A 144,179-nucleotide genomic window follows, 5' to 3' on the forward strand; every position below is an offset into this window, starting at 1 on the left:
TGCCCGGGTTGCCCGGCCCTTGAGCCGCCCCTGTGTTTAAACCCGTAACGGTTCGACTTTTCCGCTTAGAGGTGAGGTTCATTTTTAAGCCCTTCACAGTTCTAAGTACCACCTCAACGTTTTAATTTTGAAAACCCAGCATCTCCAGGGATTCTATTTCCACACACTATAGTTCTATTTAGCACCTTCAGAAGTACGGTTCCGCCCTTCACCACAGAGAATACTACTTCATATCCTTTTAGATTGTATTGGGTTTGCTTTAAATTATATACCTTAGCTTTGTAAGCCTAGTGTTCTTTATGAGTTCTATTCCCATTAGCAGGATAAATCATGAAAAAAGTATTCTTATAAGTCAAAATAATAGTATTTATTTTTCTTTCATATACCTAATTTGCCAACATACGTTGCAGACAGCAATTGCCATTTTTTGGAAGTACTCCAACATTTTACAAAATATTTTGGGGTAATTGTAGCTAGAAAACAAAGTACGAAGCAAACAGACAAACAATTCCTTTTTTTAAATTTGAGATATCTTCATCCGAAACAATAGCGTTGCGTGACGTGCTTCGGTTCAGCCTAAAAGAAAAAGATCAGATGTTTGGTATGATAACTAAGAGTTTTTTATCAATGATGTTGAGTCATCCATCATTGATAACAAATTCCCTCCGAAATAAAGATAGCGTCTTTTATTACACAATTATTTATGAAAATGTTAAATATGCTAATTACGTATAATCTAATACTAACACGATAAATAAGAAATTACTCAATAAAATTGATTGCGGCTATTTGTGCATAAATTACTAATAAGGACTTGGCAGCATGACGTAGGTAATACGTCACCTATGCTTTTTTCAATTGAAGAAAAAATGGATACCAGCATGGCGGACATAGCAAAAGGTGTTACGTCATGCTGCCCAATTTCCAAGTCCCTATTGAAAATTTGAAAATCGATGGTATTTTATTGCGCACGGTATTAAAATCAGTTAAAAGACCGACTGTAGTTTCTGCTTGTTTAGGCCTAGTGCCGTTGATTTAAAAAAAAAATTTATTTGTAGGAAATTGCTCGTAAATTACTTACTTCGTAGAACAAAATGCTTCTTCATCCCCTTAATTCTTTCACCAACTTTTAACGCCGCTGAGCCGATCTAAATATACACAAAAACTGCGAAACAAAAATGGTAGGCCGTAGACGGGAATTTCGACATGAGAAAAATTTACAAAAAAAGGATTTCGTTTTGAAACGAAAGGGGATAGGCGTGGGCAGATCTTCTCGTCAGGTGCGGTCAATTAAATATTTTCCGCTCCCATTTATTACCAAAATCTTTTTAAAGTTATATTGAACGTTAAAAATCGCTCCACAGTAACTGTAAACAGGAGCGGATCCAGGCCATGAAGTAAGGAGGGGCGATCATGGGCATTCAAAAGTCGTCTGCTATTTCTTCACAAATTTAGTTGGCAGGTATTAAAGTAGATGGCGCTATCGTTTCTAAGCTCGAAGCCTATATGGAGCGTGAAAATGTAACGTGGAGCTCGCATTTTCGTTTGCTTAAACAAAGTACTTTCTACAACTAGAAAGTCTAGTATACTCTAGTATCTATAAATATATTTCAATAACTTCCAAAATTGTTATGTTTTTTCAAGTATTCTAAGGGGGGGGCGATCGCCCCCATCGCCCCCCCTATGGATCCGCCCCTGACTGTAAATTTCATTGTTAAAGATCCATTAGTCAAAAGCGAAGAGCACGGTGTCTAAAGAATCGTTTTTAGAGTAGATAGGACAATTATATAGTCCACTAACCGCTATGCGATTAATATATGTGGGGATAGGGAAGGGATACCGTTGGCGGAAGTATAACAACCACCAGTTGCGTAATTGGTGGTCGTCCTCTAGCGGTCATTCTCATTATCTCCCTCCCAGACGCTTTGGATTTCGAGAGTGCACCACACTCCGACTTCACGGGATATTCGTCTCATATGGTGTGCCATTGTCGTCTGTAAGCTGAACTCACCGAATTGAACAGAGTAAATGTAACTCTCGTAGCATACGAAGATTGCCAGGCGTTTTATAGAAACTTATATATTAGATATTTTAAAGTAGTATACAGTGTATTTAATATAATCAAAAGTGACATAATTACCAAAAGTGTGTCTATCGGACCTATTTCTTAATGAAAGTTGCGAGCGAAGCACAAGTTGGGAGGGGAGAAGAGAAAGTATGCCTTTGGGAGGAATGAAGTTAAAACAAAGAATTAACGCCATGTAGTGAGGAACGGAGGAACTAAGTAGCATTGATCAAAGCTAGTGTATTTTATGATTTATCGTCGTTATGTGGAGATGCTATCGCCATCTACCTACGATATTATAAAATAGACTGAAAAAACAGCCAGAAAGAGCAACAATAAATAGTTTTTTATGTAGTCGATCTCGAGTCGAGCATTCCTTAAACCTTTAGCATATGTAACATAATTACTCATAAATATGCCACTAGCTCTATTTCTTCAATAACGGTTTATTTCGTTAATATTTCGTAATATTTGACGTCATATTTGATGTCATATTTGACGTCATCGAATCTCAAATGCCGATAATGCCATCGTATAATTAGCTCTACGTCTGATAAACCGACGGCCATTATTTTAGTAAACCAACCGGTTTGAACAACCAAGGCTTAGGAGCTACGATTAACTACAATATAGTGTCAAGTTCTGTTAATGTAATTAATTTGCAAATTAATGAAGTTCTCGGCATAGAAATCGGATAACAAACTAGAACGCTTAATCGAATGGCTGACAAGGTACCAATTAGATTCTTGGCTAAAACGACAGTAACGCCATCTTCGCTGCCTAAAGAGGCGCGCTCACGCGTAACTTGGTTAAAAGCCCCCCCCCCCATTTAAATTAATGTAAAGTTGGCGATAATTAAACGTTAATTAACCTACCAAATGATATAAGAAATATTCCACTGACAATTTTTCCCGTTTATATGAACTTAAATGTAATATAAAATCGTCTTGAAAAATCGTTTGTCGCTTTATAACATTCAAAAATAATATTTTTCCCGCACCATGTAGATAACCGAGCATCTGCTCGTCTAGGTAAAGTTTGTGTTGTCAACGCGCGTAATAGAAAGAAAAATGAGATTTTAGAAAGTAGGTTGTAATTCGGAACGATATTAATACTTTTCACGAATTTTGTCATCGGTGAATTATAAATATGACTTGAAATAAGTTTCAAGGTTTATTTAAAAGCTAGTTTCATAACTTTTCATCCATTGCTTCGTTCAGAATGTATCTTTAAAGTAGACGAAAATTTTAAGGCGCGGAATCTTGCTCAGTCTTAAGCCTCGGTTTAATCTATTGCGTATTTTGAAACGGAAAACCCGATTACTATCGTTAAATCTTGGTTAAATGATGGCGAACGCTCCTTGTAATAAGAAACAAATAACGAAATACGTTCTAAGCTTATTTAACGCCAAAAATTCCACGTATTTCGTTATTTGTTTCGTATTAAAAATATCATATTATTAAACCAAGATTTAACAATAGTAATCGGGTTTTTCCGTTTCAAAATATGCGCGTTGACAACGCAAACTTATTATATTATTAATGTTAATAATTTTAATATTATTTTTGAATGTTATAAAGCAATAAACGGTTTTTCAAGACGATTTTATATTACATTTAAGTTCATATAAACGGGAAAATTTGTATGTTGAATATTTCTTATATCATTTGGTAAGTTGATTCGCTCGCGTTCTACATGTCGAACAGTCTCATCGGTGTCGTGTTTTCTTTTCAAAGCATTGATACTGGTCTTTTGGATTTATTCCTTACTTAAATTGAAGTGACCCATTATTCCGACTTTCTCATCATTTTGTCTCACACATCCTTCACAATAGCTTCATTTTCAAGCGATTTATTGCAAAAATAACAAGAGTTAGCTGGGTGGTAAATTTTAAACGCGGTTACATGAAGAGCGGCGGATGCGTTTTAAGTCAACGAAGGCGCAAAATTGTAAGACGCGTTTCAGGTACAACGTTAAAACCGCGATTACGACACACCGATTGCTCGTATGTAAAATGTTCATAGAACATTTTTTGTAGGAAATAGCCGGACCCTAATGTTCATACTTGGGTCTATAGCCGTACATACAATACTAACGTAGATATTCGCGATAAACCATTACTGTGCACCGGTTTTCCCCATAACCATTGCTCGTAAACAACTATTTCTAACAGTAACCTGTGAAAAGGTTTGTTTTTGTTTGAGTAATTACTCCTTAAATATTTAATTACGGAATTTTGAACCATTATTCATTTTTTATTTAAAAAACTATCTTTCTATGATTGGAAAGAAACGCGTTTTCTAGTGCGTTCTTAGCGATTTGAAATTATGGTAAAAAGAAAACTATTTCTAACACTAACCTGTGAAAATATATGTTTTCTTTTGAGTATGTACTCTTACACGATTTGATTACTTTAATTAAACATAAGTTACTTTAAAGATGTAAAAAAAAAACCGCGTTAGCGTCGAGCTAAAGGCGGCCATTTAATTTTAGGCGAAATAGAGTGTTAGTTCACCAGTTTGGCACCGATGGCGTAACTTTCGTTGCCAGCCAAACGAAAAGCATGGGCCGAAGGCAGGGTTTTTTAAAAGTTCTAATCGGAACCCGCGACAAAATTTCAAAAATCGTTCTAGTTTGTTATCTGATTTCTATGGTTCTCGGAGACTCACGTTCTAAAATAAATTTGCATTGTCAAATAAAAGAAGCAGGTTTATTGAAAAAAATAATTGAAATTCAGGTGAGCTTTTCTGGCGAATCTACAAGGTTGGAGTCTGTGCCGATTCTTTTGAGCCTAGGCCTAACTCTACTAGGCTTGATATGGGTTTTAATAACGCTGGTGGATGATCCCACTTCGAAGACTTGTTCCATTTTCGGAAAGCGATCACTTATTGGTCATTTTCCCCAACTTTTTATTTTTCTAAATTACTCATTATTTAACTTCATCCGCACAAACCGAGCGAGTTTATAAATTTCAATAAAGCTACATTGGGCTGACTAAAATTCCGAAGCAAAAAAATCCTTCTCAATTTAGAGGTTTCCCATTGGCTTAAATAAAATTGTTACTAGCCAATAGTGTGACTCCCAAAATTACTAGGATGAATAAAAAGGTTAAAATCTAACGTAGTCCACCTTTTTACTGGTTCGTGGTGAAACAAACCGTTAGTGAAGAGTATAAAGATAAACCATTCGGGAAACGTAATAAACTCTATCAACCGAAAATAAAACCATTGCAATTTTCAATAAATCCATATTTTAAAGAACCTTTTGGATTTCTATTTAAAACTCTTGGCTTCAATAAAAAGCCCGGGAGTGCAAGTGGAACCCCTAGGTTCCAAGAAGAACCTATTCGTGTTCACGTCGGCACCCCAAGGTTCCGTGATAACCCTATATGTTCCAACGCGAACCCCCATAAGGTTCCTGGTTCCATAAAAAAAATTGGTTTTATAGAGAACCCTAAAGTTCCAGGAAAACCCCGATGGTTCCAAGAGTAGCCCAGAGGTTCTAAGTAGAACTATTTCTGTCCAGAAATACCCCAACGATTCTACAAAGAACCATTTATCTCAAGAAATACCGCCTAACGGTTCTACAAAGAACCCTTGGGTTTTAAAAGACACCTTTTAAGAACCCTTTTTTCTAAGAGTGTAGGTGAGTATAGCAGTTATCGCGTTTATCAGCAGGAGCACTAAACTAGTGACGAGAAATTAGAGGAAACTGAAAGTGGAACTGAGCGCGGGGAAGTCTGAGGCTTAGCTGTTCTCAATTTCTTGAGTAAGGGTTTTTAGATTTGGATTTATAAAAAGCTTGATAGAATCCAAGATATTGCAAAGAAATTAAAGAAACTATATTGGAATTTGGATCGTTACCAAAGACAAGATGGTTATCTTTTCATTTCATGGCTGTAAAAGCGGTAGACAAAAATTGGAAACCGTTGGTACAACATCTAAGGGAAATTGAAACAAACTCTAAGGATACTAAAACACAAGCTAAAGTCAAAGAGTTAATTGAAAAAATTGAAAATTCTTCTTTTATTGCTACCCTAGCGCTGATGTATGACATCTACTTTCAACTCGGACATCTTTCCCAAAAGCTCCAGAAAAGTGACTTTTTAATGTATGAAGTTAAATATGAGGTGATGAGTGCTGTAAGTGAGATAAGAAATGTCAAAGTAGATGGTGGAGTAAAAGTGAAATCCATCACCAAGGAACTTTTACAAATTCCAAGTGAATTTAGGGGTATTGTAATGCGAAATATCAAATTAATAAGAAATATACCATCCCCTTTCCCGCAAAATAATTGCTGGTTGAATATTTTGGTGATTGGGTGATTCGGTTGTTTCTGTTTTACCCCAGGTAAGGGAAGGGCCCGTCCTTTTACCGGGAGATCTTTGTTTTTGTGGGATAGCGAGGAGATCACAGCGCCCCTTTGACCCCTTATTGATATGCCGACGTGTCTAAGACCAGTTGTTTGATAGTGATTTATATTTCTTATACATTATATATTATAAATTATTTATTGTGTTAAAATATGCTTACATGTATTATACATATTTTTACGTTTATATTTATTCTCAAAATTGAAGAGTTGGAAAATAATACGCGAGATAAATAACGCGAGTTTTTAATAACGCGCGCTCGGACGCGAGCTAAAAAAAATAAATTGTAACGGTTCGGGATTTGATTTGAAAAGGACTTCATTTTTATGACCGGAGCAAAATAATATATATTTCAACTAATTTTGGACGTTAAAGTCGTGTTTTATTTTAACCTTCGAGCTGTATACGTGTTGACTTGAATCTAAGGGCAGCAACAATCTTTATTGGCAATTCGTTATGTCGAAAATATCATCGGTTCCATGAATTGAAGCCCAACCATCCAGTGGCTACTTTCATCACATTGTATGAGATACCATCGCCACCAACGTAAATTCTGTGTTCCGCGGTTCCGAAACGTCAACAACGTCGCTCAGATTCTTCCACGGCTCTAACCGGACTCTGCCACTTCGATAAAGTTTCCGCAGTTCAACTGAACATTTCGGGATGAACTTTGTTAAGTAATGGTTGCAACCTAGATTTTACATTTCGTTAATGCCGCGAGCACTGGCCAGTTGCTTAGTTTGTTAATATTTCATTTAGTTTAATTAGTGTTTAGGTAGTTTTAAGTTAGCTTAAATGTTTGGTTAGGATATTGAGTTTAAATTAAATCATTTAGTGTTTGGCAATCTAACAACTGGCTTGATACGTTTAATAACAAATTTCTCCTAGACACCAATTTCATACTGAGGACCCTCGCTAACCCCACCATATCACGTTACGCGAGTAGTCCCGGGCGTATTCAGTCATTATTATTAATTGTAGACGGGTACCTTAGGGGTTCGCTTAAGTTGATTGTCCCTAGGTTGAGATCTGATCTCCAACACCCGCGCTACAGTATCCCTATTAAAATGGATTTGCAAAATGCTAACAATTTTCTAGAAGAAAGTGCAATCTTATGTGAAAAGGTGGCATCATATTTGGAAAAACTGTGTGAAACAACAGATAAAATTCCTGGCGAGCAAATATTTGATCCCAGACTATGGCCAAGTAGAACAATTAATAAAGAGGATTTGCATAATTTCGGTAAATTTGAAATTCAAGAAGTAGGTGATTTTTTCCAAACAATTCTCAGTGAGGATGAACAAATGAGTTTTAAAACTGAAAGGTTATCATTCAAACGAATAGTATCTACCCAGTTTTCAATGAAAGTAAGAAACAGCCCAAAAGAAGTTTACTCTTTAATTCTAGACAAATATTGGAAATTATATCGCTAGTAACACCCTCTTTCAGCCAGTAGCGGCGCTAAGGGTGGGCTGAAGTGGGCTTTAGCCCCCCTGCATTTCTGAGAGGGGCCACATATTTATATTAAAAGGGCCACATATTCATAATTAAGAGGCCACATATTTTAATTTATGAATTTTTATTATCTCTAGAAATTTGTTTTATTACCAAAAAACGTTTTTCTGGAAAAAATCTTTCAAAATCAATTTGTTTACTCAAAAAGGTAGTAGACCATAAACATATAGATTCGGGAGGAAGGTAGCGGAAATTGATAGAAAGTTGAATAGAAAGGGGCTTATGGGAATTTAGGGAAATTTCCCAGGCATCAGTGGTGTAGTCGGGCCAGGGCGTCGCCCCGGTGCTTTTTTCAAAGGCAGGGCGCCGCCCCGCCTTGGTTTTTCCATTTTGCCAGGGCGCGCCCTGCCTCTTTTTTTCAACTTTCCAGGGCGCGCCTTGCTACTATTTCGTAAATCATTTTTCTCGAATAAAGGGTGTGTGAATTTATTATAAATACCATAACAATTTCAAATAGTTACCTAGGTACGGCCAGCTTCGATCACGCTAAAAATCGAAGTTGAATGTACATTTAAAGGTTTTAGGTTTTATTGTTGCCGTATAATTCAATATACCCTTTTGAAACAGGGCGGCTCCACTGGGAGCGCAGCATTAAAATTACAAAATAAAATAATATTTACAAGGTAAAATAGCTCTTTTTTTCTTTTTTTACAAACTTTGAGCTTTTAAAGTTTATGTTATTTACAATATTTACATTGGTGATTAGGAGAGCGACCGAAGATTGTTCCTTTTACATTGCCAAATTTCCAGGATTTTCTGCACCACAGCGAAATCGCACTTTGCACCCTTAAGTCCAAGAATTACACTAAGCGGGTTCCCAAAATTATCTGCCCGCCAATCCCAAATAGACTGGTCCACTTCTGTCTCAGGACCTTCCAACAGTACATGGTACAGGTCTTCGTCGACTAATCCACATAGCTTGCAAAGTGCAGTGCAAAAATTCGGACCTAACAGCTCTACCTGACGTTTGCTGGTAAGGGGAGCCCCAGTACGGGCTTGGAAGACGAGGCCACTTCCCCATGAACCATTGTAGCTGCTTTTTGACTTTATAATGGCACAAGCTTTCCTTTCCACCAACTTGTGTTTTCCAGAGTACTAGCGCCTGTTTCTTTACCTCCTTTTCCACCCATTCCTTATAGGAACTCGCCCGGTCTCTCTTTGATCCCCCACAAAATTGACGGTCAATACGTTCAATGGCACGCGTCCCGTCCGTACTCAGTCTACCTGCACGGATATACGTATACATTTTACAAGCTAAACGACTAAGGTGCATAAATTTGAGCCTTGCCAGGTACTTAATCTCGCTACGAGCTTCTCTTGTAGCCATTGTATTCCATCCCATTTCTCCGTCCACAGCAGTATTAGCTGCAAATGGGCCTGCATTCAGTGCTGTTTTGCCTACCAATCTTTGAGATCGCTCTAGTATGTTTCTAGTCTTTGCCTAGTAGCATACTACTTCATTGCCATATGTTATGGTTGGAAGCGCTACACTCTTCCAGAGTGTGCGGCCTACGGAGTATTTCTTGTAGGAATGTTCTGAGAGATTACGGACCGCCCAACGCCTCTTATTGCTTTTACTAGCCACTGTCTCCTCCATGGTTGTTAGGTAATGGTCATTGCTACTAATAGTTATCCCAAGATCACCTATGGCATACATTTTCCGTTGAGGACATAGGGCTGGGGGTCATTTTTATCCGCGTAAAGGCTCATTGTATTTGATTTCTCCATGCTGAAGACCAAATTTCTATTCCTGGCAAAATCAGAGCATACGTCAAGCAGTGGCCGTAGATCGGAGTGCTTGTTTGAGAGCAGTACAATATCATCTGCATAAAACAGGCATGACACAACCAAATCAGACCGGTGGTCCACGGACCACCGAAGCGTAGCACCGCAGCCAGCGTCCATAAGCACGTGATCCAAATCATCGAAATACACTGAACAGCGTGGCGGACAGCGGACAGCGGACACCCTTGCCGTAGGCCAACGCGGCTCTCAATTTCTTCAGTTTCCGTTCCATTTAGGTGGTAAGTATACCTGCACTCCGTGTACAGCGCCTCAATTTCCGATTTCAGTGTATCCGGAACTGCCTTGGAATTCTGACATTCCCACAATTTGTGACGGTCAACGCTGTCATAAGCTTTCCTTAGATCCAGAAATGCAATTTCCAGCCGGGTAGACATTTTTTTAGTTAGATCAATTCGCTGTGTGATGACGAATAAATGGTCTCCAATCTGTGTGTCCTGACGAAAGCCGCCCTGAGCGTCGCAGAGCACACGATTGTTCTCCAAAAAAGCAGTGAGGCGAAACTTTAACAGCATAGCATACACTTTGTAGATTACCGAGGGCACAGCAATGGGGCGATATGAGTCTAGGTTCATTGAAATTTTACCTTTACCTTTATAGATAAGCGATACCCGTGCAGTGAGCCAAGACTGGGGTATGGTTTTACCTCTCTTAATGGTATTAAAGAGGAAGCATAGTGTCGATCTTGCACCGGGTCCCAGTGCCTTTAGACACTCCGCATATACGCCATCCCTTCCCGCCACCTTCCCTGTCTTCAAAGTGAACAGAACCATATTTAATTGCTGGATGAAGAAATCATCCTCGGGGGTTGATACGTAGTTGGTGTTACTTGGGGATTCTGTAGTCAGATTACAACTCTTTAGGGCATTATCAGGCATTGGTACTGATCCTGACAGTAACTCAAAATCTAGCTCTGCAATGTACTCCATGATTCGTATAGAGATAGTTTTTTTTGTCCCACAATAGTGATCCATTCTTGGCCCTAATCCCCTTGAAAGTCTTTTCCACTGCCCGCCCATGTTTTTTCAAAGATTTCATGTATATCCAGAAGTTCCCAGAACTTTCGCCCTTTGTCTTTGGCAGCTCTCTCAATTTCATTTTCCATTTTGAAGTTGACTATTTTCATTTCCCTTGCTATCACAGCTTTTGCATTTTCCTTAGCGGCTTTATAGGATGTCCAGTGACCTAGAATAACCTCACTTCTATCCTCTTTGGCTAGGCACTGTCGATGTGAAAATATGCCTCTAGTAGTATGCTGTTATGATCACTTGTCACGCTTTTTGAGCCAGCTTCATCAATCTCTATTTTTGTAACAAAATCCTACAAGGCCTCATTATATAAAATATAAACCACTGTAGTTTGAACTCTCGAATTATGCCAAGTATATCTTTCCTTACAGGTAGGAGATAGATTACCAATTGTCAACCTAAACTCTTCAGCAAACTGCTTCAGTTGACGACCAATTAAATTCTCTGTCCCATACTCTGATATGTGACCATTGAAGTCACCCATTATGCATACATTGTGTACATTCATTACTGCTTCAACAACATCACTACTAAGGCAATCAAAAATATGCGTAATCAACGTCTTAGCTGCTACCGACTCTCCTGTAGCGCCAACTTCGATTACGTGCGAAATCGAAGTTGGCCGTACCCAGGTAGCGCCCCGGTTCTTTTTTTCTTAGGACTACACCACTGCCAGGCATGCACGTGTCCCCTCCAGGTCAGATACAAAAAAACGAACTTGCTCTTCTCGCTTCCTGGAAAATTTTGGGTTTTTTCGATTTTACCACTTTTGCGAAATATGGTCAATCCAAGGTTCCCGCTAAGGGCCACAAAATAATTAGCCCACCTGTGAAAAAACCTTAGCGCCGCTACTGCTTTCAGCTAAGGCTGAAAGGGGGTTTAGTAAATGCAATTTAATAAAAAGTAAACATCGAACTTTAATTTAGATAACTCACTACGAATTTGTTTGAATAAAATCTCTATTGACGATTTTAATCCAAATGCTGATTTATCATGTGGGCTAAGTGATAACGACAGAAGATATAATTTCCGGTGAAATGCCAAAAATTCGGATTCTCACAATTTAGAATTGAAGGAAATCAGTTCTGAATTTATTCAATCTGAATTTGGAATTTCATTATCTCAGTGATATTTTTTATAAAATAACTATTTCTAACGATTTAAATCAGTGATAATTTTTGTGATATAAAAAGTTAACTATTTTAAGGTTTTTATTTTATTGTACCTATTTTTATTAAGCTGACGAATTAAACTAGTTATAACATAAGTAACATAATAACAATAAATATGACACTTCCTATTGCTTTAATGCTAATTTTCTAACCGAACCTTTTTTCGGCACTGATACTCTCTTCAAGCTGTGACTTGGATTCGCGACTTAACGTTTTGGATGACTACTTTTTGATAAAAATGTAAGCCAAATATCGGAGAGCACGTTCTGGAGTCGCGAGGGGCTTTGGCTTTGTTTAGAAGCGCGCATGCGAATCATGCGTGATAAAAAAAACACGAGCTTGTAGCGCCGAGAAAAACTTTTTTAATTTTTTATCATTAAATTTTTATCATTTTAGCCTAATATTCCGCCTATCTATCGGAAACCAGATATTTCGGCTTAGCGGAAGTCTCGCATATTTTAGACACTAGAGGGCTCTGCGCTGAGAAAACATCTTGATTACGCAATAACTATGAAAATCAGTTTGGTTGTAAATCTCGTTAATTGTCATACTTGTTGTTATTATGTTACTTATGGTTATAATAATAAATAAATTTATAATCAGAGGGCGAATGACAGACAGCCATATTACAACAGAGGTCAAAATGCTATTGGACCAGTAGAAAAATAAATGGGGCAGGCGTCACATGGCAACGCGGGCGCATTCGGGAAAAATGTTGCTCCTCTCTTGAAAACGTTTCTTTTTCTCTTTCTCCTCCTGCGCAGTCGCGAGTGACGTCTCTGGAGTGTTTTCGGGAGATCGAAAATCATCGAATAAGAGGGGCTTATAGTTTACTTTAAATATTCCCAAACGATACGTTGAAGTAAAAGTCGCTCAATTTTAAATTAGATAAACCAGCAATTTTCCATTTCAGTTTAATTTAATTTAATTTTATATCCTTTCACTTTTCATTATTTTTGTAATCTATTATATATTACATTATATTATATTATATTATTTATTATTTATTGGAGCGTAGCTCTCTCACTAGCATTATGTATGTAACACGGTTTCTCAGAAACTACTCCACCTATTGAAATGAAACTTCACACACACAGAGATCTCAACAGCCTCTGTGTCCTAACGAAGCCCGAATTTAGAATTTATTTGATAAATTAATTATATAATTTAAAAAACATTTATTTTGAGTCATATTTTAAATTATTCCATTGAATGACAACCATTAATGCAATTTTAATTCAAAACTATCCTATTTATTGGATTATTTAAATTTAAAGTTTGGAAAAGTATCCAGTAGCGTATCTAAGGATCCGCAGGGTTGGGGGGGGGCATGGAATTTTAACTAAATAGGGGGCCCATTCGTTTTAAGTATTAATTTTTAAATAATATAAAAATAAATCTTCAATTATTGGTAAATATGTAGAAATCTGACACGTACCGCCAATATTTTCGGAGAACTTGTGATCAACCTCACTCAATATCCTACTGCGGGGAGCCCAAATTTTGCCGTTACGCCACTGAAAGTATCTTGTATTGAAATTTTGATCAGTTTCTTAAACAGTCAAACTAAAAGGTCTAAGCCTGGGACAAAAGAAAATTATACAAAAAAATCGTCTTTATTCTGTATTCATTAAAATGTTCATGAATATTTCGACGTATTAAGTGACTAGCTAAAACAGAGAAGGGGCAGAGGATATTTTCGAGGGGGCAGCTGGGGCAAATCGAAATTTCATTTAAGGGAGTAGTTTTTTTTAATAGGCATGGATCCACTAATAGAGAAAGTTATCAATATCTCAAAATTGTTATTAGGAAAATTAATACTTACAAAGACGTCGATTTTTTCTAGAACAATATATTTCGTTTGGTTTTTTATTTTTATTTCATAACGGCCACAATTTACATTTGCCGTTGTTTTTTTATCGCGACCAGTTAGAAGAAAAGCCTAAAAAGGAAAGTTTATTTTTCGTTTCTCAACTTTACTCGGTCTTCACAATAAAACACGATTTTTTCTCTAAATTGCGATACACGATTAGCGTATGCGGTAGTAAATCTTACTGTCAGGTGACTTAAACTAGAGGTATCCTAAAACCCATCACAAGAGTATCCCACCTGATACTAGATATTAAGCGCGGTGTGCCTTCATTCCTTACTGAATAAACAAGTAAAACAAAATAAAACTCCAGCGACGTCACTCGCGTTTGAACAGTGAGATAAATTTTTATACTCGATTCTCACGACAAAAGGGAGAGCGACGACTTGTTGCCTGACATCCAGTGACGTGTTTTAGGGGTGTTTGGTTTTTTTTGTATGAAAAGAGGCTGTATGCGCCAACCTATATAAGAGAGATTTTTCTAATAACCTTGCGTCACTGGTACCATGGACCACTTGAATATTTTGAGGTGTAAGGGTTCACTGGTCCCAAGGACCAGTTTAAAAAAAACCCTAATTTCCAGGCCTGGTCCCGAACGCTATCTCGCGACCGAAATCGTCAAAACGGATGTAATATTTTTTTGATGCGTCACACGTGACCTAGGTTAGAGCGTAGGAGCAGACGAATTCTGAACAACGGTTAACACGGAGATGATTCAAATTGATTATGTTTTCGAATTATACTTATGAAACATTAGGTTTGTCTTCATCAAACGATGCCAAAGAAATTTCCTATTCAGATTTATCATCGGGTAAGCCTTTCAATTACGAAATTTGCATTTAATTTAGAAATTACATTAAGCATTGGCTGAGTTGACTTGCCGGTAGTTATAAAATTAAAACCGTTATATTTCAAACAAGCTACGAGAGCACGACGTGATTGCGTATATTGAGATGAGTTATTATTATTATTATTATTAGTGCTGTCCATCTCTCGACGGGGTTTTCTCCGTTTTAGAAACACCACGGTCATGAACCGACCTTGCCTTGGGACAATCGCGGGGGTGGGGATCTTCCCGAAGGGAAGGAGGAGGACATTGTTGCTTATGAGCGGGGACCTTTACAGGACTTGCAGTGCGCTCTGGATCGGGCCCTCGAAATTAATTTGGTGGCTAGTGAAAAACAGAAGTCATATTTTGATAAGGGGAATAAGGATGGGTCTCTGGAGGTGGGGTTAATCACCGGATCTCGAGGGCTGCGGATCGGATATGTAGGAAGTTTTCTCCTCGTTGGTTGGGGCCGTTCCAGGTGGAAAAGCGGTTGACTCCACTCTCTTATATTTTGACGGACGTGCTCACATGCGAACCGGCGGGTACTTGGCATATTAATCAATTAAAATTGAATACATCGGGCTCGGACTTGAATGCGGTGGCTGATGTGGAGGAGGTGGTTGATTTGAGTGGGACATCGGTGGGTTCTGATGGTATATTATCACCAGACCGCTTGCAGGAGGAGTTGGTTTCGGAAGGGGTGGCTGCCCGGGGAGGTCCTTCGGAGGGCTCGGGTGGCGTATTGTCGGGCTGTTCTTCGGGGTTTTTAATTCCTGGGGTTGCTTCGGTTGGTTCGGTGGTGGTGACTCTGGTTCCAGGATCTTTGGCTCAGGTTGATGGGGATGAGTGTGACCGGGGTTCTGGGGATGCATTGACCTTGCCAGGTCGTTATGGGTGGTCCCGGTTGCTGGTTGGTCGGAAGGTGGGTCCTCGGCGTGATGTCTATTATATTACCCCAGGGCCGGTTCGGGAAAAGTTGCGATCGGGTCCTCAGGTTGCGGCGTATCTGCGGGATCATCCTAGCCAGGGCCAGATGTTGAGCTTGGATAACTTTACTTTTTCATCTCGTCCGCTTGGGGGTCCTCCGTTTGAAACTGTGGCTTTGTGGTTTCAGGTATGTCGAGGAGAGCGTTGAACCTTGAGATGGGGGATGACGTATTGTTGCTGAGCGATGAGGATAGGGATGGCTTGGTGGATGGAGAGGCTCCATTGTTGGCTTTGGTGCGCAATGTTCCTGGGATCCGGGGCTTGGGTGAATCTTTGTTATCTGAGGTTTCGGAGGTGGCGGCAGGTTTGGAAGAGGTGCCGGTCACCCTTGGTGGTTTGGTTGGACAGAGATCGGAGGGGGTTCTGTTGCGACCCGAAGCTTCGTTGAGGTCTGTCGACGTGGCATCGTCGGTGGCGGTATCTGTGGAAATTCGGGCTTTGGAGTCCGGGGCATCATCGGCAGGATCGGCTGGCGAGGCGTTATTGACGGCTACGACTAGTGCGGATGTTCCGGTGACTCCACGGCTTTCGGCAGTTCCGGTGCAGTTGAAGTGGGGTGCTTTTCGCCACCTGGATGGTTTTGGTTACATTACGCAGGTCTCGAAGAAATTAGCCTGGCCGGCGGACATGTCGTTTGATCGGTTGGTTGAGATGAAGCCTGGGTACTTTTGTGACGGCTATGTGGGGTGTGTCTCGAACTTGGCGCTCCCAGCTACCTTGCCGGTATCGTTGGATCGGTTGGTGGCGAACTCACGGGTTTGTGTGGTGGTCGGAGTTCTGCCACTGAATGTGTTGGATAGAGGATTGAGGGACTTTTCAATTACAATTGAGGGTATCCTGTGGCATAATCGGGTTGTGGGGATCGAGGCTTGTGGCCTGGACCGGAGTATTGGCGATAGGATTCCGTATTCGGCTCAGAAAGCGGCTTTCGTGATGCAGCTCGAGTTGGCGCGGAAGTATCAGTTTCCGGTGGTCGTGCAGTGTCCGATTGTTGCAAAATCACGTTTTGCGGGCACAACATATTCTTCTCCACAATTTTTCGGGTTCTCGGTGGGACGCAGATCAGTTTTTGGGGTTCTTTCCGAACCTTTGGTTGGGGTATTCCCCTATGGCGACATTCCCGTCATTGGGGTCTGCTAGGGAGGTTTTTCGGAGGGTGGCGGTTGATCGGATTGTTGTGGAGTCGGCTGCGCCGTTGATTGTTCCTGGGGGTCTTCCGGCAAGTTTTTTGCAGACGTTTCGTTTCCGTTGCCGGGACTTGCGGGGATTTTGGTGGGTCGGTTGGCGGCTTTACGGAATTGTGGGGTGGATCCTTTGGCGGTAGTTTTATTGGAAAATGTTCAGAAGTTATATGGAATATATTTGTCGGATTGAATTTTGTTCGGGAGGTTTTTCTTTTTCAAATAAAGGTTTTTTTGGTGATTTTCCTTGTTTTTGTGGTTTTTTCCGAGGCTTCCTTTTTTGGGGAGGGGGAATATGTAACGGGGAGCTATGTCGGGAACCCTCGGAGGGATTATTTGTTGTAGTTGAACCACATGGGGAGAGATGGCGCCACCGGTCCTGCGGCGGTTGTCTTATCTGGAGTACAAGGGTCGGCGACGGCGGGTTTTCGGAGATGATAAAAGGAACGTTCAAGGGAGGCTGGGGGTCATTCTGAATCTGGAAGCTGATCAATGATTTATTTTACTCTTGAATTCCGTGAGTTTGTTTTGTACTCTCTGTTTAAAAAGTCTTCGACAGGTGAAATTTGTGCCCTCTTTTTAATTCTGCTAGAAAACTATAAGAGATAGATCGATGAAACCAATTGCAACTATTATTTATTTTCCAATATTTTTCGTTATTTATCGGTTTCGTCGGCCAAAAATCAATAGTTTAGGTGGCTACCGTCAAAACTCATTTTTGACAACTTTTTCAATATTGGTTCTACAGCACTGACTCGCGCGTTTTTGAATTCACAATGGTTGATTCATATTTAGAAAGTGGAAAAATTATCCCTCTACAACCAACGGTTGAGAAGTTATCGCGTTTATAAACTTTCGTCGAAACTAGAAAACTCCTAAAATGCATCCAGCGATTATTAATAACGCAGCTTCGACAGCGATTCAACAACATTGAAAATACAGGGTGTTAACTAAAAAACGATACAGAGCCAATTACTCAAAATTTGTTTTAAGTAAGAATTTTAAATTTGCAGGTTACATAGAGGGTGCATGGGGACAAATGACAAGCAAATTTCAATGACCTTGAACCAGGTCTTCAAGGTCATTTAAATTTTAATACCCAAGGCACCACTCAGTTTAGAGTGTCACGACAATTTTGATACATTAGATCTGGTAGTTTTCGATTTATAAGCCCTTAAATGTCGTGTCTTTATTAGAATACCACACACGACCTTATGGTTTTTGTCTAACATTTCTCGGCTTTCCATTGGCCAAATTAGATCGGGTTAAAACTGTTTAGACTTAAAATTAAACGTAGAACACATTTCTAATTGGAACCATTCTTCTAATCGTAATGGTTCTCGAGATAAAATTTGAATGACCTTGAAGACCTGGTTCAAGGTCATTGAAATTTTAATTGTCATTTGTCCCCCTGCACCATCTATGTAACCTGCAAAATTTCAAATTCTTACATATACACATTTTGAGTAATTGGCTCTGTATCGTTTTTTAGTTAACACCCTGTATAATTATTTAAAGGCCGGTTTAAAAAATCGAAATTTCTAGGACAACTTGGAAAGTGGTTTTAAGAATATCCTTTTTTATACGCTAAAGCTTTTAAAAAGCTATATGCGTTATAAATTGTTTATAATAATTGTTAACACAATTTTAAACCCGCCTTTATTTAAAGATATGTTGTTGGATCGCTGTCGAAGTTGCGTTATTAATAATCGCTTGATGCATTTTAGGTGTTTCCTAGTTTCGACGAAAGTTTGTAAACCAGGCTCCCCGCCAGCAATAGGCACAAGTAGGCACGTGCCTACGTTGAAAAAGTGTAGGTCAACTTTGAGGGCCTTTAAATTTTTGAAACGGTGCCTATTATAACCCTCAATATTTTTAGTTACTAGTTTGTAAAATAAGATTTGATATTTCCATTTTTAACCTACTGAGAGTAATATAACAGATTGGAAACGAAGAAAATCGAAAGTTAATTTTATCGAAATGCACTATAATTAGAGTACGGTTGGCAACGCTGTCCGTGATTATAGATTTTCCCCTTGAAAAAACTTTTTCTTTTGAATTGACTGATAAGAGATGGTGACGCCGGGAGGGGGAAATACGTCATGCTAGGCCGCAAAGTGCAGACCACCAGTCTTTTTGCCTCAGTGTCAGTGAGAAGCTACAATACACACAACAAAGACATTTAGTTTCTTGGACTTTGACGACGTCAGTGAAGAGGACCGGAGGGGGGATTGCCAAAACTGGATTTCTCTCTTTCTCGTCCCAGCAGAGGTAAAGCCCAAGCCTATTGCTTTGATAGGAAGGGGTTATTCTTTCAAATATTGAGGAATTTGGGTTTCCACTTTTTCCCTCTTTTGCGAAGTCACGTGATTTCAGTGACCATCGAACGGGGTCCGTCAGTGATTTCGTTTTCGTCTCCTGAGCAAAATAGTTCTCAATTTCGAGTCTCTTTTGGTCAGAATTTAACTAGATTTAATATTTGATTTTTCAACAGCCTTTTTCAAGGCTAATAAGCTATTGTAGCTTAATTTTCCAAACAGCCTTTTTCAAGGCTAATAAGCTATTGTAGCTTAATTTTCCAAACAGCCTTTTTCAAGGCTAATAAGCTATTTGTAGCTTAATTTTCCAAACAGCCTTTTTCAAGGCTAATAAGCTATTTGTAGCTTAATTTTCCAAACAGCCTTTTTCAAGGCTAATAAGCTATTGTAGCTTAATTTTCCAAACAGCCTTTTTCAAGGCTAATAAGCTATTGTAGCTTAATTTTCCAAACAGCCTTTTTCAAGGCTAATTTGCTATTTATAGCTGATTTTCCCACTGCCTTTTTCAAGGCTAATTTGCTATATATAGCTGATTTTCCCACTGCCTTTTTGAAAAATAATTAGCTATTATATTTACATATACTATAGCTCTGCTTTATCCAAACAGTCTTTTCGAGACTACTAAGCAATTACAAGCTTCGTTTAGAATAGGTTTTAAATTAAGTTTTAAAATATGAGCACCCGAAAGTTTTTATCTGGGGCCCAAAAACGCCAGAAGCGCAAGAGAGAAGATGGTGTTGTTAGTAGTCAGAAAGGCCCAATGGAACGTTTTTGGAAATCGTCAGGCAAGAGTCATGTCAAATATTTGCTTAAATTTTGTATAAATTTGATTGTATGTTAGTTTTTAATTCTAATAAGTGTTTAAAAATTGTCGGATTTGGGTTAGGGATTTTTTTCTCATGTTTTTATTGTAAATACGACTTTTGGAATTGTTAAGGATTGGGTTTTTTTGTTCCCGTCCATCTTTTCTCTCTCTTTTGTATAGTATGTATCATGTATATTGTATCTTTTATCTTGTAGCGTCGTCATGTCGCGCGGGGCTTGGTCAGGCGGCCGAAAACTTTTCCAATGCTCTGGGGTTTATCCCTTGTCGTCACTGTCCAAGCCCAAGTTGGGAAATGTTTTGGGGTATAAAGGGGGGTGATTTTCTTTTTGAAGAGTAGTCTAAAATAGAAAGCGAGAAGAGCTCCTTCGTGCGAGAAGGACTCCCTGGCGGAGGGAGAATAAGAAATAAAGTTTTTTTGTTTAGTTAAAATTGGTCAAGTTATTTTTAGTAGTATAAGCGTGTGCGTGCGAAGAGTCTATATGTTTCAGTCCGTGTAACTCTTCGGGTTGAAAATTAAATTTTCAATCCAAGTAATTAGTTAGCTCTCCCAGAAAAAGTCAACAAGTCATAATGATAGTCCCGGGGAAAGCTTGGGAAATAAAGAGGGTTTAGAATTCGAAGGTGGTAATATTTCTGAGGTAATTCCAAACGTCAGTTCTGCTTTAGACATTGCACTAAGTAATGAAGCCGAAATTATTAGAAACCCTACTATATCTGCCGATGTGCAAGATTTAACTAATTTAACAGAAGTGCGCTTACACGAATTGGATATTAGTTTAGATAAAGATTGCCTTCCAGTTCAGCCTAAACTCAATCCTTTTCCTAAAACTTTAATGGGTGGTAAAAATCGTGGTTTCATTTCTTCTTGGTACGACAAATATCGAATGCTTGAGTATTCAGTTGCAAAAAATGCAGTTTACTGCTTTTGTTGCCGTCATTTTCTAGTCAGTAGAAATACTGGATTTGTGAACGAATTTTCGGATTGGAAAAATATGGCGGAAAAATTCGAAGAACATTTCACTTCGAATAAATCTTCCCACCAACTAGACTATAGAATGTATTTAGACTACACTGAATTAAAATCTCGTGGATCAATAGCGTGTCAGGTTAATGGCCACCATAGACTTGACGTAATTAGAAATAGAGAGGTATTATCTGCACACGTGGAAGTCATAATTTTATGTTCTCAACAAGATTTAGCACTTCAGGGGAATACATCTGCCGATAAAATTGGAAACAGTGGAAATTTTATTGAAATTTTAGAACTTTTGAAAAGAAAATGTCCTGATTTGAATACTAGAATAGAAATAGGTGTCGTAGAAAGATTTCTACGTTTCACTGATTTACATAAGTTCGATTCTGAGAATATCAGCTTGGCAATTATAAATCTTTTGACAGAGGGTGGTTTAAAACTGGAGAATTGCGTTGGACAGACATATGACGGGGCAAGTGTAATGAGCGGACACGTAAAAGGAGTGAGGGTGAAAGTAGAAGAGGCAGTAGGCGGACATTGTCCATACGTGCATTGCTACGCGCACCGCTTAAATTTAGTTTTAGTTGACTGTTGCTCCAAAATATTGGCAGTTAGGGAACTACTTGGTTTGGTTCAGGCCATATACAATTTTCAAAGCAATTCGGTTATTAGAAGCGAATATTTTGAAAACTCCCAAAAAGATCTGGGCTATGAGATACTTAAAATGCCACAAAGCTGCGACACTCGGTGGTGGAGTAAAAAAAAGGGGTTAGTTATTTTAGAAATAGACTCGATTCCGTAGTTTTAACGTTAGAGAATCTAATTGAAAACGGAAAACCAGAGGAAGCTGCTGAGTGTCGTGGGTATATATCCCAATTACATAGCTTTAACAACTTAATATTAATTGTCGCACTAGACAAAGTATTAGGCGTAACGAATTCCCTGTCGGAATACTTGCAAAGTTCGAAAGTTATTTTAACGGAAGCCGTTGCCATTTGCCAAGCTACCGTTAAGACCTTAGAAGAATGTAGGAACTTGGAACGTTTTGATTTAATTTGGGTAGAAGCTACTAAAATCGCAGAATCTGCTTTTATTGCAATATCTGATCGTAACAGCGAACCGATAGCTTTACGGAAACGTAAAATAATCCCTAACAAGAGATTAAAACATAGTGTGGTAACCATAGATATAGGAAACGTATATAAAGGTCTAGATAAAATATTTCAAAGGGAGTGAATACGGAGGTGACAGCTAGCAGAAACGCGTAATTTCTGCAGGCTATCCTTATAAGGCGCTATCTATCGGTAAGAAAGCTCGTGCTATCGTCGCGAGAGCCATTGTCTCCTGCTTAAAAATAATACTAAAGGTCACCGACAGATGGTGTCTAAAGACTACGGCCTGCGGAAAGGTCAAGCACTTAGTACTAAAATGCTAAGAAAGCTCGCGCTCTTGGTCACGTGCCTTCCTCGGTGTCTGCTAGGTGTCAATTCCGTATTTTATGTTAGGTTTAGACGCTCCGAAATTTATCTAGACCTTTATATACATTTCTTATATCTATGGTGGTAACGAGTACAACGGGTAGCAGGGAAACGGAAGCAAAAACCCTGATTGACCAGTTGAGGTCCACCTATTTCGAATTAGTTGATAAATTTATTTCAGAAATGAAAATTCGACTATTGGAAAACTCTGGCTTATTCAAAGGTATAATGGCGTCTGACCCTAACTCGGAAAACTTTCTTAACGAAAACGATATCGTAACCCATTGTAACACTTATAATCGGTTTCAATTCGACCTGAATTCGTTAAAAAGCCAAATTAAAATAGCCAGAAATTTCATTATCCCCAAGAAATTTACCAGCGTAATCGACTGCTTCCACTATTTAATTAAAATGGCAGATGGGTTCCCCGACCTAGTGAAAAACTACAAAATTGTTTCTTGCATTCCTGTGGCAAATACAATCTCAGAAAGAAGTTTCAGTTCACTCAAAAGAATTGAAACGTCTACGGACAACTGTGGGAGAATTTAGGCTTTCAAATCTGGCTACACTGTCGATAAATCGTGATTTGTCGAATTGTTTAAAAGAAAACCCAAAGTTAGTAGTCGACGAATTTGGAAAAAAAAACTAATCGAAGAGTGTCATTCCTTGATTAAAATGCCTTTAAAAAATTCAATGGGAAAATAGAAATCATGTCAAAATTTAAAACATTTAAATAAAAAAAATCCTTGAAACTCGGGAATTTTTTAAATAAACATTATAGATGGGGCCTCTAATTCAGGCTGGGCCTACGTGCATAAAATCCCTGGCGGGGCTACTGTTGTAAACGCGATAAATTCTCAACCGTTGGTTGTAGAGGGATAATTTTTCCACTTTCTAAATATGAATCAACCATTGTGAATTCAAAAACACGCGAGTCAGTGCTGTAGAACCAATATTTAAAAAGTTGTCAAAAATGAGTTTTGACGGTAGCCACCTAAACTATTGATTTTTGGCAGACGAAACCGATAAATAACGAAAGATATTGGAAAATAAATAATAGTTGCAATTGGTTTCATCGATCTATCTCTTATAGTTTTCTAGCAGAATTAAAAAGAGGGCAAAAATTTCACCTGTCGAAGACTTTTTAAACAGAGTGTACACTCGTTGACGGCTGGTTGAATAAAGAGTTTTTAAAAGACAATTATTTTGTGAACGTGGTTTTTAACTCGGTTTTGAACTGACAGAACTCAACGGTCAAACCTTGACCCCTAATTCCCCTAGAAACAAGATAGTTAAACTACATTTTGACCCCTGTTACCCTTCAGGTTTATTTTCCCCCGCATACTTACATGTTTTTTTTTTCATTTTGTGTATTATTTACTTTTGTTATTACATTTCCCCCCCCCGCAACTCTGACTACCGATTCTCAAAGCCCCCACGTCAGACCAAACTGGTCTTGAACATATTGTTTTGTATTAATTTAATCAATTTTAATGGATATTCTTGACCCCCGTAACGAAATAATTAAAATTAACTTAAACTTAAGAACTTAAATAATTTATGACTGGTACATAGGAATCCCGTATAATTTACATAGCTCATAGGATCTGGTCTAACCTACCCTTAAATATAAAAATTAAGTTAATCAATTAAACCGTTCTCTTAAAATAAATTAAAAACTAAATTCCTGCCTTCAGCAATACTAAGATTAGAGCCCTCGCATTATAGAGCTAATTGGCGTATTTCCCCTCGTCGTATTACCGTGGTGCAATACCTTCCGAGCCATCTCGAACCAGATTTTTCCCAAAAACTTTCCAAACTAGACCAATAATATCCCCTCAGCTAACAGCCTGACCCACTACCAGGTAGCGATAACCCAAGAAAAAGCGCACGTTTTACAAAGGCCAGGCCGCAGAGTCGAAACGGCGCCCGAACATTTCCGCTTGGAAACAGAAAAATCAGGAACCTCGAGACTCTCAGGCAAGAACCCCCCCCCAGCCTCGAGCGACCTTTTAGGTCAGACGAGTCCTAGGTGCACCAACGACCCAAATAAAATGGGAGGTCACCAATTACTTTTCATTTCCGAACCGCCCCACAAATCCCCAAAACAAAACCAAGAGACAGGGCCACAAGAAGGCAGAAGCATTTTGGATTCTCTCAGCAGAAGAATTTGGATTATCGACAGAAGTCGGCCATTGCCACGAGGAGAGAACGCTACCTGGACCCGAGATGAACTTCCGGAGCCCAAGTCCGGAATGACCGTCCGCTAAATCCATGCGCGGTCACGCCCGTCAGACCCCACAATACTCCAAAAGCCACCACTGATGGAACTGAGTCTCCGAACAGTCAACCAGAGCCGTTTCATGAGTCCTTTCGAACGAGTCAACTCACAGCTGACCGCCGATTCTCCGATGATCCCGAGAATAAGCATCCGACGATATGAGATCCGATCCCTCGCTAAGCCAGATGTTCTAGATCGAAACCCGAAGTACCTACGCCGCTTGTAAGAAGTTCTTCGTCGTCATCCGGCTCATTAGTTACCGTAATTCGGGCATCCGTGCCGTAAGCGAGACGAACGGACAGTTTGGAACTGTCATCGCGAAACAGTAAGTCCCCAGTCGAGCCCCTTTAAGAAAACGCGCGTGCGTGTGTCTTGCGTAATCCGGAACCCCGTAACCCAGAATCCTGTAAATCGAAGAGCAGCCACGAAGAAAATCAAGTGTTAAGTACCAAATTTCGTTTCCCCCCCTCTTGTAGAATACCCAGGGTCGAGTCTGAAATAACTGTTTAAACGTAGAGAAAATGTCAAAGAAAGGTGCAGTCCCTCGCTATTGCCCCCCCAGTTCAAGAGCTCATATCCACTTTGTATTGTTGTACTGTTCAGAATAGATTTTGTCAATCGTGTTTTTCCCCTCGCCTTAGTATATTTTTGTAAACTTTTAGTTTTTTAGAATTAGTTGTAGTCGGCCATAATTGTAGTGTTTCATTTTAATTGTAGTTATCAGAGTTTAGTGTATATTGTTTATTTTATTTCCCCCCGCTGATCGTCAGAACGAAAAGTTGAGACTGATCCTATTGAGAACCGTAAGAGAATCTTTTAATTAACCAATTAGTCAAGTGTTTTAATTTTTATATCTATTGTGCATGTTATCCCCCGCTTAAAAGTAAAAATAATAAATAGTAATAGTGATGGCCTAACTATCCTACTAATCAAAAGAACCATAATATCTGACTCCCCCCCATTTCATTACTTGTATGCAGTGTTGTTTATAAGTGTTAAATAAAGATTTTGTGACTAAATTCGAATATCCCCATTTTTTAATTTTTTTTTCTTTCCTCTGTACGTAACCCCCTCTCAGATTTAATTCACTCCACAATAAGGCCACGACTCACTTTTTATCATTATTTTTCCCCGCTTTAGTGAATTAATATCTTTGAGCAAGGGCTAGGAATATTTCCGTCCATCAATTGTATGACGATTTCCTAAAAAGGTTGCACCCCTCGCGTTTTTTGACTCGTTTGTAAATTGATCTACAACATAAATTACAGTAATTTTAAACATATTTATGTGCGATATATAATTTAGGTAAAAGTCCACTAAATAGAGTATAAGAGGTCAAAATATAATACTCTACAATAGTTTACTGTTGACGTATCATTAGGCTATTTTAAACTTTAGCTTCCTTTGCCATAAATGCTCTCCAGTACAGTAAAGTCGTTTTTTTCGAAGAATTGGATAGATTCATGGCCATTTCTAATAGCAGGGGTCTTATCATAATACAGGTGGCAATGATAGAGCAGAAAGTTTCTTTAAAGAAAAAGAAGGAAAAGCAAAGATTATCTTCTTTCAAAATTTTCAGTCAGTGTAATATTATCCACAACAAAAAAACATTGTGAAAACTGATAATAGACGCTTAAATAAAACCAAAAAATTAATAGAGAGCCAAGACATACTTGTAAAAGCATTATATTTAAAGCGCGCGCGCGCTGCTTAACATTTCAATAAAGAAGGGCACGTTCAATTTTGCACGCGCCTATTGGAAGAAAAAAATTAGGGCACGCTATTAACTTGCAAATAAAACTAAAATAAACACGACTATTTTATTCAGTGACTTGCGCATTGGCAGAAGCGAGGAAAGAAAAGAGCATTAAGTATAATTACGTAATTTCTTATTCAAACTCTAAAAAGAAAATAGTTTACACAAGTATTTACAGATAAAAGAACAAAACCCATTTAAGCATTGTATTCAACTGATCTGGATGGATCTGTTGGGAAAAACCTTTGACACTGCGTCATCAACCGTTTTAAGGCCTGAAAGTGAAGAATGATAAATTTTAAAGTCAAACCATTTAAAATTGTTAAATTTAAATAAAATTTATTACTTGTATAAATTTCCTTTGAGTTTCATCATTTAACACATCTAAAACTGAAGTTAAGGAGTGAATATACTGAAAAGGTGTTGCGTGAAATTTGGTTGCATATATATCAATACTGAGAAGAAATATATTTACATTAAAAACAGGGTGGACATCAACCAAATAATGTGTAGGAAATGGCCAAGGCTTCATAACTTACCTACTGTGCTTAAGCTAATGTAAAAAATTCTAATTTATTGCCTTGGCTCACATCCAGTAGCCTTGGTAGCAAGCCACCACAATGGGATAAAAATGGAAGATATATTATGTCAACATATAAAAATAGTTAATTTAAACATCACCAATTTGCTCACTCACTGATGCTCTTAGATAATTTAAAACTTTTCCTAGTTTCTTATTTAATAACATTTATTTTGCTAAAGAGAAAATAAACTCATAACTTTATCCAAAGCTTAGGACTAACCACAGGGACAGTTTAGGTTACACCTGTTTCTCTGACAACCATCTCTTTTGGGCATGTATAACTTCCAGGATTTAAAATGCTACATTTTACTCTCAATTGACGAAGGCAGGATGCTATGCTATTATGGCAAAGTAGCCTGGTTTTCACAGCTTATTATTTCCTGCGTAGGGCAATGATCAGATTTGAAAAGGATACGAGCTATGTTTTGTGAAAAGATTTTTTCTCTCCCTGTTCGTGCGTGAATTCCAACCATAGTTACGCCAATAGGCCAAGGTGCATTACCAATTGCCATTTCCAGATATGCATCAGAAGCCTATAAATATTAAGTATTTTATTTACTAAATATGTAATTCGAATAGGCCCATAAGGTTATTGTTTTCCTATTTTAATTTGTGTTACTCTGTGACACTACCATCGCAAGCGGATTCCTCTGTAATTGGAGGTTGATATATTGCTGTTGTTTCAATTATTTGTCCTCATAAAGATACATGTTTTTGGATTTTCTAGAAATTGGCTCTGGTTTTCTTAATAGAAAATGGGTCTCATTCTAAATAGCCAATAAGGGGTATTTGCTTCTCTTAAATTTATATTTTTTTTAATTGTTGATAATTTTACTTCAAAAGTCCATACCTTAACATAATTTTTCTCCAATAAAGCTTGAATTATCAATACCAGATGATCTAAAATGTCCACCAGACAATTGTTACTTTTGAGCTTTTTGAACAAGGGCTTTATATATGACACTGTTTGATTGTATGTAGCTGCTGCAAGTTTTCCATGCATTGACATCTTTTCTTCTTCACTACGATTATTGAGACATTGACCCCATAACTGAAGAAGGAACTGGAAATAAATACATTTTTATTAGAACTGTTCAAGTTGAAATTCAAATTCCTCAATCTGCCAATTCTTTTAAACAATAATCATACTTTTAGGAAACTCAAAATCAGCTTGCTGTTATAGTCAGAATTTCCTTTTCCAAGCCTTTTCGCTTTAATCTAAAACGTAAAAAATATTTTTCATTGATTTATTGGTTATTAACTTGAAAAAAGTAAAATATATTAATTAGATACACTTTATATTAATTTGTGAAAGGAAAATTAAATCGAATTCCATGTTAATCTTAAATAAAATGTTTTTTCTTATATTTTATGGGGTTCAGCGTTGTGGAGATCTACCAAGAACTCTTGAACCAAATAACCCTTTTTACTTATGCCTAGTTCCTGATTGTAACAGTAGAAATTGCAAATAATCAAATGTTTCATAAAGATCAATGAAAGTATTTCTAAAAATATTTCAATCCCATTTTTTTCATTTCCATACCAGGGCTGATACTGGGTTACTTTTTTAACTAAAAGTTACTTTTTTTTTAAATCGGTTACTAAAAGTTACTATTTGTCTAATTTGGTTACTAAAAGTTACTTTTTGAAATTTGTTAGGTTATCTCTACGAAAAAATATTTTACCATTTTTAATTTTAGTACTGCCCATAGAAATAAAAAATGCCGTCTTTTAACAAAAAGAAAATGGCCGACTTAATACAAAAGAATATAGATAAAAAGAAAAATAATCTAATAACAAATATTTTTAAGAAAAAATAAAAGTACAAATTTACGTAAAAGAGTAAAGTTCCTAATTAGCAAATACTTAATGTAGTGCGATTTTTTAAAGCAATAAACTGTGATTTTTACTTCAAATTCGTGTTTTTAAGTTATTTCTTAGTTACTTTCAGGTTACATTTTGGTTACTATTTTTGAAGAGGTTAGTTACTATTTCCACTAAAATTAGTTATGAATTTGAGTATCAGCCCTGCCATACAACCAGCTAAGATATAGTTTCAGGTATCTAATACATTTTTAGTTGTGCATATAAAAAAAGTGCTAAAATGCCTTTAAATCACCACGAACATTTCTATTAAACTACAGAAACTAACTTGTATTTCGTCCATCGTTGTCGGTTCTTCTTCAATTTTGACATCATGAACTGACTTTCCATCTTCAGTTTTTCCCTGGGACTTCAAAATTTCATCGAGATAGGCCTGATCCACTTTTTCCATGGCTTCTTGGAAATCATTCCTGAAGCCTCTATTGGACTCCGGTTCAAGTATTTCTAGACGCCTTAATCTTTGAAACGCTTCTAGCTCAGTTTCTCCAAATAATACAATAGGCTCTAATCTCTCTCTAAGTCTGCGAATAACCTGAAAAAAGTGATTTTACAGTACAATTTTTAAAAGTTCCGATCATTTATATTTATATATTCAGGTCATAATTTATACTGATGAATTCATTATATATCCATATTATTTATATAGTTTATATAACAATCATAAAACTTTAAAAAAAATTTGATTAATTGAGCTATTAGTTTTATAGGGATATATTACAACACTAAAGGTCATTAACCAAAGTTTTCGGAAAGCAATAAAATTTAATATACAGTAAAACAAATTCCAATGGCTTTCCAACCTCACAAGTTGAGGTTAAGAAAGAGAGGGGCCTTTTTGGTTTCCTAAAACTTGGGTGAAGTTTTTGCTTCCCCCTATCATGCTGTGGGGAAATTTTACCAATATTTAAAATAGCACCATAAAACTTACAATATTACATTCAAAATTAAACCTATTTATTTTTTTTTATTATAGAATACTAAACATACCATAATAAATGTGAAAAACAAGTATTAGATAGAGAAACTGAAAATTTTGGTTCTGGCGTAACATTATGATTAACAGGTTTCATAATGTTTCAGTGACCTTGTAAAATTTGATAATGCTCACCAACCCCCTTTGCCCATTAGCAGTGTTACGAAACTGGCAAAAAGCCCTTAATTGCATATATTTCAACAATTTATAAAATCAATGCAATTTACTTCTTTTCTGGGTAAAACTCTCTCTTCCTCAGCTTCTTTCTTCTTTAATGATGAAAATGAGCCCCCAGAGAACTAGAACAATTAAATTAATAATAAAGTTTAAAATACTTGTGGTACTTGCAATCATTTAGACTTTCTTTTTAAACTTTGTTCTAGGCGGTACTGTATATCTATTTCCTTGGTAATTTTGGAACCCGCACACTGAGACTGCTCTTATATATTTCCCTAAGTGTAGATTTGATTAACAGTTAACAAGTCTTAACAAGGTTTTAAAGGGCAACAAAAGTTACATGGAGTAAACGTACTCAAACTGCACCGTAACAATGAAACTAGAATTGAGACTTTTTGTGAAGTAGATCATGTCACATTTTCCGCCTTTTGCCAGTGTCACAATGCAGTTTGAGCAGATTCTGCCATTTAGTTTTCAATAGCACTAAATATTTAAATCTTCTGCAAAGCAAAACTAAATACCATAGGGTTAACTAATTTAAATACGTTTTAATATTTTAATAAACCATGAAGTCGTGTGTTTAAAAGGTATTTAAATTAGTTATAGTACACCATAATCACAAATTTTAAGGTAAACTAATTAAAATTAGGATATTGCTATTTTGGGTGTCAAAAAGAAAACATTATTTGGGGATATTAGGGCAATTGGCAATGTGAAATAAATATTATAGTTTTTGGAAACTACGTATAGCTGGCAATAATTATTAAATAATTGTGTGGTAGAAACATGATGGTGGCGATAGCCATGCATATATATAAATAAATTGACAAATTTCATGAAACATTTAAAAATTGGTGTAATATTCCATGTATAAAAACATGAAAACATTTATACTAACATTCAAATCATCATCATCTTTTGCTTTTTTCTTTTGTTTTTCCCAATATTCCTCATCCCATTTCTTAATGAGTTCATCACGTCTGAAAAATTTCTTGTTTGGTCCCTGTAACAAAAATTATTAAGGAAGTAGTTATTTGAGATGAATATTAATTACTAGAAATCACAAAACAACAATACGAAAATGATGTTTTCCTAAGCCTTGGTTTAATTGAATGGTTGACCCAAAATACATGCTATTGAGTACTCACCACGAGGTCTTTACTTTCTAGTTGACGTTTCTTCCTTTCAATTTCTGCTTTTAAAATATCCATTATTCCGTAAATTTGATTATATATGAATTGGAAACAGCTTAATCGATAATGATGATCAAATTCAAAAATTAAAGAATTGCTTAACCTCTTAAGACGTATTTGTAGCAGACATCCCGTCCGATTAAATTTTAATAATGCTGGACAGAAGCTAATTCATAGTGAGTCATACAAAAGTTTCAGAAAAGAGAAAAAAGTAAATTTGTAAACAACATTAAATTTAATTTTAAACGGATGAGCATAATTTCAGTTTAGTTACAGAAATATAAAATAGAAATCGTTAATATTAGACTTCTTTCATAACTAACCATTTTGGCAACCCATTTCCTGAATAACTGAAATTCCTGCCTTGAGGCAGCTTACGAATCCTTGTAAAACTTGTTAGAGTTGTCCTCAAGGCCTAGGAACGCTCACAGTTTTAAGTAATATTAGAAGTGTTTTTATTGTTAAATAAACTAATTTTTAATGCAGTTTATTAGTAGCGACTTTTTTGTTTATTTAATAATTTAATTAGATTCTGTTCTATATAAACTGATAAATATCTTCTATTTTAAAAGTCTTCTGCCAAATATTTTAGGTATTTAATAAAGCAGCCCTGTTTTAACCCTTTGCTCCATTTGAACATGTCCACCTTAATCAGGTATGTGTTGAAATTTTATTCCTAGAAAGTTTTCATTCCAGAAGCAAAGCTGATACATTAACACTAATACTTGATGAAGTGTTTCATTGAAGTTTGTAGGACACCTGCCCAAAAAATCACTTGAAAGATACCTTGACTCTGCATTGTATATATAGTTCTGACATTTTTGTTGGCATAGTAAGATGCATGAACAATCACTCTATACCTTTAGTTCTTACAGATACAAAACTCCTAATAACTATAGATAATACAGCAGTAAACATATTCTGTCTTAATTGCATATGAAAATTGATCCTGCAACAGTGGTGTAAGGAGAAATTTGTCAAGGAGGTCAGAGGATGTAAAGTTTCATAGGGGAGTGAGAAGGGTGGTGAAAATTTAATACAGTCAAAGTCCCAATGGCGTTTTGACATGCAATCCAAACCTTGTCTGTGCTATGGTCTTGAATTGTTCTTATATTACAAGTGGTATGCCAATGCAGGCTGAATCAGTATGGGAACTTCCTATTGGCAAAAGTAGCATAAGACCCAAAAGTGTGTCAGAACGGTATAGTAGCTAACGAGAGTTTGTCGCAAAGTAAAAAAGGGAAACGAAGGGGGGTCGGAAAATACGTCATCAAAATCGAGGTACTCCAGCGCCACCGAGTGAGGCGCTTTCGAACGTATTTCAACGGGCGAGTAAATCGAAGAGTGAAAATCGTGCCAGACTATAGACTAAATATAATGTTGCTAGTACTATTCCAACTAGTAGGTTATGTAGTCTATAGTGTGACTAGATCTCACTAGAAATTTTAATGCTACTTTTGCTATTGGCATATCTTATCAGTGTCGTTAAATTGATATAATGCTTTTTTGTCTAATTTTGTTATTGATATATTATTTTTATAAAATTAAAGAAGTATTGTAAACATTTGCCCCATAAATAAGCTTACATTTTATCTAGGTTATAATTTGGCCTGTCTACTGATTGGCGTAGCTTGCTCGTGGGTGTGGCCTGTTTACATTACCATGGTAACAAGCTGGATCATGTTGTGTCATGAAATAAAGTCACTAACTAGACTACGAGATGCAACCACCGAATTGGTGATTTACATGCTCTCTTCCTCATTAATAGTTAATAATACCAGCTATTACTATATTTCATAATCTATGACAGCTAGAAGTAACAAACACAGCACCCCACACAAGGAGAATGCAACCCGTCAATAGTCGTGCATTTTCTTATGTACAGTTTTCATTGGTTAGACGCTTTAGCGCCTGCTGTTGTTGGAAGGGGAAAACACTGAAATTGTCTTCCCCCTTTCCGTAAAACGTTCCGCATAAAGGCTTGTCCGGTGAAAGTTGTACAGAACACTTGTGTTGTACAGAACTCCTTGTGTGGGGTGATGTGTTTATTGCTCCTAGATGACAGATTACCATTTCCTTCATTATTCTTAAAATTATAAAATATACCCTTTTATAATTAACATTCTTATTGAAACCAAAAACTTTATAAAACTTAAAAACAATATTAAATATTTAACTTTCCAAAACCATAAATTTTGTAATGTTGGATTCTGTCATCTAACATATTCACATTCTGTTTAATGTAGCACCCAAAATGTTTCTCAGAGCCTCTTAAAACATTTTAGAAAAGGAGATAACCCTTAGGGGTGAACTTTAATTTCCCAACTATAGTGGGCAATCCTCGAGTTTTTGGGGCTGTTTTATACCCCTCTCACAAAAATTTGCCGCCTGGGCCACTTACCTATACTATTTAAGTTCTGGAGATAGAATTGGCAACAAATACATAGCCCTTGTAAAAGAGTGCCTTTCTTTCAACGCAGTGGGGGACATTGCCCACTGGCATTGTAGTTGTATTTAAGCTCTAAAATGTGTGAAGGTCTCGAATTCTAATGTTCTATATCAATGATCAATCATTACTTTGCTAATTAAGCATTAATAGTACTTTTGAAATTAATAATTTCAGATCTAACTATTACTAATTTGAGGAGTGTTTCGTCCTTATCCAGATAACAAATATTATCAGTAAAATTATTTTTGATAATAAAATATGTCATACTATCTACTATGTTACTTATGGTACTAAGTGATATAAGCTTCTACTATAGAAAATTTCATTTTGTCATGCATGCTAGTCTTTTAAAATTCTTGATGAAATTTCTAATGAAAGTAATTAGTTCAGTGAAAACTCATTCAACTAGAAATTCATGACCTGTAATTATTGTTTATATTTAACATTTTAAGCATCATTTCCGCCATTCATAGCTTGCTTGTATGGCTTATGTTCGTCCCCATGGTAAAGCGTATAGGTCGGCCATGACAATAAGACGCCCATAGCAGGCACGTGATTACTTAGCAGGATTGTGTCGCATTTGGCCTCATGAACATTTATGTCAAAATAATGTCATGGCGACTGTTACAAGGCGTGGCTTAGCTACGACGTTACGGTAAGCACCTAATTGCAGATGGGTGGGGTCCATTTTTTAAACCTGTGCCATTGTCATCCCCCACTCTTCCATTTGGTTTGTCTACGCCTGGCATTTGATACTGTTTCGCTATCATCCCATTATGTGTTCAGATGAAACATTCAAGATTTCATTAGGATAGAGTGAACACTTGAGAAATGCGGCTTGTAATATAGCAATAGTTATGTGAAAAATTCGGTTCATTAACTTATTTCACTTAATTTTATTAGAAATTGTATTTATGAGCACAATGTGCTATCTCACTTATGCAATTATTCTTTCTTTGTTATAGGTTCTGTCTAACTGATTGTTTAATATCAGTGTACTGTATTTGGAGCATAGGATACCTTTGAAACTCTTACATTAGATCTATTTTGAATCACGAAGTTCCAAGATATGCTACATTCCAAGCACTTGTAATAAAGTTTGTCAGCGTATAATGTGAAGTTATTTATACTGTCATACTCAAACATCGTGTTTTATGCAAAAGCAAAAAAGCTTTAATGACTGAATGCTCTATGCTAAATATTGCAAGAACTTAAAATTCCATTTATTAACTAACTCTTAAATATGGATGCATCTACAAGTTCAGGAAAACCAGTTTTATCTATAAACTCTAAAGTTAACAACCCTGTGGTTGGAGTACAGTCTATTGCTCCCCCAGACCCTGGTGGTGTTGGTAATTGCAACGGAGTAGGTAGCGTAGTTCTTCCAGTGGGCATGGTTGATGACAATGAAGGCTATGATGTTGAGGTTATGCAAGTTGTGGGGGAAGCTCTGAATTTAAGATTCAAGAAGAATGGAAACTCTAGCTTGAACTCCAATGAAATTAATGTAATCCAAGACCATGAAGATTTGAACAGAGAAAGGCCAATGAGTTGGGAAGGGGAATTGTCAAATGATGGTGAAGAGGACGAAATGAACCATTCAATAGATCCTCCAATGGCCATATCTGATGTGCCACCCCGTAATTCCAGTGGAAGCCCCATGTGCGTACAGCCTGAGAAGGATGAACCTCATCTTCCACCACCAAATGTAACGTTTTCATTTTTTATATTTTAATGCTATGACTTAATACCATATACATCATACCATGAATTTATTTCATGCATGAATATTCAACTCTAGTATTACCCTATGGTACCTGCTTCAAAAGTGAAAGGTAAAACCTATTTTCCACACCCTCACCAACGACCAATTAAATTACTGGTTTTCTATAGTGAACATTTTCATTGCTATAATTTTTTTAAGAGAAACTTAGTTATAAAACTTTATTATATATAACGCTTTTAAAAATATTTTATGCAGTTTCTAATTATACTCATCTTATAATTCCAATAAACCAGTATCACAAAAAATAGTATTAATAATGTTAACTGGAGTTATGAGGATTTGATGCCCACCTTCTGTGATAGGTTAGCATTTTACCATCAAGCTACACAAAAATATATGCAAGAAACTGGGACTTTTTGCGTCAGGTTTTGACTATGAAAAGTACGGCTGAAATCAATTTGAGAATGACCAAAATTTGGCAAGGTGCATTTTTCTCAGACGTTTTTATTTAAATTTAATCTAATTGATAACATGTAGGTGCAGAATTTTTTTTTAAATGCTGATTGATTCATTGTTCCTTTAAATAATTTACAAGAACCTTATTTTCCAGAAAAACAATTTTTGTCATTTTCATTTTAATTCATCACTTAATTTCATCATATGGTACTTCATGTGGTAGACCACAAGTGGTTATTGTGATGTTGATTAGCAATTTGTCAATATAATGACTAGAAAAATCTGATTTAATGTCTTTGATGCTAACCTGGTGATAATCCCTATTTTTAAAGGCCAATAATTAAAAACTGCCATAGCTCATACCGGGTGAAGTGTAGTACAGCGGCCTCATCGAATTTGATATTAATTTTTGTTGCGCCTGATAGACCTTGTCACGTAGATGTCGAGGGTATTTTTTATTTTGGCCGCAAATGAGTATTTAATTGTTTAATTTAATTTTTTTAATTTAAAGAATTTCTCATTTTCATTGAATTTTATATTAATTTTGGTTGCGCCTGATAGACATTGTCACGTAGATGTCGAGGGTAATTTTTATTTTGGCCGCAAATGATTATTTAATTGTTTAACTTAATTTTTTTAATTTTAAAAATTTCTCATTTTCATTGAATTTTATATTAATTTTGGTTGCGCCTGATAGACCTTGTCACGTAGATGCCGAGGGTAATTTTTATTTTGGACGCAAATGATTATTTAATATTTTAATGTAATTTTAAATTTATAATTTTTGGGCATTTGCACGTGTTTTGTTGTACTTATTTCCGTCGTGTGTTCGCCGGCAACACAGTTTCGGTGTCCTAATGAATTCCACGTGATATTCCCTTTTTGTATAAAATCAGTTACAGTTTTTGTTCATTTTCTCGGTGTTTTGTATTTTTGGGCCACAAAGTGATATTCCCGTACTTTATCAAATCTTTTACAGTTTTTGTTCATTTTCTCGGTGTTTTCTATTATTGGGCCACTATATACTTGATGCGTAAGGCTTGGTACTGTCCTCTAGGTCGCGTTATAGATGGCCCATCGCTTTTTTTAGTATGGGGTTGGGGAGGCGCTGCGCGCCCCCAGCGCTTGAGCGAAGCGAGTGCGCGGCGCCGTCAGGCTCCAATACGGGGAGTTTAGTAACGTCTTTTACGTGTTTTGGAAGTAATTATCTTCGTCGGGTTGTCGCCTACACCACGGCTTGTTACTGTTTGTTTAGGTTTCCACTCTACTAACTTTTTAACATTAAGTTAGTTAATTTAATTATCATTTTCGACCCAAAAACAAGTTTCGTAATCAACGCGTCAAGTGCTACACTCTCCGCCACCCAAAAATACAAAAACACGGTAATTTCCTACAATTAGTACATTTTTAACATTAAGTTAATTAATTTAATTATCATTTGCGGCCCAAAAAAATTGTTTCGTAATCTACGCGTCAAGTGCTACATTCTCCGCCACCCAAAAATACAAAACCACGGTAATTCCCTAAAATTAGTACATTTTTAACATTAAGTTAATTAATTTAATTATCATTTGCGGCCCAAAAAAAATTAGTTTCGTAATCTACGCGTCAACTGCTACATTCTCCGCCACCCAAAAATACAAAAACACGGTAATTCCCTAAAATTATTACATTTTTAACATTAAGTTAATTAATTTAATTATCATTTGCGGCCCCAAAAAAAATTAGTTTCGTAATCTACGCGTCAAGTGCTACATTCTCCACCAAAAAAAAACACGAAATTACATGAGGCCGCTGTAGTGCAATTTTGCCCTAATACCATATCAAATTTGGATCAGGGTGGGCCATGGTCCTCGCGTACTGCTATTGAACACATAAATTATTCAAGTGTTTAAGTAAAATTTGTTGTGTGAATTATGCTTCTGATGTAGGTACTGGTACCCATGTAAAGTTTCTATGAATATTTTTTTTTCCTTTCATTGAAGGATTTTATATATTTGTTGTACGTAGCTTCTTAACGTGAATTTATTAAAATATTTTTAAAAAGCAGATTATAAGTAAGGAGCACAAAAACATGTTATTGGTCGGCTGTAATAATAGTCGAAGAAGAAGCCGGGAAGCAAGTCCAACTCCAATTCATCCTATAGCTATTGATTCAGCAACAATTCAGCTTGAAGTTCTGGGAAACGTTACTCGTTTTTCGCCAAATGGATTGTCAACCTTTGGAGGGAGCAATCAGTCTAGCCCTTTTCCTAATGACAGATCTAACAGTATTGGAGTAACAACTTCACTTTCAGGTGTGTGATTAAGCACAAAAACTTGTCTAGTATAGTTTTAATTTTTTTTGCCATGGTTCACATTATCCTTAATATTAAGATTGTAGCCAGAGGGGGGTTGTGTAAGTTTTTAACCAACATGGTTATTGGCAGCCATGTTTTTTAGAAGGAAAAATGGACAGACCTCCCTAGCTCCCAAAGGCACCAGTAGTGGCGCTAGTGTGGAACTTGGGTTAAAAAGCTAGTCATCTGAGAGATAGGGCAAAGGGGTTGAGGTAGTGAGTAGTGGCAGCTTGTTAGTGATAGCATTTTCCCCTAGTGGCTTCAAGGTTGCATTCTCTTCCCGTGGTGGGAATGACTAACGTACAGTTATTATACTAGAATAGCTATACTCTATGAACTTTTAATTTTTCCTTTACTGACCTTTTTCTACTAGAACTGAACTAAAGTTGTCTAACATTTTCTGACAAAAATTTTTAAATTTACGCTTGCCATCAATTAATATAAGTTTTGATTTCAGCTGTTTTGTAGCATTAAAAATTAGAAATCTGGTTTTGGGAAATCACTCCAGTATGGGAAGCATAACTTGGGTTAATTCAATGAATTTATAAAAATGTACCATAGTTTCTGTAAAAAACAACAATAATAACTCTTTCTATAATATTGTTCAAATAAATATAAAATTATTTCGATAGTATATGCTACTTGGTATTTTATAGGTCTTTAAAGGGCAAAGACATTTGGTATGTAGCCTATAGTTTGGATTTTCATCTCCTAGGGTAAAATTAATTTTACAATTTACCCAGTGAAAAGTGGCTTTACATATTTAAACTTTCACACTTATTCAATGGTCAGCCAGTAGATAATCATTAAGTGTACTAGATATTTAAAGGTCAAATTCTTTACTTCTTTTTTAGAAAACTCATTTACCAATCACCGACAAAGCCCAGCCCAAAATAGACAGTTATCAGGGTTCAGTGGCAATGTGTCGGGCACAGGTCCCTACAGCCAAAGTCCAAGTCCAGTTTTGAACAGACCAACTAGCAGCTGCAGTAGTTCCAGGTCTTCCTACTCACCTACTCAAAGCCCCCTACTTGGTCGTCACACTATCATAAATTCTTCCTATTCCCATAATCAAAGTCCCGTATTATCCAGACACCATGTTCCTGGGAACAGCAGTGACAACTCTTCCATTTATTCCCCAACTAGCTCACCTTTACAGGTAAGATTCAATGTTTACATCAATCAATCATTTATATTCTGTTAACTTTTATAATAATGTACCAAAATTTCATAAATGTTTACAAACAGAATATTATTAGATATATCCAGCATTATTCCAATTTATATATTTCAAAAGAAAGTGGAGATGTTTGTTAAATTGAAAGCTCATTGTCATGGGCTGTGTTATTTTATTTTTCAACAGGCATGTTTTATTTATTATCATATATGCAATGTAAATGTAAAAAAGACCAACGAAATTTGTCTTTTTGTGTATTCAGCTAAAGTACCTAGAATAATCCCAAATAAAGTGTAGTTTCCCCTCCAAAGTGATTTGTATTTTTTAATTTTTTTCTGTAATTGAAAGTTTGACTAGAGACTATCCCTTACCAAAAATAAGTGGTCTAAGAACTATTTAAGTTGGTTGTAAGTTTGTATTTGAGACAAATAAAAACTAAATACCAACTAAAAACCTACTTAAAAACAACTTAACACCAACTTAAAACCAACTAAAAACTTACTTAAAATGTTACTTAATAAAGACCACTTAAAGCCAACTTAAAACTTACTTAAAATGTTACTTAATAAAGCCAACTTAAAACTTACTTAAAATGTTACTTAATAAAGACCACTTAAAACCAACTTAATATCAACTTAAATGTGAATACCAACTAAAAACCAACTTATTTTTTGGTAAGGGTAACAATGGGTCAGTGGCTCATACCTTCCTCCTTTTATTGAACCTTATTGCGACTATTTTGAAAAAGTTTTATATTAAAGGGGGACCCGTAGTCTTTGAATTTAAAGATAATATAACCTCTAGTATTTCTACCAAAATTACATTGAAATTAAATGAACGCACTTTCAAGTTTCAAATTTTTTTTGATTGTTCAAAGAAAATATATAATTAGCACCGCACATTCGCTTTGCTCTGGTGATGTTGGTGGGCTCTATAATCAGGGTAGGTGTATATACAAATCCCACCTGCTGACATTGTAACTACTGAAATCGTACCTACTGACATTGAAACCATATATTTGGTGGATACATATTTGCATTATACCCAAGGGTTCTAGTGTTGTTGGCTCTTTTCTAGGGCTTTTGCCATTTTGGACTATATTTATTTTAAAATAACATCACGTCTTTATTTCTTAAGAAAATTAGTAAATTTAGATCTAGTTGTCCATAAAGTTTTTTTTAATATGACATTTAAGTTCCACACATTTCATAACAATCAACAAGTCTTAAAAAACATATTTGTAATAATAAATTTGACTGCCAGAACCAGCTGTTCCATTATAACCATAGTTGCAGTTTTCACAAAATTAAACTTGGTTTATAATTTACTACTGGTGATTCTTTGTCTGTTAGAGTTTTGTCACCAAAAGTAGTACTGTAAGACCTTTTACTGTTGTGAAAAATGCTTTATTAAATTAATAGTTGCTATGCATCGGCTTATTATTGAAGAGTTATGTTTAACTTATATTATCTATGAGTTTTGTGCGTCGCTGGTATATTCTATCATAAAATCAAATTGTGTTCCGTTTTCTGTTAATCAACTTAGTGTTCAATTTAATTCAAATGCCATTAATTTTATGTACCATAACTTCTGTTTGTATTTGTTAAGGGTCGTCATGTTTCATTAGAAAATGGCAACTTATATTCACCGACTCAGAGTCCTAGCCAAAGCAGACACCATCTGGTGGTGGTTGCCGATAGTAGCTGTGGTAATGGAAGTGGTTGTTTCTCTGGAAAGGGTTCTGTTACTCCCATTGGCGGAAGCTACTCACCAAGCAATAGTCCGGCTCACTTTAGATCTGGATCAAGCAATTTAATTACTAAACAAGCTACTCCGTATGGACCAACTCCTTCGCCAACTTTACAGAGAAGTGCCACAGGAACACCTGACCACTCAGTCACAACAAGTGTTGGTGTAGAAGGCAACTCAATATTTTCTATGGGGAATACCACACCCTCAAATCTTCATGTTACTTATGCAAGCCCTACGAACATAGAGCCAATAGTAAATGATGGAAGAAGTCACAAGTCTGCTGTAATGCATCAGCCTACCATATTAGATTGTAGGTCGACAAGTAAGTGAATTACTAAGTAGGTTTGTGTTGAAGCTGCTCTATCTAAAGTTTGAAAAATAGTTAAATCATTAGTAATTAGTGGGGTGGGGGAGAAGTTAGCACTTTCGCCTCACAGCAAGAGAAGCCAGTTTCATTCCCTGCTTTTGGTACTGGGTAAAAACTCGGAAAAACTGTTTGTGCGATGAGTTAGCAACTTCTCTTTCCATCAGTGTCTTTCCCATTGAGTTGAGGTTAACGCTAATAGTTACTGTAGAGAGCTGGTAGATCCAATGGCCATCATCCTCCTACGCAGATAAACTTGTCTATCTGAATTACTTTCCTTAAAAGTTGCAAGCCAACTTGGCCCATGGGTAAAAGCCTTGCTGATTATTAATGAGTAAAACCAATTTGAATAATTGTTTTCAAATGTCAACATGGTACTCTAGCTCGTACATTTGGTATAGTAGAAAGTGTTATAGTGAATGTTCTTTGAAATAAATCCTGTGACAGTTTTCCTCTTTGTTCATGTACCAATTTGATTGCCATTCCCATGCAAAGTATTTCAGTTTAGGGAAAACGGTGGTAATTTATAAATAAAAAATGTAAAAAATAAGATATGCTATACATATAAAGTGTAATTCAATAGACTGTTCAAAGATCTAAATTTGTTAATGAATTTACAGCATCTAGTGCTTCTGTAGTTTCCAGCGCTTCTGATGAATCAAATGCAAGCGATTTTTCAAGTCCTTCAAGGAGATTATCTGTTGATAATGGAACATATAATGATGACTCTAAGACATCAGGTGAAATTTCATCCCAAAGCCCTCTTGGCAGTGGAAACTCAACATCTGGGATATCACGGCAGCAGCTCTTAAGTGGTCCCTGTCCAATTTGTGGTGACAGAATATCAGGCTTCCATTACGGAATATTTTCCTGCGAATCTTGCAAGGGTTTTTTTAAGAGGACTGTGCAGAATAAGAAAAACTACGTTTGTCTTAGAGGTGCTAAATGTACAATAACCATCAGTACCCGAAAGAAATGTCCTGCCTGCCGCTTTGACAAGTGCCTTAAAACAGGAATGAAACTCGAAGGTATATTTACCATTATATTCCTTGTCGCTCGTTTTTAAATTTACTTTCCTTTTCTCTTGTAGCAATTCGAGAAGATAGAACTAGAGGAGGAAGAAGCACGTACCAGTGCTCCTACACACTTGCCACTCAATCTTTAAGTGATGGCAGAGTGTCTTCTGCTTGTGACTCCCAATTGAGTAATACATCTTCTGAGAGGCTAAAAGAGAATCACTATAGCTCTCACTCAACACCATTAGATGGTTCCTCTCCTACCAGGCCACCATCATCTAGAACTGTTTCGGGTTAGTTTTATTACTTTCAAAGAACCAGTAATTATTTTAATTAAATGATTGTTAAGTTTGAGTGTTCAATTTGAGTAACAGTCAGTATAATTGTTTATTTTAAGTTAATCAAAAGTATAACTTAATAGATTCTGGAATAAATTCAGCTGAAGATGAACCATGTATTGGATACATTCCACCTCTAATGCAAGAAATTTTGGCAGTGGAACATTTATGGCACTACACTGATAAAGAAGTGAACAGGTTATCAGAACAGTACACCAGTGACCGAGGTGGTGCCATGGGTGCTGCAGCATTAGGCGCAATGGGAATGGGGCCCATGAGTGGTTCCATCGATAGTTCTGGATCAAGTGGCAATAACAATGAATTCTTGAGCAATCTTTGCAACATTGCTGATCATAGGTTGTATAAAATTGTGAAATGGTGCAAGAGTCTACCTTTGTTTAGGGAAATAGAGGTGAGTGAGATCTATAGACTACAATTTGTATAGGGACATTCTTGTATGCAACATTAGTAAAAAAAAATCAAATACCACTAATGTTCAATAAATAGTCGCAACAGCCGTTTTGAGTTAGTCAGGTGGATTCAAAATAACCAAACAAAGTAAACAGAGGGGGGATAATTAATATTTTACTAATCTAAAATTTTTATAACCATATACATTTGAACTAAAAAATGATACAGGTACAATAACTCAAAAATTTGTTATAGCTGGGAATTTTAAATTTTCAAGACACATAGAACGTGCAGGGGGCACTTGTCAATGGAAATTTCCATGACCTGTTCTCTGGTACATAATTTTCATAATGACCTTCATGTTTTTGTCTAAATTTTTTCGACTTTTTATTGGTCAAATAAATTTAGGAAGAATAAAAGTTATTTACACCTAAAACGTGAAGGGGAACACTTTTCTAATTGAAACCCACTTTTTATCTCTGGTTCTTAAATACCAAATGGAGCAATTTGCTATTTTTATACATTTTATCTTCAACATTTTTCGATAAGATCTTAATGATAAAATTTTATGAAGGGCTTGATTTAAAGTACATTTTGAAGAGTACTTTTAACTGATTAGTGTAGGCTTCGACAAAATAAAATTATAATGAAATGCATTGCACGAAGTGATGACAAAAAAAAATTGGGAGATGCTTGTATAGTCAAATATAAATAATAATTTATAAAATAACATTATATTTTTAATGTTGTCCAAAATTTAGAGATGTGTGCTTTAAAATGATACAACTTCCTGTAACACAATCCTATCAAGAACGAATTGAAGCTAATATATCAAACAAACCATCTGTGGGTCAATATATATTTACAAACAGTCCAAATAATTGTAAATTGTATTGTAAATTATTATTTTATACTTTTTAATAATAGTTTTTAATATATTTGTAATTAAAAATTATAACAGTAATATAATTCAATTGAATTATTTTAATATAAATCCATGTGCTTAACATATAATTAGCAAGAATCATTATTTAATTTAAACTTTTGCACTTTGAAATTGTTTAGTGTAAATGTATTTGTACATGTATTTCCAAATTTAAAGCACAACGCAAGTGGCCATGCAGGGGGGTAAATTATCTTATAGATAAAAATAATGACTGCGCATGCGCTATCTGCCATAGCCTTTCCCCCTGTTAATAAGCAGAACCATATTTATTTTGTAAAAATGCACCTCTCGCGGTTCTTATGCGAAAGCAAAATTCATGTATTCTTTATTCTTAAGTCTCGAAAGTGACCGAGGAAAGTGAAGTTTTCAAGGTTACCTATAAATCGGATCCTTTATTCAAATGAAACTAGGGCAATTATTCAAAAGAAATATAATAAAACCAAGATAAATACTCGGTCGAGGTTTAATGATAGGGTGATCGGTTATAGGGCCAAGTGTGTGAGATAAATACCACGTCAAAGGGCTAATGTTTCAACCTCATACTTGAAAATTTTCAGTTGGCAAATAAAACATTGTAAAATCGAAAATATCAACGTCAAACTATCTGAAACTATTCAGTTCTTTTCTCCATAATAAATAAATTAAGCTAAGCCTAAAATCCAGGGTTTGTTGGTGGTGAGCAAAGACAATCTAACAATTTGCGAATTAGAGCGAAATTGCACCATGTGGTTACACAAAGGAGAATGTTTTCACCCGTGATATAATCCTCCTTGGAAAACCCACTTACGACTTGTAGAAGAAAATATAGTTAAAAATTATGCACCCCCTACATGGCCCTTTAAATTTTTTAAAAAGACATTTGTAGTTGCATTTCAGTCAACAGGATGCGCCACAAAATTTTAAGTAGGCAGGGCTTGAAAAATTAGTAAATCACTCCACCATATCCCAATGCTACATTTGTTTGTTCCCAGTTGCTTCGACATGTTCTTGATAAACTATAAATAGCTTTTGTGGACCATATAAATGTAAAACATTTTACTTTGAAACAGATTGATGATCAGATAGCGCTTCTTATCAATTCTTGGTGTGAGCTTCTACTCCTCAGTTGTTGTTATCGTTCCATGGATAGTCCTCATGAAATTAGAGTATCACTGGGAAAATCAATGAACCTCGAGCAAGCTAAAAAACTTGGTTTGGGACCTGTTATTGAACGCATGCTCAATCTCACTGATCACATGCGCAGACTGAGACTTGATCAATATGAATATGTTTGCCTCAAAGTTATTATTTTACTTACATCAGGTGAGTATTTTTACTTTGTTAGAGTTAAGATATTTATTTAAATAGTACTTCTTTGATAAAAATAACTTTGCAGCAATATTACTTAACTCAATCAAAAAAATCAATTTACTTTATATCAATTCTATTTATTGTAGCTGAAAACTTTAGAAAAGCTCCTGCACAGTGACTTCTTTCAATGAGGAAGATTTCTACACTGACTAATCTGGAGATGGCACAACAGAACACTAGGGGGATTTCCCGCTTCTATTTCATAATGGCATATGTTATAATAAACACGTGCCATTAACCATGCACTGCATGTTGTTTTTAAATAAAACCATGAAAGCCCCTTAGTGCCCGATCTTCAGCTTAGTCGGTGTATTAATCTCACTATTTAGTAGAGATTTTAATTACTATTTGTGAATTTCAAATTGTTACTGTTACAAGCCAAATCAGAACAATATGTTGTCCTTTTAGATAGAGCTGTGTGATTATAGAGATTATAGCTGATCAAGTTGGGTTATGATAATTAAATAGTTTTTTTGTCTGGTTGTCAAGTACGATTTAAGGACAATATTCTTTAGACTCAAAAAAAGCTGAGTACTCAATATTTATCGGGTATACCCACAGCCCTAATTCCATTTTTTTTAAGAGTTTCTTTCACAACAAAAATAGTTTTTTTTTTTTATAAAGTAACGAGGCCTTCTTGTTTAAATGTGGCTCTTACTTAACCAGTCTCTTACTTTAACAAGGCTACAAGCGTGCCCCACAGTCGCGAGGAATTTACAATTTTCTAGCGTGCGTGCAAATTGCTTGTGCAAAGAATATACTATTATTATTATTATTAGTAAGAGTTGGGGTGGTTGGGTTAGACCCAACCTAGCACTTCGACCAGAGGTCCATTGTGCAGCCCCAGCCATTTAAACATGGAAAAGCCGCTTCGCCGGGATGTTGGAAAGATCACTCGTTTCCAGCCTATGCATACCAAGGTACTCAAACCTTTGAGCCGTATAAGAGTCACAGACACAAAGGACATGAGAGGAAGTTTCCTCCTCTGCAAAGCATGCCCTGCACATAGGACTCTCACTGATACCAATCAGATGCAGATGTCTATTAAGCTGGCAGTGACCTAAAAGTAGGCCCGTAACCACCCTCATACTACTCTTTCTATCCAATTTTATAAAATAAAAAGTGGTCTTGCCCAACTTGTGAAAATGTTTCTCTTACGTAACAAGACACAGCTTTATTAGTATATTCTTAAAGCTGTGTCTTGTTACATAAGAGAAACATTTTCACAAGTTGGGCAAGACCACTTTTTATTTTATAAAATTGGATAGCAATTAGATGAGTAGTGTTAAGCTAATTTCCCTTGTCTTCTCTGCCTACTAGTTTTAATGATGAAAATGCTATTATTAACAGGAAATTAACACTATCTTTTAAAATGAAGCCTAAATTTAAATTTGAAAACATTATCTGGTATGTGTACTACTAGTTATGTCATATATGATGTAGCTGTACCTTACCTAAATATGCAGAAGGTGACTAGGGGAATTAAAACTTACAAAGGCCCATTGGCCTACTATACAATATGGCAGCAATATTGCAAAACTGACATTCTGTACGACTTATACTTTTCATTTTTACTTTAGATGTTAGTGGTTTGAGAGAACCAGAGAAAGTTGGGGTATGCCAAAAGCAAGTTTTGGAAGCTATGCAAACCTACACCAGATTGCACTATCCACAACAACCAAGTAAATTTGGCGAACTTCTATTAAGAATTCCAGAGCTAGAACGAGCTTGTCAAGTAGGAAAAGAATCCCTTATAACGTCCAAGCAAAAGTCTGGAGACATGAACAGTTTCAATTTGCTTATGGAATTGCTCAGAGGGGATCATTGACTTGAATAATATTTTTTTTGTGAAAGGGAATACGGGGATAATGTGTAATTTAATCATTCAGACAAAGGATTTCTAATTCTAATAAACTAAGTTATGTTACTTTTTAATGTGCTTCGTATTTTTAGATAATGGTACCGGTAATATAGTTTCTTTGTTGCAATTGGTTTTCTCATATTCCATTACAAATTGTAAGGCCTGGTTAATCAAAATTGAAAAACGGTGTAAATGTGGTGCTCAGAAAAATGTAAATATAGTATATAAATATAACTACTCAAGTTGGACATTTTTCTCAAAATTTTATTGTAATAAATGGTAGGGTAAGATTTAATTTAAAGTTTGAGTGATGGTTTTAATTGCAAAAGGACATTTCACATTTATGGGATTTAGCTTTCGACATATTTTTTTAAAGTGAAACATGTTAAGCTTGATCTAAGGAGCAAAATTGTCCATTGCCATTTTCCCCTAGCTCCTATAGTTTGAACAGTATCAGCGGTCAAAACTTAGAATATTCTATCTGTGAAAGAAATCACGGCCCATCGGTTAACGTTCTACATTCTCACTATATAGTTTTCTTTCCAAGATTCGTGGTGTTCCCCAAAACGATTTCTGTCAATAAAGTTAAATATTGAGTTTCAACTGTTGTGTGACTGTGACTTTAGACGACTGTGTGTCTAAAATCGATAAATAAGTGTTTGATCTGTTGTGGTATGACTGTTTCTTTGCTATCAGTGAGTGTTGAATGTGGGATTTAACAAAATGGTTAATCGTTTATATTCTGATTTCCTAAGTTTTTCTTTTATGTTATGTTTTATTTTTGCTCATAAAATATTGAATAATAAATAATTCCACGTACAATGAAGTAGAGGTGTAAAAATCTTGGCAGGAAAACTATTGATAGTGAGCCCGGACTAGCGAATGTAGAACACTAACCAACGGGTCGTGACAAATAAACTATACTAACAAGTTTTGTCCACTTTTGACCGCTGATATTGGATTAACTAAAGGAGCTTGGGAAAAATGGCAATGGACTCCTTTAATCAAGCTTAACAACGTGATTCAATTTGAAAAAAATCTGTCAAGAGCCAAATCCCATAGAAGTGCGATGTCCTTTGTAATGTTGAATACCTATCATTTTACATTGACTTTTGTTTTCTATTCAACAGCTAGTTAAATTTAAATTTATTGATCGTATTGAATTTTTCAAATGCATCTTGCAAGCTGATTAATATGTTACCGGTACCGGTAATGGTAATTGAATTAAATTATTTTTCTCATGCCATAAAAGTAAGATCTGTGTGTTTTAACATTTACTTTTTAATTATTGGTACAGTGTACTTAAAGTAATTTTAAGATAGTGAATCTCCAATCTATGGTAGCACCATACTTATGAAATTAAGGTTTCACATAGCCCTTATATAAATCTTAAAAGATATGCGACACACAGCTTAATTGATTTTCAGAAAGTTTACCTATTCCCATAGATTTAATTTATTGTGACTCTGAGATATTTCACTCTGGCAATAAGACTTGAGAAACCATCTTACGTTCATGTATAATTTAGGAAATTTCAATAGGTACTGTATTTAAATTTAAGTGAAATCATAGGCATTTCATTTAAATAAGGTCAATTTTTACAGTAATTTTCATATAATTTTTCAACTTAGTCTTTGCAGATTACTTTTAACCTAAGCCATTGTTTATTTAATGTTTTTCATTGTAAATTGATTCAGTTTTTAATTACTATTGATGCGATACAGTTTATTCATAATTAATGCATTCCGTGATTGAAATCATCAAGACCAATATCTTTCGTTTTTTGGATTGTTTGTTATTTGATTGAAAATTTTCCAAGATTGCGTAGGAAAACTAAAAATTAATTTATTATTTTTTGTTAATATTATCCATTTTGTTTCCTATTTTCATTGTAATTCAATGGTCCCTTCTTGCCTATGCAAAACATATTGCACAACCAAAAATCTGCAACATAGGACTCGAGTGTAATAGTAAATTGAATGGAATCATACATTGTAAAACTCATTGGTCGCAAGTGTGCCAAGCTATGCAGGGTCTAATTGTATGCCTGGAATTGTATTTTCAATCATATTTGATTCTATTCCCTGGACATTACCTTATAAATGTGCCGTATACTATAGAGGGAATGTTACTACAAATGTGTAATAGTATTCTATTTTTAAAAAAAAGTATTTCAGTTCTCCACTCTAAGGAAATATCTTCCCATTTTAAACATATCAAAATTTTCTGCAGGTTTGACAACTTTTTTCCTGATATTGATTTTACACTAAATCTTTAGCGCAACTTTCGTAAACCGTAAACACCTATATGTGAAGAGTTCTTATGCTTTAAATTATGCCTGCAAGTTACAGCAAAGAACATACAGTTGACTAGTATTATCAATTGTCAACTTTAACTAGCAAATACTTCTGCATGGTGTAAATATTTGTATTTGAAAATTGTTATCTATTTTTTTAGTTATAAAGATGTTAAGACACCAAATATCGATTTGGTGTTATACTTATGAAATTACTAATTCTTTGGGGTTGATCTCAGTGACAAGTGTGACCCACATTTTTAGCCTGAATTAATGATGGTGTGTCATATGGCTTATAAATGCCCTAAATCTTATAAACTGTTTAATTCTCGTTATTTGACTGTCAACATTTAATTTTTTAATTAGTAATAACAGAATACATAAACGATACTTTTGAACAGTGATGCAGTAATTTTGATTTTTTAGTTTTTTGAAAAGAAAATTAATCTTTCAAACTGTATTCATTGCCATTGAAAAAGTCCTTTTTTCAGAAGTTATTAATTGAGTTCGTGTATTTAATGAAATTGCGCACAAGTTCTTAATATTATATTTTTGTTTAAAATATTATTACAGAACTAAATAGAACTCTTCAACCATTCACAAATGTAATTGAAATTTAACAATCTTCATTCCTAATAGTTTTTTAAGATCACTCTTCACCTGGCTATTAATTGCAAAGAACTAAACAGTTTATGAATAGTGCCAATTTGATGAATAAACTAAACTATATTATGCGATATAAAAGATACACCTTAAGTTAACTAAATTATATCAAAACCTGTAGAAAGTTTTGATGTTGTTACCGGTGCCAAACCATTTAAGATATAAATTCTATTTTGGAGACAATGTCAAAATGTGAAAAACAGTTTGCACATAAAAAGTGTAAATACAATGTTAAATATTTTACTACTGTCATTAGGGTAATATGGTGTTACTATGTGGTAAATATATATTTATGAAGAAGTAAAGTCTCACATCAGTCCAGTTGTTGGTGTGAGTTTGATGCTAAATTTGTAGGTGTCTCTAAAACCATAAACACATTTTCTAATGTAAAATATGTATTTTCGCACCTCATTTAAAATAATTTTCATTTCTTTGATATTAAAGATGTGAAAATTGGTCATGCACACTTTGTCAAAATTAAAATTTAATACCCTTTAAGGACTCTTGTTCCTTTGACATTTTCACAAACCAGTTACAATTAAAAGCATTTTTATGTAAGCATTATCAGTTTTTATTTGATATAACAGGGTCTATAAAAAATGAACAATGTGATAAAATTAAAAACAATCCACAGCACCTCTACTTGAAAATTTTATGTAACATAATCTATTTGTAGTATTTGTCATAGTTAAATTTAAACTCTCAAGACAATAATGAGTAAAATATGACCAAATCAATTAAACGAAGGGTCTGATTCTTGCAAATTTTGTGTAAGGGATTTTAAATCTCAAAAGTGATTTTAGAAATAAGAAGCTGATTTGGAATTTTGGAGTAGGATTGTTTTGAGATTCTAGGACTGATTTTGTAGTTTTGGGGATTTTTAAATATTTCTAAAATCTGGTTTCTGTTGAAGATTTTGTCCAACCCGTCTCAATGAAATATGGTAATGAATATTATGATGAAATCAGTTTTTTCCTATGTGTAACTTTTATTTGGGTATAAGTTATTTGGAGTAATCTCCTTTATGTGGAAGACTGATTTTATTATATAGATCATAAATTTCCCAATTATACTGTAGTAAAAAGAAATTATTTGTATGTTGGCAATTAACAAGCATTGAAAAACCAAAATTGGACCATATTCTTGCCCTTCAGTCAATTTGGCTTTGAGACATATCGAAGCTGTCTTAGAAGATTTTCCTAACAACCAACCTATTAGTTTTTGTTCACACAAGGGTATATATATACTATCAGTTCTTTCCTGCTGCTTTTGACAAACTAATTTCACTGTACATACCAAAAATGTAATCTTCAGAGCAAAACCAAAGGTTTGTTCCACCAGCTACGCAATAATATCCTCCTTTAATGGAGAATGACACTGCAGACTTATTATTCCTCATTTCACTCTGCTTTACCCCTAACATCATTGGTGGAACCCTTTTAAGTTATGCTTCAATTGTGTGAAGTACTGAATTAACTGCAATATAGTTCCATTTATTTAAAGAAAATTTCCCTCATTTTGTACTAGCAATATAAAATTGTTTAATTCCATAGGAATAAATGTTTTCTTTTGAAAGCTACAAGTTAATTCCCCATACGCTAATGTGAGCTAGCTTAAATTACACTAAACTTTCCATGAAAAAAGCACTATGCCATGTCAGCCAAAAATTTGGAGAGGTCTTAATGTAAATGCTGAATGTCAGAAATCTAAGAGAATGTTTTTAAACAGGTCCTAATAACTTAAATAAATTCCTTGGCAGTTTAATATTTTATATACATAGTTTGATAAAATATAAGACAAATTTCTGACATAAACTCTGTTTTCCACAAACAATGAAATCGTGAAATTAATTAATTTAGTTGCAAAATAATGCGTTCAATGAAATGAAGAACCTTTGGTAGCTCAATTTAATACATTCCTAAAGTGAAATGTTCTAACTCTAATTTTAACTGTTAAAAATGTTTTCTCATACTTGTATGTTTTCTAAAACTTTAAAATACCATTACGTAAAAATTAATTTTTTGAGTAGTGCAGTGTAATATGGGATATATTCTTCCTAAAATAGGTGTTATTTATCACCTGCAAACCCACCTGAGCTCTTAAACTACGCACTCATTTTACCATTTTGGTATTCTGATTTTAAATTTCTTTATTTATTGTGTTGTTTTAAATCCCCAGAAATCTGTATTAATTTACTTTTTTTATTTAATATTCTTTTTAATTTATTCTTTGTATTTGGAATTCTGTATTAAAGTTTAAAAAATGGGCCATTTAGCTATATAAAAAATATTCAAAGTTTATTTGTGAATTATGCCACCAAATATGGTGTAGTTATTGTAACCGGTGCTGTTAATTATTTTTCTTTCTTTAAAATGTATATCTAAGAGGTTGTGGAATTTCCATTTTAATTTTTTAGTTATCGCTTGTTTCTTTCTTTTGCAATATCTGAATGGCTTTTATTTAATTCAAAATGCATTTTATTCATTTTCATTATGGTTTTTATATAAATAAATATATATATGATCATCTTTTATGCAATGTTATTTTATTTCACATTGGGAGTGGAAATTCTCAGTGTGCTGATCAAAAATTTGAATTTACGAAGAAAAGTCTATCAAATGTAAATAGTTCTTGTGTGGCTTTACATTCAAAAGTTAAATCAATATTTTGGTGAAACCAAAGTAATAAAAAATGTACTTATTTTAATTGTTATTGCTGTTTTTATAGGATTTGTATACAGGATAAACATTTATTAAAAACATATGCTTCATAACAATGTCTCTTTACTTTACAAAAGGTAAGCACTTTTCATTGCCAGAATAAAAAGGGGAAAAAAAGTATGCCAACTTGGTCCTGTTCAAACAGTTTAGAAGAATGAGAGGTTCAACTTGTAAAATCATTTGCGCCATCAGCATGCCAGAGCTAAAAAATAGTTTACAAGGTTTCTGAAATTGCTTTTTTCTCCAAAGTATTTAATCTGGAAATGTGAAACTTTCAGGGTATTACATTATGCTTTATTTTATATCTGAAAAATTGTAAATGATTTTGAATTTTTTTCGTCGCCAGTAGGGGTAGGAAATGATTTTCAATGAAACATTTTAGAGTATGCTCTACAACTTAAAAGTAAGGCTAGTTTGGGTCATAAAAAAACATTTAATGTACTCGGCTGTCCCATGGCAAAACCTTTTAACCAACACGATCGTAATTTTGAGATATTTGACTTTTTCAAAACCTAAGTTATAAGATTTTAACGTAATTTTTAATGCGAAAATTATAAAATCCAAAACCATTTTTTAAGTCATAAATATTGAAATATTTATGACTTTTACCTGAAACGTTTACAGTACTTTTGTACATGCCTTAGTAATACTTATGCGTAAAAATCTAATTTTACAAAAATTTGTTGGTTATAAGGTTTCGCCATGGGGCAGCCGAACTATGTGTGTGCTTATTTTTAAACGTAACATAAGTTGTTAGTTCGAACACCAAAGGTTATTTATTTTATTCAACTAAAATGTTATTAGAGTTACATGTAAAGATCAATAATACTTACGTCTTCCTACAAGTTGGAACTAGGAGACATTAGCTTTTTATGGAGCACTGTCCATAAATGTTAGAAATGTAGTATATGTCTGTTTGCTATATAACACAATAGCCAAAATGATAGTTATTTTGGTCTTGATCAACTTGTTAAAATGGAGGAGGAAATATCAGCTACTTAATATAGGAAGGAAACAATGTAACGTTATCTCTTTAGGTATATATTTCAGTATAAAGCAAGTTATCCCTGAAAAAAATTCATGGGCACTTTCAACTTAAACAGTACAGTGAAACTAACAAACATGTGACCTGCCATATTTTATTCATGAGTTAACAATTTCACTTAAGTCACATTTTTTAATGGCCCCTTGACTTAATTATTTTACAAAATTGGCAGAATTTGGTTTAAAATTTTATACAGACACCCTTTTCTTAAATAATTCATCCAAGGTGCATAAAAGGGAACAGTCACGGACTCACTGGCTTGAGCAGAGTATTATATATCTGCAAAATAAGCTTAATGGTACATTATCTTGGTACCTTTTGGAGGAATAAACACATTATTGAAGAAGTGAAGTATTTCATGGTTACATCAATTGGATGAGTTGCAAGAATTTTCAGAATATTGCCTCCAGACGAAGCTTTTAACTACATCTATAAGCTAATAGAAACCACATTCAAAAATAAAAATCAAGATACACATAAGAAGCATTTGAGGAATAAAAGTATTAGGCTTTTCCATGTATTCTTGATAGTGGTATTCTAATAGTAGTTGTGATTAGGAAAATAGTGTTTAACAAAAGTCAACATCACAATGACCAATACTTTAATTCAGTTTAGGTATTTTGCAGATAAAAATGTTCAGATTTTATATTACATAAGGCAGTGTGCCATGTTTGTAATAAATCAAACTAAAGTTTTAACCAGATCTCTTTTTATATAATGGTTTTAGATTAACTACAATTTTAAAAAACATTTTTGTTTTTGCATTTGAAACAAAATGAGTTCTTTTAGCGAAGGGGTAGTAATAACTTTCTTTTGTCCGATAAGTCTGAGAAGGCAGCTATCCACTGTAAGCATTCTGATGTTTTGGCATAAACACCCGGATAACTTTTTGCACAAGAAACTCCAAAAGACACTGATCCAAGTAAATAGTATCTAATTGTACCTTTGTTATCTGGGTACTGGAACATCAGGGGTCCTCCAGAATCACCCTGGAAAACAAATATATCAAAAACCATTACAGACTTAGTTTCAAGTTTTGAGTAACTCGTATAATCATAAATGTATGATGTCTTTAAGTAGTCAGATGACTATGCTGCCTTTTGCCGATAGGTTTGTCTTAATAGACCTATACTCTCTCAGCATCGTGAATCTTCGTTAACGAAGCTTTCACATAAACTTGAACTGCTGAAGCCGATGTTTATCTAATCCCGCTAGCCGGAACTGTCAAAAGAGATATAAATTTCGGTATTCCCCTGGAATTTTCGTTCCACAGAGGTTAAAAAAAATTGTTTTCCCTTAAATCTTACTAGGCACCACCTACTTAAATTACCCCCTCCCGCCCAAAATTTAGTTTCATTCTCGACCTCACAACTGCACTGGGTCCAAGATTTTTTTCAAATTTTTCATTTTCCCAGGAATCGGAATCAGAAATGTAAGTTTTTAATCACATTTTCTTGACAGATTCCACCTTGAAAGGGCTTTTTTGACTACTTGGAGGCATTATTAACTTATGGTATAGTTCAAATGCCATTCAATAAATTCCTTTAAAAAATTACACTACCTTTAAAATATTAATAATCCAAAAACAATTGCTAGTTAAAAAAATTCTAGGCAGGTTAAGAAAACCTTCATATAACTTGTAATTTCCAAGGGAAACATTGCCATGGCAACTGTCTTTGATAACCAGAATGATAATTTATCTCTTGATAACCAAAACAATAATTTAGCTCGGTTATATAACAACACACTAAAAAAATAATTTCCAAAACCCAACTAAATTTGGGAATGATTTCAGTGGGGTTATAGTAACCAGGTTTACGAATCATAGGCAATATTTACCGGAAATTTCGATACTTAACTAAATTAAATATTTCATTTTTGAAATATTCTACTTGTAATTTTCCATGTTGAATTACATAAAAGTTTTTCGTTGGAAAAACATTTGTCAACAAGTCTACTTAACCCTTAGAAACACCACACGTGGGACCCTAATTGTTAATCAAATATATCTTATTAAGACCACACATCAGAAATTCATTTATAAACAATATTTTACCCATGATAGTTTTAGTAAGTCACAAAATAATGTTTATCACCCCATACTTTTTATTCAAAATTAATTTGATGGTTTGTAATGTACTGGTATAGCATGTAGCTTTGAGATACCTCCTACTTATAATGAAAGTAAATTTACAACAAAACTTCAATAATTGGCAACTAATTAACTTAAAAATAACGAGATCATTTAGTAAAAATTTTGCGTTACATGTTTTGGCGTAAAGGTGAGGACGCCAAACATGTAACACAATTTTTTTTTTAATATTTAAGTTCTCATAGTGCACAGTAAAATGTTGCTTATACTTAATTTTATTAGTACATACTGTCATTATTGAACAATTGGAATTTTCAGAACAGAAAACTGGTACCTACTTTACGCACTATATTCAGTTTGTGGACCAAATCACTGCCAGGTTCATTTAGGTCTCAAAATCAGAAGCAAAGCAGTTTTTATAATAGTACATTTTATGCACTGATCTGATAATTCATCATAACTTTGCCAAACTTAGTGAATACTTCCAAAAACGTACTAGTAACAACATGCGAAGAGTTTCCACACCTTAAAGTAAGTGGCGGCTCTAGTGTAATAATAATAATGTTTTTGTTTAAGATTTAAAAAGCTTAAGAATGGGGACTAAATAGCCGCCATATATTTGCAAGGTGTCGCTATTCAAGTCATAGTCTTAGTGTTTAGACTGAGGCTTAAGCTTCAAACTTTCATCATAAGTTGTAATAAACCACCTTTTGATTGGAAGTTTAAATAACACTTCTAATTATAAAATTCCTGCGTAATAACAAAAAATTCTCACCTTTTGATTGATCTGCAATAATAAGTTAAAATATGAAACGGTACGTACCTACATTATTTATTAACAGAGATTATAGTAGATAAAGAATTTTTTTTAAAGTATACAGAGTAATTTTCATCGCCAGTTTAACTGAGAAATCGTCAGCCACTAGTTGAGTGACATAATTAAAATATTTAGTGCTGCACCTACGGGCAACGATACCTTGTGGAGTCTTCTTACTGTAATACGAAAAAGCATCCAATTGGTTTTCGTTGTAGCTGTCACTTGTTTTTATGTTATGATTATTGTGTTCATCGGTGAAATAGACTACTACTAAAAACAGAATTGGGAGAATAGGACATGTACTACACATGGTAAATGAAAGAAAAACTATTGTTACAATAGGAAAATATATGTAACAAAAAGAAAATAAAAAGATCCAGTGAATTAGGTTCGGGCAAAATATATTACACTATTACACTCTTGGTTAATAACATAAGATGTAGTTGTAACAATCATGTAAGTAAAACTAGGACGATACGTGGGCAACAACTGCTAAATATTTTTCACAAACGAAAACTTACATTCATGTTTCCTCACTTTCTTCATTTACCTTTTTGTTCACGCATGATCTACATAAATATCAAAGTGCCACCAAGCCAATTTCTTACCCTTCTAATTTGAATAATGGTCATACTCTTACATTTAATAAAACTTGTTTAAAAAAAACTGCCAATTTCATTCTGAACCCTACCAAATGCGAACAATTGCAAATAGATGTTTCTAAGAAAATGAATAAAACCGATCTGGTTATTATTATTATTAGTGAAAGGGGTGAAGGGCTAAGGACATGCCCATTCGCGCACTTCGACCAGAGGTCCATTGTGCAACCCCGAACCTTAAGACTTAAAGAGCCCGATATCCGACACAAAACGGAGAATCCTCTTGGCCAGCATATTATAGAAATCAGAAGTTTCCAGCTGATGCATACCACGATGCTCGAATCTTTGGGCCGCATAGTAATCGCACCTACAAAGCACATGAGAGGCGGTTTCCTCCTCAGCCTGACATGCCCTACAGATTGGATCATCACAGATTCCAATCAGGTAAAGATGTCTGTTAAGGAGACAGTGACCTGTTAGTAGGCCAACGACCAACCTGATATTAGATTTTGAAAGCGAGAGCAGCTCCTTAGCTCTCTGCCTAGAGGGGCCCATGGGCCCCTCTAGGCAGAGATAAACTCTTTAGCCTGCCTTTGGCGATCCATCTCAAGCCAAAGCTTGAGTTGATGGTCAGTCATGGATTTAGAGATAAGGCCGCGTACTATGCTAGAGGGGATTGGAACGGCAGGTTCAGGACCAAAGAACCCAGCCTCTGCCCCCTTCTTGGCCAAGACAACGGCTTTCTCGTTACCGTAGTACCCCCAATGGCCAGGAACCCAATAGAGCTGAACTTTATTGTTGGTGCCTAGCTCCAAGAGGAGATTCAAACAGCTATAAACCAGTTTTGAAGAAACCTGAAACTGGTTGAGAGCCTTGAGGGCTGCTTGACTATCCGAATAAATTTGGATAACCTTGCCATGAAGCTTCTTTTTAAGACAAAAGTCAACACAGAAGCAAATAGCGGCAATTTCCGCCTGAAAAACACTAGCATAAACACCAAGACTTTCAAAGAAGCCGAGATTGCTAGTAAGACAATACATCCCCGAACCAGAGCCAGAGTGGGTCTTAGACCCATCGGTAAACCAGACGATTTCTCCTCTGGTCCCAAGGGTACTATGATTGGCCCACTCCGTACGGCTTGGAAAATAAGTATTGAAAGGCTTACTAAAATGTAACTTCGTAGCCATCATATCAGAACCCATTAGGTAGACAGGTAGCCGACTTAAAATTTCCCGGTAGATCTTGGTGTGGCTATTATCCCAAATATTCGCCTTCCACCAACCATTCTGGTTGAGCCTATAAGCTCCCATAGCAGCAGCTTCCTCTATGAAAAGATGAAGAGGAAGAATGTTCAGGAGAATTTCTAGAGAAGCACTTGAGGCTGTTCTCATAGCTCCTGAACCGATCTGGTTACATCAGATATTAGACATTTCATACATCACTGAACACTTAAGGTTGGCATATAGTATTACGATTTTGTAATATCACAAAGAAGGATGTATGTATGAAAAAGTACAACTACTTGAATAAATGAGCTGCTGTTCAAAGATCAAAGTCTTTTATAAAAAATTGTTTTATTTAAAAAAATATAAAATTTATAAACAAAACTTTAGTCTGTGATCATGCTTCTAATATCATTTTTGTTCATATTCTTGGTGTGGAAAGCAAACCACTTGACTCACTGACAATCAGTCCAACAAACGCTAGTAAAAGAGAAAAGATAAGTATTTAAACTATTTAAACTTATATGCAACAGCTGAAATACTATTAAATCGGAAATATATTTCATATTTTTCATACCTAGAATGTGTAATTTTAAATTTTTTATCAGTTTTCAAAGTATTTAATTCAAATTTAAGTTAAAAGCATAAATAAAAGATCAAACAACACAAACTCTTCAATTGAATAGAAAATGCTAATTTGGTAAAACAAACCTATTTATCCTCTTTACCTACAAAAAATCTCATGACTTCAAAATATACACGGGTGGTAGAGGTAAAAAATTAACTGTTTTTTAAAACAGTTATGGATCTTTCAGAAAATTGCAAATTACATTTCTTCAGTCATAATAACCCTAGAAACATTACCCATTTCTCAGAAGTAGGTGGATGACAGGTGTTACCTGAGTCAAGCTACACAAATATATCTACCTATATGTAATATTTTAGACAGTAGGTAGATTAACAGCACCTTATGACTAACTATATATACTTATAAATAAACAGGTAATTTGAGATTGACAGAATTATAATCTGTGACACTCACCGGTATCGGTTAAACCATATCCAAAATTTCGATAGACTTTCAAGAGTTCCATTATTAAATAAGTTCTCACTATAACAACTAAAATTCCTGAAAAAATTTTAATTAATACAATTTAAAATTTCCATTTGAAGTGGACAGGAGCCCATACTTCTAATTTGACCAAAACATTATTTTAAAAATGTGGTAACTTCACAAAATTAAACTAGGAATGTGTAATATTATAAAAGAAAAATAATAATTATAGATATCTTTTAACTATAACTATGAAAATAACTGCTTAATGGCTTATCAATAACATAGCAAAATTTTAATGAATAAAAACTTTTATACAATTACCAGTGCTAAGGATGCAGTATGAAAAAATATATTGTCCATCAGTACAGATAGTCAGTTCTTTTAAACTTAAACAAGAACTCATAGAAATCTGCCATAAATAGAAAAAATTACACAAAATTACAGATGCTTGTACAAAAATTAATAAAAAATGGATGGCCGTAATTTGATCACTTTTTATCAGAATTAGCCAGATTAATAATTGATCAAATGTGAATATTGTTGTTAGATTTAAATCACCTAAAGGTTTAGAGCTTAGGAAATATAGCACCATCTGCCTTAATATCCGTCAACTAAATATGTGTAGAAATAGCAGATGACTTTTGAATTTTTATGTTTTTCAATTGAAACTTTCAGCTATTGTGAAGAGGATTTTGAACAAGCAGACAGCTTACATATATTCAATTTAAAACTATCAGTAGGTAGCGATACTTGTGACTAAAATTTCAACTACGTACAAAGCCTATTGGTGAGTCTTAAATTTTTTTTATTGTGAAATGACAGCGCCATGTTAGGGTATAAAAGCAGGTAAATAAGCATGCTATACCTCATGATGTAAAGGTAACGTCGAACGCAAAAACGTAATTTTGAAATTGGTCAATTATAATTTAAGTATTTATGAAAATGTACAAAAATAGTTCCGAGCTAGCTAAATTACAATTACTAATCAACAACCTTAACTGCAATTTTTGTATTCAAAAGAAATGTTTCTCGCATAAATCAATGGTTCGTTGGTTCTAGATAAGAATTTCATCCTATAGTCAATGGTTCTCAACCCGTGTTCTAAAAAACAAAAAGTTTAAAAGCCCAAAAAACAGATTTCTAATCTTGTTAGTCTTTTCTAAATCATATTTCTGATGTTTTAATTAATAAATTGATAATTTTGCAACTTAAATAATAAATATTATTATTATTATTTCTTTATAATTTAAAAAAATAATAAATTTGAAATGTGGGGGTTTTTGGCTCGCCCATTGACCCCAGGATATTATTTAATTATTAACATTTTATGAGTTCCGTGTATTTTGATTCTAATAGCGAAGGGTTCCACGTAAAATAAAGGTTGAAAACCACTGCTATAGGTTTTGGGGTTTTTTGATTGATCAAATAGGAATTTGAAATAGATTTTTGAACATTCATAGTATAATATCAGTGTGCCAAAATGGTAATTAAGTGAAAGGTGTCAAATAATGTGGCTAATAGAGGTAAATACCAATAAAACCTTAATAATAATAATATACTAAATAGTGGCAAATAATTTTATTTTAAAAAACTGAAAAAATTGTCATAACCTTAACATGTAATTCTAATTGACTAAACACATACCTGAATAGGGACCCAAATTAGCAGCAAAATAGCAAGTGCCAAGAAAATAAACACAAGGAGCTTCACTTCCTTATTAACCTAAAACGAAAATTGAAAGCTTTAGCAGAATAAGGTTAACTGTGATTGTCAAAAAGGAGGTTCTATTGTGAGAATCTATAGACAAAGCAAATGGCTGGGCACACCAAGGAGCGAAAATTTTCACTGTGTGAAAATTACCAGAAGGGTTTTTTTTAAGTAAAATTACTATGTTTTGTGCGAGGGGTTCAAGATTTGCCAATTTTTTGTGTGGGATTTTGAATATCAAAGTGATTTCAGAAATCAGAAACTGATTTTCAGATTTCAGAGCACAATTTTAGTGTTGATTTCTTGTTTTAGATGTTGTAAATAATTTTCACCCAGATTTCGGGATTTTCAAGTTGATATCAAGATTTCTAAAATCCTTTTTCAATAGAGTTTATGGGATTTGTATGAATGTCGGACCAGAGGAGTAATAAATGGGGAAAGCATGTGCACCCTACCCTGTAACTGTTTTTCTCCATTGATAATTTTTCCCACCACAATGTGCCCAGTCACCTGCGTTGCCCTTTATAAATGTCACAATAAAACAATAGAAGTACTATTTTACTTAAAAATGTGTTATAATTTACAAACATTTTGAATTTGAAACTAATTTTTAAAAAGAAATTGATCGCAATAATTTTTAAAACCCCAGGCCAAACTTTTTTTTTTATTTATATAATTTACAAAATTTTTTTGCACAAATTTAGTACATATTATGGTAGATTTATAGCCATCCACATAAGTATTCTTGTGCGTGGATGGCTAGGTTATACAAATTAAACATGTGGCCTCATTTTACAAAAATATATTGATTTATAATTTCAATAAGTAATTTGGTTTAAAGTATTGACAGGAAATAATTTAAGGGCATAGTTACAAAAAAATGTATTCATATCTTGACTTAAGATCCAATTTTTTACACATTTTTTAAATACATTAAAATTAGTTATAAGTTTCATTTCATGGTTTAATTTGTTATAGATTTTAGGACCGGTATACATCGCATGTTTTTGTCCGAAACTAGTGCTTACTAAGGTAGAATAAATAATACTTACAGCTACTGTGGCCAGTACTAAACATATGACTCCGTAGAAAATGAGAGATAATGCAAAAATATAATCTCCATGAGAGCTACCAATACCAGACCTCATATTCAATAAGGCCAATAAACACTAGAAAAAGGTTAGGTAAAAATTATCAATTAGTTCAAAAATTACTCCTAGTTTCACTTTGCTCCCACCAAAATCTAGGAAAATTTGGCTGTAGTAAACATCAAGCAATTCTCAAATATACCCTTGAACAATATAATTTTTTTTTGTTTTCCCAAGCTTTAGGATTGTTTACGGACCAAATCTTGATTTCAGGATGGTTTAATGACCTTGAAGATATTTTAGGGTCTTTAATGTGAAATAGACATTGATAAGAAAAAACTTACCCTTACCAAAAAATAAGTTGGATTTCAGTTTGTATTTAGTTTGTATACACATTATTAGTTGATATTGAGTTGGTATTAAGTAGGCTCAAGTTGTCAGCATATTTCAAGTTACTATTAAAGGGGTAATAAGTTGTTATTCATTTGGTAGGAAAATACTGCTTTTGCTAAGTTTATAATTAGTTGGTTTTAAGTAGTCAGGAAATTACATAATATTTTTAAGTTGGTTTTTAGATGTTTCCCTAGTAGGATTTAAGTTGCTTTTAAGTAGTTAAGTGTAAATGTTGATTCTGGTTTAGTTGGAAATATGTTGATTAATAAAGAGGATTTAAGTTATTTTTAAGTAGCCATTTGTCCCAAATACAAACTGAAAACCAAGTTGAAAAACAAGTTAATTGTCCTAAGTGGTTTTTAGCCAACTCATTTTTTGGTAAGGGTTATTAGCGGAAAAAGTCAAACCTAAGCTAAGTACTTCGAAATAAAAAATTTACAGTTGATTTGAAGTTACTATTTAAATAACAAAAAACTTTCAATGGAATTCAACAAAAAAATTGATACATACTAAAATAAAGAAATCAAAGTGAAGCAACGCATCAAAATACTTTAATCGTCTATAGAGCTCTGCACGAGAAACAATTAAGATCATATTTATAGTAAGAAAAAGCACAAATAAGCATTTAAGCTATATATTAACAACAAACAATTTATTAAAAATAGTCATTCACAACCCCATCTTTATACTTTTTGAAACGCAGACTACCAAACATAACCATTAATTTACACTATTTAAATAACAATCATGATAATATCTCCAAAATAAAAGGAATTACCCATCATTCCATCTGATGTTCCAGGTACCCTGAATTCCATCCATGTTTTTTCGTTAACTGTTTGGATGGTGATGGGGATAGATGCTACTGTCAAAACCAAGGCAGAAAAAAGACGTACCTATAATTAAACATAATTTAGTGTTACACAGAAAATTTTACATCGAAATCATAAATTGTTTATAGGTTTACCTGAATTTGTAATATTACAAATAAATTTATTATTTCATAATTAAGATTAAAAATAATGCAATTACTTATTTGATGTTACATAAGCAAACTTACAACCGCAATTCGGGTCTCACACTGAACCTACATGTAGGGGACTATAAACCTAAAATTCTTAAATTTGTTCTATTGAAAACCTTACTATGGAATTTACAACAAATTTATAGCTACAGTGAAAACAGGGACAGTTACAAAAGATATTTCAATCTCAAATAAATTGAATATACATTTTTTGTTCTTTGAATGCTTTAAAGAAACAATAACTTTACCTTTTTGTACCAAGACATCCAATTATCATAAATGAAAACATCAGGAACCATATATATTACGGTTACGCCCATAATGAGTAAACTTGCATATACATCATATTTCTTTTCAGTAATAATACCATAAAGGAGTAAAACTGGAACAAATACTAAAAGAAAACCATATTGAATTATTTTATGACACATCATACAAATACAATACAAAAATTTGCTACATACTCTAGCATAAATACTAACGTAACTTTTCTCCAAAGTTCCCCAATTTTTAAAACAAAAATTTTTAACATGATTTCATACTAGTAGGAATTCAGGGGCAAACTGAGTATCAAAAAACGTTTTTGACAACTTATTTCAAAATAAAGCACAATACGGGCAATGCCTTAGTCCCCAAGCCAAATAGTGTTTCTAAACTTAATTGCAACCCCCTAAAGACTAATTTAGATTTAGTCAATCTCTACAAAAACATGACATACTTAAAACATACTGGCTAGTGACTTTCTTTTAAATGTTCCAAAATGATTGTCAAGAATTCGGCTGACAGTGATATTCATAGTGCTGTTCTTATTAATTATACTATTCTAACTATTACTGACAATACTTTCCCTATTAGTTTCGTACAAACTGTCTCCCGTACGTTAAACCCCTTTGATGTACCCTTCATTGCTTCAGTCCCCCAAAATTCAAATGCTTCAATTACCGATGGCCCTTTAAGGTTTAGCTCTCATGTTTGGGTTGACAAATATGGTATGAAATTTAATGCAACAAAAAGTGCCGTCCTTCATTTGGGTTGCTCCAATGGTCGTCATACATATACAATTGCGGGAGAACCCATTCCTAGTGAGCCTTTCCTACGCGATCTTGGGATTCTTTTTGATGAAAATCTAAAATTCTCCAAGCATACCCAAAGCGTCGTTAGTCGTATCAATTCTATTACTGGACTCACTTGCCGAAATTTCTTTTACCGCTCTAAGACCCTAATGCGTCTTATCTACAATGCTCTAATCCTTCCCTCTATCGACTATGGCTCTGTCATCTGGTCTCCCTCACTCGCTGGTGACTGTGTAATCCTATCGAATGCTCATAACCGGTTCACTAAGTTGACGCCAGGCCTTAAAGTTTTCCCCCACTTGACCATAACTTTTCACTTAATCTTTTTGACCCCGTTGACCGTCATAGGGTTAATGACCTTGTATATATTTTCGAAATTTTGAAAGGCAACATTTCCCTAAACTTTTACCCTGAATGATACAAGTCGTACGCATGGTCATTTTGCAAAACTTTTCTGTTAGGACATCTAGGGTGTATGAATCAGAATGCAGATACTTTAGCAGATGACAGTGGGCTATAAAGGTTATTAGGCATAGGTAGTCCCACCTGGTGGCAAATGGGAAACAGCTTACATGGAGCTTACCAGATGATTCCCTCTGTACTAAATGTAGCTAGTGGATATATAGAAATATGCTCCCCAGTGATTTGATTAACCAATTATAATAACATGTATATATTGTAAATAATAATAGCTTATTTTATTAAATTAATAAACCCTGATGATTTTGATAGCACCTTGGGCGTTTTATTGTTATGTGTTTTAACATTTTCAAACCGCGTGTGAACTCCGCCGTGAGACAACATCACGTCACATTTCGGGCTCTAAGCGACTGGAACTCACTGCCTCCAGATATCCTCAACAGTCATTCAAAGAGTTCTTTTTGTCTTAAATTAATAGATTGGGTAAATGATAATTAACTATTTCTTCATGTTTCTTGTCATATATATGTGTATGTATATATACATGTGTATGTGTGTGTATATATGTATATGTGTGTGATAGGAAGCATGAGGATTTTTTTTTTATTTCTTTTTAAATTATAATTTATTGTTGGTCAATTTTTGTTTTTGTGTTTCTTTTTTTTAGAGGGCGCCACAGAAGCTTCTATTGGCTTAGGCGTATTATTATGTACTTCTTAATGAAATAAATAAATAAATGGTTTCACATTTCAAAAATAAACTTACAAACACTTAATAGTGCCATCATGTCAAAAGTGAATGATGGTGTATAATTTTGTGTGGAAATATTTTCAACCATAGCAGCTGGAAAATCAGTCGATCCTGAATACACATAAGCAGATGACTTTTTGTCCACATTTTTATACTCCACAATCTTCATAATGTCCAGGACAGTAAAGCTCATGAACAGAGCGACATTCACAAATGAAATGATAACTAGAATCAGCTCTTTCCATCTTGGTCTTGGCATTTGTAATGACTGACAAAAAAAATAAAATGTGTAATTAAAACTCCAAATGCGTAAATGTTTTCTCATTTAGAGCACTAACGCAAATTACTAAATATTTATTCAATGCAGCCTTGTTAATGTGAACCAAGCTTTAAAGCCTATACCCATGGATGGGCATATGCAAATCCAGTCCTGAGAGGGGAATTTTTTCAGCAATTATAACACCAGCTACAGATAATCATCACAACAAGATTCAAATATTTTATTACGATTTAGTAAACATCAGTTACGAGACCAACACCTAAAGTCTTAAGTTGACTCTTTGCATAGAAGTCTAGTATACCACATTTATTTCACAAACTTAAGTTAATTTTCAACCAAAAAAGTATTTTTTTTTGAGTTTTTAAACCTTTATTATTATTATTATTTAAAGGGGTGGCAAGACCAATGTAATACTTTCCCAGAAAACGACAAATAACCTGCAACCACCAATCAGTGTATTTGACAGAAAATCCAAATAAGAATCTTGAACTGATTTTACATCAGGCTGACTCATTACTTAATAGTTGATTAATTAATTTAATCCATTTATTAATATACTTCCATAGGAATTTATTTATTTAGGGAGAATTACTATGTTGGCATGTTGCTCATAATTTCCTCATGCTCGAAGATTGGCCTCCTTTCCCCAATAAAATCAAATCAGCCTGGTATCTCAATCGTTCCCTAAAACTGATGTGATTGAAGCACACACCAGTTACATTTTCCCTGCCCCTCTCTTACTGGGGAACAACACTCTCACCAAGTATAAATTAATACATTATTGGCTTCAATGTATTACATAATATGTCCATAATTTGTATTTCCTACTATTCATACCCCTAATTGTTGTTTTGTACGCCCTCCTTTATAGGAAAATTCCTTTGAAATTAAACCCTGACTTGGTTTTTAGTGTCAGTACTGGGGCCAGAGTCGGGGACAAAAGTATAAAAGTTAGCGGTAACTGGTTTATGGGGTTGGGCTCTAGTATTCTGTATGAGCACTAGCTTCCCGGACTTTTTACTGATAACTATAGGAACTTTATGATTTTCAAATCACTCGTCGCCATAGCTCTATTAGTGGCTGCCATAGAGCACAGGCAGTTGGGTGGGGGGGGGGGGAGAGAGCAAAAATCGTCTGCTAAAAGCAAAGACTCTAGAGCTAGATGGTAATATTTAGTCTTTGGGGAAATATTTTCAAGGTTGGTTAAGTTGACCATCCTCGGCGCGATAGCAAACATGTCGAATATGAATTGTGATGTTGACCTAAATTCTAATTTTAAATCTTCTGAACATCATGATAGCTTAGAGCTAAATATCAAAATTAGTTACAGAGAATAAATATCATTAATTAATGATACTGATCCATATCTAGTCAAACCAAAAGATTGTCATTTAATTAAGCCAAATGAGATTGAAAGTTTTAGTTATTTGCCCCCAATAAACTTTGCAGACATTTATCTGTATTTAATTGAGAGAATTTCACCTTTCACAAAGAAGAAATTAAAAAACTATAAAAGTTTAAATGCGTATAACCTTTTCGTTTGTGGATTTATAAGAGACGTGATGGTGAAGAACATTGATGGTTGCCTTTATATTATGATTAAAGCCACTGAGTATCTTCACAAATATTATTTATGTGTAACGTAACATATATACTTATTCTGTTTGTATTGTTAAGGTAATGCACTCCCAAAGATTAAGGGAAACTCCCTTAAAACCATGGATAATAACGGACCAAGATGGCACAATTGAATCTCGGCATTGCACTTGCATGGCAGGGCTTGACGAGTCCTGCTCACATATTGCAGGGCTGTTATTCTACATTGATTATGTCGTTCAATTTCAAGAAAGGACAACCGTTACAGGTGTCAAGGCTTATTGGTTGGTTCCTATAACCAAAGAAGCAAGCTATGCCCCAATAAGTGAAATGGACGTTTCTTCAATAAAATCCAGAAGAAACGAATTGGATTCAGTATTAGAAGTAGAAGATAACAATAAAACTACATGCAAAAACAGTGTATTGGTTCAGAAATTTACTCCAAGAATCACGACTGAAGAATACTACGACCTTGCTGATAAAATTTTTAGTCTCGGCTGCAAAAATTTATATTTTAGCATTGATAGAAAATATCAAGAAAAATATAAACCAAAATGTATTAACGATTCATTCCCAATGGTGCTAACTGAGCTCTACGATGATAAATGTGTTGATTTACCATTCCACGAATTACTTAAACATTGTGAAGGAATTAAGGTAGGTTTTACATACCAGCAGGCTGAAAAAGTAGAAGCTGAAACAAAAAAGCAATCAAGTAGTAAATTGTGGCATCATTTTCGCGCTGGTCGCATAACAGCCTCTAACTTCAATGCAGCAAAGTAATCCTGCAATGCCTTCAGCTTCATTAATCACAACAATTTGTTATCCAAGCGAAAGAAAGTTTGAAAATGAGGCAACAAAATGGGGTACCGATAATGAAGAGACGGCCCGAAATGTTTACCACAATGCAATGCTGAAGACTCACAAAAAATTTAAAATTGTAATTTCTGGACTTTTGATTGAATATCAATTATCCCCATCTGGGAGCCTCACCGGATGGATTTGTTAGTTGCGACTGTTGTGGTAAAGGGGTTATAGAGCTGAAATGCCCTTTTTCTATGAAAGATAAAGCTCTGAAGGATGTGGACAACAAATTCTATCTTCAAATGAGCGAGAGTGAATTGAAACTGAAGCAAAACCATGCATATTATTATCAAGTTCAGACGCAGCTATTTGTAACTCAAAGAGTATATGCCGACTTATGTGTGTGGACCAAGGTGGACATCCATATTGAAAGAATATATCCGGGTGAAGATTTCTGGGTAATCGCCCTGGATAAATCCAAGAATTTTTTTACAATGCTATTTTGCCAGAACTATTACAAGGACATTTTTTTACAAAGCATACATCCGTTAAAGAGAACCCTGGGAAGGAAAAAAGTCGAAAGAAAGAGGTTAAGTCATCCATTGCGCTCAATATTTTATCTCCAAATAAGATGACCAAGTGAAACAGAATGTCATCCCCATCAAAAGATTTAAATACTCAATCCAAAGTTCCTATAAATTTTTCTTCACCATCCACATCTAAGTTCCCCAACTATTCATCCCCATCAAAACAGATTACACCATCCACACCCAGTGTTTCTCAGAATTTAGGATCAGCGACTAAAAAACTAGTGCAATCTCCTTCAGGAGCAAATGACTCTAGTCAATGTGAAGTCCGGTGTTATTTCCAACTACACGAGTCTGGTGATATGATATGCTGTGATAATCAGAATTGTCCTATTGAATGGTTCCATATTGAATGCTTGAAGGTAAAACGGATTCCGAAAGGAAAATGGTTTTGCGCTGAATGTTCAAAAGTTAATAGGGAAAACAGAACAAAGAAAAGGAGACTGCAAATGTGATTTTCCATTTACGGTTCATTGTTCCTAAATAAAGTCAGAAATTGTTAGTTTTAAAAAAATTCAAAATAAAGTAAGGTCTCAGTTATAAAGATTTATTAACTTATTCAATAGAAACTACTGATGGGGTAGTATTCGTTAACGCAAAGCACACTGTAGCAATTTTGTCAATTGTAGCAATTTCATCCAGGGCCCGATGTAGCAATTCTACCGGAACTTTGGTATGTAGTATTTTATACTTTTGTCTTAGTTGGCCGATAACACTTTCAACGTAAATTCTTGCATTCGCTAATTGACGTGTTTTTTCCACGGGTGAATGCTGGGTATTTTATAGGTGCACAATAAAATCCCACTGAATCGTCCATATCAAACTGTTGAAGAAAAAGAGCAATGAAGATATGTTTTATCAACAAAATCTTATCTTTCCATTATCTCCTTTAGAGATAAGATTTCGACCATATATAAAACCGCCTGTCATTTGACTAAGGTGTGTCATTTAGCTTCTACAGTTCTTGCAGTAATGTCGCTCCAGTACTTATCTTGTATTATTTGTTAATTGTATATTGTTTGTAAATATTCTTTAAATGCCATCATTAATAAATCACTAGTTAGTTATTTAAAACGTTGTTCAGTTTGTTCACTCCTAAACCCTCAAGCAGCTATGCCCTGCACGCTCCCACTGCACAAGGCTGCTGAGAAGCAAAGGAACAGCTGAGTGCTGGTTCCAGTAATCTAGTTCCTGATATACTCTACAACCTGATCCTGACCCACTGTATGCTGAAGAATGGATGGACTCCTTCCACATGACATAGACAAACTGTCTGGTCCCGAGAATTGGCGGAGCTGGAAAAGGCAGATCAACAATGTCCTAATCATTCGGGACATTCATGAGATTATCACGGGAGACTGGACAGAACCGCTGAGAACCACGATGTCAGAAGCGACATTCCCGGCTGCTTTCAAGAAGTATCAAGTAGCGTTCAATACCGCCCGCACCATCATTTGGTCAGCACTTTCCGTCAAGGTCCAGAACATGATTGCAGACTGTGAGACGCCCAAAGAGATGTGGGATATTCTCCTCGAGATTTTCGAACAGAAGTCGACAAATCGGCTGCGAAAGCTCCTTGCACAGTCAATTCGAGCTACAAAATCACCAGATGTCGACATGGCAACCCATCTCGCCCAATTACGTTCCTTATGGGCTGACGTACTGACTACCGCTAAAAGAGAGAAGGATACCTCTTTTGATGACTGTATCCTGATTGCTTGCATCTTAGAGTCCTTGCCAAATGATGAATATCGAGAATTCAGTATGCTGTGGGACACGCTTCCCCAAGAAAAGCAAACTGACGATGAACTGCAAAGACTACTGATCGGCCGTGCGATCCGAGACGGAGATGCTTTCACGGAATCAACCGGGCTGGTAGCTAGACAGTAGCATTCAATCCTCGTCAAGGCAGAGTTCCCGAAAGCAATGCCCTAGGTGTTTCTACTGCAAACGATATGAGCATCTGACCCAAAACTGCAGAAACGCTAAAAGAACGTCTAGAAGCAAAGGCACCGACGATGATACCCCGACAGATCTCCTGGCTGGGAACGGCTTCGTGGCTGGTTCATCTGCAAAGAGGCTCTGGTTTTTTGACTCCGGCTCAACTCGGCACGTGACGAACGACGCCTCGAATTTCACCAGTTTTCGCACTTTGGACAGTCCGGCCATGTTACAAGTCGGAAATAAAGCTCGAATGACTGCTGATGGAGAAGGGGACATTAAATTCCGCGTCAAAATCGGCAAAGCAGTTGAACACATAGTCATCCACAATGTCTGGTACATCAGAGATTTCGCCTGCAATGTTCTCTCCTTCAGGAGCGCCATGTAGCCGAACCCAAAGTTGGAGTTTCTAGCTACAGCAACGGCCTGCGGACTGTACGAGAAGTATAACGGCAAGCATCGACTACGTCTTCCAGGAAAAGTTGTGCCTCTATACCCTGTGGATATGCAGGTGGTCCAACCTTCAAACCCTGACCATCTTGCCGCCGTTTCAAAGTACAAAGGAGACAAAGTCCTTCGGTCCCGAGATCTAAAATCCGACCCTGAGCGATGTTCCTTTGAAACTCCTATCCCTGCTCATGATGATGTCACCAGACAGAGCGAGCAAATGTCAGAGTCCAGCAGCCGAGATGGGATAGTCAGATGAGGTATCCCGAGAAGAGCCATTCAGAGCTGTTGACATCCCGAGAGACGAGCCATCCAGAGTGGGTGACATCCCGAGAGACGATACATCCAGATCCGTCGATGCATACCGAGACGTGCCCACCAAAACCATCGGTGTATCCCAAGACGTGGCCACCACACACGTTGAAATGAAATCGTATCTTTCCATTATCTCCCTTAGAGATAAGATTTCTACCGTATATAAAACCGCCTGTTATTTGACTAAGGTGTGTCATTTAGCTTCTGCAGTTCTTGCAGTAATGTCGCTCCAGTACTAATCTAGTATTATTTGTTAAATGTACATAGTTTGTAAATACTCTTTAAATGTCATCATTAATAAATCACTAGTTAGTTATTTAAAACGTCGTTCAGTTTGTTCAGTCCTAAACCCTCAAGCAGCTATGCCCTGCGTGCATGTTGTAAACTTCAACACAAACCCCCTATCAGTGAGAATTGAATCTCCAGGAATTCGTTTTTCTAAAAAACCACCATGTTCTGTTAAATGTTTGTCTGAAACACGACCACCCCACACTTTGGAAATATAACTTATGGAGCCTTGAGGTGTTTATAGCTGGACCATGTATTTGCTCGTGTAATAACACTGGATGGTTTGTCTGTAAACACCTCAAAACAATAAATAATCACTGCACATTTTGATCCAAATTGTTCCCTAAAACACATTGGCATTGTTGCCTGTAGTTCGTCTCTTTCAGGCCACTTAATGAATCGCAAAAGGCGATTGTACAATGCGTGTAAACAATTGTAGAAAATTCTGCTAACAGTTCTTTCAGAGATAAAAAACCTCTATGCTAATTCCCTATTTGATGAAGCCAATCGTAGTTTCGTCACTGTCAGGATAAATTGTTGAAACGGTGTTAGCTTGGAGTTCTAAAATAAGAATGGTGAAATTTCTTCAACTAAAATTTCTAAAAGCTCCAAGCGGTCAAGTTCCTTAAAGAAAAGAACTTTTTCATTATCCCCAGCAAAACATGATGTACTGAATCGATATTTTTCAATATCCTCAACTTTAGATTCAATTTCCAACCTTGCTTTTGATAATTGATTTCTGCAAATGCTTAGCACTTTATTTGCTTGGTCTAATTGTAAAGTTAGGTTTTCAAATGAAGATTGAAATTCTTTTAATTTAAACTGTGCTGCTTCTAGTTCAAACTGAGGACAGACTCTTAAAAATGTTTCAGAAAATCCATCTGTGAAACAGTAATCCGTTTGAGTTGCGTGCTCATTGAAAGTGGTTTCAGTTTGAGTTGAGTGCTTACTGAAGAGGGCTTCTGTTTGAGTGGAATGTTCCGCAAGGTTGGGTTCTGTTTGGATGGATATGTCTGATAAACATGGTTGGGTAGTCTGCGTGGATAATATGATGGATATAAATCTCCTACAAATGCATGATCAATTTCTAGTAAAGAAACGCTTTCACAGAACGACGTCAAATTATTTTCATTATTAATGGAGGAATTCACATCAAGCGACGCCATGCTGCATTCAGAAACCGTAAGCAGGGTATTATTTTTTGGCGTAGATGTAGCAGCTGGCAGATTTGGGCGTAAACTATTTCTACCCTTCGTAGTTTTGGGCGTATCAAAGTAGTGAAACTTAGCTCTCTTAAGTCTTCTTTCATAGCGCTCTAACTTGTGATCATTGTCTTCAATCCCACTAATGTCATCTTGAATAACACTAGTAGGTTGATCAGTTTTTAGGTAACGACTAGGAAGCCAGTTAGGATGTGTTGCATCATAAGAGCGTTGATGGTTTTAAGCGCTTTTAAATTAAAAAAATTAGAATACCTGAGGCAAAATGTCTTGACCATAATCGAAGTTTTTCATCGTATCCATAAAGCCTTAGTTTATTGACCCATAGGTGCTGCCTATCAGATGATACTCGTTTTGTTTTATCCCCTTGGTTTTCTATAACGCTTGGAATCCGGTAAAAACTGACATTTTCCAATGACAAACTTTCTCCTGAACAACCCTCAATACAAAAACGCTTACGTTTTTTACCCATTACAAAAATCAACCTAAAATGTCAATCCAAAATTACCCTAACGAGAACGCGCCCAATATGGCTGACCAATGAGAAAAAAAATAGATAATAGTTCTCAAGCTCTTTCATAGATAGCTATACGATCGCTTTTTTTTGCCCCCCCTCCCCCCCCCGGTTATTTCAGTTCCCCTCTGACGTCTCATGTTTCCCCTCTGCCTTTACTCTATTATGATGATAAATGGTCATATAAGCTTTATATCACACTGTCAAATTTATATTTACGGAGAATTACTAAGTAGAGATGATTTTTTGCAATATTCCCTATCTCTCGAAAAATAAGCTCATTCCCCCTTAAAAAAATAAAATCAAACAGGTATCTCACAGGTTCTTTAAAACTAAGTCTTACGATGCAATTGAAGCCCATGCCAGTTACATTTTTCTTTCCCCCTCACTCAGGATGGGGGAAATTCTATGATATTCAATAGGACTAGCAGCCAATATAGTAGCACTCCCTAGCTTTGGCCATGGTCGCCATTTTGGTCGCAAATTTTTTATCTATAGGAAAGAGCATGGGTGACGTACTAGAACGTCATAGTGCCATTACTCCATAGCACTTAGGGTGTACTCTTAACATGTGTAAAAGGGTGTGCCACTAATTACAATTTAATAATAATAATAAATGAGTCCAAAATACAGTTTAAAAATTTATTTTGTGTTCCTCAGCCATATAAATTCTCACCTGTATAGCAGAATTGGAGGTTGATGAATAGGATTGTATATAACCAAATGATAAATTTTCCATTGTCAAATTTAGTTATCATAAGCTCATTAGAACTTCCATTTCATAAACACATCACAAATTTGAAATGCAACACTCTTAAGAAAACATATCTATAATTAATAAAGAGACAAAAAAATGGTTTAAATACAAAGTAGCATTTAAAATTCAACATTTTAGACAAACTACACCTTCTTATATTTTGTTTATTACAAAAAAAATGTATATCTTCATATTTTGGTGTTCATAATAGCTTCGTTATAAATATTTGTTTCCTACAGCAATTTGAGATTTCATCTATTATAGTTTACTATGCAAGTTATCACCTGCTTTATATTGGGTCGGATAAACCAAAATAACAACATTTCAAATATTATTCCAGAATTTCATTTAAAATGGTGTAATCTTTAAAATTCAATTGAGCCACACTGCCTTAGATAACCAAATAATTTTCACTTATTGTTGACTTCACAGCTAATAGTTAATGCCATTAGCATTACCAATTTATCTAAACAAAATAGTACACTCCATATTTTTGGCCATTACAACAATTTTACATAAGGAAAAGTAAGTGTGATGTGGTTTACCAAGAGCCAGTGCCGTAACTAGGGCGGTGCCAGCGGTGCCCAGGCACGGGCCCAGACCCTGGAGGGGCGCTGAAATGACCAGACCAGGACCAAGTCAGAGCCAGGTAAGATTAGAACATTTTTCAAGGGCGCAGTTATAGAAGCTCACACCAGGCGTATAAAAGGCTAGTTACGGCACTGCCAAGAGCAATGAAGTTTCACTAGCTATCAGTACTCATAAACATAAAGCAAAAAGGTACCAACCACCATTAGGCATTTCTCCTTCAGATGACATGATCAAAATAGTTCATATTCCTTCGACTAACTATATCGTAAAACCTACATTCATATTAAACACTTACTTTATTTGTTAACAATGCCACTAAGTCATATTAACCACATTATCAAACTTCTTTAAAACGGACCAATTCTACTAGAAAATTTCAAACAATAACAGACGCTCTAACCCTTGATCGAAGCTGTCCGTACCTACACTGGTGATTCCGAAAAAATTTATATTATGTCATGTGATTAGGTCAATTTACAATACTTATTAGCGTTTACCATTTGATTCGCTCTGAAACTGTCTCTGACGTCATAGATCTCGACTAGAGTAAAACCGCAAAGGCGCAAATGGAACATTCCGCTCTTTGATGATTTTCGTCTGTTAGTAATTTGAATTTTCGCGTTTGGGCGATCTCCGAGCACCCGAGAATAAATAAAAGAAATGGAACACTCGATCGGAACAGATCCGAGCATGCAAAGGGAACATTAAATGTTGATCAGAGCAATCTAGAGCACTCAAAAGCAGCCGATTGAGATGAAGATCGGAGAAAATTTTTGCGTGTTCCTTACACAGAAATCGGATAACAAGCTAGAACGATTTTTGAAATTTTGTCCCGTGGTTTCTATGTGTCCGATTATAACTTTTAAAGAACCCTGCCTTTGGCCCATGCACGGCCAACTTTGATCACGCGCTGTTCGCGCTACAGCGGCCAACACATTCGTCGAAATTCCGCGAGCAAGGATTTTCCCCCTATAAACTGTACTAAAACGTGTAGGAGATTGGAGTTCAGCGCCACGCTCGGTTTTTATATTGACTTAAATGTAAAAACTATTCTAAAAATAATAATCCGCTAGGGGCACTCACGTCATACACATCTTTTGCTCATAGGTTAACACAGAAACGTCAACGAATGAGATAGCCGCTGTAGCGCGAGAGATTCGTGAGAGATCAAAGTTGGCCGTGGGCCATGCTTTTCGTTTGGCTGCATAGACATAGGAACTATACTTATACCTAGACGGAGTATTGCAGATTCTGAAGGCACTAGCTTTTTGTGCCCGGTTTTCAGTCCCACGCGCGTCTCATGTGTGATATGGACAAAATTCCGTGGCGCCACCAAATCGTTTGGTGGATAATGGAGAAACTATAAAAAGCGGAAAATTCTAATGCTGGACGCAAAAACGTATTTGCTTACCGAGACTTGTAAAAATTGTTTAATTTTCGAAAATAAAGTTAGTTTTTGGTAAAATACAACGCGAAATAAAAAATTTTACGTAAATTTAAACTTCAAACAATTGAAAATGGTTCAAACTTGTGTGGCTTCCAATCGTCAAAGTCGGTCACCAAAGGAAAAAATACCATTTCACAAGTATTTCTTGTTTTTATCATAACAATTTCAGGTCTTTGTTTAAAACCTTGTATTGTCCATTTTTCACAATAAAGATTAGCTCAATCTAACTTAAACTTGTGCTCAAAATATCTTAAGGCAATAAATCGATTGAACTTAATACCCGGAAAGTATCACTTTGTTTGTGGAAAACACTTTAAAGAATCAGATTATCATATTGGCAAAAACGCGAAAGATCTCACGCGGAAAATTCTTAAGGAAGACTCAATTCCTTCGGTTTTTGCGAGGGGAAAAAGTGATCTAACATTCACCTTAAAAAGTTATCAAGGAAATTGAACAACATTTAATGTAAATATTTAGAAATTCGAATGGGCATATATTGCCATCCTTCAGAGGTATCAAGAATATGAAGGATTAACGTTGGCTAACAAATTATCAAAATTTCATATACAGTTTAAAACTCAAAAAATGAAAGTCAACTTGGCCGCACAAACAGTTAGCAGTTCTGTGGCAAAAAGCATAGAATTTTTGAAAGAGGCTGGTGATCCAGTGTTTCAAGGAAGCGGGCCAACATCTAAATTTATATCAAAAATTGATCGGTATCTACAAAAAAACAATTTTTAAGCAACTTTTCTCCACAATTTTGACACCGTATCTTACCTCACTGTCCCTTGTTTGTTTGAGGTATTGAACTCTCGAAATCCATGGGCTAAAGGTTACAAGGCACCAATTCGGCTTTCCAACCTTGAAATAACCAAATGTTACATAATGAAGACTAAAGAACTTCTATTCAATTTAACAGACCTGGAAGGCAACTTGATTTTTTAAAGCCAAAGAAAGACAGCCATTATTGGTTTTGGTGTCACAATTCACAGTGTTTTGGACATTGGAGAGAAGTACATTGTTCCCCCTGATGGACCACTGAAGTATATTTTTTAAAATACCAGATTTTGCAAACAATTGTTTATTTTTTAAGGTACCTTTTAACTTAAAAACTTTCGCAGGACCATTTAGAGTTATATTTTAAGTTTTTAACACAATTCGTCAGCGAGGAGGTTGGAACAACAATCCTACTTGTAGAAACTTCACTGCTGCATACAAAAACACGTTGGTTACTAAAATTGAAAATCAAAAAAGTGGCCACTTAATTGCTTTGGACAACACTCACGTTCCAAATTTGTGCATGGTGCCAGTTCCAACCAACGAACTTACGAGTTATTAAAGAAGAATCTCTAGAGGAAGAAATGGATGACTTTATTATGTTTCTTACTGATGAAACATCAACATCCAACATCTTACGAGAAAACATAATCCGTTATATGGCTGGTTTTGTTGTAAAGAAATTACAAAAAGAATTAAAATCCGAAACATGTTTACACGCTTTAGACGAAAGGCATTCCTCACTATCAAGTCATAGCTATGTAAAGGGGAATCCAACCAAACTTCTTCTCCTTTTAAAGCTAGTGTTCTCAAGATTTGTAGCTTGACCGAGAAGGCAGTGAGATACTTTGGATCAATTCAAACTGTGGCTAAAAACATTGACTTAAAAATAGAATGTTTGGTTCTGCACCAGTTAGTAACGGACAATATTTTTCCAACTCTTACTGAACACATGTTTGATGACGAACTTGGATCACAACACCACGTTAATGTTTTGATGAAAAAGATTATCGAAATATACGTTAACATAAGGCTGAGGAAAATAAGCAGAGACATAAACAATCAAATGAAGAAAGAAGCTATTCGAAAAAGACTCACCAAGCTAATACTTTTTCAAGGGCAATAAGAGTTCTTTAATCCTTTATTAGTGTGTGTAGAATCCCTTCCACAATTATACCTCCCTTTTACATCCTTTGATTGCCAAATACTCAGACACTGTTTATTTTTTATTCCTATTATCATGTATTTCTGCTATTATTTATATTAATATTGAAACTAATATATTCATAAGTATTACATTAACAGATAAATATCATTAATATTTACTCACATTTCATTATATAATTTGGAAATTTATTGGTACATTCCTCCATACTTCCTTTGTTTAAATCTTACAGCTGACTTACTTTTGTTAGTATAGTAAAGGCTATAGCCTAGGTATAGTTAGCCGCGCGTAGACGCCGTAGGCGGCGCCACGTAATTTTGTCCATATCACGCATAAGAAAGCGCCATTGCTCAAAACCGGCCTCAATTTCGTAGATCCAGCAGTTTGTCTAGGTATAAGTATAGTTCCTATGTCTATGTTTGGCTGGCAACGAAAGTTACGCCATCGTCGCCGCACTGGTGAACTAACACTCTATTTCGCCTAAGATTAAATGGCCGACTTTAGCTCGTCGCTAACGCGGTATTTTTTGACGTCTTTAAAGCGACTTATGTTTAATTAAAGTGGAAGAATGGCTCAAAATTGCGTAATTAAATCGTGTAGGAATAAATACACAAAAGAAAACATATCTTTTCACAGGTTAGTGTTAGAAATAGTTTTCTTTTTACCATAATTTCCAATCGCTAAGAATGCACTAGAAAACGTTTCTTTTTTCTTCAAATTGTAGAAAGCTAGTTTTTTTTTAATAAAAAATGAAGAATGGTTCAAAATTGCGTAATTAAATATTTTAAGAGTAATTACTCAAAAAAAAACATCTTTTCACATGTTACTGTTAGAAATAGTTGTTTTACGCGCAATGGTTATGGGGAAACCGGTGCACAGTAATGGTTTATCGCGAATATATACGTTAGTATTGTATGTACGGCTATAAACCCAATTACGAACATTAGGGCCCGGCTATTTCCTACAAAAAATGTTCTATGAACATTTTACATACGAGCAATCGGTGTGTCGTATTTGCTGTTTCAACCTTGGAGAATAGAACTTATCTGGAGGGGAAAAGTTTCGGTACCCTAGCCCGGAAGTCCAGGACGGAGGCGGTCGGACGTCAGTTTAGTGCTGCCACCTTTTATCGGAATTTTAAACTAAATTTTTTTCGTTCTCCTAACCTATGACCTTGACCGATAAAGAAAAACACGTGCTTGGAGAAAAAAAATGATAGAACAAATTTATGTAAAGGTGGTTTATGAAGAACACAATTACTCCTGTGTTTCCAAGAGAAAATGCCCAGGTAATTAGTAATTTCCGTAAATTTATAAAATCGTTGGGCCCAAGTATAGATATAAATCTTAACCTACCTAATTTCTTTAATGTTATAGAGCAACAAAAGAACAATCCTAAAAAGTCCAAACAAAATACCTTTTTAGGCAACATTCTGGTAAGATTTTACTATGAGTGTTAACACCAGTAGAGGGCGCAATTTGGTCATATTAATACATTTTGATATTCCGTAGGGTACACGAAGATACAATTATTATATGTAACAAAACTAATGAGTTTTTTTATTATATTATAGAGTGTTTAAAATTTAAACGGATTTTTCATGTGTTTTTTAAAGCATTTCTTAGATTTAAGACCAAAGTAGACGAATATTGGGATATATCGTAGGTTTCATAGGTTTTTGACCTAAAAAATCGATTTCGACTATGGTGCTTTATCGTTCTGCGGCTTGTTCTCTTTTATATATAACACATTATCCCACGAAGCTATTGTCATGTTTTCCTGATATTAGGCTTAGCAAGGTTTAGGAGTGAAATAAAACTAATCCGTTCGGTTCTATATTTTAATAAAGACTACCTTTTTACAATTTCAAAACGCGTGCTTTTCGAATTCTCGCCTCTTTCCGCGCGGAAAGAGGCGAGAATTCGAAAAGCCCCAAATGTCAAAGCCTTCCCAATTATAAGCAATATATGCAAAAACGTCCGTATACAATAAATACAAGTATGTAGAATGAATATATAGGGGTTTTTTTTTCAATTATTGGTGTATCTTTTAGGGGGTTTGCGTTTTCTCGTAAGTTCCGGTACTTGCTTCGAGGGACTAAGGGCGTAAGTCTAGCTTGAGTATCAGGTGGTCCAATCGGAGTCGAATTTATGGGACTAGCGTTGTGTCGTCCCTGGGAACCTGTTTGGTTCAATATGTTGGTTTCCCCTTGTACTTGATGTCGTCTCGGTTTGGCATCATCGTAATCGTTTTCGTATATGTCCCGCTGTGAAATGAATTTGTCGCCCGTCTTAAGTAATGTGATCGTTGAACTGTTCCTATGCAGTGTCTTTCCCTGTTTGCTTCGAATTAATATATCCGCACCCTTGACGCCAATAACTTCCCAAGGGTTGGGATCAAATAAGGGATCAAAGTTAGTCCTTTGAATCAATTTCGGTAATACTTTATCACCTATTTTAATTTCGTGGGCGTGAGAATTATGTCGTCTATCAGCGTTTTCTTCCATTAAGGGTTTCTTTAAATTGTCTTGTTCTCTTACTTCCACATCGTGTGGTGACTCACATAGTACTTCTGGGAGGCGCGTGTTAATGTCGCGGTTAAAGAACAAAAATGCAGGTGATTTCCCTGTTGTTGAGTGGGTGGTTGCGCGAAAGTTTATTTATTTTTTTACTTGTGGTCGTCGATGGAAAGGTATTCTTTGGTGGTGAATGGCAATTGGAGGCATCGATGGATTGACATGTAAATGCGCTGGAAAATTTTTAAGTTTGCCTATGCCGTTGAAAAGACTTGGGTACGTATGTACGATTTCACCAGAGCTCTCCTCGTTGGGTGGACGTAGGGAATTCACCCGTGGTAGTAAATTTAATTTCTTTAGAGTTGGTGCGCCGATTATGTTGTACGCAGTTTTACTAGGGTGTAGTACATGGAAGGATTCGGAAATGGAGTATTCGTTGAAATTAATGTCAGTCGTGAACTTCCCAATTAACGGCAAAGGTTCTTGAGAAGCGTATGGGAGCACTTTGACGGATGAAGGGTCAAGCTCCGGTCTGGGTTGAAGTGGCGAGTATGTTTGTAGTCTAAGATATTGACGCACGCACCTGAGTCTTGAAGGGCAGTAATCTGCCATCCGCCGATATCGAAAATTGTCATCATACTATTTCGGTTTGTAGTCTCCAATTTATGGTTGTCACGAGAGGCGTCGACTGCAGTTTCCCCAGAAGTAATCAGTGTGCAAATATATGACACGTCATAGTCGTTTTGTACGTCGTCATATTCTCCCGTATCGTCCCGCGACTCATCGACAGTAATGGCTGCTGCTGGAAATTGTGAATCACCTTCATGTGCCTTAGATCGACACATTTGTTCAACATGGCCGAATCTACCACACCATGAACAAGTGTCATTTCGTGCTGGGCAAGTGTTTTTCCCCTGTGGGTGTGGAAATGTACCGCCACAGTTGTAGCAAATACCCGTGAATGGAAGCCTATTGTTGAGACCAATCGGTGGCTGTCGAGAAGTCACTGTTCGGCGGTTTTGTTGTTGCATAGGTTGGAATGGACGATTGTTAGGTTGGAAAAATGTGGCTTGTTGATATGGCATGGAAGGATTTGTTGATGAGGGATAATGGAGTTCATTTGATTGTAGTTGTTGTAGTGGGCGAGTTTCCTGGTATGTAGTTGGTTGTCGAGTTGCTTGATGTAGTTGCGGTTGGTTGGAATGGAGTTGGTTGTTTACTTGGTACGTTAGCAGTGGATCTGATTGGTGTAGTTGTGGTGTAACACGCTGTGGAAGTAAGTATGAAGTTGTAGCTTGAGCACTGAGAGCGTTTGTAGTAAAGTATTCTTTAGTTTCAATGAGATGCGCTTGTTCCTCGGCCAGTTCGTATGATTGTGCTATGGTAAGGAATTCGTCCAATGTGAGCGCTGGCTCGCGTAATGCCTTCGTCGAAGCGACGCGGACGTGCATGTTTTAACAAGGTGTCCCAGAATTTCCTTATTCGAGTCGTGAAATTCACAGGAAGCTGCGAGAGTTCGGAGTCGCACAGTATACTCATCAATGGACTCATTTTGTAATTGAGTCGCTTGGCGGAATTTGAATTCCTCCACTACAGAATTTCTTCGCGGTAAAAAGTAGTTATTGAGTACGATTGCTGCTGTAGCGTATTCATCGAGTTGAGGAGCAACGGCCGCGGCGGCTTGTTGAACTTGTGCCACTGGGTGGCCGGCTAACTGGAGTGTGTCGTAAATATCGTGAACTTCTTGTCCAGCGTAGTACAATAGCATAGATTTTTTCCTATGAGGATCAGTGATAGCGAATGCGTCCAAAAATACGTCAAACCGGTTGAGCCATTTCTTCCAACGAAACCCGACATCTTCCCGAGATTCTTGAACGGCAAATGGTGGTATATTAGGTGGTGGAAACGCCATCGTTAAATGTAAAGTGGTTCACGATTATTCGCTGCTAGAAGATCCCATCTCCGTCGCCAATGTCATGTTTTCCTGATATTAGGCTTAGTAAGGTTTAGGAGTGAAATAAAACTAATCCGTTCGGTTCTATATTTTAATAAAGACTACCTTTTTACAATTTCAAAACGCGTGCTTTTCGAATTCTCGCCTCTTTCCGCGCGCCAATTCGAAAAGCCCCAAATGTCAAAGCCTTCCCAATTATAAGCAATATATACATATTTGAGGAAGATACAATTATTATATGTAGACAAAACTAATGAGTTTTTTTATTATATTATAGAGTGTTTAAAATGTAAACGGATTTTTCATGTGTTTTTTAAAGCATTTCTTAGATTTAAGACCAAAGTAGACGAATATTGGGATATATCGTAGGTTTCATAGGTTTTTGACCTAAAAAATCGATTTCGACTATGGTGCTTTATCGTTCTGCGGCTTGTTCTCTTTTATATATAACACATTATCCCACGAAACTATGCACCGTCTCTGGGCAAGGGGGGATTATTCGTAGTAACGGTTTTTCTCTCTGTTGGATATTGACGAAAGCCTCTAAGCTCGGTCGCCAATGACGTAGATGGATGCCAAATCTTAGAGGTACCTCGCGTTCGCAAAAAATTCTAGCCGTCTTACTTAGCTCCAAACTATATCTGTCTTTATAAGACTAAATATGCGAGTATATAACTTTAATCGGAAGTAACATGCTTTTAATGTTAAAAGCGTGTTATTTGTTTTGATTTATTACTATTTTAATGAAGTATTAAATGTTGGAAAATTTATTCAAAATTCTTTTAATTTTAACGGTCTTAATCAAAGTCATACATTTTTAAAAATATTTTAACATTAATTTTAAAATATCACAAATACTTTTTCACTATGTTATTATTCACTAGATTATTTTTGGCAACTAATTAAATGAAAAAAAAGGAAAAGGTCATATAAGACAACCTTGTTAAAATGTTTTTGGTTAAATACATTTAAGAGAAAAAAATTCATGTATTTTACAAGTCTTAATCTTTCATTTTTAACATTAGATTATTACTTGGTGAGCTTTTTCATTTTTTGATCACGTTTCCTTTCTTGTGATTCTTGCAATATTTATAAACTTTATCCTGATGAGTGTTCTCATTTTAATGTACGTGAAAATTATTTCTCTTGGATATTGAGTAAATAATTGGCAAATTTTATCGGTAAAATTTTTTACAACACCCTTTTCTTTACTTATACTAATTAACTTAGAATTTGTAGCCTCTTTGTGATAGGAGATAAACATTTTTTCAAAATTATTGACATCGTTTAAGAATGTATTGGACGGAATTACCAAACCACCATAACTTAATTGAGTAACCCATGAAGGAATGGTATACGAGTGGTCGTTTAGAGTGTTTGAAGAACATTTCAGATCAATATTGGGGTATTTCTCCACAAATTTTTTTGCCACCCAACCAGCTAAATATTCCATGCCACCTTCCTCTTGTGGGGACAATTTTTTTTCGCCATTCTCTTTAGTTTTATTGTTTGTTTTGGGCGAATAGTTATCATTTTGTACATGTTTACTATTTTTTGGGGGTGAGGTAAATATTTCTTTAGACATTTAACTTGGTCTTAATATTACACAATTTGTGAGGTTCGTTAACTTTGGGTTTTTTTTAATAGGAGAATGAGTGGAAGTCTTGTTCGATGAAATTCTCTGAACATATCCTGGCACATTTTAAATTTAGGTTGTCTCGTAAAGATCCACATGCCTTTATCCATTTCTGTCGGATATTTATTTCGGATGGAAATCGATGGTATGACACATTCTTACCCCTACTTCCAGTAAAAAAATTACTACACCCAGAAACTGAGCAGCGTTGACCTGGCATTATCCTAAATCAATGGCGAAACGTGGTCTCTAAATTCAAAATAATCAAGTCAAATTAAGGCTTCAAAGTTAAGACTCGGCAATAACTAATATTAATTTACAACAGATTATTCAATAAAATCACTAAGCTTGCAAATTACCACTATAACCTATATAATACTCGAAGCTATTTACTACATTAAAATTTAAAAAAAAATTATTTTTACCTGCGTTTGAATTATAAATTGGTTAGCCATGATGACAAGCCATCGTCCGACGGTCCGCAAGGTTCGTAAAATACTGCGTATAATAGACGGTCCGAATGGGTAAAATCCCAACTTCGGCTACACGCCACTCGCCGATTTTGTTGTGGTACCCCAAAATATAACCCGACTACGCGAAGGCTCGTTTATTCGGCAGTGGCATCCACTGACGTCATGAAAGGGGAAACACCGGTTGTTTGCCTCCCTTTTTTTGCGCGCCGATCTCTCGTTCCCAGAACCGGCTCTACAAGCCAACCTTATTATACGCAGTATTTTACGAACCTTGGGCTCTGGGCCTCTGGTTAGGTTAGGATAGGTTGGGTTGCGTTGGGTTGGGGAACAATAGAAAACATTATTTTAATTTAATATACTTATATCATATTTGAGAAAGAAATTTATCTCTAAGTGAAAGCCATTTGCAATCTTGGTTATTACCAAACATGGATAAGTAACAATACTCTGATAAATATTGTGCCACAAATTTACTATCCTTGGATGAGTTAATATTGGATTTTGCCCAGCGATTGTTAATTCCCGCAGAACCATAAGGCACCATAGTCGAAATCGATTTTGTAGGTCAAAAACCAATGAGACCAACGATATCTCCCAATATTCGTCTACTTTGGCCTAAAATCTAGCAAATGATCAAACAATTGCACGTGCATCACGTGCTCTACGTGCTCAAAACGCCAAAAACCAAATTATTGAGGTACTAATAATATAAATATTAACAAAATCAAGTCTAAAATATTGGTACTCTCGTCGAGTACCCGTTTGTACCCTGAATTTTCATTTTCCAGGAAATTGAGAAACAATAAACGCCATCTAGGGGGGGGCGACACTCATAGTAAAATCATACCAACATTCTGACATTCTGATTAAAAGTGCTTTGGAACAAATGGGAAATATAGATATCACATACCCAGTGGCGTAGCTGAGAACTCAGAGGCCCCCCCGCCAAAATCTCTATGAGGCCCCCCTTTTTAATTATTTTATGGTTAGCGGGGCCCCCTCCGAAGCTCGAGGCCCTTCCCGAAGCACGAGGCCCCCCCGCACCGCGGGCCCCGCGGACCATCAGCTACGCCACTGCACATACCTCAGTGAAAATTTAAAAGTAATTTTTCCAACTATTAAATAACTAAAGCTAAAGATTTAAAACTTCTTTCCATTTTTAGGCTAGCATTAATCAATAGAAGCATGATCCTGAAAGAAAATTTTAAAAAATACCCATTTTTACCTCTGACATAGTTTAATTTTGTTTAAAGTTTACGGAGAAGTGTTTCTTACTTGTTGCGATGGATGAATGATTGGCATAGTTGAGTAACATTTACTTCCACTTTTGTTTACTTTTAGTTCAAACAAAGCTGGTAGTACAATATCTGAATCGTTTGTAGAATCCTCTGTATATGTATATGGATATGGATATGTATTTTCTTGCGTAGGACCTTGCTTACCAACGAAGTGCAAATTGCAAACATAATGTTATTGTATCTCGGTTGATACTTGAAACCCATTTTTGGGTTAGTTCTAAATTAATATTATTTTCTCCTGGCTTTGGTACAGGATAAAAGATTATATTCTTGTGATATCTAGAATCACTTTTACATTTTTCATAGCAGCAATATTTCCCCATAATTAACCATGAACGTTTAAAAAGTTGAAAACCGTTACAACTTATAACTCTCTCAGCCTAGCTAGAGAAAATAGCAGACTTCAATTTAATATTTTTTTCCGCCACTATGGCCCCTAGGTGATACTTAAAACGTAAGTCCGACCGAAATATTCATCCCCTCTAATTTCCCCCTGTCCCGAGGTTGGGTACATACCGCCCGTGCTAGAGGTATCGTATTTTCCCCTCCAGATAAGTTCTATTCTCCAAGTTTCAACGTTGTACCTGAAACGCGTCTTACAATTTTACGTCGGCCGCTCTTCATAACCCCGTTTAAAATTTAACACCCAGCTAACTCTTGTTATTTCTGCAATAAATCGCTTGAAAATGAAGCAATTGTGAAGGTTTTGTGAGAGAAAATGATGGGAAAGTCGGAATAATGGGTCACTTCAATTTAAGTTCATATTGACTGCCACAAGACCAGTATCAATGCTTTGAAAAGAAAACACGACACCGATGAGACTGCTCGACATGTAGAACGCGAGCGAATCAAACGTATAATAAATTATATTTAATACTTTAAATTAGTATATACATTGTGTATTATTTCAACGCTAAATGTAGACCTCAGAGCCAGCAAGAATATACTTTAGCAAAGACAGTTTCTCTAAACAAAAGTACATCTAATTTTAACAGAAGCAAACTGAAAACCTACTATAATCTAAGTATTATGCGACCAATGTAAAATTCCCAAACAAACAGTGAAGAAAAATTTAACTTTTGGATATGAGCTAGCTAGGTAACATACATGGACTAATTACATTAATTAGTCCATGTAACATATAATTGCATAACATAAGCTTACAAGAGTGACAGAATCAGAAAGCAAAGGCTAAGCCTTACTAACTAGCCCTAAATACGGTAAACTATTTTTTTAATAATAAAGATAAGTTAAAACAATTATTCAAAATTTAATCAATCATCTCGTAAAATAACAAAGAAATGCTGTATTTACCTTTCCGAAAATATGAATCCGAAAACCACATTCTGGATAGTTGCAAACTTGCAGCCTTCTCTCGCTTTGTGTGATATTATTAACAGTAGCTAAAGCGTAGCTCACTAGAGGGCGGACTGGTCGATTTAACAAGGGACAACTTTCTAGAAGCAGGGGAATAAAAACCAGGTTCTGGCAGTATGTCGCTTAACTAACTTGTATGAAGGTGTAAATATTCGATGTCAATTAAAAGTTTAATTAATGTTTCGTAACAAGTGTATTTAATAAAACACGTTATTACACATGGTGTCAGAAGTCAAAGTGACTATTTTTCACGGCTGTAAAACGATATTTCCGAAGCACAGGTCAAGAAACGTGTCATGGTTTGCCGGCGTTTATGCCAAGGCTTAGTTTCTACGCAATAGCGTCCACGTGCAACTTCGTCTCATCACGCTGCGCCCATCATGTCAGATGTCGACATACCGCCACCTCCGTCAGCTTCATTTCAAATTCCTGCCCCAGATGCCTTATTAAATCCGGGAGAACGGACAAATTGGAAGCGTCGATTTGAGCGATATCGCCAGGCTTCAGGTCTGAGCAAGTGTGATCAAAGTGATCAGGTAAATGCCCTTATATATTTTATGGGACCGCAAGCGGAAGATATTTTCCAGTCGTTTAACCTCAACCCCGAAGAAGAAGGAAATTTTAACACCGTCGTGGATAAATTTGAAAGGCATTACATTGTCAAACGCAATAGGACGTACGAAAGGGCGAAATTCAACTCTCGAGGAAAGCATGGAAGCTTATATAACTTCACTACACACTCTGGCAAAACATTGTGAATATGGTGATCTACACGACGAGATGATCTGTGATCGGATAGTAGTAGGGATAAGAGACAAAGCCTTATCCGAGCGCTTGCAATTGAACAACGATCTTACATTAGATAAAGCAATCACTATCACCAAGCAAAGTGAACAAGTCAAGCTACAACAAATGGAGTTGAACCCAGACAAGAGTAGCAACATAGATAGCGTTAGCTCAAATAGACCCAAACCAAAATCACACTCGTCAAGACCATTTCAACCTCAAGAGACAAGATCACACCACAAGCACAATGCGGCCAAAGCAAAGACGAATGCCGAATTTCAGAAAGAAAGTAAATATTCACAACGATGTAGACGTTGCGGCTATTTCAAGGCGCATCCGAGAGATAAATGTCCAGCCAGCGAAGCGAAATGCTATGCGTGTAATAAAATAGGTCATTATGGAAAATGTGGTACCAATTCCACATTAAAAGAAATTACCAGCTCTAATCCTAACGACCCAGAAGCATTTTTAGGTGCCATTTCTCATAACGCTAAGAAGAAATGGATGGTAACTATTCGAGTAGACAGACAATTGATTAAGTTTAAAGTCGACACAATTTCCGAAAAAAATTATAAATCGTCAAATTTTAATAGTCGCCTGGAAAGGTCGAATAAACAGCTATTCGGGCCTGGTCACAAGAAACTGGAATGCAAAGTCATGTTAAAGGTTGAATTTCAATACCAAACAAGACAGTAACGGACAACTTGTATATCGTCCCAATGCTGGAGACACCACTGTTAAGTTTAGAAGCCAGTGAAAAGCTGAGAATAATTGCAAGAGTAGATAACGTCCATTCGAAAAACGCAAACGAGCTTTTACAAGATTACCCAGATGTTTTCAATGGTTTAGGCAGAACACACTACCCGTACACCATTAGATTAAATGTCGATGCGACACCCTACGCGCTTTCAACAGCCAGAAGAGTTCCTATAGCGCTGATGAAGGAGACTAAAGAAGAACTCGACCGAATGGTCAAAGAAAAAGTCATTACGCCGATAGAGGTACCAACCGATTGGTGTGCACCTCTTGTTTTAGTCAAGAAGCCAACTGGGAAATTGAGAATATGCATCGATTTTAAGGTATTAAATTCGCACATCAAACGTGAAGGATTTCAACTCGCAGCCATTGACCACATGTTAGGTCAATTAGCAGGTGCTAAATTCTTTTCCAAGTTAGATGCAAATAGCGGCTACTGGAAAATTCCTTTATCACCCGAGACGGCGCACTTTACGACGTTCATAACGGCGTTTGGCAGGTATTACTTCAATCGTTTACCATTTGGACTTAGCTCCGCCTCGGAACATTTCCAACGTATTATAAGTTCCTGTATCGAGTCGATCGAGGGCACCACAAGTCTACAGGACGACATTTTAATATGGGGAAGTACCCAAGAAGAGCATGACTCAAACGAGTACTACAGAAACTGACAGAAGCTGGTATAACACTAAATCGAGAGAAGTGTGAATTTTCAGTTCGTCGAATTAAGTTTTTAGGTCACGTGATCGATTCTGATGGAATTCATCCTGACGAAGAGAAGGTTACAGCGATCTCGCAATTCCCAAGGCCCAAGGACGTTTCAGAGCTAAAACGCTTTCTAGGAATGGCCAACTATTTGGCGAAGCTCGTACCCAAAATGTCAGACATCCTCAAACCACTAAATGCCCTTCAGAGTACGAAGAACGCGTGGGTATGGAGTCAAAGTCAAGAAGAAGCTTTCAACACAATTAAGAAAGTGCTAACCAGTAAACCAGTATTGGCGGTGTACGATCCTAATAAACGTACCGTTATCTCCGCGGATTCTTCGTCCTACGGTATCGGAGCGTTTTTATTGCAAGAACAATCCAATCAACAGCTTAGAGTAGTTGCCTGCGCATCGAAGACGCTGTCCGAAGCCGAAACGCGCTATGCGCAAATAGAGAAAGAGGCTCTAGCTCTGGTATGGGCTTGTGAACGCTTTAGAGATTACGTAACTGGACTGAAGATCGAGTTGGAAATCGATCACAAGCCATTGCTTGCTGTTTTACAAACGAAACATCTAGACGACCTCTCACTTCGACTCCAAAGGCTACGGATTCGTTTACTGAGGTACAACTACGTGGTACGTTACACTCCAGGCAAAGAGCTGATTGCAGTCGACGCTCTCTCTCGTAGTCCGTTGGACACTATAGGAGACAACGAGCTGGAGGAGGAATTAGAAGCGCATATTCAGTTAATAACTTCGAATATACCAGCTACTGATGTTAGGTTGGCAGAGTTATGGAAAGCGCAATCTGAAGATACTGTATGTCAGAAGCTATGCAAGTACGCTATACAGGGTTGGCCTAATAAAAACCGTGTCCTTCCCGACTGCCAAGCATTTTATCCGTATCGTTACGACATAACAGTACAAGACGGTTTGCTAATGAAAGACGCTCGTATTATCATTCCCAAAAAGTTACAGAGTGAAGTACTGGATCAAATTCATCAAGGTCACCAGGGAATAACAAAGTGCAGAGCACGAGCGAAATCGGCTGTTTGGTGGCCGGGCATATCTAAGGTCATAGAGGAAACCGTTCGTCGATGTCGAAGTTGCGTGAAAGAATCGCGAAACCACCACGAACCACATATTCCATTGGAATTTCCGCAAAGACCATGGCAAGTAGTTGCGATGGATTTGTTCTACCTTGAGAAACAATGGTACATAGTAGTAACCGACTACTACTCAAGGTATTTCGAAATCAGACCGCTGCAAGACCTTAAGGCAAATGCGGTAATCACCCGTATCAAATCCATTTTCGCCACCCATGGTATTCCCGAAGTCGTTCGCAGCGACAATGGACCCCAATTCGAACCAACAATGACGTCGGAGTTTCGACAATTTGAAAAGACTTATGGGTTCGACACTATAACGTCTAGTCCCAGATTTCCGCAGAGCAAAGGATTTGTTGAAGCGGCCGTTAAAATAGTCAAGAAACAATTAAAGAAGTCCGACGATAGCTACCTTGCGCTCTTATCGTACCGAATAACACCGTTAGCGAATGGATATAGTCCCTCCGAATTATTAATGGGGCGGCGTTTACGTACGACTGTACCTATTTTGTCCGACAATTTGACTCCGTCCGTTCCACCCCGAGCTGTAGTTGTGGCTAAAGAAATCGCTCAGAAATCTACGCAAAAGTCGAACTACGACCGTCGCCATAATACCAAAGACTTACCCGTCCTTAAGAAAGGAGATGTAGTGTGGATAACGGACATGAGAATGCAGGGTACGGTCAGCGAAAAAGCAAATGAGCCCCGATCCTACCTAATATCAACCCCAAGGGGAATCTTAAGACGAAACCGTTATCACCTAATTCAAGTCCACAATGACGTCCAAGACTCTGTAGCCGGAAGTACGGCAGGTCCCCAGTCACCGAACACCACAATGAAACGAGACGAGATAAGCCAATCACCTATCAGCCAGAATACGGAAACACCACCACCAACTTCACCGCAGAACGAAGACACGCGTTGTACCAGCCAACAATCGGTGAACAATAATCACACTAATAATCCCAACATTCCTAACCAAAATTCGGGAGTTTATCAAACCAGAACTGGTCGCATAATAAGACAACCCAATAGGTTAAATTTGTAATAAACAAAAAAAATTATATTAAATTTAATCCCTAAAAGTTACTTAAAGGGAAAGATGTGATATTATTAACAGTAGCTAAAGCGTAGCTCACTAGAGGGCGGGCTGGTCGATTTAACAAGGGACAACTTTCTAGAAGCAGGGGAATAAAAACCAGGTTCTGGCAGTATGTCGCTTCCCTAACTTGTATGAAGGTGTAAATATTCGATGTCAATTAAAAGTTTAATTAATGTTTCGTAATAAGTGTATTTAATAAAACACGTTATTACACACTTTGTACTTACAGCTAAACCGTTAAAGAAAGTGGAAAAGACCACTAATGAATCAACAACACCTGTAAAAGGTTATTTGCATCAGTGCCTACATTATTTATAAAGTAGACCTGATCACTAGATAAAATAAGCTTCGTGCGCGCGGCGTAGATGGTGTTACTGTCGTTTTAGCCAAGAATCTAATCGGTGGGCTGCCGGCCATTCGATTAAGCGTTCTAGTTTGTTATCCGATTTCTCTGGTTCCTTAAAGATGCGAAAATTCAAATCAAAGAGCGGGAATATGTTCGTGGAATGTTCCATTTGCGGTTTCACTCTAGTCGATCTCAAGCAATCAAATGGTAAACGCTAATGGATTTACCGAAATTCCTTAGATGACGCTCTAATGCGGCGGGAATTTAAATTTTCTGAATAAAGGCTGAGATATGGTAGTGTACAGCAAAATAGAATAGACGCTTCTATAAAACATTTTCAAGGAAATTGCTAAAAAGTTATATTTCAGAGAGCCAGGACCTGCAAGTTACAGTATATATAGTTCTTGTTGAAATAACGGAAACTTTTCACCTGTGAATAGACGAAAAACCACCAAGCGCGGAAATATGATAATGGGATGTTCCATATACTCTAGTCGATTATGGCGAGATCTATGACGTCAGAGACAGCTTCGGAGCGATTCTCGAGCCATCAAATGGAAAACGCTATGATAATTTCATAGGCAACAATTTCCTACTCCATCTCTGCCATACAGGGTGTCCACTAAAAAATGAACCAGGGCGAATATCTCAAAATCGGTTTTAGGTACGATTTTGAAATTTTCAAGTCGTATACAAGATGTAGGGGGAACCTAATGCGAAAATGTTGATGACCTTGAACCATGTCTTCAAGGTCATCCAAAAACTAACTCGAGAACGGTAAGTGTTAGAAAGTGGGTTCCTAATTAAGTACAAGTAGGTTTGACCTGATCGGATTTGGCCAATAGGAAGCCGAGAAAAGCTAGATGAAAAACAAGAAGGTCGTTAAGTTGATAACGTGTCGAAAGCGAGATTCGGGAGCTGATAACTCTAAAGATACTCGTGTTAGAGTACTGAAATTTGCTACACATCCTCATCAAGATTGAGGGTCTTTAGTTTAAAAATTTCAATGACCTTGAACCATGTCTTAAAGGTCATCCAAAAACTAACGCGAGAACCGTAAGTGTTAGAAAGTTCGTTCCAATTAGAAAAGTGTTCCACGTCACATTGTAGGTCTAATTTGACCAATAGGAAGTCGAGGAACTGTTTTTCAAAATCACAAAGGTCGTTAAAATGAAAATTGAAAGAAAACGCACATAACTCGAAACCAATTCGTGTTACATAGAAATTTGCTAGACAAACTCATTATGGTGGGAGTTTTTCAAGTTTGTAAAATTGGATGACCTTGAAGACGTGGTTTAAGCTGATTCAGTTTCAAGTTATTTCTCAAGGTAATTTTTGAATGTCTTTGAAGACATGGTTCAAAACTACTTTGACGAGAAAGTGGTGATTAGTAAATTTCCTATTGAAACCTAGTTTCTAAACCCAATAGATCGCGAGATAATGTTTTCACACCTGAAACCACGTCTTCAAGGTCATCCAATTTTACAAACTTGAAAAACTCCCACAATAATGAGTTTGTCTAGCAAATTTCGATGTAACACGACTTGGTTTCGAGTTATGTGCGTTTTCTTTCCATTTTCATTTTAACGACCTTTGTTATTTTGAAAAACAGTTCCTCGACTTCCTATTGGTCAAATTCGACCGAATCAAAGTTAATTAGACCTAAAATGTGACGTGGAACACTTTTCTAATTGGAACCAACTTTCTAACACTTACGGTTCTCGCGTTAGTTTTTGGATGACCTTGAAGACGTGATTCAAGGTCATTGAAATTTTTAAACTAAAGACCCTCAATCCTGATGAGGATGTCTAGCAAATTTCAGTACTCTAACACGAGTATCTTTAGAGTTATCAGCTCCCGAACCTCGCTTTCGACACGTTATCAACTTAACGAACTTCTTGTTTTTCATCTAGCATTTCTCGGCTTCCTATTGGTTAAATCCGATCAGGTCAAAGCTATTGGTACTTAGAAAGTCACGTGGAACACTTTTCTAATTGGAACCAACTTTGTAACACTTACGGTTCTCGAGTTAGTTTTTGGATGACCTTGAAGACATAGTTCAAGGTCATCGACATTTTCGCAGTAGGTTTCCCCCTACATCTTGTATACGACTTGAAAATTTCAAAATCGTACCTAAAACAGATTTTGAGATATTCGTCCTGGTTCATTTTTTAGTGGACACCTGGGATAACGTGTTTTATTGTAATGCTAAAGATAAGAGCATTTAATTTAAGAGACCACGTGCAAAATTACGTGAGCTAGTCGATTTATATTTAAAAATAATACAACTTTTATACATGTTTTTACTATATTATATTATATTATAGAAAGACCTATTAGGTGATTCCGAAAAAGATTGCTGATCACATGATTTGGTTACTTTATGTCGTACGGTTAAAGTGTTTAAGAGCGCGCTCCTTTTTCCAATTTGAACACGAGCGAAATTGCGTTAGCGACAATCTACTAAAATATTAAGAGCACGTGCCAAAAAGAATAACTCTTTTATACATGCATTTGTCGTTATTATATTTCAGGAACCCCAATTCGCGAAAGAAAAATATCGCTACGCCCCCTTTGGTTCGTCATTGAAACTTAGATAAGTAGCGGCTAAACACTGGGCGCGGTCTAGCCAAATTACGTAGGTGTGACGTCATATTCTCAATTTGAAAACGAGCCTTGGAGAGCAAACAGGGTTTTGGCGGCATATAGAGCTTACAATAAACTTACTTATTTTCTTATTAATTTCGTGAAATTATCTTTTTAACATGTTAAAAATAATTAATTTTTGCGCTTTTTACGATACGCGGAAATCGAGACGGCAATAAGGTATATTTTTATCGCTTTCAATCATTAAACGAAAAGAATAAGAACCAAGGCATAGTAAGACTCAAAAATAAGTAGGCAAAGGTGGATTCAAGATGATTCAAGCTTTCTAAAGGAAAGACCTAAGTAAAGAAAAAATTAAAAGTGCAATAATATGTTCTCTTCATTTCATCACAGGTGAGTTTATATGTTTCTTTTAAAATTTAAGTACATAATGGTAAATTAACAAATATTTGTTTCAGGAGCCCCTGCCAAATTGTTAGACCAAGATAACAGAGATTGGATCCCAAGTTTAAATTTGGGTTACAACAAATCTCAAAATTCCAATAAACATTTAAAGATTATGGATAGAAGAGAAAGATTATTGCGAAGATTAGAAATTACGCCTAAAGAGGGAAAAGACACCCTTATTGTTTCGGAAGAAGAGGTGGTTCTTGAAGATATCGTTTCTTTACCTGAACACGAAGAGTCGTCGTCTATTGGTGCATTCAAGTTTGTCCTAACATTCAAGATGCTTCAACTCAATCGGATTCGTGTGAAAAAGATATAGTTAAAATTGAATAAGAAATCTTTAGAAACCAAAACTTAATTCCAAAAATCTACGGCGAAACTCAAAGCTACAGCAATTACGGAAGAAAACTTTCTAGATTAATTGAAAGTGAAATATTATACTGGCTTATCAAGTTGTGAAACTCTAATGATTGTATTTAACATTGTCAAACCAAATAAATCTGCTCTAGCGAAATTTGAACAAGTTATTATTTTTCTAATGAAGTTGAGATTAAATCTGGACTTTTTAGATATAGTGTACAGGTTTAATGTTTCCAATCACACAACATCAAGAATATTCCATTCAATTTTGGATGTATTTTCCCTTTCAACTTGGGCATCTTGTTATTTGCCCATCTAGAGATCAGCTCTACAAAACTATGCCACGTTCATTTTTTAATGTGTTCGGGAATAAAGGAACTGTTAAAATTGACTGTTTCGGGATTTTCATGGAAAAATCGTCTAAATTGTTAGCTAAAGGGCAGCTCCAGTCGCAATACAAACATCATCATACAGAAAAATTCTTAATTGGAGTAACCACTCTATGCTCTGTTTCATTTTTTTGTTCAAATCATGGGGTGGAAGAGTGTCTAATAAACACTTGACTGAAAATTGTGGTATATTAAAAAATCTGGGGCCTGGACATTTAATACTTGCTGGTAAAACATAAATATTATCCTTCAAAATATATTTAAAACATTATATTTAATTATTCATAGATACGAGGATTCAGTAGGTTTCCATTGTGCTCAGGTGAAATTGCTTGCATTTAAAAATGGGAAAAAAACAGTTGTCAAAATGAAAATTGTATGCTTCTAAACTTTTAAAAGCTTTCAATTCATCAAGTGTGTATGCACTTTTACGTAAAATTAAGTATGTAAATAAATCTAAATATGTAATTCACCATTTTAGTAATCCGTAGCGCGCATGCCTGAATTCGAAGCGCCTACTAGCGTCGAAAAGCCAAACTGCTATTTGGTAAGGGGTGTAAACGGGGATAAACTTTTCTTACGAGAGTTTAAGTTCCGGTGTAAACATCCGGTTTTCAAAATGGCGCTTGGAGCCAAGAACTGGGAAAATGTCGACTGGGCAATTAAAAAGAATAATGGTTGGACTAGATCACTTTTAACATTCCCAGGATTTTCTCAAAATGAGTTCGACGTTTATTTCGACGATTCAAGTAAAAAAACGAAAGGTTATAGATTTTTTATAGAAAAATACGTCCAAAAAATGTTCATGCACCCTAAGCCTTTGCCCAACAATATTGAAAAATTACAAGCTTATGCTATCCAGGCGATCTGTTTTGCTTCTATGAAGAAAGTAAACTACCAAGGGTCATTCCATGTCAAATCAACACACTTTTGTTCAAAATTTTACCTGCCCATCGCAGATTTGGATGAAATTTCGTATATAGATAGTGTGCATGGTCAGAAAGAAAAATGCAAAGTTTTATTTAATTATCGCAAATGGTTTTCAAAATATAGCTACGTGAAATTTCAAAAAATTGCCAAAAACGCACCGTTCGTTTATTTTCTAGATCCTTTCCAGAAGCACTTATAATTCAGCAAGAGAGTTGTTAATAGTGTCATTTTACATGATTTTCTATGCCCTTTTTTATGATATACAACATGGTTAAAAATTTCAAAAAAAAACATTTTTAAATTTTTTTTCAAACTTTTTAAATTTGATTTTCTAAAAAATTACATCATCAATTTTTTTTAAAAAAATCCTGTGAATAATGCATGCTTTTGTTAAATGATTGTCAAAATTTGAAAGTCAGAGGCTAATTGGTTGATAGTTAAAAAAAATTTAAAACAAAGTGGTTTTTCAAAAACTTAGCCTTTATGAAGTAAAGTACCGTTTTACACTGTATTATTGATCAAATGGACTTCATCGTATTATTTAAAATTTATTTCAAGTTGTTATTAGTTTAAAGTTAGTTATTACATAAATTCTTCTAGTACGAGTAGTAGGATCAACTTTGCAAAGAACTTCTTTCAATGATATCCACAAAACATCTGGTTTTCTCGGGTATGAAAATGATGGTGAAGGTCCAGCAGGATGTAGAAATGTTACTTTTATTTCATCATCTTCTTCGTTCTTCTCCAAAATATAAGCCAGCCACCATTTTTGGTCATAAACAGCTGTTATATAACCGCTTACTTCTGACATTTGGAGTTTATCTGGGGATTTCTGTATGGACAGTGTTACTCCTGTTGTCTCTCCAGAAAAATATTTTACACAAATCTTTGATACGCTTGAAGGAATAGGTATATAGGCATGGTACCTTTGTGTCCCTTTAATGGTCATTGCCTGCCTGAATCGGTCGCTCAAAAAATTTTCAGATTCGATATAATCTTCTTGGGTTGAAAAGGTAAAAACTATCCCAGATACATTTTCTACGGCCCAATCATAAAGTTGGATGGCGGTCATTATTTGGTTGTCATAAGGACGTTGTAGGCTTGCTCGAGCGGCTAGCCTCTTGACTGTGCCGCCAACCCCGTCACATGGACCTTTTCCATGGGCTGTAGCAGAAAAATGCCATTCTGCCTCAACACCAAAGTCTTGCTTGTGATAACACAAGTTTATGAAATTTTTCTTGTTCTTGTACTGTGCAGCAGAACCATCAGAGTAATAATAAATCTTTTTTGGCATTGTTTGAAACTTAGTTTTCAGGAATTCTATGAGTTTCTTTTGGAAAGTATAAACAGAGACAGTGTTATGTTCTAAGCAGTCAGAAATTACAACGAAACTGAAATGTTCAACTTTATCATAACTTTTGTAATAAACTACAAAAGGGTGTATTGTCACGTGCCCGCTTGCCCAATGGTAACTTTGTGCTTCATCCTGAACGACAATTGTGTAATTTTCAGAAAAATCTAAATTTACAACAAACTCTGACTCTTTCAAGTTCTCTTTTTGGTCACTAATGAATGCTGATTGCTGCTTTGCAATGAAATCATGTTTCATTAGGCGAGACAGTTTATCACAAAAAAGATTTATAAAATCTTCTGGAGATTTCTGAAAAGTTTCAAGGTTGCAACGATCAACCGTTATCCATTGACGAAAAGTTACATTTTCTATTAGGTTTTCTTCAAAAGCCTCTTGAAGGAATGTTCGTATCGGGGCATCCCCAGGGCATTCTCCACATTCGCCTATGTTACAATCAATATTGGATGGATTGCACAGCATTTTTGCTAAGCAGTGTTTATAGGTATTTAATTCACCATTAGTCAAAGCTCCTAATTTTGCATTTTCAATCATCAATTTTACGTTCTGGTGAATTGTGCATACACAAACTGCATGTGTGCCACTTTGACCAGCTAAAATACATTGTTTTGGTCTAAGTTCAGCAAATTTCGAAAAACCAATGTTAAAATTTTGGAACTTAGCCTTAAACAATGCGTAAGCCTCCTTGAGATTACACAAAATTAGTCGTTTCGACATTTTTGTTTTAATTCCATTTGAGTCAGCTACTGTTACACAGTCTTTAATACCGGGCATTGCTCTGCTGACTTCATCATTTTCATAAAATGAATGAATGGTATCAACAATATCTTTTGAAAGGTTTTTACCAGGTTTTGGATTAGGACTTTCTAAAATACCCTTTTCTTTTACAATTTTTTTGGCTTGTCTTACTATATAATTTGGCGCGTTAAATTCCCGCATTATTTGCCTAATACCCCATTTTTTTGGTAGACAGGTAAGTATCATTACCTTTTTAGCTCTGCTTGTAGAACTAGAAAATGTGTCTTTGAGGTTTTGTAAAATTGACTTATCTGGATCCTCAGCATCGCTTTCAGATGAATCTTCAGCTGCTACGAAGATTTTACGCTTCATTGCCGAGTTAATTTTTTTCAATTTCTTCGTAGCATACGGCTTTGATAGAATTTTCTTTTTGACAATTGGAGACTCTTCTAGCTCCAAAAGAGAAGTATTCAGTCTATCAACTACAATATTTGATTGTAAAGAAAAGCTTGGGTCTTTATCCGAATCTGAACTCCGGGATTCTTCACTAATGTTGATTGAAGGTCCAGGCTGATTGGCATTAGTACTATCCTTGGACCTTCCAATTTGTTTTCGACAAAAATCACAAACTTTAGCTTCTTTAGGCATTTCAGGAAATAAATTACACATCCATGATGTAACATTTCTCAGTTTCTTTTTGTCCCTAATAGTGTGATTACTTTTATTTAATGGATTAAAACACTGTAATTTAATAAATTTCAATTTGCTTTCCATTATAAAGTTGGTTTTCATATAAGTTAGTTTTAAACAAAATAACTATTCTATCCAACACATACTAACTCGGTGTTACGATAAAACCGATAAAAGTCCGTCTTCAACTGGCGAGAGGGAATTAGTGTGAAGAAAGTGAAACTGAAACTAAAACCTTGTAGATACAAAGGTCAGTTTTTCTCCCTCAAAGCACGTGTCTTTCCCCCTCTAATCGACTGGCGTTTCCCCCCCTCACCCAAAATATTACTTTTCTTATTACAATTAAAGGCAAATCTCTTGAAAAACCACTCTTTTTTGAAATATTTTTTAACTATGAACCCATTAACCTCCCACTTTCAAATTTTGACAATCGCTTAACACAAGTACAGTTAATTCACAGGATTTTTTAAAAACAATTTCATGATGCACTTTTTTAGAAAATAAAATTTAAAAATTTTGAAAAAAAATTTAAAAAAGGTTTTTTTGAAACTTTTAACCATGTTGGATATCATAAAAAAGGGCATAGAAAACTGAGTAAAATGACACTATTAGCAACTCTCTTGCTGAATTATAAGTGCTTCTGGAAAGGATCTAGAAAATATACGAACGGTGCGTTTTTGGCAATTTTTTTAAATTTCACGTAGCTATATTTTGAAAACCGTTTGCGTTAATTAAATAAAACTTTGCATTTTTCTTTCTGTCCATATGCACTATCTCTATACGAAATTTCATCCATATCCGAGTAGGGCAAGTAAAATGGGTGTGTTGATTTGACATGGAATCACCCCCAAGTGTTACTTGGCATAAAACGAGAGGGAAACATTATCGTTTATGCACACTGCAAATGTCCAGCTGGGTGAGTTTTTCCCTTCATTTTCAAACTAACATGAGCTATAACGTCCTAATGTTCTCAATATTAACAGAAACGGTGCAAAATGCCATCATATCGCAGCGACAATCTATGCTTTGATAAATATATCAGGCCAGAACTTGGATCAAATACCAGATGATTTGACATGTACGGAACAACTATGTAAGTGGATTCAACCTGGAGGAAAAAGTCACTCTCTCCCTTGGGAAAATATCGATGTAAAAAAACGTATACCGGGAAAGATTGATAGACCTAAAAACCACCTCAAAGCCATTTTTGATCCTCGACGCCTAAGAGATCGCCAACCTGATAATGAAGCTAGACGAGTGTTATTCGAGAGTGTTAAATTATATAATCCGCTATGCCCTTTAATCACACACTATGAGCTAGATGTGCATATTAGAGCTGGTATGGATCGTTGCAGCGTAGCGCAAGTTTTGCCAACATCTTCAAACTCAGTTACCAGTGTATCAAACTCTCTAGGATCTACCACCACTTCTTCAGTATTATCTGTAGCATCATCGGCTCTTTCTACACCACCATCTATAGATTCACAACCAAAATCCGCTACCAACTCAATAGTGGCTACACCCAGCTCTTCAGTATTAACTGCATCATCATTAGTTCCTTCTACACCACCCACTAAAAAATCGCAAGTGCCTTTCACACCATCTAATAGCTGTGCATCGTTTAGGCCAATCATTACATCAACACCAGTTTTATGTTCTACACCACCAAGAATTCCATTTTCAAGAATATCACCGCATTCGCTGCAAACAAGCAAATTACAACATCGAAGTCAAATCGATTGTAATATTGAAATAATAGCTATTTATGGTAAAACATTCCGAGAAGAGGTTAGCAAGTTTGTTAGACTGAATTATCCTCAGCTTTCTTTGGAAGGTAGACAAGCTATAGAATTGAAAACGAGAGATCAAGGAGACAGCCCAGCTTGGAAAGAGGAAAGAAATAAAATAATGACCGCATCAAATTTTGCAATTTTTTCAAAATGTCAAACAATGCCTGATAAAAGGTTACAAAACCTCCTTTATGCATCCAACGCGATAGGAAATTGTCCAGCGATTCGGCACGGGAAAGAAAACGAACCTATAGCAATATTAAGTTACATTAACTTCAAAAGCAATGAAGGAACTCCAGTAAGAGTTTCTAAAAGTGGGTTGGTTATACATGCACAATACCCATTTTTAGGAGCCTCACCTGACGGACTGGTTTTCGAGTTCGTAACAGAAGATAAAGGATTATTAGAAGTTAAGTGCCCCTATTCAAAGAAAAGTGCTAAAATAGAAGATTGCTTAAAATGTGGAACTTTTTACCTAGTCAAAAAAGATGGCATTATTTCGCTTAAAAAGACCCACAACTATTTTTACCAAGTTCAGGGCCAACTGATGGTGACCGGTTTGAATTGGTGTGATTTTTACGTGTATAATGGAAACCAGGATGGTGAACAAATATGTATTAGAATCCAACGTGACATTGTTTTTTGTGATAACTTACTAAAAAGCCTTACTTACTTTTTCTTGTACGCGTTCATCCCAGAAAAAATCCTTCAACGCGTTCAACAAAAAATGCCCTTGTTTGGACATAATGGTGAAAAGTATATACCGTATAAGAAAAACCTAAAATTAGACATATTAGGTGAAGTTAAGTCAATTTATTTAACATGCTAGTGTTTTCCAAAAATATCAAATCTAGTCATCAATAAACTAGTCATCTGTTACAGAGGAGTTATTCATTTCTCTTACCAAAGGTGGGCAAAAATTAGTAAGATAAGCGCATACCGCAACAATTTTTCCAGCTATATCAGACATAGAAAGAGGAATGGGGGTGTCAAAAATGTGGTAAACCTTAATGCGACGGATTGCTCTCTCAACATGCACCCTTGCTTTAGCTATGCTTTTGGTTTTCATTACGTCACCAAGAGGCATTTGCGGATTTTGGCTCGGCCTATAGTGCGGGGGTATGTTTAACGTTAATCCTTTCGGAAGGAGGCTCTGTATGTCAAACCCTTTATCGGCCATAATGTCATCGGGCTCCGACAATAGACTGATCAGTTTACTGTCATCAACAATGAATTTATCCGAAGACGCACCACCGTAGAGTTTAGAAACAAAAGTTACAGCATTTCCTGGCGAAATTCCAATCAGGCATTTTAATGTATTGTAATTCTTGTAATTAGAAAATGTACAACGCTGTAATGCGATGGATGACGGCTTTTCTACTCTGAATTCAGTGCAATCAACCACAATACGAGTATTTGGATATTCATTAAAATAAGCTGGGCGAGTGGCATCTATAGCTTCCTTTGTAGGGAACGGATATAGCTCCTGCAGCTCGAAGTATAACAGAGATATCCAAGTTGTAATTATTACAGACATCGAGCTTTCAGACATGGAAGACATTCTTGCCAATTCCTTTAACGGCATGCCTAACCTTAATCGAACCATAACCAAGAAGAACTCATCTTCCAACTCCAAATGACGTTTATTTCCTCTCTTACAACTAGAACTGTCATAATCTGGTTTAGTTTTTTTTCCCTTCCAGTATTGCATAACCTTGGCTTTACTTTTTAGGTAATTCACAAATGCCTCTAGTGTTCCGTAGTTTAAAAAACCAGTTTAGAAAGCGCAGACCTCTGGATTGTCTTTTACAAAAGAAATATTTAACAGTTGCCTTCTCTGTTCCGCAGCATAAAATTTCCATTTTTCCTTATTTTCTACCAAAGCATTTATTTTGAATTTATTTGCTTGAATTTCAGATTTGAGCTTCACACACTCCTCCTTCAAAATATTTAAATCTATCTCGAGCTTCCCGTGTCTTAATTCATCTATTTCCTTATTTTTTTCAGTTAAATCCAATTTTAACTTTTCCACTTGTATTTCTAAGTCTTTAACTTTCTTGGAATTAGAGCAATTACATTCTCCATTAGTTTGATTATGGTATAGTTCTAGAGGGGTGTCTTGAGAGTTATTATCTTTGGCGGCAGAACTGTTTTTTCTAGGTTTAGCGAGTTTCACTGAAAGTTTAGTTTTGAGTTGGGGAAATGTTACGGCTTCAGATGTATCTGGCAGGCTTGATTCTTCAATCACTCTAGATTCTTTGGGATCCTCTATTAGTTCTTCATTGTTAACATCAAACACTACATTAGGTTCATCAAGTGCAACCTAAAATATTTTATCAATCAATACACGACAACATTTTAAAGAATAGAGAGATTTACAATACCTGTTTATTTACAGACTCCTGTTCTACGTTCATTTCAGTATCGATGACATTAATAACTGGAATTACGATCTTCTTAGTAAATAACACCTAAATACATAAAATAAGATTGCTGTGTGGTTAAAACTATAATCATAATACTTCATAAAATAACTTACATTTTTATCTAGTAGTGGTTGAAAAACAGTTGGATAGACTCCAGGTTTTAAAAACTTTTTTTTAGAGTGAAGCAAAGGCTTAAAATCAATATCGGTGAAGTGAGCTGAACAAATTTTAGAATTTTTATGGCGCTTCAAAGCAGGTAAACCATAATGAGTTATAATACGACCAGCCCATAACTCGGATAAACTCGCATCAGCAGGAAAAAAATGCCACGATAGACCCTTATTTTTATACGATTTGTTTTTGCAATCCGGAACCACACAATAATGCCCTCCTTCGGTCGCCATTTTTTTACTTTTGCGGCCGGCAATCCTGTGATACGGCCAAGTTCGAACGCACGTCTGAAGTTGGCCGTCCCTGTTCGCAATACCCCACACGGTTTTCTCCCCCGCTAATCTTACCAATCAACAGTTCGGCAAATCCCGCTGTGGCGCTATAAGTAACGCTGTAATCGTGAATTGGAAGCCACAGTCGGATATCAGTATGTATCTTCACCATCTATTAAAGTAATTTTATTAGCATAACGCTTCCCCGCTGCTACGTCCGTAATACACGGACTTTTAAAATATTCACTTATTAGTAACTTTTGACTTATAACCAATTTTAAAACTGAAATAAATTAAAGATGACTAGCTATCTTCCATAGTTTTTCCCGCTGTAAAACCGTGCTTGTCCTCCAAGAGTTTGAAAAGTCGTCTGCTACAGTGGTTGTCATAGAAACGGAGGCGGAGCTTATGGCCAGTGTCAGGGCTCTATTAATTCTTCCTCGTCGTAATTCGTAAATTTGACTTTATAAATAATGATACTTGCATTGTGATATAATTTTTGCATCGTTGGCTTATTTTTTGATAAGTTTATTTAAGAAAAAAAGTTCTTATGACTTTTAAATTTGTCCGTAGCAGACGCTTGTTAAATCTCGATTGTATAAAATGGTTTTTAATTTTAATTAATTAATTAAATGTAAACTTATCATTTTATGTATATAGGTAAATTAGTGTATTGTTATGTTGAATTTAATTTTGTAATATTTGTAATTTCGGTAGTGTATTGTATGTTTTGTCAAGTTAGTTATCGGTATTTCCCCACGTATTTTGTAGGCGCCATTTGGGCCAATACCTTTAGTCAATGAAATAGCTAATAGCCCCCTATGAAGGGAAGCGAAAAAAGTGTACTGTGGAAATTTCCCAAGTAGCTAGAGGGAGTTGTTTCCTCATGTTGAGAAATGAAAGGGAATGTGGACAAAGTGTCGACCATCCGCGGGATGGTCACGTGTTGGAAAAACCCCAAAAAAGAGAGATTACTGGCCGTTAGGGCCAGTCTTAAGAAAGAAAAAGGTTTTTATTCGAAAGAAAACCGTTAGAAAAGCAAGAGTTTTAGTCCAGAAAGGAGCGACTGCGGCCGTCTCCTAGTTAAGCGCCCCTTGTGTTAGGGCATTTAGTAAAATAACTTAGTAAAATCAGTTTAAATAAAGTAGTAGTTTTGTTTTTAAAGAAGTTTGGTTTCAATTCATTTTAATTCTCACGTAACCCATCGTGTCAGGTCAAGAAATCAGCGATTGGAGTGTTTCAGTCCGCTTTAATCGCCAGTTAATTTAAGCTCTCCCTACAAGTGCGTTTTGGTTTTAGTTTTCAACAACGCTAAATCCATAGAAATCTGAGAAATAACTAGAACGCTCATTCGAATGGCGGGAAGCACGCCGATTATAAGCTATAGCTTAGATTGTGCATTTTGTTTGGTGGATAACGAAAGTATCGCCATCTCTGTCGTACCTTGGAAGTTAATTTTCTTAAATGTTCAGGCCTTCTGTATTTATTAATGTCAGAAGACTATCAAGGCCCCCTAAATTAGAAACGAATAGGATTTAAATGTTAGGCTAATGACTGGGCAAATTGGCTACAGGAATTCCCCGGTGGTGAATAACCGAAACATATGCACAAATTGCTACCTGAAACTGCTTCGTTACTGGCAAGAGCCTGAGGAAGTATAGGTGGTAGGCAGTGTGAGAAATAAGGCACTATCACAGGCCAATCACCAGTTTATAAATTAAATGCTTGGTATATTAGTGGCCCTGGTGACCACTAAATTAATTCGAAGTTTTTTCCCTTCAATATTTAGTTCATTAAAAAAATTCTATATTAATCCCTAAAATTGTTTGGTCTTTGCTTCTACGCTGTGCGCTTGGGCTTGTGTCAATATTGTGTGTATGGGTGGGTGACTTAGTGTCGTGAGTCTGTCTACGCTACACTCTACACACAGAATAGAAGAAGCGAATTTAGCAGTTAGCAAAATGAAATATAAACAGTCTCTCTCTCAGTAGGCTTGTTCAGGTCGGGTCTATAGGGAAACGGCAGCTTGCTGCCTTTGATTTTATTAGCGTCTATGGGAAGATAACATGGAGTGCCAACTCCCTAAGGGTCGTGCAGCCCGAATCAGCCTCGGCCTCGGGAGCCGAGTCGCCGACAAAGTCGAGGTTCGGGGCTTCGGGCGCCTGCTGCATTGTAATTTTGTGAACCTGTGACTTGTAAGTATTTAACACTCCAAAATTGTGAAATACCCAAAATAACTAACCTACTAAGCCTATGTCCTAGCACATATTGTCCAGAATAGATAATTTGACTATAAATTATGAAAGCCTGATTTTGAAGGTTAAAAATGGTAAGTGGCCAGTGGCCAGTTTTATAATTAAACTACCTAGGCTCTACTGACCTCGGGTCCAGTTTAAAAAAATTCCTTATTTCTCAGCCTGGTGGTAGGGGTGAGAGGGATTGGGAGTGTTCACTCTTTTTCTCTGCCAGGTGGCGTAGATCCTAATTTTGATTTCTCTCTCGCCTGCTAGTGCTGAGTACATGATAATGTAGGCACCTTTGGTTTTTAATTTTGCCAAGCCTTAATATGTCCAAAAGCTACCTGGTTAAAAGGGAACACTTGTTGCTGCCGTAAATGTGAAATATTTCCATTATTTTAACAAGCACTATATAAACTGACGTGCAGGTCCTGGCTCTCGGAAATATTATTACTTCTTGACGATTTCCTTGGAGGACGATTTATTGCAGCGTCTACAGTGTATTTTTTCGATGGACCTTGGGAGAAGCCATTATAGCGCCTTTTAGGAACCTCGGGGAGAAGTTAGCGCCGTTACGCCACCATGAAACTTTTTAACAATCGAAAACTTCAATTTTTCGCCTTTAATAAATTGACGTGTGTTAAAATGAAATAATGCTAATTTTTAAGTAATTTAATAAGGTAACATTGGAAATAAAAATTATTGACGTTACGGATCCATAATTCAAATAGCTTATTTCATGAACTCTTTCCAGCGTTGCCAGAAGTCCTATAATTAGCCTTTTCATTTTACATAGAGCCACGTAGTGGCAAATGCGAAAAGCTCATAAACTGCTGGATTTTCGTCTGCTAAGCAGACGCTTTATTGAAAAATCGTCTGCTTAGCAGACGAAAATATATAGGGGAAATCTTTAATTTTGTCACAAAATTTTCGGTGCCCTATAATTTGAACAGTGTGCTATATAAGGCATTTTTTTCGATTTTTCGATATTGATGACCTATAAATCCTATAATTTCAAAATTTATTAGTCAGGTTCGGGAATTCGATATAATATCAGACTGAAAAATATTAAATTTATTATAAAAATGAATAAATGCGTTTTATTATTTTTAATATTTCAGTTTTTGTTTCATTTAAAATATCATAAAAATTGAAATTACCGCCAAATAAAATGTGTCCTATAATTTGGACTGGATATATATAATTTTTAGTCCTTTGGTCTATAATTTGATTTTGCCTATCTGGCAACGCTGACTCTTTCGTACATCGGGACTCCGGGAGGTTTCTGCAAGTTACTCTGGTCAAGGATAATTATCCTTGCTCTGGTAAAACTCCGCCGTTATTTTTTTCAAATTTCGTGATTGATATTTTAGATTATTTTTCTGTAGAATTGGACCGTTTAATGGTTTTTGGATTTGGTTCGTATAAAACTATTAAATCTTTTTGTACCTGGTAAGATAGATAACGGAAACAATCCACCCATTGTTGTAAGTTTGAGAACGACTAACATTAGGGAGTAACTGAAGTAGTAAACGTGAACATCATATACTCCATGTTAATTAGTCCATGTATACTCCAACGTTTTGTCAAGAGCAAAGACTATGGTCGTTGATCAAGAGCTTAGTGTCGTGGAGATGGTTTCAAAGTATTCTTAAGTTAACTTCGGAATTTTTACCAAAAAACTACATTTATACAAACACAAAACTTTATTGATTTAAAATTCAGTTATTGAAAGTAAAATATTGCCCTATTTAAAAGGAAGGTGGGTATCTATTTAGCATATTTACAGGGCATAGATAGATAAATAAAATGCCATAAAACACTTATGGAGAAAGTATAGAAATGCGAATACCTAGCCTGACGTTGCACTACACATTCTATCTTGGGTTTACCGTTTAACCTGTCTCTTACAATGGAGATAACAATAACTTTTCAAGAGAAAGCAATAAATTCAAAAACTTCATGTAACAATTGTATAACCATAACATGTTTGAAATAGTCAGTTCAATAAATTTCATATATTGAATGAAATGCACAAAATTCAACGCTCCAAATGAGAAACCAAATAGTGAGAAATATATTTGTTTTGCCCAAACGAAGAAAATCAACATAGGATTTTTGTGTATTTTATTTAGGCTAAGTAGTGGTGCCACCTACTGAGCCACTTATAAATTGGATGTAGGTAGAAACGTTTTTAAGGCGAGGCGAATAGCACTTTTAGCCATTCGGGATGAATATCGAATACCCAAAAATCTTCAAATCGAATACTGAGACGAATAGTAGTTTTTGATCCAAATGCCGAATCATTAGGCTTAATCCTAATACAACCTTATCGAATATTCGTTGAATAATAGGCCCGAATATTTGTTGAGTACAGGGCCAAATATTAGTCGAATAACAGGTCTAGTAGTCAAAATATTTTAATTTCTAATATCTAAATAGTAGAACTGAATTATTTAATGACATAGGTGACCTATGATGTAAATAAAAAACTAAAACAATCTGTACACACAAAAAATATCTGCTGAGAGCGAACTGACCAATGATGTACATTCTTTTGTATAGATTGTTTTATTCTAGCCGTCAACTGTCAATTGAGAGCTCTACCATAGAAATTTCTTCCCCCAAAAACAGGTTTAAGTTTCAGTCTCCCCATAGAAGCTATGTGGTGGCACAGGCTGATTGGGGAGGCGGGAATAAGGGTCTATATTTACCGAATAAAAGAAATGTTTATCTATATTTGATCAAAAACCAAAAGAGGCGTGAAACGAATATCAAGACGGTTATTCGTCTCGATATTCGACTGAATTATTAAAAGTTTTGCTTCAAGGGATGTAGGCTAAAGCCTCACAGTATGTCAGTTCCCATTTGCTTATCTAATATTATTTTTTATTGTTTTGTAACTGAAGGGGCTTACAATTTCAATTAAGTTGGCAATCTAGTCTAGAAACCTTAAAGTGCTACAAACCCGGTTATATAAGAAGGATCTCTCAGAGTAACATTAACCCAAACAAACCCTTTATCTATATTAATCTTAATTTAATTTAAACTCTAAAAAGATTAAAATGTGGTATAAATGAAGACTAGATCATGAAGGATAAATAGCTTATATTTAATTCTAGATTATAAAGTTTTTAATAGTTACTAAGTAGAATAAATTTTTCCATTACCAGATATTCCATCTTCTCCTTAATTCGTACTTTGAGACAAGTTAACAGTTCAAGACTAAGTTTGTGTTTCATTTTGAACTTTTGCCCAGCTGTTTTTATACACGGTTAGCCCCATGAGTTTTAGCACTCGAAAGTTTCACCACAAATCAAGCCCTGGGAGTTTGTGGTGCCATCTGTGGTGGGAATTTACTCCATCCGTTTTACTTGTATAACTTCATTAATTAGTTTAAACCGTAGTGTAGTTTACTTTAGCTAAAAAGATAGCTGTCATTTTAGTGATGCAAATAGATGGTAAAATATATGGAGGTGGAATTTTTAGCCGCCGCTGCTCCTTCAAAACAGGGTGCTATCTAGGGAAAGAGCACCTTATTGGTTTGCTATTGGAGCACGTGCAGAGACTGTTTTTTGCCTGTTGCCGAGAATCAAATATCTATGATAAACTGAAATCTCGTGGTGCATGTAGTGCGTTCTAAGCTCACTGACCTTTATATTTTGAAAATAAAGGTGGACACAAAATGCTTGTTTAACTAGAAATTTAGCTCTAACTTTGAACTCATTAAATTAAAACGCAAATTTATTTATAGAATGAATCATAATAGGTATGAAAACAGTAGAAATGACCTGTGACTTTAATTGAATTCTCAAAGCGATGAGGATGGCAGCCAAGTCGCCACAAAATGTTCCCCCTTCTTCCTACCGCAACTTCCAAAAACCTTCCGAGGGTGTGAAGCCCTTCAAATTTATCATACCGAATATACATTCTTTGATAACATTAGGAAACACCTGACTGGCTGAAAATTTACATCTGCCAAGGAGAAAAAAATTACTTAACAGAAAATATTTGATTTTATTAATCAAAATTGTACAAAATTGAAGTTAAAGTATTAATTAGCAATTAAATGCAAATTTAAAACAATTAAGATAGGGTTCATACACAACCTGGAAAAGTCAGGGAATATGAAAATGTTTCCAAAAGGTAAGGGAATTGGAAAATTATAGCAAAAGGTCAAGGAGTATGAAATGATTCGAAAAGATCAGGGAAAAGTCTAGGAATTTTAAAATGAACCCCAAAAAAATCAGGGGAATAAATTTTTGAAAGATGTATTAAAAATACATAATACATATTTTTCAAGATTTTACCTATAACGATTCATTTATTCTACAAAAATTATCAGGGAAAACTTGGAAATGTCAGGGAATTTAATTCTGGAAATTTTGTATGAACCCTGTAAGAGGTTTTAGACTTCACGCCCTCATGGAATTGTGGATGTACCTTATTTAAAAAAAAAAATACCTTTATTATACAGCTTCATCAGGGGTTGGGAAAAAAACCAAAAACTCCTTTTTTTGTTTAAATCAGGGGTTATTTTACTCTTAATCTATTTTTTGCTTTTGTTTAACCGTGCATACATATTACAAATCAACTAAAAAGTTTTAGTTTTGGTTTTTGTCTTACCAGAATGAAGTTTTGGTTATAGTTTCATTTTTGATTTGGTATAAATGCAGGGTGACCAGGAAATTGCCTCGAAAATTTTATTTAAAAAATTTCAAGCGAATTAAAGGAAAATATAGGAAAAACCATGAGCATAAATAAGAATTCTTATCCAAAAACAGTAGATAAAATTAAGTAAAATATAGGATGAAGAAGGGTACACGACGACGGAACGTTTTTGAGTTATATACTACATGAGAAAACTTAAGAAATTTATAGGAAGGTATTGAAAATATAGGAAATGTTGTAAATGTTTTAGCAATGTAATCATTTTGGTAAAAAAACCAATTATTAAAAAAACCACTTGGATTAAACCAGGATTTACACCATGTGGTTTAAACTAGCCAACCCTGAGCTTCGTCATTTTTACTTTTAAACAGAATAATAATTTGTTTAAATGTCCCCAATTTTAAGATTTTTCTATTCCCAAAATTCTTTTGGTTTCTTTAAACGTGAATATTAGCAAATATTATCGTTAGTGTTTATAAATGGCTCGTAAATCACATCTAGAAGTAACATGCCAGTGAAAAATTTTTAGAGCATGTATAGTTTTAAGCATAAATACTTATTAATAATACCCTCGTGTAATTAGTTTTACATCTTAGAAGCTCTTTTGTTAAATTTGTTGTATAACAGTAATATTTTTCTTTTTTAGGGAATCCTTTATTTGAAAACTCGTTATAATGACTTCAACAATGTATTCTTACCACAAACAAATACATCCTCCAACTGGAATTGAACACAGTATTTACTGCAATTTTTATGGACCCCAAGAGAAAAATTTGGTAATCGCAGGGGCAAGCCAGCTGAAAGTCTTCCGTTTAAGACCCGGTCAAGAAACTGAATCAAATTTAAAGGCCAGTTCTGCTGATTCTCCAAAACTGAAATTGGAATGTACGCATACATTTCCCCTGTTTGGAAATGTAATGTGCATACAAGCTGTCAGGTTAGTTGGAACCGCAAGAGATGCTCTTATTCTGAGCTTTCGAGATGCCAAATTTTCTGTTGTGGAATATGATCCAGGCACCCATGACCTTAGAACTGTTTCTCTCCACTATTTTGAAGATGACTATGGTATGAGAGCTGGTCATAATCAAAACATACAGGTTCCAATTGTAAGAGTCGATCCTGATAATCGTTGCGCTGCCATGTTGGTATACGCCAAAAATATTGTTATTCTACCTTTTAAACGAGAGACTACAACAGAAGAAACAGAATTAGGGCCAGCAACAAGTGCTGGAATAAAGTCACCAATTCTAGCGACATATACTGTAAATGCTACTGATTTGGAAGAGAAAATTAATAATATAATAGATTTTCAATTTCTTCATGGATATTATGAACCCACATTACTATTATTGTATGAACCAGTGAAAACTTGGCCTGGCAGAGTGGCTGTTCGTCAGGATACATGTGCTATCTTAGCTTTGTCGCTTAACATTCACCAAAAGGTTCACCCTGTTATTTGGTCCATGACTGGTTTACCATTTGACTGTACCCAAGTTCTTGCAATTCCAAAACCGATTGGTGGTGTTCTAGTTTTTGCCATAAACTCTCTACTTTATCTCAATCAGAGTGTTCCTCCCTATGGTGTATCCTTAAATAGCTTTACTGACTTTAGCACTGCTTTTCCTTTAAAGCCCCAGGAAAATATCAAAATATCTCTTGAGTGTGCACAAGCTTGTTTCATTTCATATGATAAGCTTGTGGTATCATTAAAAGGTGGAGAACTTTATGTCTTAACATTGTTTAATGATGGAATGCGAAGTATAAGAAGTTTCAATTTTGATAGAGCAGCTGCTAGCGTATTAACAACATGTATGACAGCTTGCGAGTCCAACTACATATTCTTAGGCTCACGCTTGGGCAATTCTTTACTGCTTCACTATTCAGAGAAAAATCAAGACACTCTTGCTGTTCCAAAACCAAAACAGGGTGGAAGTGATGATGGCTCTGATGACTTAAATTTAAATCAAGATAAATCTAAACCAATTGATAGTGAAATTGAAGAGAAGGATGACCTAATTGAAACTCCATCAAAGAAAGCTCGACTTGATAATATGGGTGACTGGATGGCTGGGGATGTTGCACTTATTGAAGATGCTGATGAACTTGAGGTTTATGGCAATGAAACCCAAACTGAAAAAGAGATAACATCGTACACATTTGAAGTTTGTGACAGTTTAATAAACATAGGCCCCTGTACTAAAGTGTGCATGGGAGAACCAGCCTTCCTTTCTGAAGAGTTTTCAAATAACGCAGATCCAGATGTTGAACTTGTTTCAACTTCGGGTTTCGGTAAAAATGGAGCTCTTTCAGTTCTTCAGAGATCTGTTAGACCCCAAGTTGTCACTACATTTGAGCTACCTGGGTGTGTTGATATGTGGACTGTTGCAGCAAACACTAAAAAGGAACAGAACAAAGAGAGTCAAACAAAAACAGATGACGATGACAATGAAAATAAAGACAATGCCTCTCAAAAATCTGACATGGTGAACTCTCACGCATTTCTAATTATAAGTCGTATGGATAGTAGTATGATTCTTCAAACTGGCCAAGAAATTAATGAACTAGACCATAGTGGGTTCAGCACTCAAGCCTCAACTGTTTTTGCTGGAAATTTGGGAGATAACAGGTACATCATTCAAGTTTCTCCCATGGGAGTGCGTCTTTTATCTGGGGTACGTCAGACACAGCATATCCCATTGGATGTAGGCTCTCCTATTGTATGGGCCACAGTTTCGGACCCTTATGTACTTATCATGAGTGCAGAAGGTTTGGTAATTCAGCTTGTTTTAAGAAATGATCCTATAACCAATGTTGGAAGATTGGGTGTTTACAGACCACAATTAGGATCTGCCAAATCTCGAGTACTTACTTTGTGTTTGTACAAGGATTATAGTGGCCTCTTTACAACAACTTCTAGAATGGAAGTACAAGTGGACAAACCCACAGTTCCACCTCCTGTGCAGAAGCAATCTGGAATTGATGGCGTGTTTTCAAAAGTAGATGACTTTGATGAAGATGAGCTGCTTTATGGTTCGAATGATCCTTTTGGGGAGCCAAGAGAAGATCCCATAGCTTTTTCAGAGCCAACATGTGAAAGTTCCAAAAGCTACAATGTTAATGAAGTCAAACCTACATATTGGGTGTTTGTGGCTAGAGAAAATGGGATATTGGAGATTTACAGTATTCCTGATTATAAGTTATGCTACTTGGTTAAAAATTTTCCAATGGGTCAGAAGTATCTTGTTGATAGTGTACAAGCCTCTGTTGATAAACCCACTGAGAAGCAACAGCATGAAGCTTTACCTATTCTTCATGAAATACTAGTCGTAGCTCTTGGGACAAATAAATCAAGACCATTGTTGCTGGCGAGAGTGGATGAAGATTTATTTCTCTATGAAGCTTTTCCCTTCTATGAAATTCAGGTGGAAAATCATTTGAAACTTCGATTTAGAAAAGTATCACACAATATGTTACTAAGGGAGAGAAAAACATCAAAATTTCACAAAAAAGCTGATAATTCTGAAGTTGAGAAAACCAGTGACCACTTAAGATGGCTCAGAAGCTTTAATGATATTTCTGGCTACTCTGGCGTTTTTGTTTGTGGAGCATACCCATATTGGATTTTCATGACATCGCATGGTGAGATTCGAGGTCACCCAATGAGTATTGATGGAGGTGTTACAACATTTGCTCCATTTCATAATGTAAACTGTCCAAAAGGATTTTTATATTTTAACAGACAAGGTGAACTAAGAATTTGTGTTTTACCCACACATTTGACGTATGATGCTCCTTGGCCAGTTCGAAAAGTCCCCCTCCGTTGCACACCTCACTTCGTGAGCTACCATTTAGAAACTAAAACTTACTGTGTTGTTACAAGTACAGTAGAGCCATGCAATAGAATGGTCAAGTTTAGTGGCGAAGAAAAGGAGTATGAAGTACTTGAAAGGGATGAACGTTACATTTATCCTTTGGTTGAGAAATTCATGTTGCAATTATTCTCACCAGTAAGTTGGGAAATGATACCCAACACTCGCATAGAAATGGAGGAATGGGAACATATTACATGCTTGAAAAATGTTATGTTGTCTTCAGAAGGAACTTCTAGCGGCCTTAAAGGGTATATTGCTCTTGGTACAAACTACAATTATGGCGAAGATGTTACTAGCAGAGGAAGAATACTAATCTTGGATATTATTGATGTTGTGCCTGAACCTGGTCAACCTTTAACCAAAAACAAAATAAAAGTAATTTACAGTAAAGAGCAGAAAGGCCCCGTCACAGCTTTATGCCAAGTAGTTGGCTTGCTTTTAACAGCAATTGGGCAAAAAATATACATATGGCAGTTAAAAGATTTTGACCTAGTTGGGGTTGCATTCATTGATACTCAAATTTACATCCACTCAGCCATAGCATTAAAAAATCTTATTCTAATTGCTGATATATGCAAGTCTGTCTCTTTGTTGCGATATCAAGAAGAAAGTCGAACTCTGTCTTTAGTAAGCAAAGATGTGAGACCAATGGAAGCCTATGCTATTGACTTTTTTATTGACAATACCCAGGTTGGGTTTATGGTAACTGATAGTGACAAAAACATAATCACTTTTATGTATCAGCCAGAAGCTAGAGAAAGCTTTGGTGGACAAAGACTCTTACGTCGAGGTGACATACATGTCGGTTCAGTAATTAATTGTTTGTTTCGTATTCAATGTCGTACCAGTGAATTTTTAAACAGTGATCGAAGATTAGTAACGACACTGGAGAGAAGACAAATAACTATGTATGCCACTTTAGATGGTAGCTTGGGTTATTTTGTTCCAGTATCTGAGAAAACATATCGTCGATTACTTATGTTGCAAAATGTGTTAGTAACAAACATTCCTCATTTAGCAGGACTTAACCCGAAAGGTTTTAGACTTTATCACAGTCAGCGTAAAATCTTAATGAATCCCCATAAAAATATTTTAGACGGAGATTTGTTATGGAAATTTATTAATTTGTCAGTAACAGAAAAAGCTGAATTTTCAAGAAAAATTGGTACAACAACAGATCAGGTTGTTGAAGATTTGTTAGAAATTGAAAGGATTACAGCACATTTTTAGCCCGAAAATAGGGCTCATACCATTGTTTTTTTTTCTTTTTTAATTTGTATATCTAAAATGTTGGTAAATTATTTTTACAAACCTGATATATTTGTTTTTCTTTGAATTTTACTACTTCATATTTACTGAGCTTTAAAATAAGTCCATTAAATTATGTTCCGCCAAACCAGGTCGCAAGCTAGGTTTTTTGAATGATTCTTCTTCTATCTTATTTTCAAATTAATTCAGTGGGGGGTACATCAATTACATGGCTGGTGTAAGCCTCTATGAAGTCAAATTTATGTAAATCTTTGTGCTGTGGAATTTGACCTTATTAATGTACTTTGCATGGGCACTAAGGAAAAAAGCTTTACTTATAAAATTTTAGTAATTTGAAAAATTAATTTATCTTTTACACGTTTTGAGCAATTTCACATTAAGTGCAAAAATCTCGATGTGCTAAAACTTATTTAACAGAATGTACATGTTTGGGTCTTGAAGCTCGTTTACCTGATTTTTAGGACCTAGCATGTAAAGGAATTTTAAAATTAACTCTCAATTTTTGGTTACCCCATTTGTGAACTATAAAAGCTTGATAATCTCAACGTAATAATTTTGTTTGTTGGTCTATTCTTTAAAATACAAATCCAAGCGTTAAACATTTGTTTATTGCTTATGTTACATTTACAAGAAAAATAAAAAATGTGAGAAGAGAGTAACGCTCATTTCAATTGATAAAACGGTATATTTGTATTATTGATCTCTGCGCTACCTGATTATAAATTCTAACAGGTACGAGAAAGACTTTTTCCGCGTTTTATTACGGCAAAAACAAACCGTAAAACGTAATAACTTTTGCATAGAAGGTATTATATGAATAAGATTTTCATGCCAAATAGTTCATATTTATCGATTTCAAAATCGAATTAGGCGACACCAAGTTTGTCCGAAATACACAAATTTTCTGATTCTTCTTAAATATTAACACTTGCTTTTTTGAGCTACATATATTAGTTCCCTTAGGTTTTTGGAAAACATGATAAATAACCCTAATTTAATTTTTAAGTGAAACAAAGCAAGCGTGAAAGTAATATTTAAAATAATATCGCTCGAGACCATGATATTTACTGCTGCACCACAAAAAGCGATATTTTAAATACTACTTTCACGCTTGCTTTGTTTCACTTGAAAATTAAATTAGGGTTAATTATCATATTTTTGTCTTCAATAACTTCTAACTGGCCAGAGAAGAAAGCCCGCCAAGATTTCTTAGACTCTCTCTGGTGCATTTGTAAGCGTCACCTTTGACTTCACCCTGCACTTAACTTTTCGCGTCAGAGGTCGCAACTTTCGGAGAATAGACCTTTCCATAAATTCGCTGCGACTGCCCAACTGGTTTTTCAGATAGTGCAGTCAAACCTACGGACGAATTCATTAGCTCTCTTTAGTGGGATAAAGTTAAATTTACACTGCTAGTCCAAGAGCCCATGACAAAATAAGCATGTGATAAGGTACACGATGGGTCAAGGTATTTTTTAATTAGGTTAGTGATTTGTAACAAAGAACTGTTTGTCTTACGGGTCAAAGTGGGGGCTTTCCGGGAACACGAGCTACGTTTCAAAAGCCAAACTATTCCGAAATGAAACTATTTTCTGATGAGCGTTCTGAATAACGAAAGTAACTCTGCGCTGCCAGGCCATAAAAATGAAATGAAATTATAGTACATAAGTACGGGCAACTTTGATTACTCGCTATAGTGGAAAAGCACTTGGCCATAGTTGGCCCTGACTCTCATTTATTTTGGCGCAAATTTTAAATTTGTATATTGGCATATTATAACCCCCTATTTACATTCTTAAGTCAACAAAATGGTACGTTATAAAACTTCTTTAATTATCGCCCAAATAACGGAAATATATTTAAATTATCGCAAAAAAGCGTACTATATAGTACACAATGGAAATTAAAGTTCGGAGAAAATCGAAAGTGGAATTTCACCCCGCCAAAAAGGGGCTACAGAGAGCGATGCGATATCCCTTTATCGCGCCAAGCTGTCTCCATAACCTAGCAGGCAGTCTTTGTAGCGATAGCTTATATAGTCTTTGGTACATGCTAACCTGCACTCTTATTTATTACTTCTGGCCAGACACGGCATGTGCAGTCGACATATTATTACTTCGGCACACTTATTTAGGATAGTTTGGATTATATGTAATAAAAATCGAAATATAATCTTACCAGCCCCCCCATGCACTTATTTATTACTTCGTCACACCATAAGTAACATAGTAACGATAAGTACGACACTTTCTATTGCTTTAATGCTAATTTTCTAACCAAACCTTTTTTCGGCACTGATACACTCTCTTCAAGCTGTGACTTGGACTCGCGACTTGCCGTTTTGGATAACTACTTTTTGATAAAAATTTAAGCCTAATATTGGAGAGCACGTTCTGGAGTCGCGAGGGGCTTTGGCTTTGTTTTGAAGCCCGCGTGCGAATCATGCGTGATATAAAAATATGAGCTCGTGGCGCCGAGAAAACATTTTTTAATTTTTATAATTTTAGCCTAATATTCCGCCTATCTATCGGAAACCAGATATTTCGGCTTAGCGGAAGTTTCGCATATTTTAGACACTAGAGGGCTCTTTGCTGAGAAAACGTCTTGATTACGCAATAACTATGAAAATCAGTTTGGTTGTAAATCTCGTTAATTGTCATACTTATTGTTATTATGTTACTTAAGGTCACATTTATTCCTATTTATTACTTCTGGATATACACGGCTTCGACAGTTCGATTACATTAATTAGTGGTCTTTTCCACTTTCTTTGACGGTTTTAGCTGTAAGTACAAAGCGAGAGAAGGCTGCAACTATCCAGAATGTGGTTTTCGGATTAATATTTTTGGAAAGGTAAATACAGCATTTCTTTGTTGTTTTACGAGATGATAGATTATCTTTTGAATAATTGTTGCAACTTATCTTTATTATTAAGAAAATAGTTTACCGTATTTAGGGCTAGTTAGTAAGGCTTAGGCTTAGCCTTTGCTATCTGATTCTGTCCCTCTTGTAAGCTAATGTTATGCAATTATATGTTACCTAGCCAAGGACGTACCTTTGGGGGGGGGGACAGGGGGGAGGCTCCCCCCCCCCCCAAAGTTTTGTAGAGTTGGCAAATCGAGGTGGACTTGGCAAAATGAAAATTATGAAACATGTTAGTTAATTAAAAAAACTCCTAAATCGATAGTCAACAAATCATTTAGAATTTCCCAGCAATTTACTTCCCTAAAGTCATTAACTATGTTTGAGATTTCTATGTAGTTGCTTCTCCTTATGTATAACTTTCAAGACGGAACTTGTGGTAAAACCTTTTTAAATAGTCATTTTTCCTACAGCACCTTATAAAATGGAAAGGCAGATAGACGCGTGATAGAGAATATCGGTTGTTCGTTATTATTTCAGTGTTCATTTTCTACGTTAAATTTGGCAATCTGTATAAAATTTATAAAAATAGTTTTAATTTCTATAGGAGATGTTACAGTTTTTTTAGGGAAAATTAGGTAAGTCTTGAATATTATAGTGATATTCTTTAGGAAAGTGAAAATTTCACAAGCCAATATTCCTAAAGTTGCGTTGGATAAAGATAACGTGTGATCATATGGTGTGATACAGTGTCGGTTGTTCTTACGTTAATATTTCAGTAATAAGTGTTTGAATTGTTTATGTTATATTTCGGTATGAATAATTCCAGTTATTCAAAGCAGTTCAGTTCATAGATATAAGAAATGTATATAAAGGTCTAGATAAATTTCGGGGCGTCTAAGCCTAACATAAAATACGGAATTGACACCTAGCAGACACCGATGAAGGCACGTGACCAAGAGCGCGAGCTCTCTTAGCATTTTAGTACTAAGTGCTTGACCTTTCCGCAGGCCGTAGTCTTTAGACACCATCTGTTGGTGACTTTTAGTATAATTTTTTAGCAGGAGACAATGGCTCTCGCGACGATAGCACGAGCTTTCTTACCGATAGATAGCGCCTTATAAGGATAGCCTGCAGAAATTACGCGTTTCTGCTAGCTGTCACCTCCGTATTCACTCCGTTTGAAATATTTTATCTAGACCTTTATATACGTTTCCTATATCTATGGTTCAGTTAAACAACAACTAGTATTCGTCAAGATGAAATGTATCTATTTTTTACTACAGCGGGTTACACGACGAGAAAATAGTAAGCGGGTTTGATGAGATTTTTAAATTGCTGTAACATCGTTCAATCTCTGTTTTCTTCTTCGTGTATCTCCTTTATATATAAAGAGAGTACGCAAATGCTTCACTCAATATAACTAGAAGCCGAGCCATTTTCGCCATTGAATTGGGAATAGTCCCGCTAGAATGACATATTCGCGTTCGGTAGTCGTGGTTTCGCGAAACAAATTCTGAAATTTCCAGTCGGCGCACTCAGACGTCAACTCTATCATTATACTGGTGGCGCCATCTATAACTTCCAAAGTACATTAGTACCATTAATTCAATTGTATAGTATATAGTTCCCGCCGCTAACAGCGGATGGCGCCACCGATTATAATTTTAATGAAACATTTAAATTGAAATCTACCGTAACAATCCAAACTTAGACGACTTGACAAACTTTGGTTTTTACTTGGCAAATTTCACTTACCTCCCCCCCCCAAACGTACTCTCTTCGGTACGCCCCTGTACCTAGCTAGCTCATATCCAAAAGTTAAATTATTCTTCACTGTTTGTTTGGGAATTTTACATTGGTCGCATAGGCCTAACTATTTATAATACTTAGTTAATAGTAGGTTTTCAGTTTGCTTCTGTTTAAATTAGATGTACTTTTGTTTAGAGAAACTGTCTTTGCTAAAGTATATTCTTGCTGGCTCTGAGGTCTACATTTAGCGTTGAAATTATACACAATGTATATACTAATTTAAAGTATTAAATATAATTTATTATACGTTTGATTTGCTCGCGTTCTACATGTCGAGCAGTCTCATCGGTGTCGTGTTTTCTTTTCAAAGCATTGATACTGGTCTTGTGGCAGTCAATATGAACTTAAATTGAAGTGACCCATTATTCCGACTTTCCCATCATTTTCTCTCACAAAACCTTCACAATTGCTTCATTTTCAAACGATTTATTGCAGAAATAACAAGAGTTAGCTGGGTGTTAAATTTTAAACGGGGTTTTGAAGAGCGGCCGACGTAAAATTGTAAGACGCGTTTCAGGTACAACGTTGAAACAGCAAATACGACACAACGATTGCTCGTATGTAAAATGTTCATAGAACATTTTTGGTAGGAAATAGCCGGACCCTAATGTTCATACTTGGGTTTATAGCCGTACATACAATACTAAAGTAGATATTCGCGATAAACCATTACTGTGCACCGGTTTTCCCCATAACCATTGCTCGTAAAACAACTATTTCTAACAGTAACCTGTGAAAAGATATGTTTTTGTTTGAGTAATTACTCCTAAAATATTTAATTACGCAATTTTGAACCATTCTTCATTTTTTATTTAAAAACACTAGCTTTCTACAATTTGAAGAAAAAAGAAACGTTTTCTAGTGCATTCTTAGCGATTGGAAATTATGGTAAAAAGAAAACTATTTCTAACACTAACCTGTGAAAAGATATGTTTTCTTTTGTGTATTTATTCTTACACGATTTAATTATGCAACTTTGAGCCATTCTTCAACTTTAATTAAACATAAGTCGCTTTAGAGATGTCAAAAAAACTGCGTTAGCGGCCAGCTAAAGTCGGCCATTTAATCTTAGGCGAAATAGAGTGTTAGTTCGCCAGTGCGGCGACGATGGCGTAACTTTCGTTGCCAGCCAAACGAAAAGCATGGGCCAAAGGCAGGGTTTTTTAAAAGTTCTAATCAGACCATGCGACAAAATTTCAAAAATCGTTCTAGTTTGTTATCCGATTTCTATGGTTACGCCTTATTTATGAAAAAATTCATGTTTCTTAAAGAAGAAATATATTAGATCAAAAAGGAGGTTTTCTTCTCTTTTTAATGGCACCGCTTATTTCAGTCGTTAACTCAGTCGCCGGCGCTGCAATAAGTCGAGCCATTAACCAGTAAATTGCTAGCAAAATGATATTAGTATCCGAAGACGTCCTTCAAAGACTGAAAAACGGAATTACCGAAGAAAAACTGGTTCCCACTTTGGATAAAGAAATTGACTCCATTCTCAATAACGACAATACTAATCTAAAAACTTAATTTATATAATCAAACGCTACAACGTTATTTAAATAAGAATCGTCACCCTATTGAAAAACAAACCGTTAAAAGACCTGGTATAGTCTTAGTCGATAGCTACGCCGTAAAATTTTAGTTTTGAAAACGAAAACATTTGAGAGAGTTGGCCGTTTTCGGTCTATCGAAATCTGGCAGCCTTGCCTGCCTTCCGGCATGTATCTCCATACCGAAAATGGTCGACGATTACGCCGCCGCAAATATTTTACTAAACTGATCAGTTATTTTGAATTATCGACTAAGACTATGAAGAAATAGCTTCTTGAATTCCACCCAGCCTTTTCAATGATGCATTTTCGGTGTACACTTGAACTCACAAGGCGAGTACCCGAGATGTTTATTTCCGATTTTGTTCAAAGTCGGACGTAATGTAGACCAATATGAGATATGAAATTTCCCAAAAGGAGACGTTGCACTACCCATTCGTTTTGCCATGGCAACCGAAAATGGTTTTGACCACTTAAAACAAAAATGAGATTTTTTCCTTATTTTACCCAAAAATTCTTACAATTTTAACGCAAAAATGTTCCAATTTACCCAAACTTGATGAAATTTATCTAAATGTGGTCCAAATTACCCATTTCGTGATTTTCAATTTTTTTTTAAATTTTCCCATGGTTTTTTAAGTGGAGATTTTTTTGTTTTAAGTGGTCAAAAACATTTTCGGTTGCCATGGCAAATCGAATGGCTAGTGTAACGTCTCCTTTTGGGAAATTTCATATCTCATTTAGGTCTACATTACGCCCGACTTTAAACAAAATCGACAATAAACACCTCTTGTACTCTCCTTGTCAAACTTTACAAAACAACAATGTTCCAGAACAATATGTGAAGAATCCAATACGTTTTTTAAATTCCCTATCGTACCGTTTACCACCACTTAGCACGCTGCAATGGGCAACGTTGTGATTGTAATAAAATAAATAAAATGTTAATCATATGTCTCGAGTATTTATTTAATATTAATATCTCATGATGGATGGTTGTGCGGAAATGTTAACTTAACAAACAACAACGTGAGAGGGGAGGGCGCGCTAAAGGGATTTTTTATCTCGTAGGCGGGGCCAAAGCCGTCAGAGTGATCTTACCATACGGGATGCGGCAGGATAAGAATTCCAAGTAGAGTAATGAATTTAATTGATCTGCAAAAACGTTCGAGTCAAAATAAGGGAAATCGTTATAAACTTGTCTGTATTGACATTTTTTGTAAATTCGCCTTTGTTGATCCAGTGAAAGATAAAAAGGGGAATAGCATAGTGAATGCACTGAAAAAGATTTATGATCAAGGAAGAAAACAAAAACGGATTCAGAGTGACCATGGCAATGAATTTGTGTGTCAAGATGTAGAATTTTTTACGACCGACTCGTAAGTTAAAGCGAATATCGTCGAACGTTTTATTCGATCGTTTAAATCTTGAATGTATCGATATTTAACCGGCTAAATACAAAGATATATTGGAAAAAGTTTCGATTCCTGAAAGTTTATTTGCAATGATCTACTTAAAGGAAACAATTTACCTTTATTACTAAAAACAATACAGATATTGGGTTAAAAAAATTATAAGAAACTTTTTTTCATATTTAACTTTGAAAACACTGCTGCCATCTAGGATAATAATTATGGCGCGAACTTTAAGCTTTTCTTTGTATTCCAACAAGATATATGTTGACGTACTCCAAGATTTAGTTCAACAGCACAGTGTTCCAAAAGCACGATTTTTTGGCCAAAATTCCAGAGAGTGCATATAAATATTTCTTCATATTTTGTTTATTCAGAATATCTGGATTTGTCAAATATAAATATTTTTTTTCATGCGACCCCTAGCGACCAAGTTAGCTTAGTTTTGAACAATTTTGACTTTTACATTCGATAGATTAAGCTATTCAAATCACGTACTATTTTTTGAATGGCGATGTTTCCAGTATAAATAAAGATACGAAACGAAAACCATCTCAAAACGCACAAAATCAGCCATCTTTAACTCCTAACGTTGCGAGCCTATTTCGCCCCCTCGCACGCGTCTCCCCTCTTTAGGAGTTTTTACCCCGCGCAACCTCCCGTTTTTACTACTGTAGTTTTTTGTTGTTCGACTCCAAGGCCATTTCGAAATTTAGGGTTTGAAACCCCACCATTCGGCTCGCTCTTCCGAGCTCTTTATGTGGAAGGATTAAGTCCGGCATTGTTATAGCGCTGTCAAATTGGCAGCAGTTGCAATGCCCTTGAGAACCGCGAAGTCCGAATGACGAGGTGACCGTCGCTATCAATAGAGCGATAGCGAAGGGAAAAGCAAAAAGATGTTTGAACCCTTTTTCGACACAAGGGGATGAAATTATCTGAAACTAGGATTTAATACCATTGAAAATCGTATGAGAAAACACGTATGCTCTGACGTCAAAATGATGAAATAAAAACGGTCCCCTAGATAGAGACGGAAATCGGCCGATATAACCATTCCAAGTTCGATGTATGAATTCCTGGTAGACAAGAAGTCATATAATGTAATTAAGGTGAAAATCGTTGCTAACTCTGTTAGTTCGGCAACCATTGATGTGTATCTATGATAAAACAATTTCTTTAATATAGCCCAAATCTAGCCAAGATTTGGGCGGTTTTTTGGCTGGAAAAATAAAATGTTTAAAAAAAATTCCTTGAACTTTGTACGCAAATGTTGTCTTTATTTGGAATAAAAAAGAAAAAAAAATACTATTTTTGAGTAAATTTAAGTTTTGGAATTTTTTTGGAACACTGTGCACAGGGTTATTATAAGTACACCCATAGAAGTGACTTCAAAAAACTCTAAAATCATTGGGAACAACCTAAACGGATATGTTGACTTTAGCCCACCGGCGAAGAAAAAACTAACCAAGGGGTGCTGATGGAACATTACGGAACTCCACAAAGGTCGTTCAAAGCTTGATTAAGTCAACCGAACCGCCGTGGATTAGCCATGGATAAAATACATATGTTTGTAACTAATTTGACTTTTACTTCATTTTAAATATTTCAACCAAACATTTTCCAATTAAGTATTGCAGTCAGTGGCGTAACGACAACGTTTGGGGCCCCCAGCAGGATAAAAAAAACTATTTTATTTGTTATCAAGCATTAGTACAATTTTCGTAACAAAAAAATTATTCTTAAGACGAAAGGGCCCCCTATTTTGTTAAAATGTCATACCGCCCCCCCCCCCCCCACGGTCGCGGGCTCTGCGGGTCCCTAGTTACGCCACTGTAGTATGTACACCTATTGTACACAATTTTAATTGGTTAGACGCTTTAGTGCCTGCTGTCGTCGGAAGGGGAAAATTCGGAAATTGTCTTCCCCTTTTCCGTAAAACGTTCAGAGTTAAGGCTCGTCTAACGAAAATTGTACACAACACTGCGTTAGCGTGTTTAAAGGCTAGCTGCGTTCTCCTTGCGAGGTGGGGTTATGTATGTTGCTCCTAGCTATCACCAATAAAACTAAAAATACAGTTTATGTAAAATTTACAGTAATTTGACTCTTTGTCAGTTACCACTAGTGCAGTTCATTTAGACAAAAAAAAAGGCCGAAGTTTGCATTAATTGTAGTAGTAGGTTTGACTTTTTTATGTTCTTAGGTTCGGTCCTCGTAGTATATACTCAATTTTGCAACTTCGAAATCCCTGTGCTAACTCTGGGGTACGCTAAGAACCGCGAGTTTTTCGGACTTTTTTCCGTTTATTCCTCATAGCTCCAAACTTATGCGTTTTAGCGCATAATTCCCTACCATCGTTTTAAACTAGAGTACATGTTCTACAATTTTAGCACAAAACGAGCTCTGTAAGTTTAATAGTGTCTGAGATACAGCTCTTCAAAAATAGGCAATTTTTGCCATAATTTTGGTTTTTAAACTATCATCTATGTTTTGAGCCAAATGTTGCCATAACGACGTGTCCTACGACCCTTATTATAGAAAATTGTTTGTAGGAAATTTAATTAGCTTTCATTGAAGCACAAGTGCCTACCTGTAGGCCTAATAGTTATCGAGAAAATGATCAAATAGTTAAATTACTGTTTACCGCTAAATTAAAGCAAGTGTCGGCCCTAGTGTAGTTGCGTTCTGGCTCAATAGATGTCGCCGGAAATTTTTGCCAAAAAAGTTTTTTTAAACTATCGTCCATGTTTCGAGCCAAATATCGCTACAACGACGTGTCCTACGACCCTTATAGTTTGTAGGAAATTTAATTTGCTTTCATTTAAGCACAAGTCTTAGTACGTTCTCGAGAAATAGTTAAATTGCTGTTTTGTGGTAAATGAATCCTATCATTTTTCTAGCGATTCCTTTTTTTTTATTTATTTCCTTTGATATATTATTAGTACTATGGTTTCCGTTTAATACAACTTAATAAATATACATAAATATCTATAATATATATATGTTTTATTTATACAAATTTTATTTATTTCATATTTTACTATGATTTTTCTTATTGTTTTTGTTTGTGAGTTTTTGAATAAGAACAATGCGCCAAACTTAAAAAATAGTGTTAAAAACAAATTTTTCAAGGACAGTCATCAGCTAATTACAGACGATATAGGTACTTACAATTTACTGAAACAAGACATTTCAACTTTGTGGGCAACCTGCTAGACTTAACGTAATAGAATTGGGAAAACATATTGAAGGCTTTAAATAATTGTAAACGCCTTAAAATAAGTTATTATATTATAATCGTTATTTCCAGAGGCGTCCCGTCGGGGAAAGGGGAGGCTCCCCCCAAAGTTTTCGATAGTCGGTAAACTCAGGTCTAGTTTGTGACTAGGAAAATATCCGGCTAGACTTGGTAAAACCGCTACTCTCCTCCCAATCAAACCACGGATTACCTTCGTAGACAGTAAAACACTAGTCTAACAAAAATTTGGTTTCTTAAAGGGTCATATGACGTATCAGGCGGGATGACTAAAAACCAAAATTTTTTCAAGCATAAAACGACACTAAAAACCAGCATTTATAATAAATGCTGGTTTTAATAAATGATTTATTAAAGGGGCTCCAAAGTTACTGTGTAAAGTCAGTAAAGTGCGAAATTTACGGTTGACTCTGCCCGCCTCTGCCAAGGCAGAGCAAGGACAGTAGATACAGGGACGAGAAAGTGTATTGGCGGCCTCTGTTGGAATATATTACCTAAAATGACCTAAGCGTAAGGAGAGTTAGTTGTAAACAAAAAAAATGGCGGTCACCTAATTTTAGCGGTTCATGACGAGGCTTAAGTGTTCAAAACAAATGGGCATTTTTTTATTTACGCTCGTAGTTTTATTTTTAATTTAACATCAAAATGGTAAAAACTAACTACAATAATACTGTCCATGGTGAAACACGTCTTAACAATGGCCGTGGTTTGTTTACATCTAACTCCCCGTGAATATGAAGACGTTTAAAATCGAATTTTTTTTCCTGATTTCTCGTCCCTGTATCTACTGTCCTTGGGCAGAGTGAGGGGTTGGGGGAATGAAAAGCATGCTAAATTTTCTTTTTTTTTGGCCAACGAACTTTGTAGCCCCTTTAATAGCGATAGAAAAGGTTTGCAGCAATCGAGTCTCCGAGATTTCGATGAACCAGTTACCTACGGTGGTAACATCATAGACAGTATCAATCTGGAAGGGGTTTCGTCTTTCAAATAGATTTTCATAATAAAATAGTGCAATATAGATACGAAAGTCTAATTTTACAGATCTTATCCCTGGTTTGCGGTTTATTTTATCCCATTGTTTTTTGTATTCCTTTATATTACTCTAAATATGTTTTTATTTTTGCAGTTAGAATTGCGCACCCTCTGTTCCACTTTTTATTTCATTTTTAGAACACACAAATCGATGAGAAATTAAAGAAAAATATGCATCCCGTCACTGATTATAACAATTAAAAAATAAGTTATGATGATAAAAAATTTAGAATTTTAAAACGTAGACCTCCCGCCGAGTAGCGGTTGTTGTTGAACAAACAATCTAGTCGCTCACCGTGAATAAGATCCGTCAGCGTTAAAAAATGAATTCAATCGCTCAGGTATATCTCTCTCTCGACTCTGCGGCCGCGCTTACTAATAAACGAACTATTTGGCCGCTAGAAGATGCGGCGCTCAGAAGTGAGCATGCTAGCTAGGAGCAACAAACACAAGGAGAACGCAGCTAGCCTTTAAACACGCTAACGAAGAGTTGTGTACGAATTTCATTGGACGAGCCTTTACGCTGAACATTTTACGGGCGGGGGGGAAAACAATTTCCGAATTTCCCCGTCCGACGGCAGCAAGCGCTAAAGCGTCTAGCCAATGAAAAATGTACAAAAGAAAATCCACGACTTTTGACCGGTTGCGTTCTCCTTGTGTGGGGTGTTGTATTTGTTGCAGAGGTGGGCAAAAATTGTGAGCAGCTGTCCAACATGAACGCTCATAATTTTTTACCTTGACTTTTCAAGTGAGCGAGTGTTCACGACAGGCGATCTTATTTTATCTATCTTCAACTGAGCAAGCTCAGGGCGAACGCAGAATAGTTTTTCTCACTGGCTGATAAGTCACGGCGCGGTGAGCGAGATCGGCCGATCAACGGGCTAATCTTTTCACTTTTGAGCGATAATCCCTCTAGCGGCGCGGCAGTTTTTCAGTTGAAAGCGAATAGCGGGGCGTCGAGAAATATCTTCTCGATTGACGGAATTGGATGTTCAATTTTGAAAACTAGAAGAGGGCGAATCTTGATCACGCTGAGCAATGGGGTGGTTTTATCCTCGAATATCGTTCACCGGGAGGCGAACCTTCATTGAAAATATTTGGTTGTCTCATCGATTTGTCTATTATTTTTTAATAAGTGGCCGTTCGAATAATTGTTTACACAACGATTTGTCTATTCTAAAATTGGAAATATCTAGGCGGTAATAGAAACATTACTGTTATACTTTAAATATTCCACACTTTATAATTATTAAGCCTAGTTCACACTGTACAATTAATTGGGCCACTTAATTGTATCCAACTATTTGTGAGCCTGATAATTGTATAGTGTGAACGGAAAAAGTGGGAACAATTGTTACAATTGTCCTGTTCATTGTATACAATTATCTTCCTTACAATTAGTTTGATACAATAAAGTGGGCCAATTAATTGTATAGTGCGAACTGGGCTTAGAATACAGTGGCATTATTGGTTCTTTTTGTGATTGTTGTCGTCCCCCCCCCCCCAAATTCGTCCCGGAAACGTTACAATGGTTAACTTGTTCTTTATCATTGTTCGGAATGAATCTGAACCAAGCTTTAACAATTCAAAATATACGGTAAAACATTTCTGGAAACAAAAATGTAATGTACACAAAAAATAAAGTAGTAGTAGACATAATTTTTAAAGTGCGTAACAACACACTAACTGTCTAACAAAATACAAAATGTTTGAAGAATTATAATACATTTGCGCAGGTCACCTGCAAAGATGGAATTAAACTTATCCATATAAAATGTAATAATAAAGATTAAATGAAATATAACATTAACAAATATATATAAGTTTAAAAAAATATATATTTTATTTTAAATAATTTATATTTATTATTAATATTTAATAAATTAATTAATAATAATCAGCTTGACCAATATCCATGTCGTCACTTCAAGAATAAATCATCGTACGTTGTGGGTTGGGCAACGGCTATCGCGAGCGCGACCTAAATAAAGGGTGGGCGGATGGTGTAGACACCAGGCCTGTAGCCAGAGGGAAGCCAATACAGGCGTGAGATGTTTTACGCGTGATCTAGCCATTCTTTGGACTCAACCCCCACTTGTCCAATGTTGTGTATCTCTCAACCCCTGGTAGACTCATACCCCCTCATCAAAATGTTGCCACATGTTAAATTTAACGTAAGCCTAATTAAAATTGGAAACGATTAATAATGATATCGCAATATATATAGGCAAATTAAATTCAAAATTTATTGTCATTTGGTAAATTTTGTTTTTGCGAAATTTAACGTAAACGTATATCAAACCTTTACACGGACGGACTCGCGTGGCTCTGTTTACATTTTTTTGTCGGTGTAGGCAGCCTTATTAAGCACTCCCACAATGCTCTAGAAAGCTAGTTTTATTATTTGAGGAAATATAGACGAAATTGTTTAGGACTAATGATATAGAATCGGGAACCAAGTTCATATCAATTCTTTATTCAACGAAAAGAAAAAATCAGACAATTGAAGAAATAGCATTTTGCAAGTAACTAAAATAAATTAAACAACGCCAGTCTACATCTCTTAGGGAAACCACTATTTGTCCTGAAAGTTCGTGTTGTCCTAATGTGACCATGGTACCGTCACATACGGTTTTTGTTCTTTGCTATATAACTAAATATATCACATAAGCGTATTTCAACATAATAGTACCGAAGTACTTTTCTTCCGATTTTTTAGAGATGAGTGGGGTTGGCCACCCGAAATCCGTCAAAGCCCGCGGGCCGAATAAGGCCGACCCCTTGCTTATGCAGGCCGATATTTACAAAGCCCTTCGTTTTGAAACAAAACGTACGACAGTCAGAATACACACAATCCTGTCGAAAACCCGATTAAAATCAGTGTCACACTTATTTGTTACTTTTCGTCACACGTTGAGAGCGACGTGCGTACTGCTCCGATAAGTGTCACACTTATATTCGTTATGTCGGATCATACGATGGAAGCAACGTGTACTGCTCCGAAAAGTGTTACACTTATTTGTTAATTCTGGTCATACGTTGAAACCGAGGCATACGACTTAAGCTGGTTTCACACTCGACGATAAACGCCGCGCGGAATTTTGTTTCACATTCGATATACCGTTATCGCTCAACTTTACGTTGTTAATTTTCCGTCGAGTGCAGTGGCGTACTTAGGGGAGGGCGGAGGGGGCTGTCCACCCCGGCGGCATTTTCTGTAGGGCGACATTTTTCATTCAAGTAAAGAAAATTGCCTGTTTTTAGTAATGGTTAAAGTTTATCCTTTTCTCGTAGTGAGACTAGCTTTTTGTTCATTTGGCCAGAATAAATGCGTATTTTTAGTGTTTTTGTACTTTTGCTGTAATATTTCAAATAATTTGTAGATAATAAAGCAAGGTTACTAGCCTTTAGAACACCATTATTCGTTAGGGTGTGCCTACAGTGCCTTGTATTGTAGTTTTTACTGTTTTTAACGATTAAACGATGACACTTTTGGAAATTGGGAGGGCGGCAAATTCGTGATACGCCCCGAGCGTCAACGGGTCTAGGTACGCAACTGGTCGAGTGTGAGAACAGCTTTGAAAAATGCGAAAAGAAAACTCGCGTATAAACCTCTGTAAATACACGGATGGACAATGAATGAATGAATGAATGAATGAATTTTATTTACCCATAAGATCCCTTTTAAATCAGCAAAAACAATGTTGGAAGTTGCGGTGGTTTGTATACTGCTCCAAAAAATTAGGTTTATAATAAAACGTAATTGCAAAACTAGCTTATATGGAAACCACAACTCTTCAAAAATATAACTTTCATGAAAATCGGACAACGTTATTTCGACTTTTAGGCGAAAATATAAAACCACGTAAATTATCCCGAAAACCATACTTAAAATTAATATTAACTGATATAACGGAAAATATAGGTTCGCTGAATCTTAACCTATTCATTTTTTTGGCCGTTATCGGACCTAATTTTAACAAAATATCTACCACACAAAGCGAAACCACCGAACACCGTAAATTTGGCAATGTCCAATTTCTTGGGCTCTGATTCCCAAAATTTATGAAGGCTATGGATGCAGTACATTCTTTGACTTTTCTAGCCCTAACAAGGGTATGTTGGCATACAGTGCTACGCCCGTGGGTTACTTTGGGCGCTGGCTAGAACCGTACAAGCCTCCACGGGTGGGTAATTAGCAGGCGCGTGCCAACGTTTTTACGAAAGCCGTGCCAAAACAAGATGTCTGGGACAATATGGTAAAAAACCTATTATTTACGGTAAAAACCTTCGAATCCTGAGTAAACAACAACTTTGCCCAATATATGCCCGAAGAAAAGTAGCTAGGGTGGTGCCCCCGCTGTGAAATTGAACAGGGGCAAGTTCTGGCTGTGATTTAAGTAATATCGAAGGTAAAACCGTGAACAACGTTTTTCTTTGTGACGTTTTGAACCAAATTGAAATCTTGAAGGAATTGTTTGAAAAGATTTTTATTTAACTAGCATCTTACGGGGCATCGATAGAGCATAGCGCCGAACCAATTTTCAACGGCGGCGGCGGGAACGATAATTAGTTCGGCGGCGGCGTGGCGCGCCGATTTGCAGAAAATAATCGGCGGCGTTGAAAAAAATCGGCGGCGGCGGCGCCTAAGGGGAAAAATTGCCCCCCCCCCCCCTCAGAAATAGCGCCACTCTTTTAATAGACCGCTAGAACTTAAACTGTTAAACACATTTTAAAAAAATACATGTTTAATAAAATGTATTTTATTAAAATAGGAACCACTTGTTTCCAAAACGAGAAGGAGGTAACTTTGGTTACATACTATCATATGTAACTTAATCAGCTAATCAGCTAGGCTAATACCCAAGGCACCACCTTAGGCCTTATTCAATCATAAGTGTGCCAGAAAGAACTTTTTCACAATGACACCTTGTTGCAAGGATATGGCGTAATTGACGTCACTTCCCAGTCGATGACGGTTTTATCGTCATCAAAAGTAGTTCTGGCGGGGAGGGAAGGAAGTTAAAACCAGTTTTTCGCGATTTTAGTGCTGTATTTTCTTTGGTGGCTGTGAAACAAGGTCTCATTTAAATTTTTAAAACAGAGATGTTAAACAGTGGCACACTTATGAGGAACTATGTTACATATGATACTATTAAACTAAAACATTTACGTTAGTAATAACAATACTGTACTTATTTACTACCATTTCACTAGTATTATTATATATACAGTCTTTTTAGAAACGTTTACTGGGCGCCGCCATTATCGTACAGACAACCAACGAGCCAGCCCTCTACCGCAGAAATTTCATCCCCCCCCCCCTAAAACCGTTTTTTCATCACCCTCCCCGTAGACTGTAAGGTAATGGCGGTCGCTTGGGAAGGCGCGTTTAAGTCTATTATCGCAAATTATTTTATCTTTGTATCAAAGGAATTTTCAAAATATAATAGATTATTTATTGCTGAATGCAGATGATACGTTTCTGCAAGGACAGTAGATACAGGGACGAGAAAGTGTATTAGCGGCCTCTGTTGGAATATATTACCTAAAATGACCTAAACGTAAGGAGAGTTAGTTGTAAACAAAAAAAATGGCGGTCACCTAATTTTAGCGGTTCTTGACGAGGCTTAAGTGTTCAAAACAAATGGGCATTTTTTATTTACGCTCGTAGTTTTATTTTTAATTTAACATCAAAATGGTAAAAACTAACTACAATAATACTGTCCATGGTGAAACACGTCTTAACAATGGCCGTGGTTTGTTTACATCTAACTCCCCGTGAATATGAAGACGTTTAAAATCGAATTTTTTTTTCCTGCTTTCTCGTCCCTGTATCTACTGTCCTTGGTTTCTGTACTTATTACAAAATACGAGGCGAGGCAACTCCAAAGCCGTTTTCTTTTCTCTCTCTCCGATCCCAGCTGTCTGCTGCAGCTAGGAATATTCCATCCTCCTAGGCTGCAGAAACCCTTGGTGCGCGAGGTGCAGTGGTGCCAGATCTTTTGGAAATTATTAATTATTTCCAATCTTATAACGCGAGTATGGTGCACCCAACAGCCTATAAATCGTAGCACTACCAATAGAAAAATCTATGTAGTTCGAATTTAGATCTCAAAACGCAATTATTATACTTTAATAATTTAAATTAATTCGGCGGCGAAATAAAAATGTTTCGGCGGCGGCGGCGCCACCGAAATTTAATTTATCGGCGGCAGCGTTTCGGCGTTATCTAAATAACCGGCGGCGGCGGCGTTCGATCGGCGGCGCTATCCTCTAGGCATCGACCATTGTTATACAGGGTGTCCAATAATAACGATCCAGGGCAAATAATTCAAAATCGGTTTTAGCTATGATTTTGAATTTTTCATGTCACATAGCACGCCCAGGGGCCATTGGACGATGAAAATTTCAATGTCCTTGAACCATGTCTTCAAGGTCATTCAAAATGTAACTTCAGAACCACTGGGTTTAGAGATTTTGTGCTACCACATTCTACCTCTAATAAGCTTCGACCCGATGTAAATTGACCAATAAGAAGATGAGAAAATGAAGAAAGAAAACTGGGTGGTCATCAAGCTAAAAATAACAAAGATTCCACGCTGGTTCGTTAATAAACTCAAGACTACTTTTGCTAGGGTAACAAAAGTTTCAGAACCCACTTAGCAAGAGGGGACAAAGTAGAGTAGTGAAAGTTTTTCCTCATCAAATTTTATGTCTAAATAAATTTGAACTGACTTAATTTCATCAATTGGGAGCTTAAAAATTGAACGCCGATTAAGCTTTCTTTTATCTGAATTGGTAGATAATACGAAGGTCTATTTTCATTCAAATATATAAACCCATGGATGATATCGCCATTGATGACTTTTTATTGTATTATTTCTACCAATAGGATATTATTAAGTGCGATAAAACCAATCATTACATCTTGGAGCGCAACTTGCTAAAAAATGGTACAAGCATTTTTTAAAACATATTACAGGTTATTAAACTCATAAGTTACATAAGTTATGATTTATAAACGCTGTAAATATATTTTAAAAACAAATTATAGTATCGATTGTAATTAATTATATTCCACTATTTCATAAAAAAATTGCCACACATCTTAACCGACAGAATTGTTTACAAAGCATAATGCTTGTCCACTTCATCGGTGTGTACCACGTTTTCGCAATATTGTATAATACGATACTAAAATGACGATTAGTTCCCGCCCCCTCCCGTAGATATTGAGTAACCTGGTACTGAACCCTCGTAAAACTTTAAATTAAAATTGATTTTATATATAAAACGTATGGTTGATTAGTTGGCAACGACAGTCCTACACAATTTTACACGGCCACCAGTCCTGTAAATAAGGCATTAAAAGTCGCTAGCTGACTTGGGACTGTGGTGGCGCCTAGGGTTTTAGCCTAGCTAATTATTATTAAATAAAACGGACACTGGTAAAAAGCATTACAAGCATGGTCAGGGGCGGACTGGCGCCTTTTTTGTGAGGTGGGCACTGTTGACTTGCGGCCCCATGTCGAACTAAAAGGTAATTGTGGTCGCGGCCCCGTGGTATAGCGCCCACTTTCCTACCGGGTCAGTCCGCCCCTGAAAAGGGTACAGGTTATCCAAACGCCGAATAATCGGCGAAATGAAAAAAAAAACCTATCATTTAAGTAATGTTTGCATATTTGGAATAAAAATTAACAGTGATTAACCGATAACAAAAATTTGTCAGCTGTGCCTTCTAGCGGCAAAATTAGCTTCCCTTTGGGAGTTCAAGCTTTCCTTAGGTGGCATTTGATAGCCCGTAATGGAGTTAATAAGCACTTTAAAAATCATGTCCATGGGCTACTTTATTTTTTGTGTACATTACATTTTTGTTTCCAGAAATTTTTTTTCGTATATTTTGCATTGTTAAAGCTTGGTTCCGATTCATTCCGAACAATGATAAAGAACAAGTTAACCATTGTAACGTTTCCGGGACGAATTGGGGGGGGGGGGGGGGCGACGACGACGACAACAATCACAACAAGTCGGCCAAGGCCGTAATATTAGTTCCACATGGATGAATTAATTAATTATTCTCTAAGCCTTGGCGCGTGTCAAAAGGTTAAGCATTACGTCAGACGTAAGCTTCTTTATCTGTATTGTAAGTTTGAGCTCCGTATCTCAAATCCACTAGGAACTACGAAGAATATTCGCATACGCTCACTAACCCTTGGCGCGCGTTAAAAGAGTTAAACATAGGGTCAGACTTCAGCTTCTTAAATGTATAAAAAGTTTGAGCCCCGTATCTCAAATCCAGTCAAGACTGCGTAAAAATGCTAAGCCTTCGTTAATTTAAAATTAAGTCTGGTAAAATATCCGCAATACCTATCCTAATACCTACATCAAGTTTCAAATCGCACGCGAATAGCGTTAAAATTAGGCCAAAACAAGCTAAGCCTTGGTTAAATTACAATTAAGTCTGGTAAAATATCAGCAATGACCACCCTAATAACTACATCCAGTTTCAAAGTGATATCTCAAATCGCACTCGAATAGCGTTAAAATTAGGCCAAAACAAGCTAAGCCTTGGTTAAATTAAAATTAAGTCTATTAAAATATCCGCAATGACCATCCTAATAACTACATCCAGTTTCAAAGTTATATCTCAAATCGCACCCGAATAGCGTTAAAATTAGGCCAAAACAAGCTAAGCCTTGGTTAAATTAAAATTAAGTCTAGTAAAATATCCGCAATACCCATCCTAATAACTACATCCAGTTTCAAAGTGATATCTCAAATCGCACTCGAATAGCGTTAAAATTAGGCCGAAACAAGCTAAGCCTTGGTTAAATTAAAATTAAGTCTATTAAAATATCCGCAATGACCATCCTAATAACTACATCCAGTTTCAAAGTTATATCTCAAATCGCACCCGAATAGCGTTAAAATTAGGCCAAAACAAGCTAAGCCTTGGTTAAATTAAAATTAAGTCTATTAAAATATCCGCAATGACCATTCTAATAACTACATCCAGTTTCAAAGTTATATCTCAAATCAAACTCGAATAGCGTTAAAATTAGGCCAAAACAAGCTAAGCCTTGGTTAAATTAAAATTAAGTCTATTAAAATATCTGCAATGACCATCCTAATAACTAAATCCAGTTTAAAAGTTATATCTCAAATCGCACCCGAATAGCGTTAAAATTAGGCCAAAACAAGCTAAGCCTTGGTTAAATTAAAATTAAGTCTAGTAAAATATCCGCAATGACCATCCTAATAACTACATCCAGTTTCAAAGTTATATCTCAAATCGCACTCGAATAGCGTTAAAATTAGGCCAAAACAAGCTAAGCCTTGGTTAAATTAAAATTAAGTCTATTAAAATATCCGCAATGACCATCCTAATAACTACATCCAGTTTCAAAGTTATATCTTAAATCGCACCCGAATAGCGTTAAAATTAGTCTAAAACAAGCTAAGCCTTGGTTAAATTAAAATGAAGTCTGGTAAAATATCCGCAATACCCATCCTAATAACTACATCCAGTTTCAAAGTTATATCTCAAATCAAACTCGAATAGCGTTAAAATTAGGCCAAAACAAGCTAAGCCTTGGTTAAATTAAAATTAAGTCTGGTAAAATATCCGCAATACCCATCCTAATAACTACATCCAGTTTCAAAGTGATATCTCAAATCGCTTTGGCCATACACGGCTCCGTTAAGTAAGTGCCAAACTTATTTGTTATTTGAGGCCATACGCGGCTTCGATAAGTAAGTGTTACACTTATTTGTTACTTGAGGCCATACGCGGCTTCGATAAGTAAGTGTCACAATTATTTGTTACTTCTGCCCATACGCGGCTTCGATAAGCAAGTGTCACACTTATTTGTTACTTCTGCCCATACGCGGCTTCGATAAGCAAGTGTCACACTTATTTGTTACTTCTGGCCATACGCGGCTTCGATACGTAAATCACGCACTCTAAGTGTCACACTTATTTGTTTCTTCTGGCCATACGCGGCTTCGATACGTAAATCACGCACTCTGCGTAAGGCAAATACGAACGTCAGCGGGAATGTGGTTTATGCGGCGCCCAAGGGCCCCTAATTTTTCTAGGGCACCGAAACCTGGCAAACCATTAGAGCTAAAGTAAATACGTAATTTAAAAAAGAAATTAAATTTTTAAGTCACTCAGTTGGGCAATAATCAGCGTGCGTAAATCAACGGCCACAATCGGAAAAGTGGGGCTTTTGCGCCCCGTATTTCCACGACAGAGCTGAAACGTGCGCACATTGTAGAGGTATAGCGGTTATATAGATTAAAACTTAAACGGAATTTAAAAGTCAATCGTATCCAAAATTACAAGACTGCGTATTTTTAAAATAAGACTGCATATTTTTTTTAAAAGTGCCTAAGGGGGGTCGGATAGAAGGGGCTGGTAAAGCGCCGCTAACTAAATTTAACCCGTGAAACTTGGTTGTGCAGATAGTGGCAACCATATTAAGCATTCTTAGAAAAAACGGTGGGGTTATGTTACCCCGTTCAAAAGATATGGAAGATGTTGCAAATGTGGACGACGACGACGCCGACACTTCACAACATTCTAACGAAAACAATAGTCCCACTCTATATATACATATAGATGTGGAACTAAAAAGAACCAATAAATATGCCACTGTATTCTAAGCTCAGTTCGCAATATACAATTAATTGGCCCACTTAATTGTATCAAACTAATTGTAAGGAAGCAAATTGTATACAATGAACAGGACAATTGTAACAATTGTTCCCACTTTTTCCGTATCAGCCTTACAAATAGCTGGATACAATTAAGTGGCCCAATTAATTGTACAGTGTGAACTAGGCTTAATAATTATAAAGTGTGAAATATTTAAAGTATAACAGTAATGTTTCTATTACCGCCTAGATATTTCCAATTTTAGAATAGACAAATCGTTGTGTAAACAATTATTCGAACGGCCACTTATTAAAAAAACAATAGACAAATCGATGAGAAAACCAAATATTTTCAATGAAGGTTCGCCACCCGGTGAACGATATTCGAGGAAAAAACCACGCCATTGCTCAGCGTGATCAAGATTCGCCCTCTTCTAGTTTTCAAAATTGAACATCCAATTCCGTCAATCGAGAAGATATTTCTCGACGCCCCGCTATTCGCTTTCAACTGAAAAACTGCCGCGCCGCTAGAGGGATTATCGCTCAAAAGTGAAAAGATTAGCCCGTTGATCGGCCGATCTCGCTCACCGCGCCGTGATTCATCAGCCAGTGAAAAAAACTATTCTGCGTTCGCCCTGAGCTTGCTCAGTTTATCTCTCCCTCTGAACAAGATCAGCCGACTTTCGATTTTTAAGTGCTCGTTCATTACTAGGTTATTTTCAAATTTGAGCGCTCGTTATTTTTGCCCATCTCTGATTTGTTGCTCCTAGATGCTAGCGCGTCGATCGGCCAATCTCGCTCAACGCGCCGTGAACGATCAGTGAGTGAGATAACTTTTTGGCGCTCGGCCTGAGCTGGCTCAGATGAAGAAAGAGAAAATAGCGCCACCTGCATTGAGCACTCGCTCACTTAAATAAAAAACGTCCGAGCGTTCATTTTGGAATTAGCTCACAATTTTTGGCCACCTATGGTTTTCCCTATTAGTCGTACCATTTGGCATGAGTCATAAAATCGCGATATCGATACAGGTTTGTGCCTTAACCTTAATTATTCCAAATTAAGAAATGCTACAATTTATGGCAATAATGCTTTATTCCTATAAGTAATAGAAACCAAAAATACATCCAATAATTTTTGAAAGTGTTTCTTTCAAATTTTTATGTCAGAACTATTGAACGATGAGTTTAATGTATTATCATTATTATTTACACACATGATAAAAAATGATACATGGAAAAACGACATTTAAGTTGAAAACCATTAATCCTGCGGGTTATCACTAGAGCGATTCGCCTCTGGTGATTTAGAAGCCGATTTTGATCTTGAACGAGACTTCTTAATATCCTTGTTATTGTCCTTGCTTTCTCTGCCAGGTGCGTCTGGGCGAGACGGGCTTTTGGAGCGGCTTCTGGACTTGCTCGCGCTGCGTGATCTCGATCTGGATCTCGACCTAGACTTCGAATGGGAACCGGACTTGGAGCGAGATCGACGATCTCTGGAACGGGAACGACCTCTGGAACGTGACCTTGACCTTGAACCAGAACGAGAACGGCTGTGACTTCTACTTCTGCTACGCGACCTAAAAATTAATATAAGTTGTAAAATGGAGATGTTATTCAAATAAACTTAATCGTATTGCTTAAAGAGATTGCAGTTATTTAATTGTCGCTTTGATTTGTAGAGTACGCTCGTAGAAGGAACGTGTATCACTATTATTTTGACTAGGGAGAGCCCTTAATTTTCAAATTATAAAATTGCCCTGCGTGTAAATTCTGCAGCAAGTAGTCTTTTAAATGAACTGTTGTACTCTTGCCAGAATGTTTGCATGGGTATCACATCTATACCACTAAAGATATACACTTTTTCCTGGTATTTAACCCCCATTCTCCATACAAATAAGATATTTGTAGAGTTCGTAAAAGGAATTTTACCTTTCAAGCCAATATGAGCTTTAGTTGTGAAAGAATATTTAAATAATGAATACCTTGATCTTGAAGATCTCTTTCTCCTTGATTTGTCTTCAGTCAATTTCAAACGGCGGCCATTAAGTTCAGTTCCATCAAGTTTCTCCACGGCATTTTTCATGTCCGCGTGAGTTGCAAATTCCACTACCCTAAAGGAGCCAAGACAAAGATTACATTACCTGAATCTTAAAATTAGATTGCCTATAAAAATTACCCTTCATTTCGTCTTTGCTTATGGGCATCAGCGTAAGTAACTTCCCCAGCTTGTCGCATGTAATCTTTGAGATCCTTAGAAAAGCAACAGAAAGTGCTAAATTACTATTAATGTTCACAAATGCCACACGCCTATTCCTCAGTTATTTAAGAATATGATCAAGTGATCTTTAATACTAATAAAAATGGGTGAATATTAACCAATCACCAATGTAAAGTTGATTTGGAAAAATACTTTAACGCTTTTACATAAAATTAACATTTAAAATAAATGCGTATGAATTCCTATAACTCACTGATTTAAATAGCGATTTACCAAAACTCTTTGGGTGGACTGTTATTGATTTTGATAACACGATAATTTTTTAATTGCAAAAATTGAGAAACAATAGCAGTCCAGCCATTAAATAACCCAAGTAATCATGTTTTACCTTTTCGTCTCATGTTCAACCACTGCCAGAGAAAAGACCCTCAACGCAAAACCCGACCAGTGGTGGTGAACCAACTACATTGGTATATTAAGGAAACGAAGCCTCGAGGCCAAAGCTCTGACCTCCAGATTGCCTCTCAATTCCAGAGAACATCAACCAGAAACGAGTTAGGCGATGAGGGGGAACCAACGCAATTAAACCAGCGTCTAATTCGTCCATCAGTTAAATACAGCCAGCGTTGTGTATTTGCCAGGGGAGTAAAATTAACATCTTTTTGTTTTCTAGTTGGTTCAACCAGAAGATAGCGTCTGAAGCCCAAGTTTATTATAGGGTTCCATCAAAAGGGAGCTGTCCAGACATCCCAGTCAATTCTGGTTGACATCTAATTTCGCCTTTATCGCTCAACCTCTCAAGAAAGGAATCTCTCTACATCAGTTTACGCTCAAAACCCTCATCTTTTGGCCCAGATACACCCTCTCACGCAACAACGAGCAATGATCAAGACAGTCGTATTGCCTAGCTGGGAAGGGAGGGAGATTTGATTGAGAATGTATTTTCAAATGTGTTTATAAGTATATTACTATTACTCCTTCACAACAACAATTACCAATTTGATTATTAATCAGGTGCTTAAATGTAATAGAATTCTGATGAAAACTTTAAAGACTTATAGGAAAGCCCATTCTACCACTATTGGAAGGGCAGAAACCTAGATTTGTAAAGTGCTCCACAGTTTGAATAAGAATATGCAACACTGATTAATCAAATAATTATAAAACAGTTCTAAATTAGAGTTTGACTTGACTACCATCATTTTGTTCAGCCATGTATTTGAAAATTTGAGACCACAATGCGTAGGATCTATCTAATAAACCTATTTAGCGCTACATCTTAAGATGGCCAAGCATTAGGGTTTGAAAATATTTATGGAAAGCCTGGTTTGTAAATGTACTATAAATATGTTTTTGAATAATTAAAGGATACTTAACATATAATTATTTATATAATTAAGAAAGCGCCGCTATAATGATGCACTACCTATAACAATGTTAAACGCTCTCAGTTGAGATTGTGTAATTTCCATTATCAAATGTTTTAAAATTACTAATTGGGAAGTTAATACTAATTTTTTTTTATTAATATTTGGTTATTAGCCAAGATTTATTTTATAAATGGAATGGAAAAGCATAGTAGCATCATTTTCCTTACAATTCATATATTGTAAGTAGCATCTGTCAAAGTGAAAATTTTTGATGTAGGTAAAGGGAATATAAGGGGCAAACTAAAAACGTTAAATTTTAAGCAATGTACAAGCTTAACTGTTGTTTATGAAAGGTTGCAGACAAGTATTTCAAAATGGATATTATAATTATGGAGTAGAAAATTTTCTCAACTTATATTATTCTTTACGGGATTTATTAGGCTTAAAATTCCAATTTCACATCCCCCTTAAAATTGTCAAATATCAGGCCCCTCAAAACAAATGGGAAAAACCAGTACAGAACGGCAATTCAACACCATAGGCCTTGCTTGAACAGTCAATATGAAACTAG

General features: G+C 35.9%; 6 protein-coding genes and 2 long non-coding RNA genes across 16 annotated transcripts in view; 2 read left to right on the forward strand and 6 right to left on the reverse strand.

Annotated features, from left to right (window-relative positions):
* Nucleotides 1-26,570: 26,570 nt before the first annotated feature.
* On the reverse strand, nucleotides 26,571-31,425 carry Prp18 (pre-mRNA processing factor 18). Its single transcript, XM_090170604.1, has 9 exons — nucleotides 31,220-31,425; nucleotides 30,970-31,074; nucleotides 30,122-30,193; nucleotides 29,190-29,453; nucleotides 28,187-28,255; nucleotides 27,888-28,100; nucleotides 27,453-27,570; nucleotides 26,801-26,838; nucleotides 26,571-26,729 (listed from the first exon to the last, which is right to left on the reverse strand). Exons 1-9 carry the CDS (start codon nucleotides 31,280-31,282, stop codon nucleotides 26,652-26,654), a joined length of 1,020 nt encoding a protein of 339 aa, XP_090026730.1. The 5' UTR covers nucleotides 31,283-31,425; the 3' UTR covers nucleotides 26,571-26,651.
* Nucleotides 31,426-34,755: 3,330 nt separating this feature from the next.
* Hr39 (Nuclear hormone receptor FTZ-F1 beta) lies at nucleotides 34,756-48,011 on the forward strand. 2 transcript variants are annotated; one of them, XM_090170594.1, is made up of 9 exons: nucleotides 34,756-35,421; nucleotides 37,943-38,192; nucleotides 39,089-39,393; nucleotides 41,020-41,485; nucleotides 42,148-42,555; nucleotides 42,618-42,836; nucleotides 42,965-43,293; nucleotides 45,288-45,540; nucleotides 47,169-48,011. In XM_090170594.1, exons 1-9 carry the CDS (start codon nucleotides 34,957-34,959, stop codon nucleotides 47,414-47,416), a joined length of 2,943 nt encoding a protein of 980 aa, XP_090026720.1. In that variant the 5' UTR covers nucleotides 34,756-34,956; the 3' UTR covers nucleotides 47,417-48,011. The 2 variants fall into 2 exon arrangements, with proteins under 2 accessions (XP_090026720.1, XP_090026721.1); XM_090170595.1 differs by having other exon boundaries at nucleotides 37,946-38,192.
* Nucleotides 48,012-59,238: 11,227 nt separating this feature from the next.
* LOC149946603 (uncharacterized) lies at nucleotides 59,239-76,473 on the reverse strand. 5 transcript variants are annotated; one of them, XM_090170601.1, is made up of 12 exons: nucleotides 76,254-76,473; nucleotides 75,954-76,178; nucleotides 75,085-75,236; nucleotides 66,432-66,684; nucleotides 64,422-64,567; nucleotides 63,928-64,045; nucleotides 63,660-63,718; nucleotides 62,721-62,837; nucleotides 61,606-61,683; nucleotides 60,283-60,370; nucleotides 59,947-60,033; nucleotides 59,239-59,384 (listed from the first exon to the last, which is right to left on the reverse strand). In XM_090170601.1, exons 3-12 carry the CDS (start codon nucleotides 75,145-75,147, stop codon nucleotides 59,326-59,328), a joined length of 1,068 nt encoding a protein of 355 aa, XP_090026727.1. In that variant the 5' UTR covers nucleotides 75,148-75,236; nucleotides 75,954-76,178; nucleotides 76,254-76,473; the 3' UTR covers nucleotides 59,239-59,325. The 5 variants fall into 5 exon arrangements, with proteins under 5 accessions (XP_090026727.1, XP_090026726.1, XP_090026725.1 ...); XM_090170600.1 differs by having other exon boundaries at nucleotides 75,954-76,183; XM_090170599.1 differs by lacking the exon at nucleotides 76,254-76,473 and having other exon boundaries at nucleotides 76,052-76,238.
* A 1,053-nt stretch (nucleotides 76,474-77,526) lies between these two features.
* LOC149946604 (uncharacterized) lies at nucleotides 77,527-78,735 on the reverse strand. 2 transcript variants are annotated; one of them, XR_016480532.1, is made up of 5 exons: nucleotides 78,489-78,735; nucleotides 78,301-78,408; nucleotides 78,125-78,241; nucleotides 77,981-78,064; nucleotides 77,527-77,923 (listed from the first exon to the last, which is right to left on the reverse strand). It is a non-coding gene; the product is annotated as an uncharacterized LOC149946604 (long non-coding RNA). The 2 variants fall into 2 exon arrangements; XR_016480531.1 differs by having other exon boundaries at nucleotides 77,528-77,923; nucleotides 78,301-78,411.
* A 33-nt stretch (nucleotides 78,736-78,768) lies between these two features.
* LOC149946605 (uncharacterized) lies at nucleotides 78,769-79,220 on the reverse strand. The gene is made up of 3 exons (XR_016480276.1): nucleotides 79,079-79,220; nucleotides 78,926-79,013; nucleotides 78,769-78,849 (listed from the first exon to the last, which is right to left on the reverse strand). It is a non-coding gene; the product is annotated as an uncharacterized LOC149946605 (long non-coding RNA).
* Nucleotides 79,221-103,385: 24,165 nt separating this feature from the next.
* On the reverse strand, nucleotides 103,386-104,953 carry LOC149946606 (uncharacterized). Its single transcript, XM_090170829.1, has 2 exons — nucleotides 104,905-104,953; nucleotides 103,386-104,843 (listed from the first exon to the last, which is right to left on the reverse strand). Exon 2 carries the CDS (start codon nucleotides 104,229-104,231, stop codon nucleotides 103,386-103,388), a length of 846 nt encoding a protein of 281 aa, XP_090026955.1. The 5' UTR covers nucleotides 104,232-104,843; nucleotides 104,905-104,953.
* A 4,060-nt stretch (nucleotides 104,954-109,013) lies between these two features.
* On the forward strand, nucleotides 109,014-117,485 carry Cpsf160 (cleavage and polyadenylation specificity factor subunit 1). Its single transcript, XM_090170583.1, has 2 exons — nucleotides 109,014-109,044; nucleotides 112,944-117,485. The coding sequence occupies exon 2, from the start codon at nucleotides 112,972-112,974 to the stop codon at nucleotides 117,397-117,399; it is 4,428 nt and encodes a 1,475-aa protein (XP_090026709.1). The 5' UTR covers nucleotides 109,014-109,044; nucleotides 112,944-112,971; the 3' UTR covers nucleotides 117,400-117,485.
* Nucleotides 117,486-141,091: 23,606 nt separating this feature from the next.
* Nucleotides 141,092-144,179, reverse strand: part of B52 (serine and arginine rich splicing factor B52) — a 12,084-nt gene continuing 8,996 nt past the window's right edge. For all 3 annotated transcript variants that reach the window (XM_090171247.1, XM_090171246.1, XM_090171245.1), the window contains 3 exons: nucleotides 142,197-142,270; nucleotides 142,003-142,131; nucleotides 141,092-141,597 (listed from right to left, as the gene is read on the reverse strand). In XM_090171247.1, coding sequence (XP_090027373.1) covers nucleotides 141,279-141,597; nucleotides 142,003-142,131; nucleotides 142,197-142,270 — 522 coding nt within the window. In that variant the 3' untranslated portion in view covers nucleotides 141,092-141,278. The remainder of the gene's footprint in view (nucleotides 141,598-142,002; nucleotides 142,132-142,196; nucleotides 142,271-144,179) is intronic.

This window comes from Leiobunum rupestre, chromosome 4 (genome assembly GCF_980474605.1).
Source record: "Leiobunum rupestre chromosome 4, qqLeiRupe1.1.hap1, whole genome shotgun sequence".
Lineage (NCBI taxonomy): Eukaryota > Metazoa > Arthropoda > Arachnida > Opiliones > Sclerosomatidae > Leiobunum > Leiobunum rupestre.

Bases quoted from the DNA above. Each gene is read 5' to 3' on its own strand.
- Prp18 (XM_090170604.1), bottom strand. From the start codon at position 31,282: ATGGATATTTTAAAAGCAGAAATTGAAAGGAAGAAACGTCAACTAGAA. The intron at 30,194-30,969 runs GTTAGTATAAAT...TAATTGTTCTAG, and splicing joins AAGATGATGATGATTTGAAT to TTCTCTGGGGGCTCATTTTC. The intron at 29,454-30,121 runs GTAAATTGCATT...CACTTTTTTCAG, and splicing joins GAGTTTTACCCAGAAAAGAA to GTTATTCGCAGACTTAGAGA.
- Hr39 (XM_090170594.1), top strand. From the start codon at position 34,957: ATGGATGCATCTACAAGTTCAGGAAAACCAGTTTTATCTATAAACTCT. The intron at 35,422-37,942 runs GTAACGTTTTCA...ATTTTTAAAAAG, and splicing joins CTCATCTTCCACCACCAAAT to CAGATTATAAGTAAGGAGCA. The intron at 45,541-47,168 runs GTGAGTATTTTT...TTTTTACTTTAG, and splicing joins TATTATTTTACTTACATCAG to ATGTTAGTGGTTTGAGAGAA.
- LOC149946603 (XM_090170601.1), bottom strand. From the start codon at position 75,147: ATGGAAAATTTATCATTTGGTTATATACAATCCTATTCATCAACCTCC. The intron at 66,685-75,084 runs GTGAGAATTTAT...TTTTTTTGTCAG, and splicing joins CCTCCAATTCTGCTATACAG to TCATTACAAATGCCAAGACC. The intron at 62,838-63,659 runs GTATGTATCAAT...ACCTTTTTCTAG, and splicing joins ACTTTGATTTCTTTATTTTA to TGTTTATTGGCCTTATTGAA.
- LOC149946606 (XM_090170829.1), bottom strand. From the start codon at position 104,231: ATGCAATACTGGAAGGGAAAAAAAACTAAACCAGATTATGACAGTTCT.
- Cpsf160 (XM_090170583.1), top strand. From the start codon at position 112,972: ATGACTTCAACAATGTATTCTTACCACAAACAAATACATCCTCCAACT.